At 40.3% G+C, this 144,179-nt stretch overlaps 6 protein-coding genes and 1 long non-coding RNA gene across 8 annotated transcripts; 3 read left to right on the forward strand and 4 right to left on the reverse strand.

Moving 5' to 3' along the window:
* Nucleotides 1-407: 407 nt before the first annotated feature.
* zdhhc22 (zDHHC palmitoyltransferase 22) lies at nucleotides 408-7,829 on the forward strand. The gene is made up of 3 exons (XM_089004843.1): nucleotides 408-519; nucleotides 2,135-2,692; nucleotides 3,874-7,829. The coding sequence occupies exons 2-3, from the start codon at nucleotides 2,137-2,139 to the stop codon at nucleotides 4,143-4,145; spliced, it is 828 nt and encodes a 275-aa protein (XP_088860969.1). The 5' UTR covers nucleotides 408-519; nucleotides 2,135-2,136; the 3' UTR covers nucleotides 4,146-7,829.
* cipca (CLOCK interacting pacemaker a) lies at nucleotides 5,762-12,914 on the reverse strand. Its single transcript, XM_089004842.1, has 4 exons — nucleotides 12,773-12,914; nucleotides 11,936-12,052; nucleotides 10,915-11,084; nucleotides 5,762-9,206 (listed from the first exon to the last, which is right to left on the reverse strand). The coding sequence occupies exons 2-4, from the start codon at nucleotides 12,039-12,041 to the stop codon at nucleotides 8,586-8,588; spliced, it is 897 nt and encodes a 298-aa protein (XP_088860968.1). The 5' UTR covers nucleotides 12,042-12,052; nucleotides 12,773-12,914; the 3' UTR covers nucleotides 5,762-8,585.
* Nucleotides 12,915-13,736: 822 nt separating this feature from the next.
* On the reverse strand, nucleotides 13,737-33,099 carry pgfb (placental growth factor b). The gene is made up of 7 exons (XM_089004390.1): nucleotides 32,458-33,099; nucleotides 20,656-20,692; nucleotides 16,641-16,846; nucleotides 16,473-16,552; nucleotides 14,877-14,906; nucleotides 14,735-14,797; nucleotides 13,737-14,654 (listed from the first exon to the last, which is right to left on the reverse strand). The coding sequence occupies exons 1-7, from the start codon at nucleotides 32,518-32,520 to the stop codon at nucleotides 14,633-14,635; spliced, it is 501 nt and encodes a 166-aa protein (XP_088860516.1). The 5' UTR covers nucleotides 32,521-33,099; the 3' UTR covers nucleotides 13,737-14,632.
* A 983-nt stretch (nucleotides 33,100-34,082) lies between these two features.
* Nucleotides 34,083-73,256, reverse strand: LOC148893434 (uncharacterized). Its single transcript, XR_016116060.1, has 4 exons — nucleotides 73,130-73,256; nucleotides 70,659-70,722; nucleotides 69,329-69,434; nucleotides 34,083-34,179 (listed from the first exon to the last, which is right to left on the reverse strand). It is a non-coding gene; the product is annotated as an uncharacterized LOC148893434 (long non-coding RNA).
* On the forward strand, nucleotides 60,066-79,932 carry slc35f4 (solute carrier family 35 member F4). 2 transcript variants are annotated; one of them, XM_089004975.1, is made up of 7 exons: nucleotides 60,066-60,416; nucleotides 73,062-73,362; nucleotides 74,566-74,785; nucleotides 74,860-74,985; nucleotides 76,121-76,313; nucleotides 76,773-76,862; nucleotides 78,305-79,932. In XM_089004975.1, exons 1-7 carry the CDS (start codon nucleotides 60,188-60,190, stop codon nucleotides 78,544-78,546), a joined length of 1,401 nt encoding a protein of 466 aa, XP_088861101.1. In that variant the 5' UTR covers nucleotides 60,066-60,187; the 3' UTR covers nucleotides 78,547-79,932. The 2 variants fall into 2 exon arrangements, with proteins under 2 accessions (XP_088861101.1, XP_088861102.1); XM_089004976.1 differs by lacking the exon at nucleotides 60,066-60,416 and adding an exon at nucleotides 69,281-69,440.
* Nucleotides 79,933-79,965: 33 nt separating this feature from the next.
* Nucleotides 79,966-85,788, reverse strand: ap5m1 (adaptor related protein complex 5 subunit mu 1). The gene is made up of 8 exons (XM_089004974.1): nucleotides 85,587-85,788; nucleotides 84,841-85,498; nucleotides 83,964-84,191; nucleotides 83,751-83,890; nucleotides 82,975-83,060; nucleotides 82,776-82,888; nucleotides 82,549-82,645; nucleotides 79,966-82,471 (listed from the first exon to the last, which is right to left on the reverse strand). The coding sequence occupies exons 1-8, from the start codon at nucleotides 85,652-85,654 to the stop codon at nucleotides 82,395-82,397; spliced, it is 1,467 nt and encodes a 488-aa protein (XP_088861100.1). The 5' UTR covers nucleotides 85,655-85,788; the 3' UTR covers nucleotides 79,966-82,394.
* A 208-nt stretch (nucleotides 85,789-85,996) lies between these two features.
* On the forward strand, nucleotides 85,997-100,865 carry exoc5 (exocyst complex component 5). Its single transcript, XM_089004995.1, has 18 exons — nucleotides 85,997-86,158; nucleotides 86,443-86,537; nucleotides 87,658-87,805; nucleotides 88,817-89,011; nucleotides 91,273-91,337; nucleotides 92,307-92,335; nucleotides 92,417-92,526; nucleotides 92,642-92,686; nucleotides 93,777-93,917; nucleotides 94,004-94,086; nucleotides 94,165-94,374; nucleotides 95,112-95,259; nucleotides 95,619-95,727; nucleotides 95,909-96,029; nucleotides 97,175-97,261; nucleotides 97,372-97,480; nucleotides 97,557-97,772; nucleotides 99,004-100,865. Exons 1-18 carry the CDS (start codon nucleotides 86,132-86,134, stop codon nucleotides 99,190-99,192), a joined length of 2,127 nt encoding a protein of 708 aa, XP_088861121.1. The 5' UTR covers nucleotides 85,997-86,131; the 3' UTR covers nucleotides 99,193-100,865.
* The last annotated feature ends 43,314 nt before the right edge of the window (nucleotides 100,866-144,179 follow it).

The following is a 144,179-nucleotide window of genomic DNA, read 5'->3' on the forward strand; positions in this document are numbered from 1 at the left end:
ACTTCAAGATGGCGCCGCGAGAGTGGCTTCCTTTACAACAGCTCCGTTTTTCCTACTTGTCCTTTTTCATTTTCTCTTTCGTAACTTTTCTGCAGTGAAATAGTGTAATTTCTTCAACGTGAGATAAACGTTATCTCATATCATGTCATTATCTCTTCAGAGATGCTGCAGTGCCATCTGCTGGAGATTATATAGCATTACACTTTCACCTCAATTACAGATGGGCACGCTTTAGTGTTTAATGGCCGCTTTTTTTTAAAAATTAGTCCAGCTATTCGTATACGAGGTTAAAAAAACAAAGTGAGTTTATTTTGATAGTAGAATAAACACCGTCATGTGGATTAAAAAATGTATGTAAAAGATGGTTGGGGAAAAAAACCAAAGCTTCCCACCAGCAGGAGGCGATGGAGCCAGGGGGGGAAGCATGCCACGATTAAATAAAAGGATCTGTGAAGCCCCCCCAGTTACACTTTCGGAAGCTCCGCGGTGCTGAAAAGCACATCTCATCCACAGCTGCAGGTAAAACGCGACCAATCTCATCACCAACAGCTTTCTTCTTTTTGTCCTCTACGCCAATATCTTAATGACGTCAACACGGTGTTTTAATAATTCATGTATCGGCCAAGTGGAACGTCGACGTTTAGGTTAACACCGAGTGTGGATTGACTGGCGTTGGGAGGGCACGGCGAGGGTCATGCCGGGGTTTGCGCGTCGAATCTCCGATACACACACATAGCCGTCATCTTCTGAGCATAGGTTGACTATTCGGTTGTAGGTTAGCAGAGCACCGTGCAAGGGAGGGGGGAGGAGGGTATTTTTGGTTCACGCGTGGCCCCAAAGGGTCCAGGAAACCCAGTTTGGTCAAATGAGTTTTCTCCTGAAAAAAAAAAAAAAAATGAGTCGCCGTTGCTCGCTTTCTTATTCGTTTGTAGCTGTTGTTAAAGTGCTATATAAATCAATATGTATTGTTTATGTTGGGAAATAACCATATATATTATTATCTATGAATCAAATTTTAACTCATTCACTGCCAGATGATGTGCAAAGATGTGTCCACTCCATTGTCAGGGTTTTTGTCATTGACAATCGCATTCCTGGAACCACAGAATATTGAGTTTTAGACCTACGTAAACATTTGATTAAGCGTTAAAAACCTTAGCCTATCTTCTTTCATGAGAAAAAAGATTAAATTCCTAGGTTATATGGGTCTGGAGTAACATAATGAGGTGTGCACCAATTGCTGCCCTCTAGTGGAATGGGACACAACATTGCCAGAGGTCTCACAAGTGCTTTATCGGCACCCCGCAAGAAAAAACAAAACTTGAACAAATTCAGGAATGGCGCTCCACGTCAATTTTTTTACATTTCTGAATAAATTCGTGGGGTGAAGAGACAGGCAGACGAGAGTGAGAGAGTTTCAACTTTGATAGTTGAAAGGCAGAGTGTAGACTGCAAGGTTAAAATATCCCATCAATCAGGCTCCACAAAAAATCCGCACAAGCCATCTCTACACTAAACAGAACACAACTGATGAGGAACTAGATGCAATGATCACAGAGAAAGCCCCTACAAGGGATCATTCCTCAAGATGGTGAAAGAAGGTGGTTATGTTCCTCATCAAGTGTTTAATGCTGAGGAAACCACACTCCATTCCATCAACGACCATCACAAAGTTAAATACAACAACTTTATTAAACAGTACACTTTATTTATTTAATTATAATACCATAGCACATTTATTATACATAAAATAAGGTATATTTTGTGTAGTTTTAAGTCTTAGAAAATTAGAAAATTACGTTTTACGGGGACCTGGGAACGGATTATTCTCATTTTAATGGTTTCCAATGGGAAATTAATTTTTGGGATACACACTTTTCGCCTTACACACTCCGGAAACCAATTAAGTTCGTAAGCCAAGGTATCACTGTATTTGGAAAACTTTTTTCATTCATTGAAGGTGTGCCTTATAGTGCGTTGCATCTTATATATGGGAAAGGTTTGAAAATACACCATTCATTGAGAGTGCGGCTTATACTCCGGTGCGCCTTATACACGGGAAAATACGGTAATAATTTTCAGTTCGGCCCTTTCCACTTGGCGAGATGACGTGTCGTTTATGTCTCCCACACAGGCATGTTCACCCGGATGCTCAAACTGCGGCTCCTCAACGCCGTTGCCCCCGCATACTTTTTGACGGCCACCGTGGTCACTTTCGTCCTGCACTTCGGCTTCTTCATGCCAACGATCTTCCCCAATTCCCAGACATCGTCAGGAGGGTCCACAACCGTACCCACGGTGGTTTTCCTTTTCCTCATGTTCAACGCCCTTGGGAACTATGCAATGACGATCCTTTATCCGGCGGCGAGTGCCAACGAGACGGCGGTCCCTGTGTGTTCGCCACATTGCTCGGATAAAGTGGATGCGCACTACCTCCTGAATGGACGCCACTTTTGCAAACTGTGCAAGAAAGTGATTCTCAAACGGGATCACCACTGTTTTTTCACCGGGAATTGTATCGGAAACAAAAACATGCGCTATTTCATCATGTTTTGCATTTATACCTCATGCACGTGTTTGTACTCGCTGGTTCTCGGTGTGGCTTTCCTCACAGTGGAATACTCCATTTCTTTTGAAAACCCACTGACTTTCTTGACTCTTCTGCCTCTCTCCACCGGTTACTTCTTCATGGGTGAGTTTTCCCATTTTTTTCCCCCCTAATCAACAAATCGACTCTATTCTGACGAATGATTTAGGGTGGAATTCAGTTCGAAATGTTTGGTCGGACACTGTGAACAAATGCTCAAACACAGGAAGACTGTCTTTTACTACCGGCAGGGGACGCAGCCATTCATGACCGACGCTCATTGTCGCCCTCTGCCAAGCTATTTACTGAGAGTACAGTGAGACCTCAACTTACAAACACCTTAACTTACAAACTTTCCGTCTTACAAACGTCACATTTATGAAAATTAAACCTTATAATAAGCACTATTTTCATAATAAACACCCACCACGGCTGGCGGAGTGATCATCGGCCGAAGCACATGACCGAACAGCACCAACAGTCCTTATGGAAGGTGACTCTCCTTCCATTAGCCATCAACGACCATCAAAAAGGTAAATAAAACTTTATTTTACAGCACAGTTTATTTCTTTAATTACAGTCCTCATGCAATTCCCTTTGACCTCCAACGCTATTCCATCAAGCCATAAATGACCATCACAAATGTAAATAAAGTGACTTTATGATACAATGCAGTGTTTTTCTTTCATTGCAATACAATAGCACATTTATTATACATGGAATAAGGTATATTGTGTGTAGTTCTAAGGCTTATTTAGTTGAAAAGTATATTTTATGGAAACCCGGGAACGTATTATTCCAATTTTAATGGTTTCCTATGGGAATTTTTTTTTTGAGATACACACTTTTCGCCTTACACACTCTGTCTGGGAAACAATTAAGTTCGTAAGTTGAGGTCTCACTGTATGTGCAAATTTAAGTGATACATTCGTAAAACATAGTATTATTGATTTGAATACCACGCCCCTGAACATCCCAAGGACCAACATTCATAAAACAACTGATCGTCATTTTATAGGTTGTCCTTTCCATGAACCAATAGATTTGTAACCTGGCTCATGACATCTTCTTGTGAAGGAGTTTACCAAGTCCTAAATTAGTGGCCAGAACTCCTACATGAAGATGACAGTTTAACAGGCTGTGTCTGTTCACCTCAGATTTTCTGTGCTTCAATTGTGTATTCTAGTCACATGTTCAACCAACTAAGCATATAACTGCATGAAACTTTTGAATATGATACCTTTTCTACTGTCTATTCTCTATCAAATTCTTACCCCTCAATCCAGGAACAATCTCCGGCCTGCAGCTGTTCTTGGTGCTGATGCTGTACGTATGGCTGGGCATCGGGCTGGTGTGTGCGGGCTTCTGTTGCCAGCAGGTTCTGCTGGTGGCCCGGGGCCAGACCTGGTGTCAGATGCAAAGGCGGCAGCTGGCAGAGAACCGAAGCCCTTGGAGAAGTAATCTCACGGATGTGTTTGGCTCCAACTGGGCACTGGGTCTCATTCTGCCTGTGCACACAGTCCAGATGTGCTCTGAGGAGGCACTCAGGCAAGACTGAGGATTTATTTAGCAGTAGTTTTCAATAATTGACAGGGTAACAGTTTTGAAGAAATGCTCTGTCGGGTAAGTTGTAGAAATACAAAGGACAGTGGAACCTCTATTTCTAAACATCTGCTTCTAAAATTGCACAAAAGCTGAGCTTGTAAGATTTTTAAACAATTCAACTGGTGTACCAGAATGGATTGTGCTTTTTAACATTTCAGACACACACACACAAGATATTATGTCATAATATTGAAAGCAATTGAACTATAAAAGTCATATTAAATTAAAATTACTCACCGTTTGAAGAGAAGGGGAAGACAACATCAGATTTGCAATTGGGCATGAGCAAAATCGGGACTTTGGTGAAAAAACATTCCTCCATTTGTTGTAATAACCATACGCGTTTTGAAAGGAGCGTATAAATAAAATGTATTACTATTATTATTACCTCGGCGGCTTTATGTTGGAGTGAGAAGCTTCAAATAGAAAATAAATAAGGCTTTGCTCCCATCTTGTGGCAACTCCACGTATAACGCAATTCTAATATTTTCCGGGGGGGTGAACACAATTCTTTAATGATAAATACGAAAGGTCTCTGCGAATAGCATAAACGTTTACTTAACACGGATAGTTGTGATGAATAAGATGTTTGTACATAAACTGAAAAAGGAACCATTTTAAACAAGTTTCTCTAGACTAGTTTCTCTTTTTCGTATGCTACTAATTAGCCGTAGCTTACAGGCGTGTGGCTATTTATTTAAACGGCTCTTTAGTAATATGATTCTGGATTCTTAATACATTTTCAATGTATCGTTTTGCTTTACCAAGGAACCAGTTGTCATTCTTAATATTAACCATTTCGGAGACATGTTATTACAGTCGACGATTTACGTTAAAAGGTTACGAGATTCTTTCTTCCTGTTCCAGTAGTTAGCCGATTAGCTAATCTAGCTCGCTTCGTTGACGTCCAAATTGGAACAGCGTTTGGTTCACTTTCAAACTCTGAGGTTCCATTGCATTTGCTTTGCTATGATTTAAGTAGCTTTTCTTATACTTTCCTGATAGGAAAGGAGCCATGAACATAAATGAGATTATGTTTTTTTTAGAATGCAATATTTAAATTCTTAAGGTTAATCATAAATATGTCTAACTTGACGTTTCTATATTCTGCTCTCAACTGCGACTTGAATGGATATTTATTTGTTTATGTATTTATTTATAGTTTGTAAAAGGCTAGCATGTCCCCGGTGATCATCAAGCATCAACACAACATTGTCCTCTCGAGGACGTGACAGTTTGATTGTCGAAGGGCTCTCTTGCACAGTTTAATTATCCAGGGTATTAATCACAATGTGCCATAACATGTCTGACGTGTTGCGTATGTACACAAGTGCCACCCAGATGACGCATTTATAGGACACTGCTGATATTTAATGATGAGGTAAAGGACTTTGACATTGATTTACGTAGTATAGCCGCTGTTTGGCGTATTCAGCATTATACAAAGGTATGACATTGTTTTAGATTTCATTCGATGCTTTTATTTCGTACTTTTGCCTGTTGTTGGTAAAACACACAGACTTCCACCACTCAGGTAAGACAAGTGCAAAATAATAGACGCAAAGGTTTTTTTTTTTCAGGGAAAGTTTAATGACCATTCGTCAAAAAGTGACTTTTGCGCAAGAGGCACACGTTGCAAAAAAGAAAGGTACAATTCAATTCTGTTGAAAGCGTCTACGTTGTAATACTGCTGACATAAGAGTGTTGCCAAAACAAAAGGACAGTACAGTATTACAACTTATTATTAAAACTCACCCACACAATTTATGGCTTACTGTCTTCACTGATTGTTTTACTCTTTTGAGGAGCCATGACATGGTGGATTCAAGCATTTGTAGCTTTATAACAAACACGCACTTATTCAAAAGGCACGGTTCAGCATTCTTATTTTTACAAATTCAAAAATAATAAATAAATCAAACAGGTAGCGGGATTCTGGGAACTAAAGTGCAAAGTCTGATATGTTATTAATTTCGGCTACAATAACGGTCATGGTCTCTACATTAAAAAAAAAAAAAAAACAAGTAAAAACAGCAGTCGGAACAAAGATGGCAGTAACAGGAAAAAAGCAAATACTATTCAAGGGTAACCAATTTCTCTTAACACTATTGAACATTTTTTAAACTCATTTATAGCTTATTTTGAATGGTAACTGTCCAATGCGCTTACTGCTTACTTCTTAAGAACACTTTCTTTTTTGACAAGAACAAAAAATAATTACTGTAGTAACAAATAAGTTAAAAAAGAAAAACAATATGTTTTAACAATTTGCACACTTTAAAAAAAAGGACAGATGGGTACTGTTTGTGTTACACTATTAAACCTTTAAAACACAATTTAACTCAAATTAAATATGACATGCTAACATTTGCAATGTGGAGCAAAACATTACATGTATGCAAGGGGTTGTAGCGGGGATCTGTGTGAGACCCCCAACGGGTGGTCCTGAATGTGCTTTTCTTTTACATTTAGGTGTTTTGAGCAGTCGTTGTGAATATATGAGGTGGATCAGAAAAGTTGCACGACTGGAGCCACAAAAGAGATACAGTGTATTGTATTTTCCGTATTATAAGGCACACCTAAAATCTGCATGCATCTTATGTGGAAAATATGTAAATGTGGAACTGTAGCGGCTTGGAATTGAAGCAGATTTACGTGGGTCAGGAGATGTGACACAGTCTCTTTTCGTAAATGGATGCTACAGCTTTGTGTTTGTTTTCAACATTTAGATTGGATGAGATGAACTTTTATTTTTCTCACAGTGGAGAAATTTCACATTTCACAGCAGCAAAAACAATACAGGAGCTGCTGTAAAGGCAGCCACTCTCACGGCGCCATCTTGAAGTAAAAAAAAAAACAACAAAATAACGTGACAACACAAAAGACACAGTCTTCCATTTTTTCAGCACTTTCTGCAAACTCTCTGTTGCATGAAACGCTTCCAGATGAAAGCGGATAGGATCAAAGCGTCCTTTTCACCAATGGATGAAGGTCATGGTGGAATGTGCACGTCTGCTACAAGCTAAATGTTGAAAGCAAACACGAAGCTGTAGCATCCATTGATCAAAACAGATTGTCTGACACCTCCTGTCCCATGTAAATCCTCTTCAATTCCAAGCCGTGACAGTTCCACATACGCATCAGCGCTGTTAGCTTGTAGCAGACATGCACATTTCACCATGACGTCCCTGATCCACTGGCAAAAAGGACGCTTTAATTTTCTCTTCATTCATCTTGAACTGCTTCATACAAAAAGAGGGTGCTGAAAGTGTTTAAGTGCAGATTAAGTTGTGGTCAGACCTCTGGCAATGTTTTTCCCTACCACTAGAAGGCAGCATTTGCCTTTTGTACAGAAAGTGTTTAAGATTAAATAAATGACTGTGTGAGTATTTTGTGTTATTTCTTATTCAGTTTTTTTGTTTTTACTTCAAGATGGCGCCGTGAGAGTGGCTCCCTTTACAGCAGTTTTTCTACTTCTTCCTTTCCTTTCCTGTTTTCTTTCATCACTTTGCTGCGGTGAAATGTAAATTTCTCCAGTGCAAGACTAATAAAGGCTAATCCAAAATCCAATCCAAAAATATGGCATTCATTGAAGGTGCGCTTAATAATAATAATAATAATAATAATAATAATAATACATTTCATTTGTCAGCGCCTTTCAAAACTCTCAAGGTCACTTTTAGCTACTTGAGTTACTTCCGGGTTGAGTGATTATTAGCTAAATCTTAGCTAGCTAGCTTTCTATCTATTTGAGTAACTTGCGGGTTGAGTGATTATTAGCTAACTCTTAGCTAGCTAGCTAGCTTTCTATCTATTTGAGTTACTTCCGGGTTGAGTGATTAGTAGCTAAATCTTAGCTAGCTAGCTTTCTATCTATTTGAGTTACTTCCGGGTTGAGTGATTATTAGCTAAATCTTAGCTAGCTAGCTAGCTTTCTATCTATTTGAGTTACTTTCGGATTGAGTGAACGCTGGCGCGTGTGGCTGCCGCTGCTCACCCACAGAAAAACCGATCCGGTGCGCTTTATAATCTGGAAAATACGGTAGTTCAAATCCAACTACGAACTACAAGCAGTCCTCTCTACTGTGATCTAAGGTACTTTCCATGTGTTTATGCACTACAGGAAGGATTCTCCAAGATCTTCACCACGGTCATCTCTGATTGGTGATCGCGTGGCAATAACTCACAATAGATATGACAGGTTTGAAATTCATCTGTAGTGACGCCAGTCCTGAAACTTTTTCAGAACCTTCCCTGACAGGATGTGTCAGCGTTTATGATATCAGCTCATATTTGAATATAGAAGCTGGTGAGATGCTGGTTCCTCACATTTTTTTTTTTTTTTTTTTTGCTCATGCTAGCAAAGCCACCAAAGAAGGCCCTCGATATCCCATTATTTGTTAAAATCTTGAAGACAGAGCTGGAGTTTCGTCCACAATTGAGGGTCTCCAGTTCCAAGAGCTTCCAGCAGGAGCGACGTATGTTCCTGGAGAAGTCGAAGTTGACTTTGGGTTCGCTTGTTGTCCTTGATCAGCTGTTTAGTGCGCATGGTGATGCCCAATAAGCCGCAGTGGTTGAGGATGTTGTAAGTATTACTAAAACGCTTCAATTTACTGCTCTCTGGATCCGGGTCAACGTCAGGACACAGCTGGCCGTTGTCAAGATCTGTTCCAGATTCAGACGTGAAGGGGGGGACTTCTTGCAAGGCAGCTTTGCTCTGAGGTTGGGGTTCCCAACCAGGTGCGGGGGTACCATGTTGATGTCTCCTATGTCGCAAGTCAGAAACCGAAGACAGATTTGCCCTCGATCTGGAGGATCCGGATCTCTTTGAGAGGGTATCTACTGGATTTGGGGCGATTCTGGGGTAGGACTTGTAGTTTTTTGCCTGAGGGATATTTTCGGGGGTTGTTTTGGGCGAGATCATAGGTTGAAGGAGAACCATCTGAGATTGAGGAGTGGTATCAAGAGATGAAGGGAAGCACCACTGTTGGTCGGATGGAGTCACTTGCGAAGGCTAAATAAAGACAATGAGAAACGTGGAAGAAACCATTCTTGTGACCAATGACAAAGCGACGCTGGGATGATTCCGAAGCTACGATGTTGCATTTGCTAAATACACGAAATGTCGTAATTCTTTTTTTGTAAATGCTGTTTTAAAAAGTTGACATTTTGTCTGCGCTGCACTAGTACCGCTTAGCATGTTCTTTTGCATCTGCCGTTCAGATGCGGTCAATCATTTTTGGCGGTGTCATCAATCACAGAGCTGCATTTACTCTAACATAACTAATTTAAGATGCCATCTTAAAAACTCACCCCCTTCTCCCCAAAATTATTAAAATATGTGTTAAATAAATAAACAAGACAACAGTGATACATTGTCCTGTTTATTTATTTAACAAAACATTTTTCGAACAGGGCGAAAACACATTTGTTTGAAAACCAAAACAGCATTTTCCATTAGAATCAATGTAAAAATATTTAATCCGTTCCAAGTCTAAAGCCATTTAAAGCCATTTTTAACTATTTTACAGCATAAACTAGATAAACACGTAACATGTCATTTGTAAAATACTTTAAACACAAACTGTAATATGTTTTATTTTCACCACTTTCACCACACAAAACATCTCTCTCTGTCTGCTACGGGGCATGTTGGTACCTATCGCAACTGTCACTACACGAGAATAACATCCGATTTACAGAGATCGCAGCCAAACACGTCTGCTTCTTCGTTAAAAAAAAACAAAACGTTATTCATCAATACTAATGCGTCACAATGAGGAAGAACGTGACGTATATGAGAAGCGGAGCGTAGCGGGCGCTTGTTTTGATTGATAACCGAATTTCGGTTGTACTCCGGGACAAAAAGCCTGAAATTTTTGGTTGAAAACAAAATAGGACAAAAATCTAGACATTCAAAAATCGTGGTTTGACTGTATTTGGATATTGTATCTGAACTCTGGACATCAATAGTCCAGATGATAACACACACTTACTCAAGGAGCTTCACAGTCATAGAAATTGCATTGAAATCAATTTTAAGGTGGAGAGCGTTTTTTTGGACAGCTCGCATGCGTGGGAAGCCGTGCATATCTGGCTCAGCAGAAAGCGTGTGCGCCGACACAGTAATAAAGATTGATAATACGAAATATAAAATGATTAAAATGACACTAAAAGTTATACGATTTATAAATGAACTGTCAACATTTTGGTATGTAGTAATATTCAATAGAAAATGTTGCTTAAAAACAACAGATTGACATCGTATACTATCCTGTCGTATAGGAGATGCAAGCGTGTCGTCATTTGTTATGATCACGTGATCCTCGCGTCAGCCATTTTGAATGCTTTTCGATTTACGACCGTTTGACTTACGACCGTTTTGTCGGAACGGAACCCGGTCGTAACTCGGATGTTACCTGTATTTGGATATTGTATCTGAACTCTGGACATCCCTAGTCCAGATGATAACACACACTTACTCAAGGAGCCTCACGGTCATAGAAATTGCATTAAAATCCATTTTAAGGTGGTAAACACAGACCGTTCCCCAATAACAGATGAACTTTTTGAGCATTTGATCATGACTTGCTTGACTGGCATGAGAAAATTAACCCTTGTGTAAAAAACAAACAAACTATTAAATCATTTAGGCACTACTTAAAGATACTAAATAGCGAGAAACAACAAGCTACAAGTACTCGTGTTCATGCTGCATTTACCTGATTGAGGACAAAGTTATTCATAATGAACATCGGGGAAAGTCCAGAATACGAGGCTCCCATCAAGGCTAGCTGCACCCCAGGTGGGTCTTGGCCGACTGCACACCTTTTCCTGCCTGCATCCTCCGAGTCGGTCACATCAACAGCACTGTGGTACTCAGAGCTGGCGTCTGCAGGGGATGGTACATGTTAGCTTATCACATTTGACCGATCGCTCTAGAGCATTATAGAAACAGTTAGCAGATGCAGATTAGCATCTCAAGAGTCCCTGTAATAGAAACCAAACAATCAACCTAATGAGGTTTTCAACCAGTCCGGAAGATTCGCTTTTGTGTGTCGAAAAAGCGAACTGACCTAAGACAAGACACAATGTGACTGAGATCTCTGTCTCTGATTGTGACTGACCTTATTCTATGTGGGCACTGGGATTGGTTGTTGGCAAGCAGTTCAGGGCGGACCCCACTAACTGCCCGATGGCAGCTGGGATGGCAAATTTTAATGTGCTATCCCTTTTCAATGTTCAGACCGAGACACCACAGTCAAATAAAACAGCGCCTTGAGAGCAACGTGACCAATTTGTGTTTCTAAAACTCTGATTAGTAGGTATTTCTAAATGTTATTTGGGGCGTAGTTGTATTTGGTTTAGTTCCTCTATCATGGTTTTACAGTATCTCAATTATAGTTGATACATTTCCCCACTGTGGGACGATTAAAGGCTTTCTGATTCTGATAATTGTAAAATGTATTACTATGAAATGTTTGGGTAAATATTTTTTCCACTGAATATGCCCCATAATTACATGATTAAATATTAAAAAAAACATTATTTTCTGAATCAAAATGTAGTAAAACTGGTAAAGTAATGTTAAAAAAAAGAGGAGCTTATTGTCATTTTATTGAAAATTGAGCTTTGTTTTTTTTTTAACAGAGAGATGCCAACACTTTTATCTGAAACAAAAGGTAATGGCTGATAAATACAACATAGGGGTAATCTGAACAAGAATACAAAAAAAATGCTCACCTGAGAAGCCCGAATCCCGTTCCAAATCTTGCTTGGATGCATCATGGCGTGTTCCTCTGTTGATGGATGATATCCTGTGCTGGACTGGTTGATTAAAACTGCTCATGTTTGGTTCCCCTTGAAGAGAAGATGCAAGTAGATGAGTCTTAAATGGTAAAAGGGAAATTCACCTATATTGCGCATTTTAGACCTCATTTCCCTCCTGATGACACAGTATAAGAGAGAACGCAGTGGGTGCAGGGTTATATTTCATGAGGGGCAGAGGGTTCAGAGGAACTCATTTGCATTACGTTTGAAGAAGCAGTCATTGTTAAGATAACTGAAACAATTTAGGTGAATGATTGGTTTAAATATGGACACGGTTTAATTTTTAGGATCAGATTACGCAATGATCCGTGACAAACGGATTATTGGGGCACTGCAATGATTATGAACCTGACTTCTGTTATGCCAATGACGTAACGAGCAGAGAATGCAAATTCAACATATCTCGGAACAGGGTTGATAAGTAAACACAATTTACAGTTGTAAATATACACGGGTGCGACACGATAAAAAAAAAAGATCGACATTAACAAATTGTGGGCGTGCCAACATTGGTGCGACGTTTGCTAACGTTAGCTAGCAAACGCTAACAGCCTTCGTCGTCGATTGCGTTCAAGAGTCTATTGGAAATAATGTAAACGATTCGCTTACTTAATAGTCGCGTGAGATTCTTTAAAAAATCAGTTTGCAACATCTGGAAGATAATATTATTATAGCGTAAGTGTGGCAACCAGCGCGTTGAAACAATGTCTATCGAACCTGTAATGTGATTTTTAAAACTGTCTGGTTTACCTGTAATATTCAGGATTCGAAACAGATAGATCGTCGTTAAATAGACATCTCTGGAAATTTGTTGATGTTTTTTTTAATTGAGGTCTTGTTAACCAGGTTTTTCCTCTTGTTACACCAGCATTGACGTCTCGCGCAGTTTCGTTTCTTCTTCACTGGTTTGCATTGGGGAAAACATGTTAATCGCTCTGCTGCCCCCTGTTGGAATATTACTGTTACTTGTTTTACTGAGAGAAAAAAAAAAAAACAACAAAAACAGGCACGCACAAAAACACGTTTAGGCATGTTGAAATAAAATCTAACAAAAAAGCTTGGAGTAACTATGAGTTCCTGTATGCTTTATTCTGGATTAGATCAAAGTAGACACGTTTGGACGCCAATGTAGCGCCCAGAAAATGCACAAGATGGCGCCCAAGATCCATTGGAAATGGGCTGATTTTTCTGCTGGTAATTTGTGCCAAATCGTATCAAATAGTCGTCTTGGTGCAACACAAGATTCACCATCGCATTATTTAGGTGTCTTTATTGTAATTTCGCCACCAACACGGATCAACACGAAGTTTTCAGATCAAACAAAGTACCCAAAATGCATTGTGTGTCACATTCTCGGTCAGCGGCGTTCCAGACGTGACGTCACGTCACAATCGTCATCAACTCGAAAACAAGACCTCCTGAATATTCAGCGCGAGTCTTAAAATGTAAAATATAGCTATATGCCGTGGAATATTTGTACAATGCGCTCAGTAGAAGTTATTTGAAGTGATTTTACAAACTATGAAGACAACTTGTCCAGAGGCGTCGGTTGACCTTTAACTGGTGAATCCTGCATTAACGTATAAACTGGTGAACGTATAAGCAAATCAGATTCCAAAAGCACACACTTGTGTGTAATTCTGGAAAGTCATTCTTATGTAATGCCGTCCCCCGCAAAAAAAAAAAATAAATATATACAAAATAAAAAAATGACTACAATTTCACAAATCATGTTTATTTAAGCAAAACGCTGCCGGTCCCAAGCCCGGAGAAATACAGAGGGTTGTGTCAGGAAGGGCATCCGACGTAAAAGCTTGGCCAAAACAAACATGCGGATCAAACCTCTGAAGGTGGAGGACACTGATTCGCTGTGGCGACCCCTTGAAGGGAAAAGCCGAAAGGAAAAGAAGAGGTGTGAGGACATCGGTTTGTTTCATCGCTAAACAATTATCATTTACGTCAGAATGAAAAATAAAATGTTCGATCTCTCGCCATGTGACGCAGAGCATGACCGCGAGTCATGTTTCGTTTTACAAACACTGGAGGGAGACATTTCACTTGAAACACGGTTATGAGTCAAGACAGATTTGGACAAAAACATCTTTTTGGTCCATTTTTATTCCGGCGTTTCTGTCAATAAATATAGATATTAAACACAAGTAACAAAATTTAAATACCCCCAAAAAAATGTAACAATGACCATTACCTGATACAGTGATAACAAGTGTAAATCAGTCTGTTTGTTCCTACATTGCACTTGGCTCCCAGATTGTGTGTCCTGTTTTTTTTTTTTTTTTTTTTTTCATCAGCAGTGTCACGGCAAGCTTTCCAGCAACCAAAAAGCACATTTTCTGTTGAACCTTGTCATCACAAACGCTTTGCTCATCATCATCATCATCATCATCATCATCATCATCATCATCATCATCATCATCATCATCATCATCATCATCATCATCAAGTGGGCATGTCTTTCACTACCCAGCTATTCGGAGTATCCTGCTGTACACTCGGTGTTGAAAGAGCGGGAAAGAGACGCTTGATGCTGTCAATGGGCTGGAAATAATTAGCGAGGTGCACTGCAGCAAGATTTTTGGCAGGATGCTGCGCTTATCTTCGAGGGATCTGGCACCTGAACGATAAGATATGACACAATATTTTTTTTTAGGTGCTCGGGTGATTAGAAGTGTTTTGATTGTTTTAGGCCTTCACCTGTCACAGTCTTTTGTTTTTTGCTTTTCCTTTCGTCTTCGTCCTTTACCTCTTTGTCTTTTCCTACAGGATGCAAAGACAATCTATTGTTAGAATCCTAACAATAGATTTTTCTTCAAAAATGTAATTTTTTTTGTATTACCTTTCAACCTTCCCAACAGGTTTTTTGACTCTGGGGAACAAAAGTATATAGCATGAAGGCAAAACATGAAAAACATCTATTTAACATTTATTATATAATTATTATCTTTAAAACACACACAGTAGCGACACTTTCATAATACAACAACTGAATCCCAAATTCAACAATTACAGTAAAGTCTCGTTATATCGATATCGGATATATCGATAGTCCCGGTTATATCGATACTATTTCTATGCACGCACTGAGAAAATTACATGCAAACAGGGTTGGATATATCGATAGTCCCGGTTATATCGATATTTTTTCGGACTCCCTTGAATATCGATATAACGAGACTTTACTGTATTATGTAATTATCTTTCCTAACTTTACCATGACATTTTCTTGGAACAATATTTTTTAGAACCATAGATTGCAGTGGACGGCCACGTCGGAATCAAACCTTGCACCACTGCACTGTGAGACAGGCGCGCAAACCATAAAAACAGTAATGACCGTATTTTCCGGTGTATAAGGTGCACCCAAAAGCCTTGATTTACTTCAAAAGATGACCCTGCACCTTCTACGCAGGTACACCTTATATCTGAAGTTATATTAAGCCGCAACAGCTTTCGTAACTACTGTCAGCAGCCACAGACTTCATTTCCCCTTTGTAGAAGAAGTAGTGCGTAACCCTCGACTGTAGCACCTTATAATGTGGTATTTGGAGAAACTAGATATTTATAGATTGTATTTGGAAAACCTCATTGCTGAAAATGTTTCTTCAGTCGTCTTCTGTACCTCTTTGAAGGTGTCGGACGTTTCACTCCTCATCTGAAGAGCTTCGTCAGCAAACAAAAATTATGTTGGTAACTATATATATCCCTAATGGACAGAGGTGGTAGGTGTAGACTACTCCCTGAAGCTAATCCGATTACTTATTTTGGCCTGTCTAATTACCTCTAATGGTCTGTGCCTGACACTGATTGCCCCATTAGCTCTGGTATCACCTCATCAGCATGATTAAGCCTCAGTGCTAACAACCTAAAACTTTTCATTCATTGAAGGTGCACTTTATAGTCCGGTGCGCCTTATATATGGAAAACGTTAGATAACACACCATTCATTGGGGGTGCGCCTTATACAGGTAACATCTGCGTTACGACCGGCTCAATTTATGACCACTCGTACTTACGACCTCAATCCTATTTTTAAAATTTTAATGCTACGCCTAGCACTGCAACGCGCTAGCAGGCCGGCAAGGCGTACGACAATTTTAGCCAACCAGCATTTCACTCTCGCACAGCAATCGACCGTGTGATGGCACCAGAGGGGAAAGTTTGCGAAACATTTAGCATACGAGTCCCTATTCAACATTTTGAATGGATTTCGACTTACGACCATTTTGACTTACAACCGTTTGGTCGGAACGGAACTCGGTCGTAAGTCGTTACATGCACTCCGGTGCACCTTTACACCAGAAAATACGTTATTCTACAGTATTAGCGGGCAAAGTGTTCTACGGTGATGTGAAATCACATTAAAAAATTAACTATCAGTACAAAGAACCGGGAAAGAGAAAGATATACATATGATCTTATTTTTTCTTCTTACCTACATTCACATGTCTGATGCTCCACAAAGGTCATTTCAACATATTCCTCTTCAAGCTCCGCTGGCCTTATTTTCAGCAGCTGAAGAAAAAAAAAAAAAAAAATCAAGGTTGGCAATGAAAATTAAAGATGATGTCCATATATTTTTGTTATCAAGATCAAGTTTTACCTGCATGGTGACATTCGTTGTGAGGGTAGGATGGCACTCAAGCTTCTCATCCCCACAGCAGCCTGCACACCTCACCAGAGGAACACAGGCGGGGCTGTAGATGTGCTCCACTTCTGTCGGGTACTCGTGTACCACCTCCACCAACTTCTCGATGGTTCGACATAAGCTTCGAGCCCACACGTCTTGGAATAATAAAACGGTGGGCTCTGCTCACACAATTCCAAAAAAAAAAAAAAAATATGCAAAGATTATAAAGATTGAAAGTCCCACTTTTGTTTATATGAAAGCATTTCCAGTGGAACTATCATGTCTATCAAATTACTGTATGTCTACATCACAGGTGTTTAAGTCAAGGCCCAGGGGCCAAATCTGGCCCGTTACATCATTTTACTTGGGTCGCAAAAGTAAGTCAAACTTTTGAAATTCCATGCTCATCTATCAATCTAGCTAACAATCAAGGTAGCTAGTAATCGAGCTCGCTAGTGATTGAGCTAGCTCACGATCAAACTAGCTAGCTTGCTAGCTATCTCTCGTTCTATTCTATTCTCTTCTATTCTATTCCCTACCATCAGAGGTGTCAAAGTCAAGGCCCACGGGCCAAATCTGGCCCGTCACATCATTTAATTCGACCCGCGAAAGGAAATCAAACTTGTGAAATTCCATGCTCATCTATCAAGCTAACTAGCGATCAAGCTAGCTACTGATCGAGCTAGCTAGCAATTGAGGTAGCTAGCAATCGAGGTAGCTAGTGAGCTAGCCAGCTAGCTCTTTTTCTATTCTATTCTATTCTATCTGACTAATCGTTTACATTATAGGAGTGAAAGACAAGGCCCACCACATCATTTTATTCGGCCCGAGAAACCAATGCTTGCTAAATCCGACCAAAATTTCCCATGTAAACCACAATAACAGTCAGTATTTTTTATATCACATTTTAAAACTAGTACTATATTTTTCAGTGTATCAGGCGCGATGGAGTATAATGCACACCGCCAGTGAATGGTGTATTTTAAAACATTGTCTAGATGTAAGACACACCGGACTATAAGGCGCACCTTCAATGAATGAAAAAAAGTTTTCCAAGTATAATACAGTAAAGTCTCGTTATATCGATATCGGATATATCGATAGTCCCGGTTATATCGATACTATTTCTATGCACGCACGGAGAAAATTACATGCAAACAGGGTCGGATATATCGATAGTCCCGGTTATAGCGATATTTTTTCGGACTCCCTTGAATATCGATATAACGAGACTTTACTGTATATGAATATACAAAAGTTTTCCAAATACAGGTAACATCTGACTTACGACCTAGTTCCGTTCCGACCAAACGGTCGTAAGTCAAAATGGTCGTACGTGGAAATCCATTCAAAATGTTGATTAGAGACTTGGAGGCTAAATGACTCGCAAATTCCCCCTCTTAAAATGTTAAAATTAGGGTCTGGAGGTCGTAAGTGATGGGTTAAAAGTGATCGTTCGTTCCTGGTTCATCGCTTTTCAGGGTGTTAGAAGTGGGATGGTGAAATCAGCAGGAAGCCAGGTGTTGAACAGAAGAAGTTATTTAAATCTTGTACACAGCAGGGACATTCTGAGATTGGCCGAGGAGGGACAGAGAGGAATGTAAGACGTTTATGTAAGACGTGGAGATAGGATGTGATGTAATAGGATGTGACATCACGTAAAGGCAGGCAGGATATGACGTATCAGGAAGTCCAAGATAAACAAAACGATTTTTAAAGATGTTCGTATAGCGAATTACCCCAACAGTAAGTATGGGCGGTCGTAAGTCGGGCTAGTCGGATGTTACCTGTATAAGGCACACCTGCGTATAAGGCGCAGTGTCATCTTTTGAAAAAAATGAAGGCTTTTGGGTACACCTTATACACCGGAAAATACTGTATCTTTTTAGCTTTACTACAATTACATATAATGACCTGACAAGTATCCAAACATTTACATTGTGTACAGTAAGCGGTCTCATGGGGTAAAAGTGTGTAAAAGTGTCCCAGTTGCAAAGTCACAGGGAGACGAACAGGGTCAACCACAGTTAACCAAACAAGGGAGGGAGCGAAAATAAACATGGGAAACATGGCGATGAACAGAGCCGTACTGCCCCGCAGGGTACCTCTGGGACTGCCTTGACCTCCGAGGTTACAGAACCGAGCCTGACACTGCAACAGCTGTTTATAAAAGCAGACGTGGAGGGGGTTGAGGGGGATGGCTGGCGTAGCATCCAGAGATGATGGGGGCATGAACTTTACACGATATTCTAAATCAGAGGTGTTCACTTTTTCAGCTATTATATTCATGGAGAAATATATTGAGGATTCTAGCAATTTAAAGGACAACTGACACCATTTTTTTGTTTCCTAACTGACATCAGAAAAACGTTTTATAGCATCTAAAATACCCAGAACACGCTAGCTGATATTTTTTGTCAAATGCAAAACACCAATAAAAATTACTTAAAGTGTCGCAAAACTGCCACAAAATGAGCTCGGAACTGGGCAGATTTAGAAAGTCCTGCCTCCTTGTTCGTGACACCATGCCAGGATACTCCTTCACAAACTGACTTGCTCCAGAATCGAAACAATGGCTTCAGAGAGTTCAGATTCGTAGAAGATACAGTGAGACCTCAACTTACAAACACCTCAACTTACAAACTTTGTGTCTTACAAACGTCAAATTTATGAAAATTAAACCTTATAATAAGCACTATTTTCATAATAAACACCCACCACGGCTGGCGGAGTGATCCTCGGTGAAAGCACACGACCGAACAGCACCAGAGGTTAAGTTATCAACAGTCCTTATGGAAGGTGACTCTCCTTCCATAAGCCATCAACGACCATCAAAAAAGTAAATAAAACTTTATTTTACAGCACAGTTTATTTCTTTAATTACAGTAGTCATGTAATGCGTCTCTCTTTCCAAACAGCAATTCCCTTTGACCTTCCACCTCCAACGCCATTCCATCAAGCCATAAATGACCATCACAAATGTAAATAAAGTGACTTTATGATACATTGCAGTGTATTTCTTTCATTACAATACAATAGCACATTTATTATACATAGAATAAGGTATGTTGTGTGTAGTTTTAAGGCTTATTTAGTTGAAAAGTATATTTTATGGAAACCCGGGAACGGATTATTCCCATTTTAATGGTTTCCTATGGGAATTACTTTTTTGAGATACACACTTTTCGCCTTACACACTCTGTCTGGGAACCAATTAAGTTTGTAAGTTGAGGTCTCACTGTACACTGCTTTTTTTCCTTAATCGTCCGAGGGCGACCTCTTCTGGCCGTTAGCAGGGAGAGCAGGGTAATAACAGTTATAAATGAACTGTACAATAAACTGTTTTGTGTACATTACAGGTGTAGTTATACACCAATAAAAATCGATAATATGAAATACAAAAGGATAAAAACGACACTAAAAGGTAAGTATAACATTTATAAATGAACTGTACAGTAAACAGTTTTGTATACAGTACAGGTACAGTTATACAGTAATAAAATAGATAATACAAAATATAAAATGATAAAAATGACACTAAAATTTATAAAATTTATAAATAAACTGTAAACAGTTTGGTATATAATAGTATTCAATAGAAAACGTTGCTTAAAAACAACAAAATGACACCGTATACTATCCTGTCGTTTAAACGTCACTTCGGACATTTTGAATGGATTTTGACTTACGACCGTTTGACTTAACGACCGTTTTGTTGGAACGGAACCCGGTCGTAACTTGGATGTTACCTGTAATTAAAACAATAAAATTTCCAGAAAATAAAAGAAACGAAATAGGGTATAAGAGGCTCATTTTTTTGTCCATTTGTAATGTCTGGGCCGCAAAAAAAAGGCACTGTTAGCACGTAAAAATGAAGTTATATTCGCTGTTTATTCTTACCGTATACCAACTATTTAATTGACTAACTTCTGATAACAAGGGAAACTATATCACTTTGTGGATATTTAAAACGACCTAAAATACTCACCGTATATTGTGCTGTTTCGGCTCATTGTAGGTAGACTCTGAAAAAGAGAACAAACAGCGGAATTGGTTTAGAATATATTTTTAAAAAAGTTTAAAACACATTTCAAGTACATTCATGTGATATTATTTCACACATTTCTCCCTCATGCCGAAAAAAATAACATAACTCCAGTGTATGATCAGGTTCCACATTGCTCCCAACTGCTTCCAAGTTTGTTTTTTTAACTTCATGGTCCACCCTATTTATGTTCCCAGCATTAGATGATAAACAATTTTGCTTTTGAAAACACAGATGCACCGACTGACACCATTTGGGGGAAGAGAACTCCCCTTCAGGATAAAAATCAACTCTCATGCGGGGTTTCTGGACTCGCTCACCTGCTTTTTTTTGTACTTTACTCTAAAGTCACACTAACACATTTACCACTGAATGAGTTATATAACAATAACCAGACAGACAACGAATGTCGGCGATGATACCCGCTTTTGACATATCCACAATGCATCCTCTTCCTGTAATGAAAATTAGTCCGAGGATAGCATCTGTCAGCATAACACATTTTCCTCAGACAATGCGATTAAAGTGGAATACGTCCTGCTGCCATAACAATGGCCTTCACAGGAAAGGACTTGACAGGAGGAGGTGGCTAGATTTGGTGTGGCAAAAATGTAGGGGGCGGTCAACCTTGGTGTAACGTTCTTTACATATAAAGTGATACCTTAGCTTACGAACGCTTTAGCTCCCAAACTTTTCGCATTACGAACATTAAATTTGCGAGCATATAATCTTGGCATACGGACTAGTTTTCGGCGGATGAACACCAAACCACACGGTCGAACAGCGCCACGGTGGCTGACGGACTAGTTTTCCACACTACCTTTGAGTGCAGACGTGGTTTGCTATCGAGTGGAGTACCTTTGCTATTATGGGACCGAAAACAATCCCACTACAGGCTAGTGTTAAGACGAAGAAGACACAAAAGAAAATTACGGTTGAGCAGAAGAAGGAGATCATCGAAAAACGTTTGTGTGACTTAGTGTCCCAGTATCAGTACGCTAAGTACCAGGACGCTAAGTCGACCTTTGCTACGTGTGGCTAAGGGTGTTTCTGTGTTGTCTAAGCAATGGTCTCAGGCAATAGAAGAGGTTGAAAAACTTTGGTTGGAGTTGGATTAACGAAAAGCAGCTAGCAGTGGACAGTGAGTGAGGGTATTATCGCCGAGAAAGCACGGCAACTTCACTCGGACATCATCAAGAGGCAACTACATCGACGACCATCACAAAGGTAAATAAAACGACTTTATTATACAGTACAGTTTATTTATTTAATTACAATCCAATAGCACATTTATTATACATAAAATAAGGTATTTTTGTGTAGTTATAAGGCTTATTTTGAAGAAAATTATGTTTTATGGGGACATGGGAATGGATTATTCTCATTTTTAATGGTTTCTTATGGGAAATAAATGTTTAGCAGACAAACCTTACACACACTTTCTGGGAACCAATTAAGTTCGTAAGGGGAGGTATCACTGTAACAGCAATTAATTTAAATACATTGTGTTTCACACTACCCAATGTATTTATTCAGGCCAGACGTGATTGATTTTATGATGGAAGATGAAAATTGACCACAGGCCGCATTTGGCCCACAGACCGGACTTCAGACATGGAACCCGACCCCAATAAAGTGAAGACAGTGTCTTGTACTTGTGATGAGGTCCAGTACAGGCAATTCCATTTCTCGACAACTCATCTGTGACGGAAATTATGTTACAATTTCTAGGCCTCCCAGTGTTGAAGGAGCAGCTAAAGTTCTGCTTGATCACTCGGCTTCAAACGAATAGTCGTCATTGGGTCTGACGAAGAGTTCTACAGTCACAGTTCAGCTTCAGTTAACGTCATCTGGCACTCTATAGTGCCAGGCTGAGAACATAAATCCCTTTTCCAGAGTTCATTAGCATACGATCCGCTCGCTTCTTTTATCTGATGGTTTTTATGAGATTTGGGTGAGACTGTTTCACATCACAAGGACTTTTTGGCTCCACTCCATAGCGGCTGTTTTGAAAGTGGGGAAAATTTTCCGACCTTGGTCATGGGTTGTGGCTTGAGAGGATGAGGAAGGTTCTTTGGCACCTATTGAAGTTGCCCACGAAGAGAAAGTTGCATAAGGCGCGTTACGTAGACATTTCGGTCGTTCTAACACAATTAATAAATAACTAGTTTTCAAATTGGAGGTAAAAAAAAAAAAACAGTTACTGTGATTTACATGGGACATTTTGAAATTGTGGTTCGGACTTTAGCAAGCATCATGGCACTTGATGCTTGATTTTCTTTTGTGGGCCAAATAAAATGATGTGGTGGGCCAGATTTGGCCCCCGGGCTTTGACTTTGATGCAAGGGATTAGCAAAATAGAATAGAATAGAATGAGAGCTAGCTAGCTCAATTGCTGGCTAGCTCGATTGCTAGCTTGCTAGCTGGATAGATGGGCATGGAATTTCCATTCAAAAAGTGAATGGAAAGTTTGATTTGCTTTTGTGGGCCGAATAAAATTATGTGGTGGACCAGATTTGGCCCCCGGGCCTTGACTTTGATACCTGTATTCTAACAGCATTTACTGTACCATATTTTCCGGCGTATAAGGCAAAACGGCAAAATTAAAAGAATATTTTCTGGTGTGATATGACCATGTGCCTTAAACGCAGGTGCGCCTTATACAGGTAACATCCTACTTACGACCGAATTCCGTTCGAACCAAACAGTCCTAAGTCAAAATGGTCGTAAGTCAAAATCCATTCAAGATGTTGAATAGCGACCTGGAGGCTAAATGACTCACAAACTCCCCCCCTCCGGTGCCATCACACGTTCGATTGCTGTGTGAGAGTGAGATGCTGGCTGGCCAAAATTGTCAGAATCAGAATCAGAAAACATTTATTTGTCCCACAATGGGGAAATTTGCAGTCCACAGCAGCAATTTGAAAGGGGGGTGGGGTGGGGGGTGACTGGATAGAAAACAAGGTATTCTAAGCATTGTAAAATAAACATGTCAACTGTAAACGTGCAAAACCGTTTCATAAAAAAACTGTACATAGTGCAAGTATCAAGAAAGGCATATTGATATACATATACTCGTACACGTTGCCGGCCTGCTAGCACGTTGCGGTGCCAGACGTAGTATTATTTTTTTTTAAATAGGGTCTGGAGGTCGTGATCGTAAGTATGGGTGATCGTAAGTCGAGCTGGTCGTAAGTGGAGCTGGTCGTAAGTCGGATGTTACCTGTACATGGGAAAAGTTTTAAAATACGGCATTCATTGGGGGTCCACCTTGTACTCCGGTGCGCCTTATACACTAGAAAACACAGTATTTGATGAGCATTGAGTGGGATAAGATAAAAAACAGGGTTGAGCACTTGCTAATTTCCTCGGTTCCTTGCATCACTCCACTAAGGAGTGTCCTAGGGAGGTTCCAACACTATTTTCGGGCCAACATTTTTAACTTTCTGACCTTTAAAAAAAAAGAACAATCTGTCTTTAAAAGCTGCTCCTTGAATATGAAAAAAAGTATCACTGCTTTCTTCATTATGCAAAACATCTGGGCATCTTTTACAAAACCAGACGACAGAGCTAAACAGTGATTCAAATTGACACCCCATTGTAGTTTTGCAAATCGCCAAGAACGCAATTTCCAAAATAAACCTGCATCAAATCAGTCGGTCACCAAATAAAATTTTGATGGCGTGTGTAACTGGCGGGTATATTGTCATTGGTTGCCATGACAACAAAAATATAATGTATTTGGTCCTGTTCTGTAAAAGTGTTTAACGTTTCTATGCGAACCTTTATACATGGAGTTTTCTTAAAATCGTCTTCAATACTTTATTTATAATTTTTTGTTATTATCACTTCCAGAGTAATCGCTAGAGACAGAACGAGAGTAATGCTAGAGAGAGAAAAAACGAGAGTAACAGCTAGAGAGAGAGAAAGACAGTCTAAAGCAGGGGTGTCAAAGTCATTTTTCGCCGCGGGCCACATTGTAGTTATGGTTTCCTCTCGAGGGCCGTTATGAATTTGGGGAACCCATTAGAATGTTTAAATCCCTTCAAATATTACATATAGAGCACACAGCAAATTAATGAATAACTTGTTTTCAAATCTGCAGTCAAGAATAATGACTTTTATTGTGGTTGACATCCAAAAATATGAAATTCTGGCTCAGATTTTAGCAATCATCATGGAGTTTGATTTGATATTCACAAATAGAATGCAATAAATAAAATACAACTAGAAATAGAAACAAGAGAGCGAGCTACATAGAAAATGCAAAAGGGGATGAAAAGACTTCACTCTTCATCCAAAAAGCTTAGTCAGCGAACTAAATTGTGCTGGTCTCAAAACGGTCAGCGCTTATCGGGTAATAAATTGAGTCTTCAACAATAAATCTGTCAGGAACTAATGATATTTTACGTTAAAGGGAAATAATTATAGATGTTCTCTTTCAGAACACTCCATCTTCCTTCCCTACATGCGGTCACAGACTTTGCATTTGTCAGCTCCAATGTAGCGGACGCATGCCTTTGCAGAGAACGTCCATCACAAATAACAAGAGCCGACATACCCATTAAGTTACGGTACGAATAGCCAAAGAGTGAAGGGCTTTGGTCTCAGATGAGAAACGTAGCAGCCATCTTGCAACATTAGGAGTGTCCTCTGTCCATCCGTGCAATGTCAATGCAACCGTGGCCAGATTCTTTCAGGCCAAGTATAGCGGTTCATTACTCTCCAATATCATATTGTTGAACTAAAACAATTTTCTTCTCTATTTTTTTACATTGCGACAGGAAGGAATTGAACAATGAGTCCAGATAAATCGAAATCATTATTAGGATAATGACAAGACGATGTCAAATTAGCACCTAATTATACAGTGGGATTGCTTAGCCAAAAATGATGATGATAATGATGCATCAGGGAACACTTTGACTCTTGATATATTGATCAATCTTGGGAAGATATAAAGAAAAAAAAAACATTTTTTGTTTGCTTTATTCAATAAAGCAAAAGCTACAAGCAAACTGCTACAAGCCAAGTGGACTCCTCTTTCTAATCGCCTTTCAAAACTCTCAAGTACACTTTACAGTCACGGTACAGTCTGAAGCACAAAACAAGCTTCTGATTGGAGGCCATGTCGAGTATGCAAATTTCCAAACGAACGTTCGTTTGGCAATTTCGCATACTCGGCACGGCAGCCAATCAGAAGCCTGTTTCGTGCCATTATACCGTGACTATAAAGTAGTGTACTTGAGAGTTTTGAAAGGCGCTTAGAAAGAGGAGTCCACGTGGCTTTTAGCAGACAACGCAACGCAAACATTGCATTGTGCACCATGACGACAAACGACAACTGGACCAAAATCTTCAGCAAGGGATATTTACCATAAATTAAGCAAGGGAGCATTTGTGGCGGGTACTTCCTTAATTTAAATAAATCATTTGCTGCTGTGAAATGTAAATTTCTCCTCTGCGAGACTAATAAAGGCAATTCCAATCAAAACTACTTCGCAACAATGTTTTGGGTTTTTTTGCGATTAGTTGTCTTATTGCATTAGTTGTCCTATTGCATTATTGCAGCAAGCAGGTGGAAGAAAATGATAAAAGTTCACTCAGCCAGATCCAGGAAGTGTATTTTGAGGTTTCTTTCTTTGAAGTTGCAATGGATGTCGGTTTTCGGCAGACCACATGTAACAATGCTTAGTTTTAAGGTTTAGAAAATTAGAAAGTAGAAAATTATGTTTTATGGTGACCTGGGAACGGATTATTCTCATTTTAATGGTTTCCAATGGGAAAATATTTTTTGGGATACACACTTTTCGCCTTACACACTCTGGGAACCAATTAAGTTCGTAAGCCAAGGTCCCACTGTACCAAGAAACGAACTGGGTTCGTTTCATGAGTATTCACTCATCAGACCACACAGGAGGCGAAGCACGAAACCAGAACAAGTGAACACAAACAGAGCAGCAGTTAGATGAGTGAGAAACAGAGCTCGGTAACCCCCCCTCCCTCAACATCCCCCCCCTCCTCCTTCACTCATCCATCCCTCACCCCTGCGTAAAGCAGATGCCACATGATCGACACCATGACCATAACATTAAATCGTAAAGGCTCTGACAGGGGCGGCGGGCGATGGAGTGTATATCCACTCACCACCAACTGGGGAAAAAGGACGACAGTATACACAAAGTGGGGGCACCCACAGTGACAGCAGCACTATGACATGTTTGACAGTGACCAGTGGGATCTCTAGGGTGGTCATGTTACGCTTTGTGCGTCGCAGCTAACTTGAGCAGAGAGCATGTGTCAAATGTGCCAAAATAATGCCTGGAGTGATTTAGGGCAAAGGAAGCTTTCAGATGCATATTTTGGTCAAGGATAGATTTACAAGTCATGAATCCACAGCAAATATATGTGAATCCACAAGTAAAATAAGTTAAGATCTCACTCGAAATGACATTCAGTCATTTTTACACTACTCTAAAAACGCAAATACTGCAAGACAGTTACGGTATTTATCATACCAATAAAGATATGGTAAAAAGCTCAAGATGTCACCATGTCACACCACTGATTTTATATGAGAACACTAAATATTGGATTGGAGGCGCTTATAAATGAAATGTATTATTATTATTGGATAATAATAACAATCATCATCATAATAATAATAATAATAATAATAGTAATGGACAGTTGTGCAATCTGAACGACTTCCCCCATGTACTCTATGATGTTTGAGTACAAGAAAAACACTTTATCACATGAAGCGGTTCTAGATGAAAGAGAGGATGAAAGCCTCCTTTTCACCAGTGGATCAGAGACATCAGGATGGAATGTGCACGTCTGCTACAAGCTAAGTTTTGAAAGCAAAGGCAAAGCTGTAGCATCCATTGACAAAAAGAGATTGTCTCACATATCCTGTCCCATGTAAATCCGCTTCATTTCCAAGCCGTGACAGTTGAACATACGCATCCCCGCTCCTTTCCAATGGGGAAATTTGCAAATTCACACAGAAAAATTGAAGGGGGTTTGGGTATAAAATAAAATGTTTAAGAAAAAGAACTGTACACAGTACAGAATGCAGTATAAAATATAAAATTTAGATCTAAGCATAGATACGACTGCATATATGCTGTATAAGGTGGCTGTGGTATTTACGATATGGATGGAGTGAGTCCAGATTTTCACGTGATCTGACTATGACTGTTTTGTTGACATTCCCATTAGCGCAGCTAATAGATGCAGAACTTAACTCCAGCCTCTACTTATAATGTGGTGTGGCTTATACATTATATGGAAAATCTTTTAAAATATGTCATCCATTGAAGATGCGCCTAATAATCCTGTGCTCCTTATATAGTGATACCTCGGTTTACGAACCCCTTGGCTTACGAACTCTTGGGTTTACGAACGTTAAATTTATGAAAATGTTACCTTGGCACACGAATTATTTTTCGGGAAACACACAGAGCTGCCACAATGAGTCATGTGTCGTTCGCGAACGAGCCCGTTCTCCTAAAAGAAAATGGCAGCCGGCTTGTTTTGGTCCTCTATTACCTGCCCCCAGTCGTCAGTTAAAGCCATGTGATTGGTCAAGAACGCAGCAGTGAGGGGGGGGGGGTGACAGACAGAGAGTGAGTGAAGCCATTCTCCAAAAAAGAAAATGGCTGCCAACATTTTTTTGTCCTCTATTCCCCACTACCAGTCTTCCGTTCAAGCCACGTGATTGGTCAAGAATGCAGCAGTGAGGGGAGATGGTTTGAACATTAAAGAGACAGGCAGACAACAGAGAGTGACAAAATGGATAGAAATCAGTGACATTTTGACACGTTTCAACTTTGATAGTTCAAAGGCGGAGTGTAGACAGCAAGGTTAAAATTCCCATCAATCAGGCTCCACAAACAACCTGCACTAACCATCAGTTGTTATAATATCATAGCACATTTATTATACATAAAATAAGGTATATTTTGTGTAATTTTAAGGCTTAGAAAATTAGAAAGTAGTAAATTATGTTTTATGGGGACCTGGGAACGGATTATTCTCATTTTAATGGTTTCCTATGGGAAATTAATTTTTGGGATACACACTTTTTGCCTTACACAGTCTGTCTGGGAACCAATTAAATTCGCTATGCCTTATAGTACGGAAAATACGGTACTTCAAATGGTTTGGATAAACGGGAATTTCTCAGGACAAGTTAATTAATTCATGTACAGAAGTTAAACTTAGACCAAAGATCAACACACTGTCCGATTGGAACACATACACACACGACAGGTCTCGAGATAACACCGAGCGGTGGTAATTGTGGTCTCGATTACAGTAAACGCTGCTCTCCCAGTGTAAACCACAGTAAATTACATCCAGATGGGAGATTAAAGACTGCTGAGTAGACGGCTGCCCCCAAGCGCCACCCGCTCCATCTTGTCTGCCGGAGGAAGTAGAAATCCATATTTCCTGATTGCGATTGTCCCAAGGGCCGGGACATTACAACTGGAGTGAAATAGCACACAATGACACTCGTTTCAGCTTGTAGGTCACTCTCCAAACATCTCGGCCAGGAAAACGAGACGGTCGCAGAGATGTAATGTTTATGCAGATATTTAGAAAGTTGCTGTTAAAGGACAACCGACGTCACTTTTTTGTTTCCTAACTGACATCAGAAAAACCTTTTATAGCATGTAAAATACCCAAAACACGCAGTATGATATTTTTAGTCAAATGCAAAACACCAATAAAAATGACTTAAAGTGTCCAAAATCTGCAAAAAAATTGAGCTGCCAATTGGGCATTTTCAGAAAGTCCCGCCCCCAGTTCGTGACGTCACGCCAAGACAACCAATCAAAAAGACAGCCAAATTTTCCATTTGTAATCGTTGTGCCAAAAACGGAAAATTATGGCCAAATTCAGAAAAAAATCCACCTTAGAGATGTAAAATTTGAGGAACTAAAAGATTTGTTTGAGATACTAAATACAAAAACGAGCAAAAAATGTCAAATTTTCCATTTCTTTACCGCCTTGTTTTCAATGTGATTATTTTGACGTAGTATGTTGATCACATCTACGTAACAATTTTGTCCCCTATCCCTGAATGGCGAGAAATGCAGGGGCTGTCGAGAGAGATTCCCACACCATTGGCCATCAGCCAATGGTGTGGGAATCTCTGGTAACAAAAAAAAAAAGAAAGCGGACAGACTCCACAAATGGCTTTTATGGCACATGTACTCATTCCCCATGCTTATCTCGACTTCAAATTCTTCTCTTTTGCTTTTACTTGGCCCCAAAACAGAATTACGGGTCATTCCATTGAAACAATGGAAAAAGTTACTGACTTTTTTTTGGTGTCTGTTTTGTGAAGGCTTTAAAATGACATAATGTTCATAATTTTTACCATATTGACACTGTTCAGATCCTTTATTCAGCTATCGTTGGTCTTGGTGGGATCGTATAGTTGTTATGACCCTACATATAGTACAATAATATCCTCTCAACAGTTGTATACTAATAATGAGTATTAAAAAAAGAAAGAAACTCTCTACTGACACTATCACACCATTCTTGTAAGAGACCACCAATTCCTCTGCTTGCCTTTGTTATCCAGCCACCCTAGACCCGACATTCTCTTTCAACAACAAAAAAAGGCCGCCATGAGAAGAAAGGAGCGTAAGCGTAAAGCGCCGATGCGTATGTGGTATCTGCCGCGGCTTGGAATTGAAGCGGATTTACAGTACGTGGGGTAGGCGATGTGAGACAGTGTCTTTTTGTCAATGGATGCTACGGCTTGGTGTTTGCTATTCAACGTTTAGCTTGTAGCGGACATGCACATTTCACCATGGCTTCCCTGATCCACTGGTGAAAAGGAGGCTTTGATCTTCTCTCATCTAGAACTGCTTCATATGACAAAGAGGGTGCAGAAAGTGCTTAAGATTGAATGACTGTGTCTTTGTATTTATAATAATAATAATAATAATAATAATAATAATAATAATACATTTAATTTACGATCGCCTTTTAAAGCTCCCAAGGACACTTTACAATTAAAAGAACAATAAACACCAGAACAATAAAACCATAAATAAAATGATATATAATAAAACATCTGATTAAACTAAACTGTGAATGCAATTTTACATTGATGAATGTTGTCATATTATTTTGTTACCTTATTCTTTAGACTTCCAAATGGCGCCGTGAGAATGGCTGCCTTTACAGCAGCTGCTGTATTTTGTTTTTCTACTTCTTCCTTTCCTTTGCTCTTACTTTCATGACTTTGCTGCTGTGAAATGTACATTTCTGCACTGCGAGACGAATAAAGACTAATCCAATCCAAAAAAACAGGCAGTCGTTTTCATTTCATGACTTATTAAAACAACAGAAGACATTGGAGTGGAAAAAAATATACAAGCACCCTCTCAGTTTGAGCCTTGCATCAAATTGAAGCATTTTATATTTGCTGTCAATCATCATAGTCGGCGGCCCTTTTTAATCTGTTACATTCTGAAGGCCCCTGCATTTTATCACTTGTCTTTTTGACTGCATGCATGCCATGAGCTGATTATCGGGATTAACGGTGAGGTGCTGATTCTACTCCCATCTTCTCCCAGGCTAGTAACAGCCTCACTATTTCTCAAGAGTTTGAATCCGTCGTTCAATGTGCTATAAATCTCTCCATTGATCCCCTTTTAAAGACCACTCGCTTTCAGTCCGGACCTGCTCTGACATATTTTGACAACCTCTCACGCTACCCCCCCCCCCTCACCCCGCCGAAAAAAAAGTGCCTACGGGAAAAGAATGAGTTAAAGCCAACTGTCATATCACATTTTAAAAAGCATGTAAAAGGAAACTGGTCCTCAATTGATTTTCCCTTTGCACACGTGTTAGTGATGTAGTTTCTACAAGCGAGGAAATCAGCAAGGGTGCAGCCGCAGGTGCAGCAAAAGAAAAACTTGGGTCAGGTTACAAATGCTTTTGAGTGCAAGAAAACCATAGAAAATGAAAACTTTGGACACACAGACTGTGGAAAAACTGGAGATGGATGAAACACAAATCCTCTGATCTCTTCCACAAAGGTAAATAAAATGACTTTATTATACAATAGTTTATTTCTTTAATTATAACACCTTAGCACATTTATGATACATAAAATAAGGTATATTCTGTGTAGTTTTAAGACTTAGAAAATTAAAAAGAAGTCAATTATGTTTATTGGGGACCTGGGAATGGATTATTCTCATTTTAATGGTTTGCTATGTGAAATTAATTTTTGGGATACACACTTTTCGCCTTACACACTCTGTCTGGGAACCAATTAAGTTCGTAAGCCAAGGTATCACTGTACTGTTATATGTAAAGAACATCCACCAAGCTGCCCCGCCTACATTTTTAACACACCAACTCTGGCCCATTTTATCATACACACCAAAATTATGCGTCTTAAAATGCTACATTTCCAAATAAAAATGCCTGATGAATAAATACATCGGACTTTACGGAATATTAAACCTTATAAAAAAAGGCCATTTGGATTCATAAACTGTTACAGAATTCAATCCGGTCATTTTTTTTTCCTGCTTACTAACACGCACAAGCTTTAATGAGCAAATCAAAGAGGGGGTTGGGGGGAAGAAGCCAACAGCTGTTTTTTCTTTACTTCTGTCATCATCCGAATATGTGAAAGCAATGACATTTTGCTTTCTAACCACTTGTCAAGAGTAACAAACGTTTTTTTGTTTTTTTTTTTTTTACCTGTGCAGGTGCAAACAGAAGATAAAAAGCCACCGCAACCTCGACCGCCAAACCCGGTTTCATATTCGTGTCCAAACGATGATGGATCCACGTCAAAAAAAGCAAAAGAGATGGGGGAGGAAAAGTCAATCCAAAGTAAACAAAGTTGTGCGATGCGGAAGGGAAGCTGAAGGAAAAAAATTGTGACTCATCCAAATGTAATTCGCCACTCAAGACGCTACGGGAAAATCGGGAAGACAAAAAAAAGAGGTGCTGTGTTTTTAAAGACTAGATCCGCAGGGTAATTCGTTTTGGATAAGTTCTCAACAATGATGGAGGAAAATGAATGAAAAAAAATCGCCTTCAAGTTGCAGTCTTTCTACAGAAAGACACGTGTGGCATTAATTGGCCCTCACTACCTTTTTCACCACTGACCATTTCTGTCCACTCCCCCTTTCCTTGACCACCTCCTGCTCCTCCTTCTCACCCCTCCTCCTTCTCTTCTGTCTTTTAAAGGACAACCGACATCACTTTTTTGCTTCCTAACTGACATCAGCAAAACTTTTTATAGCATCTAAAATACCCAAAACACTCAGTATGATATTTTTAGTCAAATGCAAAACACCAATAAAAATGACTTAAAGTGTCCACAATCTGCAAAAAAATGAACCCGGAAGTGGCCCGTTTCAGAAGGTCCCGCCCCCTTGTTCGTGGCGTCACCCCAAGACGTCTTGCCTTGCTGGAGAATCAAAACAATGGCTTCAGATTCGGAGAATATGCTTTCTTGTTACTCATCCAGTTATGAATATGATTCAAATAGTTCTGAAGAGGAAAGCATACATGTTTGCAATCGATTAAATAATTTATTCCGTGCCATTTTGAAGCAATAGGGGGGAAATGTAGCACTAAAAAAGAGGCAGAAAATGGCGACAAAGCTCCGTGTAAGGAATTAATCAGTCCGTTTCCACAGGCTGATTAATTCCTTACACGGAGCTGTATCGCATTCTTCTGCCTCTTTTTGGTGCAACACGAAGTTTTCAGACCAAACAAGTACAGCAAAATGCATTGACGTGATGGAAGGACTGCTACAATGTGTCCTTTTTTCGGTCAGGGGCGTTCCTTCAGTGACGTCACGTAAGGACTCGTCACCAACTCAAAAGCAAGACTTGCGTAATATTTAGCGTGAGTCTTAAAACATAAAATATAGCTATATGCGGTGGAATCTTTGTAAAATACGCTCAGTAGAACTCATTTGAAGCCATTTTACAAATTATGGACACAACTTGTCCAGAGACGTCGGTTGTCCTTTAAATCCCCCTACAAAGCCACTACACGATGAGCTATGGAAACATATCCGATGCTCAGGATTCTTTATTTCTGATTTCTAGACTACACAGCAGGTGATTTACGCTAGTCGGCTGAGTGCCTGTTTAAGAGCCACTCCTGGTGGGGGGTAAGGGGAAGGGGGGCAAGGTTGCAGGTAAACATTTAGAGAGCCTCACTAGTGACCCGTGGCTCCGGGATGCACAGTGATTTTTTTTTCAGGGAAAAAAAGGGGGGAGATTCCATTACTGTTGACACATCGAGTTAATCTTGTGTGTTTGCACAAACCTTGGAACGAAAAGGATTCCTTGTGGGCTTGGAGGCATTCCTTCAACGGGGGCCGAACAGCTCCGGCGTCTTGTGTTATTGTACAGATCACGCTCTCTAAATATCTCACGTACAAAGAGGCCGCCGCGGGAGCTGCGAGGAAAAACAATCGGAAAATGAGGAAAGGTGGTTTTTTTTTGTAATTACCGGATTTTACGGATGATAAGGCGCAGAGGATGATAATGGCAGACATTCCTAGCTGGCCAGCGACCTATTTTTTTCTGCGGGTGAGCAGCGGCGGCCACATGCGCCAGCGTTCACTCAGAAGTAACTCGGGTGGATACAGGGCTGGCTGGCTAGTTGATAGAGAGCTGGTGGATAACAAATAGCTGCCTCTTCTTTCGCGGCGGCCATCTTGAAGTCAAAATAAATAATATTACACAACATAAAATACACATACAGTTTTCAATCTTATATTGGGGGCTTTTAGGTGCATATTTTCAATAGTTTTTTAAATCCAACCAATGTATCCACTTTGAATTGTTCAGTTGAGAAATTGCGCAGAAAATAAACTCCTCCTCCGTCTGCTGCCTCTTCTCAGAGACTCCTACTTGGTGATCTATCTGTCTTTTTCAAAGGCGCACTCACTGATAGGATGGAGTAAGACCACTCACGCAGTTTGCACCATAAATATCGAGTGACATCAAACCAAACCGGCCCGACTGATGGCATATACAAGTCACTGCGCTGGCCGCTGATGACAAAAACTCATGACTACCCACTTCCAGTTTGTCGTAACGGTGCGCTCAGAAATAAAGAAGTGCTTTGGATGAAGTCTTGGGGTAGTTTGCAGGGTTCTTCAAACATGTGCTAATATATATTTCCATTAGTCAAGGAAGGGGAGTAAAAGAAGCTATTTTCATAAAAGAGCAAAATCCTTCACTAAATCGCCATGGTGGGGTGAGGTTCAATTTGGATCGTTCGTACAACAGACTGCTTAGGCAACATAGGCTTAGTTATGCTGATGAGGTGATACCAGTGCAAATGGGAGAATCAGGCTAGTCGTAGACCTCATGCTCATGCAGGACAATAAAAGTAATCAGTGGAGCCGCAGGGAGTAGTCCTCTGCTCCCACCAACCTGAGAGCAGGGACCAATCATATCAGAGTCCAGCACCATCTGGATTGTAGGGATAGATATAGGGCTGAAACTGCCAGCAAAAGACTTTAATTCGCTGATGAAGCATCTTGGATAAGAAGAGAAACGTCCGACACCTTCAAAGAAGTACAGATGACGGCTGAAGAAACCTTTTCATCGATGGACCACTCCTGTACGTCTGAGTGCTTACACAGACGTCAAGGTGCATTGGTTGATTAAAATGATTTCATGGAGTGATTCACAATTTCAACGTGACCGTGCACCTGGACACCCAAACAGGACATGACAATATTCCGGATTTTCGTGTTTCCTGTCATTGATAAACTGTGAAAAAAACCAAAGTGGTGTTTTAAAATGGTGATAAATAGGAAGTGATTCAAGCATAAATACAACACTGCTTACTGTTGCCAAAGGTGATTAGCACATGATCATTCATAATTAAAAAAAAACAAAAACAAAATAAAGCTTCCATGCTGCATCACATTATTTTTATCCCAGACAGTTTGTTTTTTTTCCGGGCTTGACAGGTGTTATCCTGTTTTCATGTCGTGCCTGTTCCACATGTGAGCATTGTTTCATTTTGTGGGAAAGCTTGCGGATAACGAAGGTATTTTGGTCAGGAGCTATTATGAGTCACTCAAGGAGGAGGAGGAATCTCCAGATATTGTGTGTATGGTGCAGCTTTGCGGCATGTCGTTGAAGGGATCTGTAACCTTCGGGTTGATGATGAGTCTTTTGTTTTCCCCATTGGAAAAGGTTGGTGTTTGGAATACAATTTACGGATGGCAATTACAGTACAGTGGTTAAAAGCTTACAGAGAGGACACCCACCCTGTGAAGTCAGAAATGGTTTTTTTCTCCTTTTGAGATTTCCACACAAGCCATCTGTACACTTGCTACAAAAAGCTATCAACCCAGCTAAACAGAACAGAATTGATGAGGAACTAGGTAAAATTATCGCAGAGAAAGCACCTACAAGGGATCATTCCTCAAGATGGTGAAAGAAGAAGGCTACGTTCCTCACCAAGTGTTTAATGCTGATGAAACCGGCCACTCCATTCCATTAAACCATCAACGACCATCACAAAGGTAAATAAACCGACTTTATTATACAGTACCGTTAATTTCTTTAATTATAATACCATAGCACATTTATGATACATAAAATAAGGTATATTTTTCCTAGTTTTAAGGCTTAGAAAATTAGAAAGTAGAAAATTATGTTTTATGGGGACCTGGGAACGGATTATTCTCATTTTAATGGTTTCCTATGGGAAATTAATTCTTGGGATACACACTTTTCGCCTTAAACACTCTGGGAACCAATTAAGTTCGTAAGACAAGGAATCACTGTATACACACACACACACACACACACACACACACACACACACACACACACACACACACACACACACACACACACACACACGCACGCACGCATGCACGCACACACACACACACACACACACACACACACACACACACACACACACACACACACACACACACACACACACACACACACACATATATATATATATATATATGTTTTTAATTTACTGCTTGTACTATACAGTGCACTAACAATTAACAAACATGCCCAAATGACATGACCGCTAGGCCGAAACCTTTTTCTCAGAATACCAGCCCAGTAAAATAACTGAGTCCTGTCAGCTAATATAACACCTGGACCACAGCAGGAGAAAGGCTATCAGAGGAAATTGTTGAGTGTTTGTTTGAGATAAAATTTCATCATGTCCACAAGCTTGCAGTCACTCATCTCAGTCTGTAAAAACAGCGCGCGGAGTGAGTTATCGCCATCTGTGTCAGTATCGGTGGTGAAAAGGGTGTGTTTTTTTCTTTTGTATGAGGAGAAAACGGTTGTATCGTGGACGCCCCGCAGTCGGCGAGCAGGTTGTAACTCACGCCTTTGGGCCAGCGTTCACTAAAGTTCCATTAAGAGGACCCACATGTGGAGCACATTGAGGAGTTGCTATAAGTGGTGGTTTGGCCACAGCTATTAAACAGACAAATGAGATCTTTTCTACTTGTAGAACCACTCTTTTAAAGGACAACCGCCGTCTCCCGACAAGTTGTGTCCATAATTTGTAAAATGGCTTCAAATGACTTCTACTGAGCGTATTTTACAAAGATTCCACCGCATATAGCTATATTTTACGCGCTGAATATTCAGGAAGTCTTTTTGAGTTGGTGACAAGTCCGTACATGACGTCACTGAAGGAACGCCCCTGACCGAAAAAAAGACACATTGTAGCAGTCCTTCCATCACGTCAATGTATTTTGCTGTAATTGTTTGGTCTGAAAACCTCGTGTTGCACCAAAAAGCTGCCAGAAGACGGCGACCAAGCTTCATGGAAGGAATTTATAAGCCCGCTATATAATTTTATTCGGCCCGCAAAAGCAAATTAAACTTGTGAAATTCCATGATGCTTGCTAAAGTCCGAACCAAAATTTCAAATGGTCATATGTAAACCACAATAACAGTCATTATGTTTTACATTAAATTTGAAAACTAGTACTGTATTTTTCGGTGTATAAGGCGCACCGCAGTATAAGGCGCAGCCCCAATGAATGGTGTATTTTCAACTTTTTCATTATATAAGGTGCAACTTATTAATGAATAAAAACAGTTTAGTTTAGTTTTCAATTATAATATAGAAATGTTTTACAAAAATATAAGACGCGCACACCGCATTAAAAGATGCGACAGTTCACTTAGCCCTCCGTATTTTCCAGTGTATAAGGCACACCGGGGTATAAGCGAACCCCCAATAAATGGTGTATTTTCAAATGTTTTCCATATATAGGGCGCACCTTCAATGAATGAAAAACGTTTCTAAAATGTAAGGCACACCACATTATAAGGCTCTACAGTAGAGGCTGGGATTATGCACTACTTCTTCTACTTTGGATGTAGTCGGTGGGTGTTATATATTATAATATTTGCAACAGTTTGCCTGTTGTGGCTCAATATTACTTCACATATTAGGCGCACCTGCATATAAGGGGCAGGGTCATCTTTGGAAGAAAATCAAGGCTTTTGGGTATACCTTATACACCGGAAAATATGGTACCAAAGTTTTGCTTGTCATAAAAACGACCAAAAATCCCAAAGTTGATCAAATGCAAAATATCAATTACTGTCTTTTCTGGACTATAACGCACAATGCGCAACTTCATTGAATGACATGTTTTTTTTTAGGTTTTCCAGCTTTAAAAAAAATTGAAGGATTTTAGCTGCACCTTATAGTGCTGAAAATATGGTAAAATTCTACTGAATAGAAAAATACAAAGTATCAAAAGAAAAACCAAGAGTAAAAGTCTGCCAAGAAAAAACAAACACATGCACAGCATACAATGCATACACAATGCATACAATTGCATACAATGACCCGACGCCGAATGGTCGTGCCGGGAGTCCTTTTGACTGCCACTGATTTGAACGACCAGCACCTGCGAGGCTTCAGGCAGGGCTGACAGCGCTGCCGGTTGGTCGGCAATCCAAACATGGCAGTCTGATCGGAACGACCAGCACCTGTGCAGGTGCAGGCGGGGCCGAAAGGGCCACCCGTTGGTCGCCAACCAGATCATGAAGACGACAAGTCATGAACATGACATGCTTAATAAATTCAAGGACAGTGCTACTCCCCAATGTATTCATTCTACATGCGGGCCAGACGTTATTGATTTTATAACGGAGCCTGCTGGCCGGATGAAAATTGACTACGAGCCGCATTTGGCCCCCGGGCCGGACTTTGGACATGTCTATTAAAGACTCCTGACAAATAGTTACATTGACCGCCACTGACTTTTTGTACGTCTCCGTGAATTAAACCAATCAGCAAGATACAATTTGAACATGGCATTTGGTCGCCGCGATTTATTTGTGCTGAGTGCTCAAATATGTTAATCCTTCCTCTGGGGGCCACTAAGGATATCAACCTTGGTAAACTGATCACAAGACACACATTTTTTTTCAGTCCAAATGACAAGGGTGGATTTCAATATGAATCTAACTGGATCTGACTGCTTGTTCTGACGTAACTGTTGACTGTTATTGGATTCTTCATAAAAGAGCAGGAGTAACTCATTCACTGCCAGACGTGAAAAAAAATGTGTCCACTCCAGTGCCAGGGTTTTTGTCATTGTCATTCGAATTCCAGGACCCATAGAATATTGAGTTTTAGGACTACATAGACATTCAATGCAGCATAAGAAACGTTAGATTCTCTTCGATGAAAAGCTTTCTTCAGCCATCTTCTGTACTTCTTTGAAAGAAGTACAGACCACTCCTGTACGACAGAGCTTACACAGATGTATTAGATTCTCTTCTTTCATTAGAAAAAAACAAATTAATTCCTAAATTATATGGGTCTGGAGTTATATGAGCTTGAAATGAGGGTACCTGTCCAAAATACAATGCAACACATACATATTGGTTTAAATACTGATTTAACAACAGCTGAAGCTAGAACAAAGCGTTTACATGGGGAAAAAAAATGAAATTCTGCCCTCTTGTGGAAGGGAGAAAACATTGCCAGAGGCCATGGCCAGCGCTTTGTCAGCACTCAAACAAGAAAAAACAAAACTCGAACAAATATTTTCAATTCCCGTATAAATTGGTGAATGGCGGTGAATGAGTTCAAAGCATATTTAGCATTGATAACAATCACACAAATACTGATTTTTCTTTTCAAGAAAACACTGCGGGGGAGATTTAATGTAAAGTCGGAGAGACAAAATAACTAATATCAGGAGAGGAGTACGAAGGAAATGTAAAGTAGGGCGTAGCGTATTGAGGTGAAGTTCATCAATGCGCGGGTGTTTACTCAAATGGCAGACATGCAAATTGCACACAAAGATTTATTTGTACGTGTTGAAATACATCCACTGAAATACCGGAGCTTGTCGAACAAGGGAAATGGGAGCAGAGCAAGGGGAACGGGGGCGTCGGGTCAGAGTTCTAAGGGAAGTTAATAACTTGGAATAATAAATAATCAAGTGGGAGTGATGGGAATTTGGCAGCCGTGCCATTTACCGGCATCATCGGTCAAAACTGTGCGATGATCATTTGCTTTATGCGGCTACTGTGCACTTGCTGGGACAGACGCCCTGTCTCATCATGCGTGACAATGTGTACGTTATGTGCCTTGCCATGGAGGGTCTGCTCTTGAAGTGTTTCTGCCTGAGTGGGGGTGTGTGGTGAAGGGGAAAGGCAACCGATCCCAGATGGTGTTATGCCCAGAGAGGAGAGACAATTGAGGACCACCAGAGTGGATAAAACAGTGAACCTGGTCATGCAGTATGAACATGTCGCATGTTGTGGGTGATATACTGACTTGAAAATTTTAAATTGCAAAATAAAACATGTAGTCGGCTGTTTGCACTGTAAAATAGACAAACTAACAAAACGCAATGCAACAAAACACAAAATAAAAATAAAAATAAAAATAAAAATAAAAATAAAAAGAAAAATAGAAAAAGAAATAAAAAAAAAGAAAAAGAAAAAGAAAAAGAAAAATAAAAAGAAAAAGAAAAAGAAAAAGAAAAAAAGAAAATAAAAATAAAAATAAAAATAAAAATAAAAATAAAAATAAAAATAAAAATAAAAATAAAAATAAAAATAAAAATAAAGCTTAAACTTAAACTTAAACAATACACTTACAATTAAAATTAAAATTAAAATTAAAATTAAAATTAAATAAACAAAACACAATAAAATAAAAAAATGGTGACAACAATTGTAAGAAAAAAAATGCTAAATAAGAAAAATAAAATATCTGTGTCTTATTGTCCTCCACAGGGTGAAATGACCTCAGGTCAAACAGTCTATTGTCTATAATGTAGTTTTCGGAAATCATCAATACTACACAAAAACACAAAAATATAACAGCATGATAGTGTGCCACGTGAATTGTCTGGACAAGTCAGAAACAATATTTATTGACAGTCACTTAATTTGACAAAAATAGAACAATAAATTACAAGGCTTCAATAAGCTGTTTCACCTCATCAAAACACTTGAAGTAGCAATACATTTTTCCCCAATAATTGAACAGCCAAACTTTGCCGGGCTCGACTCACATGCATCACTAGCATTGCCCACACATCAAGCATTTCAGGTGGCAAGGTGGTCCACACATCAAGCATTTCAGGTGGCAAGGTGGACATGAGCATCATATTTCGGAAAGCTTATGAAATTTAAAACACATTCGTACAAACATTCAGGACAGAGATGCTATCGTATCAAATAAGCACATATGACAACTAAAACAACCCCCCCCCCCCCCAAACAAGCTCTCATTACAAAAAATCCATACTTTTCCCTTCAATATGAAGAGATGCCCGGCAAAGCTCCATAACAGATCCAAAACACCCATTACGCAATAACCATCTGTGATGAAGCACATGGCATCTAATCATTTTGCTGGGTCTGTGATATCCCAAAAATATCAAACATGATTACAAGCATGATTGATTTCAGCCCGTACCAAAAAATAATTAGAGAAATGACTCTTTGGTGAGTGTGTTCGATCTCCACAGGTCAGGGAGGGAAAAAAATCCTGATTGAAAACGTGTGTTAGCATTGGTAAAATCAACAAAACCGGCAAAAAAGGGGTCACTTGGAGTAGATGTGAAGGGTTTGGGTGTAGGGAGGGGGTTGAGAAGGTATCGAGATAAGCTTTGAACTGGGATGGAAAAGACTAGTGTTGAATGAACACAGACCACTCACGGGCGCCCCACACCCCAAGCCGTGAAGCAGCATTAATCACGGGAAAATAAACAGAGCCGAGTCCCCACAGGCTTCAAGGTAAGAAGACTGTAGCAGTGAGGCCTATGTGAGATATGGACTATCCCATCTCGGGCATTTTGTTGTGGATTGGATGAACCTTTATTGGTCTCACAGTGGATAAATCTACATTTTAAAGCAGCAGAGTGATGAGAGTAAGAGGAAAGGAAGAAGTAGAAAAACAAAAGACAGGAGCTGCTGTCAAGGCAGCCACAAACTAAATAACAAATAATGTGACACAGCACAAAAGACACAGACAGTCATTCAATCTTCAGCTCTTTATGCACTCTCTTTGTTGTACGAAGCAGTTCTAGATTAAAGAGGAGTGGATCAAAGCGTCCTTTTCACCATCGGATCAAGGACATCACAGTGAAATGTGCACATTTGCTACAAGCTAAATGTTGAAAGCAAATACAAAGCTGTAGCATGCATTGACAAAAAGAGAATGTCTCAAATCTCCTGTCCCACGTAAATCTGCTTCAATTCCAAGCCGCGATTATTGTCTTCTAATTTTTAAAACTAGTTAGTCACCATTTTTTGTGCGCTGTGTATATAATATGGGGGGAATTAAACATTTATATGGTTTCCCAAAAATTCATAACGACCAACCCGAGGGAAACCATAACTGACAATAATTATTTCGACACCCCTGTATATCATGTAACCTCATATATGCTGCCTAATGTCCTCTAAAAGGGTAAATATGTATTTTATAATGTGTGTAACGGTGGCCTAAAGCAAACACGAAGGTGTAGCATCCATTGATGATAATAGATTGTCACATCTCCTGTCCCACGTAAATCCACTTCAATTCCAAGCCGCGACAGTTCCACATATGCATTGGTGCTCTGCGCTGACGCTCAATTCTTCTCATTTCGGGCTACTCAAACCATGCATCCATTCAGCCGCACCGATCTTTCCGCTGAACAAAGCGGGGCTGGGAAAATGCTACTTTTTTGGATCGTATTTGTTTTAATCAGTGAGATTCTAAAGCTCATTCAGCTGATTTTTCTTGTCCGGGTCAATGCGACACTGCGTGAAGGAGTCACACACTAAGCTTGTTGCTCTGGAAAACTGCCAAGTAGGTCCAAGAACTTCGCTCATGCATGGTGAGCCTCCGAGGAGTGAGCACGCTCCGTCCGGGGGACTCCGTCCTAATCTCTGAAATTGAGGGAATTTTCCCATCCAGATGAGAAGCAGATGTCTGTCTTTTTCGGTCAAGCTCTCGTGATGTCGCACTGCCTCTGTTTCTGGACCCTTGGTTCTCTGAGTATAACCTGGACCTCTATCCCCTCGGGGACAGGAACGGAACATGAGCACCATGGGAAGGGTGGCTGTCCCTCGGGAGATGACGAAGGAGATTATTTTTTTTTTTAGATCCACTGCCTTTAGGTACTGCACTAAGAGTGCATGGAGCCAGTCCAAAAGCTTGTAACTTTATCATGGAAATACACAAACAAGTCAATTTGAAAAAATAAAATAAAATAAAACGTCATGTTCCCGCACTGGCGAGCTGGTTTAGGTGGTCTGCAGCAGCTAACGCTGGACCGTCTTGTTCCCAGCATTGATCCAGGGTGGGACTTTTTACTCTTGGCAACGAAATTAAGTCAGGAAGGCTCAAACATAAGAAGTTCAGTCACTCCCTCTCTCATCATTCTTCAGTTGAAGTGCTTTGGGATTGCTTCATGCACCTGCCGCTCCCCTGAGCAACCATACCGGACTGCAAGAATCAAGACCAGAGCGCGGAAAATCAGAATCAGTATGTAGAACACAAAAGGAATGTGTCTCCGGTAAAACACGTTGCACTAGTATCATCAGAAGAAAAATTGAGAAAAAAAATCCGACCTGACCCTCCACACCCTGCCCAACCAACTTTTCCAGCGACAAATTTACACTCAAAGCAATAGAATCTCGGACAGCAAATGAGAAGGAAATGGACCAGCAGACAAGCAGGTTCAAGGACAGTTTCTGCCACCAGGCAGTCAGGAGACTCAACTCCCTCCCAGCCCTTCCCCCCTGCCCCTTCCCACTGCGACACTCACCGAACTCTGAGTACACAATGTATTACATTGATGAGAAGGTTTCTTCAGCCGTCAGCTGTACTTCTTTGAAGGTGTCGAACGTAAACACTAGCAACAGAGGAGACAAGACTGACTGGCTATCCCGAGACAGCGGAGATATAAGGCTTATACGGATGCCTGCAAAATGTCGAACTTGCCATACTATCATCAAAGATAAGCATGTTGGTATGCAATTGTTTGGCTAACTGGAATTGCAGGGTGGCCTAATGGCTTAGGAGATGATTCTGCAACTCAAGACTGGAGGTGAAACACCGAATCCCGAGTTACATTTGTTCCTGACACCCCAACAGTGGTAAGTAACCAGTGAGGGAGTAATAACGAATTACCCAAGGTTCAACATCGGGTTCCCTGTAGCTCTCTTGGGGACATTGTAACAAAAAATGCTGCAAACTATATGTTGCATCTCATTTAAATTGCTAATAGTTGTATCTAAAAATTGGACGACGTCGTGAAAACTAAGACATTTTAGGAGCATCAGAGCAGAGCTCCGATGCGTATGAGGAACCGTCGCGGCTTGGAATTGACGCGGATTTACGTGTGACAGGATATGAGACAATCTCTTTTTGTCAATGGATGCTACAGCTTCGTGTTTGCTTTCAACATTTAGCTTGTAGCAGACGTGCACATTCCACCATAACTTTCTGTTATCCACTGGTGGAAGAGACGCTTTGATCCTCGATTCTTTCATCTAGAATTGCTTCATATAACAAATAACGTGTAGAAAGTGCTTAAGATTGAATGACTGTGTCTTTGTGTTGTCCGATTATTCTGTTATTTTGTTTTTTTAACTTCAAGATAGCGCTGCGAGAGTGGCTGCCTTTACAGCAGGTCCTGTATTTAGTGTTTCTACTTCTTCCTTTCCTTTCCTTTTCCTTTCATCACTTCACTGCTGTGAAATGTAAATGTCTCCACTGCGAGACTAATAAAGGCTAATGCAATCCAATCTAATGCAATGTCATCAGAAAATCATCAGTGTTTCATGAATTGTGGATTTCTTTGGCCATTAACAAATTGTTGACCCCAATTTTGTGTAACGAAACAGCAAGGCAGTACCGCTGTATATGCTGCCTGACTGCTTTTATATGTGGCTTGACATAAAAAATAAAATTATAATACTACAACGGAAAATGCCTCTTTGTCTATTCTCACATGCTTTTTCCGACAAAGGAAACATCAATTAATTTCAAATTCAATATAATTCCAACTCTTGCTAGCGTACGAATATTTAGTTTTGCAACGATGCATTAGACGTCGTAAGTGTCATTAAGGAAATACACAGCTTCACTCAGTATAATGGGGAAACGGTGTGTGAATACCTACATCCTGAACACTTGAAGCCCTAATCTACTGCTTGTTATCACTGTGTGTGTGTGTGTGCTTGAATGCGTGTGTGTGTGTGTTTGTGTGTGTGTGTGTGTGTGTGTGTGTGCATGTGTGTGTGTGCCCTCAAATTGCCTCTGGGCTCTTTTTGATCCCAGGTCGAAATCTCTGAAAACACAGGGCCACAGAATGTAAATAGGGCCTTATTAAGACTGCAGCTCTGCTGTCGTAATATCACCCGGTGACCTTCAGCCGCGACTTGAGTCCTCAGTATGGGCGCAGCGCGCCAGTCATTAAATAGAATTATCATCAACGCTGTCCAATAGCTTTTGATAGGTTTGATTTTTAATTGACCTGCGCGGGTAGTCGCTTCACACTATGTTGAGATAAACCGTCAAAACAGTTTAAAAAGGTGACCTTATAATAAGTGATTTTAACATCGCTCCAATTGGAATTGAAACCAAAACTCGGTGGTTTCCCAAAGGCCTGTCTCACACGCACGCTGTTGAATTATAAAAAGCTTCTTGTTTTATGTTTTTTTTTTTCTCCCTCGCCGTTGATTTTGCCAACAATTCAATGTTCATTGCTTTTGGATAGGATTGGATTAGCTTTACTAGTTTCACAGAGGAGAAATTGACATTTCACAGCAGCAAGGTGATGAAAGTAATAGGAAAGGAAAGGAAGAAGTAGAACAACAAAATACAGGAGCTGCTGTAAAGGCAGCCACTCTCTTGGCGCCATCTTTAAGTCAAAATAACCAATTAATATGACAACACAAAGACACAGCCATTCGATCTTAAGCACTTTTCTGTCCCCTCTTTGTTGTATGAAGCAGTTCCAGATGAAAGAGGAGAGGATCAAAGTGTCCTTTTCACCAGTAGATCAGGGACGTCATGGTGAAATGTGCACGTCTGCTACAAGCTAAATGTTGAAAGCAAACACGAAGCTGTAGCATCCATTGACAAAAAGAGATTGTCTCACATCTGTCCCACGTAAATCTACTTCAATTCCAAGCTGCGACAGTTCCATATACGCATCGGCACGCTACATGCTTACATGCACAAAAACAAGCACAATTACCCCAGAGCTGTCCTGCGATAACAGTCAACTGGCACTGACATTCCTCCCAATCAAAAACGGTGCTGGCATCTTCCTGCTGCCAAAAAGGTGCATACTCAGCGTCCTTACCGCAGTGGTTTTTGTGCAAGTAAAACAAAGGAGTTTAAAGGACAACCGACACCATTTTTTATTTCCTAACTGACATCAGTAAAACGTTTTATAGCATCTAAAATACCCAAAACACGCAGGCTGATATTATTAGTCAAATGCAAAAAAACAATAAAAATGACTTAGTGTCCCAAAACTACTTCAATATGACCTCGGAAATGGCAAGTTTCAGAAGGTCCCCCCCCTCGTTCTTGACGTCACGCCAGGATACGCCAGACACAAAACTTTATGTTACAGTTATGAATATGATTCAAATAGTTCTGAAGAGGAAAGCATACATGTTTGAAATGGATTAAAGAAGTCCTTTCGTATCAATTCGAGCCATCTGGACTCCAAGATGGTGCCCAAGCTCCGTTGGAAATGGGCTGATTTGTCTGCTGAGAATTTGTGTCCACTTTTATGGTGTTACCGCAATTGGTAGTGTTGGTGCGACACACAACAATTTACCATTGCGTTATTTATGTCGTTTTCGTTCAAATTTCGCCATCAACACGATGTTTTCAGACCAAAATGCATTGTGTGTCGCTTTCTGGGTCAGGGGCGTTCCTGACGTGACGTCACGTCAGGCATCGTCATGAACTCGAAAACAAGACTTCCTGAATACTCAGCGCAAGTCTTAAAATGTAAAATATAGCTATATGCCGTGGAATCTTTGTAAAATGCACTCAGTAGTCATTTGAAAGGATTGTACAAATTATGGACACAACTTGTCCGGAGGTGTCGGTTGTCCTTTAATTCATCAATCATTTTGGCATATTTTTCAAAAATGAACAATGGCCACTCCTCAGTTCTAACGTTCCACTAAAGCACCTCTGGGGCTTTCATTCGCATTCGGCAACACCTGGCTGGAAAGACGCAGCGGCCAACAAGCACCTGCACCGACCGCCTGCATGCCGCAAGTGGGAAGATCACTCACACGGCAAGTGAATGCTTGTGATTTATGACAAAGCGTGACAGCGTGGTCATAACACACCGAAGTGACATGTGGGGCGACGTGCAGTTTAAACGCTAGAGCGGAGAGAGCTAATGGGCTATTATTTGGAATTCAATGCTAGGTCCTCAAACCAAAGCCCCCCCTCCCCAATCCTTTGCCACTTAGCAAGGGGAAACGAGGGGAAGGGCCCATCTCCCATCTGCTTCTTTTGATGGTGCTGTTACAAGGAATCCCCCTCCCCGCCGCCGCCTTTTCTCTTCCCTGTGGTTTCCCTCTGCCTTTCTCAAAGGACACATTCCCACACTGTAACCAGAAAGACTCCACTTTCCCTAAGCAGCTTTATGGCTCGGCTGGGGGTTGGGTTCGAGGGGGCAAGGCGCTGGCCACCCCGTGGGACTCCAACCCCGGCACCGCCCACCTCCCACCTGCCATCTTGCTCTCTGCTGTCTCTCACACAACAGATAAAAATCAGACAAATGGATTTCGTCAAGTGCGATGCTATGGGAGTAGACAATTATCGTAGTCCTAGAGCTCCTCTTGCCGCCTTCTGGGACGCATCTTATCAATGTGAAGAAGTCGCAGGAGGAAATGCCAACTTAACTAGGAGGGGATTGCACACCGCTGCTTATCTGACATCGGCAGCGGCGAGGGGGTTTGGTGGGGCTGGCATGTCTCGGAACTGTTAACCTTGTTGTGCGCTGGATGGCGCTCTCTGAGATCTTGACTCTGGATCTTGTTACAGGAAAAGGGCACGACACATGCTTGGCAAAAGCCCGCAAGCATGGGAAATGGACTTATGAAACCACACATCCGCAGATGTTGCGCAGCTGCGAGACATCGGGATGGACAGCATGAGAAATAAGCGCTTGTGACGTATTTGTTCACGCTAGTGGATTTTCAGTATGGTCGCTTCATGAGCCAATTCCAACTGCTGAGTGGATAAATTTACATTTCACAGCAGCAAAATGATGAAAGTAAGAGGAAAGGAAAGGAAGAAGTAGAATAACAAATTACAGGAGCTGCTGTAAAGGCAGACACTTGAGGCGCCATCTTGAAGTCAAAACAACAACAAAAAACTAAATAACGAATAAAGTCACAACACAAAAGACACAGAGTCATACAATCTGAAGCAGGAGAGCATCAATGTGTCCTTTTCACCAGTTCGTTAGGGAAGTCATGGTGAAATGTGCAGGTCTGCTAAAAGCGAAATATTGAAAGCAAACACCAAGCTGTACAGTCCATTGACAAAAAGAAATCATCTCACATCTCTGGTCCCACGTAAATCTGCTTCAATTCCAAGCCGCGACGTTAATCCGCTTCAATATAAGCACTTTCTGCACCCTCTTTGTTGTATGAAGCAGTTCTAGATGAAAGCGGAGAGGATCAAAGCGTCCTTTTCACCAGTGGATCACAGACGTCATAGTGAAATGTGCACGTCTGCTACCAGCTAAATGTTGAAAGCAAATATGAAGCTGTATAGCATCCATTGATGAAAAGAGATCGTCTCACATCTCCTGCCCCAAAATTTGCTTCAATTCCAAGCCGCGATTCTTGACTTCTGATTTTTAAAACTAGGTATTCACCATTTTTTGTGCACGGTGTATTAAATATGGGGAGGTAACTAAATGATTATATGATTTCCCAAAAATTCATAACGACCAATCCAAGGGAAACCATAACTGACAATAATTAGTCAATCCGCTTCAATTCCAAGCCGCGACAGTTCCACATATGCATCAGAGCGCTGATGCATATGTGCGCTGGGCATCATGAGAGGTGCATCTGCATGGAACATACATGCTATGTTATATTTTTCACTTAAAGCTGATGGTCTTGGGACGATGTGATGCGCAAGAGCCAAATATGCAATCGTGAGGAAAGCGGGGGGCGGGGGGATCCAAATTCACAGAACACTGTTTCTCATGAGCCACTTCGTACATTTAAAATTCATTTAAAAAAGTATCGCTTTTTTCAACAGCACTCTTCTTGATGTATTTCTCACCTCATTCGAGCTAGTTTTGTTCCAACAAACCTCGAAAACATCTAAACTGCGGGAATATTCTATCCAAAACATCTGTTCCATAGGAAATTGAATCACGGCGGTCATGCAACTTATTGTATTGGATTTGTTTTTGTTTGTAAGTAATCTCAGGCAAATACATGAATGGGCTATTTTTATTTGCGTTTGGTACCAAAGTCCTATGTATCATCTACAGCTACTTCCCTGGAGCCAAACGGACCATGTGACCTCAAGTAAAATGTATTCCTCATCCTGCATCTTCTTTAAAAAGGAGCAGCTGGGATGTCATGAAAGCGCCGCTCGATATTATCAGATCGCTTCAAAAGCTCTCTCTACAATTCTGAACATGTTTTCATTAAAGAGCAATCAGATAGATAGCAACACTTTGTGGCTCTGTGGTCATGAACTGAATATAAGAACAAGGAATCATGGTCTTTTTGAAAGACTGCTAAGAAGAAGAAAGAAAAATGTTTCTCTGAATCGTTCGGTGATGAAAGTTATTCCCGTGGGTGTACTTTATTGGGTGGGGCTTGTTTCGTAGTTGACCCCCACCTCCCACCCCCAAAAAAGTAATGAATGGGTATAAATACAGTATGTTGCAGTTCATGAACGTGTGCACCCAAAAGAAACAAATCAACAAAGAAATAAATACATGATCGAATAAACAAATAACCTAATAAACAAACAAATAAAGAAATAAAGAAATAAAATACATACATACATACATACATACATAAATAAGTAAATAAACTAACATAAAAACGAATGCACATAAACAAATAAATAAATAAACTAACAACTAAATAAATTGCTAAATAAATAGATAAATAAATACATACATGAACAAGTAAACAAACTAACCAAAAATTAAAATAAATAAATAAATGAATATATACATAAATAAATACATAAACAGTAAATAAACTAACATAAAAATGAATGCAAATAAACGAATAAATAAATAAACAAACTAACAAATAAATAAATAAACACATACATACATAAATAAAATAATACATACATAAACTAATAAATAATTAAATACAGAAATAATAAATAATACATAATAAATAAATATGTACATATATACACAAGTAAATAAACTAACTAAAAACTAAAACAAATAAACTAATAAAGTAATGAATAAACTAATAAATAAATAAATGTGTACATACATACACTAGTAAATAAAGTAACCAAAAACTAAAACAAATAAAATAATAAACAAATATAAAAAAAATTAAAAAAATAAAAAAATAAAAATAAAAAAAAAATAAATTTGCACCAGGTACAAGACCGGGTAAAGTAACTTGAATAGCACTTAAAATGCACACGTATCCAACGGTTACGGCTTTGGCAACCCCTGAAGGGAAAAGCTGAAAGGAAAAGAAGATCCATTGATATTTTGATCCAATCTTCAAGAGATTGAGATTCAAGAAAGCAAATATTTTTTTGTTTGGGTGTGTCATAAGTACAATCCGTGTCAATGACCTCGCTAGAAACTGCGGTACTTTCAGACCAAGGGCAATCTTCCCAGTATGTCACAAGCAATACAGAGAAAACCGGTTGATGCTCAGGAGAGTAGTCATATGATTCAGACTGATGGAATGAATTCACTGTCATGTTCAGGATACCTGGCAATCATTTCTCTTCATCTCATTTCCCAGAAAGACAAAAAATGTCCTTTTCAAAAGGAGTTATAAGAACTGCCTGGCCGCGCTCGGAAATGTTAGTTTGTTTGCTAATAGTGTTGTAAAATGTGCCGTATTTTCAAAAGTTCCAATCGGACTGATAAGCCCAAAAGAAGATCATCTTCACTTCTGCCCAAGTTCATTTTTCGCCATCAACTTATTACATTTTATGGAACGACTTATTCTGGCTACATGGAAAAGCCAAATATTGTTTATTTGAGGACTGTGATAGTTCAAAAACAAAAAAAGAAGACAATTTTGTTCTCTAAAGAGAAGCACTCAAAAGCTTCAAAAACACAGAAGCAAAGCCCATATCACACATTGCATTCAAACCTTTAGTTTGGAAGGCATGGGAATGGCATGATTCTTGTGTCCCTCTATTGGCAGATAATGGAACTGTTTGCAATGCAGTGCTGAAAAGGACAACCGACGTCACTTTTTTGTTTTTTAACTGACACCAGAAAAACGTTTTATAGCATCTAAAATGACTTAAAGTGTTCAAAATCTGCAAAAAATTGAGTTGCGAATTAGGCATTTTCAGAAAGTCCCGCCCCCCGTTCGTGACGTCACACCAAGACGTATTGCATTGCTGGAGAATAAAAACAATGGCTTCAGATTCGGAGAATATGCTTTCTTGTTACACATCCAGTTATGAATATGATTCAAATAGTTCTGAAGAAGAAAGCATACATGTTTGCAATCGATTAAATAATTTATTCCGTGCCCTTTTGAGGCAACATTGGGGGGAAATGTCTCACCCAAAAAGAGGCAGAAAATACCGTCCAAGCTCCTGTGAGGAATTAATCAGCCCGTTTCCACAGGATAAATTCCTTCCACGGAGCTTGGTCGCCATATATATATATGTGTGTATATATATATACACACACACACACACACATATAAAATATATATATATATATATATATATATACACATATATATATATATTTTTTTCCCAATCGTGGGACTATTAAAGAGTTTCTGATTCTGACATATAAAATGCAGTTTTGAATCTGAATGTACACCGTTTAAAAATCAGTGCAATGCCTTTCAAAAGTGATATACTGTATCACTAAAGCTCCGCGTCAGTCGGATTTTAATTTTCGAAGATGCTCGCTGATTGAACTTCCGGTGTAGTTGAGGGGCGGGTATTGATTTAACCCCCCCCCCCCCCCCACACACACACACACACACACACACACACAATTCACTTTGAATCATTGCACCCTTTAGAGCAAAATCCAATCTCAGTTAACCATTTAAGTGTCTACACTCCTCAGAAAGATTTAATACATTCCTGGGATTATATGATTTAAATGTTTTATTCACAAAAGATCAAGCGGGATTTGATCCTATGAGAGTAATTCTTGAATATCTACATTCAGAATCTATTAGCCTTTTTTTTGTTTTTTGAAAGACTCTTCAAGAGCGTTGCAATGAACGTTACTCTGAATCTCATCTGGTCAACTCAAGCTAAATGTCCCCCGTCCCTCCCTTGCAGTTGACCAGCATTTGATCCTCGGAGGCCTCACTCTGGCAAACGAATCCATCATTCCGCCTCCACTTCCCAACGATAGAGTGTGTGGAAAACCCTTGCCGAGGGAATTTTGTTTTATCCGGAGGCCATAAATGTCTTGCGATCCCTTGCAACCTTTCTTAGGTAAAATCAAGTGAACTCAACATCTCACATTTGTCTCCATTTGCCAAAAAGAAATATGGCAGGGTGGTTAAAGTGGTTAAATACATGGGATAGATGCCTTGGAGCACTCCCAACAAAAAAAAAAACAAGGCAATATCTTTGCATTTACTGTGTAAGAATAGTATAGGATTGTTTTCCTCATCGGTATTGTTTATACGTTGTTTTACTTTGCAGTGGTTAACTTGTTTTTACAATCCTATTTTCATTTCAGAGTGTAAAAAAATATAGCGTTTTTATTCATAATAGCTCGATTTTCTTTCTGAACTCATTCACTGGCAGATACAATGTGCAAAAATGTGTCCAGGGTTTTTGTCATTGTCACTTGAATTCCAGGACCCACATAATAATGAGTTTTAGGACAACATAAACATTCAATGCTGCGTTAGAAACCTTACACTCTCTTCTTTCATTAGAAAAAAAGAGGTAATTCCTAAAGTATATGAGTCTTGAGTTATAGGAGCTTGAAATGAAGGCGGCTGTCCAAAATACAATGTAATACATATGTCTGTGTAAGTGGTCCATCGATGAGAATGTTCCTTCAGCGGTCATCTGTACTTCTTTGAAGGTGTCAGACGTTTCACTTCTTATCCAAGAGGCTTCGTCAGCGAACTAAAATTCGCTGGTAGTTTATTGTTTAGTTGTTTTTTAGTTTAGTCCGCTGGATAAGAAGTGAAATGTCCGACACCTTCAAAGAAGTACAGATGACGGCTGAAGAAACCTTCTCATCAATGTAATACATACATATTGGTTTATACAGACACTCCCCTACTTACGAACATTTGAGTTACCAACAATGGTACATACGAACATTTTTGTAGTAACATGTAGTATTCTCCCCAGTTGTACATGTACATATCTCTTTTAGTGCATATATCTTATTAAATGTTTATTTTTTAGTACAATCCAATACAAGTTACTAAACTAATACAAGACTTAAACATACTTATATACGCGTTAAACATATATTCCCGACAAAATATACCACTGAAGCAACTTACGAACAAATTCACCTCACGAACAACCCTTCGGAATGTATCTCATTCGTAAGTTGGGGAGCGTCTGGATAGCACTTTAACAACAACTGAAGCTGGAACAAAGCACTAACTGGGAAAAAAAGGGAAATGCTCCCCCCCTTGTGGAAAGGGAAAAAAACATATTGGAGGCCATGGCCACCGCTTTATTGGCACCCAAGCATGAAAAAACCAAACCCGAACAAATTTAGGAATGGCGCTGTACATCATATTTTCAATTCCCGAATAAATTAGTGAATGGCAGTGAATGAGTTAATTTTGTCCATCCTTCAGCATGAAGGATGCTTGCGTTCGATCTTGTCTGTCCTTTCTTCCCTTGATGAGATGGAGAGACTGACTGCGCTGTGTATTCACAACCAGTCCAATTTGTCTATCGATTGTTGTTTAACTCTATAGGTAAAACTCAAAGGTGAATGCTTTCTACTGAATAGGCCATGTTTGACTTGGCTTTTTTTCTGGCTGCAGTACGTGACATGCCTCGTGTATTACCTGTAATGCACAAGCATAGCAACATGTTGCCCTTCACAGAAACACAAATACATGCCATCATGTTATAAAATGTTTATGTACAAAGGCATGCTCCCGGCAGTTACGGATGCTAATTGGCAGCGGAAGCGCGTGTCCATCCGTAATGTACAGTGCTTCATGCTCAAACAGCCATAAAACATGGCTAAAGTGTGACTTGGCATATTCCGGGGCTCTATTCATAACACCACCGTTTGGACATGGCATATTTTATTCATATGTAGGCTGGTAAAAGGGGAGCGAGCTGACTCAATCGGACCCTGCAAGTTTTGTTTTTGTAGAGAAAAAGGAGGCGGAGGAGGAGGGATTTCATAAACAGGTTGTTGTTTTTTTGCAGATGACAACAACAAAGAAAGGTCATATCCTGCTGGAATGCCTCAAAGGACGGAATTCTAATTTATATCACACACTCACGTAATTCTCTCCAGTGTGAGTATTTTTGGCAATGTCATACGTTTTACACCATAAATCTATTGGATATTCACCGTTGTCCTTCCTTCCACCTTTCCTTTGTTCATCAAAGCCATGCATTTTATAACATGATGGCACTAGAAATCCAAAGATCAAATATTTATCAACATGCTAAGGCAATAACGAAACGTATGCAGACACTCCCCAACTTACAAACAAGATATGTTCGAACGGTCGTTCGTAACCTGAATCGCATCTAAAATACCTAAAACACGTAGGCTGATATTTTTAGTCTAATGAAAAACACCAATAAAAATGACTTGAAGTCTCCCAAAACTACTTCAAAATCACCTCGGGATGGCGAGTTTCAGAAATGACGTCACGCCAAGACATCTTGCCTTGGTCGGGAATCAAAACAATGGCTTCAGATTCGGAGAAGATGCTTTCTTGTTTCTCATCCAGTTATGAATATGATTCAAATAGTTCAGAAGAAGAAAGCACAAATGTTTGCAATCAATTAAAGAAGTCCTCCCATATCAATTTGAGCCGTCAGGACTCCAATGTAGCTTCCTAGAAAATGCACAAGATGGTGCCCAAGCTCCGTTGGCAATGGGCTGATTTGTCTGCTGGGAATTTGTGTCAGCTAGTATCAAATAATAGTCTTGGTGCAACACACAACAATTCACCATTACGTAATTTATGTGTTTTCCTTCTAATTTCGCTATCAACACAGATCATCACGATGTTTTCAGACCAAACAAAGTACCCAAAATGCATTGTGTGTCGCTTTCTCGGTCAGGGGCGTTCCTGAAGTGACGTCACGTCAGGAATTGTCACCAACTCGAAAACAAGACCTCCTGAATATTCAGCGCGAGTAAAATACGCTCAGTAGTAGTTATTTGAAGAGATTTTACAAATTATGGACACAACTTGTTCGGAGGCGTCGGTTGTCCTTTAAGGCTTGTGTAAGTCACCAGTATTTGCTTGTATAAAAGAAAACATTTAATAAAATATATGCCCGATAAAGATATGTATATGTACAACTGGAAAGAACACTACATATGTTAGAGAGAGAGAGAGAGAGAGAGAGAGAGAGAGAGAGAGAGAGAGAGAGAGAGAGAGAGAGAGAGAGAGAGAGAGAGAGAGAGAGAGAGAGAGAGAGAGAGAGAGAGAGAGAGAGAGAGAGAGAGAGAGAGAGAGCTCTCACAGTGCCTCACGTCAGTTTTGGCGGCGGAAAGAAGCACTACTTGGGGAAAAAAGGCGCGCAATACAAAATCTAATTTACAGCATCTTTTGATTTCAAAACAGTCAAGATGGCGCCACGAGAGTGGCTGTCTTTCCAGCAGCTCCTGTATTTTGTTTTTGAACTTCTTTCTTTCCTTTCCTCTTCCTTTCATAACTTTCCTGCTGTGAAATGTAAATTTCTCCACTGCGAGACGACTGAAGCTAAATTCAATCCAATCCAATCCAAAACCATATATAATAGCACAGCATATACTGTATGTAAATATCAGCCGGTATCTAAAAATAGATGTCAGTCCTTGCACTCACCAAGCGCGCAAGCTGCAGGGAATAGGCACTACTGCACAGGAACAAAACACATCAATTGTCAAAAGAATAATAATAGAGTGAAGGGAAATGTTTTGCATCTAACAGGCGGAATCAGATTTTATTTCACTTTGATGGATCGGTGAGAAGGATGATCTGTATGCGAAAATGCCCTTAATGTTCATCTTGTTATCTGAGATTGAAGCCTTGCTCGCTGCACTCTTAATAGGTTGAGGACAATTAGAGGTGATGTGAAAGAGGACGTGAGGATGGATTTTTTTAAAATATATTTATTAATAGCTCTTAAGTTGTTGCTTCAAGGACTGAATAATTCCTTTGACTCTACAAGGAGATTTGGTCTCAGTACGTTTTAACTCTTTTGTGCATCCTGTAACTCACAGGGGTCAAAGTCAAGGTCCGCAGGTCAGATTTTGCCTGGCACATTAATTTATTCGGCCCGCGAAAGCAAATCAAATTCCATGATGCATACTAACATCTGTACCAAAATTTCAAATTTTATATATACAGTACAGTAAAGTCTCGTTATATCGATATTCAAGGGAGTCCGAAAAAATATCGATATAACCGGGACTATCGATATATCCGACCCTGTTTGCATGTAATTTTCTCCGTGCGTGCATAGAAATACAGTAAAGTCTCGTTATATCGATATTCAAGGGAGTCTGAAAAAATATCGATATAACCGGGATTATCGATATATCCGACCCTGTTTGCATGTAATTTTCTCCGTGCGTGCATAGAAATAGTATCGATATAACCGGGACTATCGATATATCCGATATTGATATAACGAGACTTTACTGTAGTATCGATATAACCGGGACTATCGATATATCCGATATCGATATAACGAGACTTTACTGTATATAAAATCCACAATAATAGTAATTATTCTTGGATTGGATTCACCGTTATTAGTCTCGCAGCGAGGAAATTTACATTTCACAGGAGCAAAGTTATGGGCGGAAGAGGAAAGAAAAGGAAGAACTAAAAAAACTAAATACAGGACCTGCTTTAAAGGCAGCCACTTTCGCTGCGCCATCTTGAAGTCAAAACAACAACAAAACTACAACAAATAATGTGACACAACACAAAAGACACAGACACTCATTCAATTTTAAGCACTTTCTGCACCCTCTTTGTTGTATGAAGCAGTTCAAGATGAAAGAGGAGAGGATCAATGCGTCCTTTTCACCAGTGGATTAGGGAAGTCATGGTGAAATGTCAACGTCTGCTTCAAGCTAAATATTGAAAGCAAACACGAAGCTGTAACATCCATTGACGAAAAGAGATTGTCTCACATCTCCTGTCGCACGTAAATCCGCTTCAATTCCAAGCCGCGACGTTAATCCGCTTCAATTTAAGCACTTTCTGCACCCTCTTTGTTGCATGAAGCAGTTCGAGCTGAAAGAGGAGAGGATCAATGTGTCCTCTTCACCAGTGGATTAGGGAAGTCATGGTGAAATGTGCACGTCTGCTACAAGCTAAATATTAAAAGCAAACACGAAGCTGTATCGTCCATTGACAAACAGAAATTATCTCACATCTCCTGTCCCACGTAAATCCGCTTCAATTCCAAGCCGCGACGGTAATACGCTTCAATTAGTTGTTCACCATTATTTGTGTGCTGTGTATTAACTATGGTGAGAGAATTAAACGATTATAGCGTTTCCCAAAAATGTATAATGACCAATCCAAGGGAAATCATAACTGACAATACGTAATTAGTTTGACACCCCTGTATATCATGTAACCTGATAACATAATATCCTGCCTGCTTTCCCTGAAAGACTTAAATAATATGTAATATATATAGTGCATAACCGTGGCTTATGCTTAAACTCCTGAAGTGGACAAAAGCTGCGCTGACTTTGTTTTTATGTGTTCGTATTTGAAAGAAAATAACAACTCAAGACTTGAAAGGGAAAAATTGAAACACAATATCGCATTCATGACAAGTAGTAGAGAATTTCCAAAGTACCACAATAAAAGGACGTTACAGAGGAAAACACTTGGAGAGCAAAAGCTTTTTAAGTGTCCAGTAATACATTTTCAAAAGAAGAGGGAAAACTTTCTGAGCAATTGTTGTGGCCATAAATCTGACTGAAAATGTGAGATAAATGCTTTGAAGCCCAAACAAATTGAAACAAAAGAACATAAGGTGGAGATTGGTTCAGTAAGCAAGAAAGGGGGAGGAAGCACTGCTTGGCATCCGTGCCACCATAAACCTCAGCATCTGTCTGTGCAACAATCCAGAAAGAGGACACACTGTGAATCGATTTCACACAAAGAGCGCACTACTTGGAAAACCACCCTCCAACACTGCATCTTGTGTTATTGGATTTGGAGCCCAATTTTATGAGCAGTATCTATTACGTACAATACAGGCAAGGAGGATCCAGTTGAATGAAGCGCCAGCTCCCAAAATCCATGGCCAAGGGAATATTTTACTGTTTTTTTAACCTTACATTGTTACCGATGCTTGAAAATAATGACAAAAACCACAAATGGAAAAATGTGACATTTCAATGCTATATCATCTAAAAAATGCAAATGTGAAAAAATAACAACTCGGATGAGCAAAATAAAGGCCATATTTGTTTGTTCTATTTTGTGAACAACTCCTTTGTATTTAATCATAATGAAGTAATAGAAACATTGTGAAAAGGAGGCCAAAAAGAGTGAAGTTAACAGACCCAATGGTGAGCACGTCTGCCTCCCTTCTAGAGGGTTTGATTCTGTGTAGTCTTGTGTGGATGGATGGATAGATAGATAGATAGATAGATAGATAGATAGATAGATAGATAGATAGATAGATAGATAGATAGATAGATAGATAGATAGATAGATAGATAGATAGATAGATAGATAGATAGATAGATAGATAGATAGATAGATAGATAGATAGATAGATAGATAGATAGATAGATAGATAGATAGATAGATAGATAGATAGATAGATAGATAGATAGATAGATATACATAATCGGATTCAGAAAGCCTTTAATAGTTCCACAATGGAGAAATTTGCAATCTACAGGAGCAAAATTGAAAGGGGTGGGGATGTGGGGGTCAAAAAGCAAAGTATTGTATGTACAAAAAGAAAATGTCAGAAGATTGAAATGTACAACCGAAAAAAAAAAAAATCATAAAAACAACTGTACAATGTAAAGTATAAAAATACAGAATAAAAGCTTATATGATATATGTAAGGGGATTGTCTCGACATAAGGTGGTTGTGCTATTTACAATGTTCGAGTCCAGGTTATTTTTTTCTCACATGTATTTCTTGAGATTTTTTTTTCTTGGCCGCTATGACACATTTCTCTGTTCAAAATTGGGTTTACAGCTATGGTGCAGACAGCAACTGTTTTTTTATCTTTAAGGAATCGTGATGCATTTCAAATGATAGGGAAATAAATAAGCAAAGTGTCGCATTCATAGAATCAATCACAGCCATTTTTCAGCCATTCTCATTTCAGTCCATTTAACTGTGCTGACACGCCCCCTGGCGGCGCCTATCTGCTACGCTCTTGTTGGGACACATTCGCTGCGCGGGCAGGAAGGAGCTTGGCAGAGCGTCACCGGAGGAATGTCAATGTGCTAATTGTTAATGCATCTTGGACTCAGTGACACTCTCGGATGCTTCATATGACTCTTCGTCCTTGCCCATCCGACTAACCATGACGACTGCTGTGGAAAGCGGAAATCAGTCTTGCATCGGGCTCGAGCCCATTGACGGCAAAAATAGCCTCCTGCCGGGCAAAGCGACGCCGAGCGGGGGCACGGGTCGCGGCCCCTTCACGAACGGCGGCCCTAAAGTGACCGACAACGGGGTGCACGACATCGAGGACCGTATCTTGAGGATCACCGGCTACTATGGCTACAACCCGGGCTACTCTAGTCACAGAAGTAAGTGCCACTCACACAAAACTAAGTGCGCTAACAGATGCAACAATATATTGGGTAATAAAAAAAAGAATGGATAGATGGTTATACTGTACTTTATATCATGCTTTACCTTAGTATACAGTATATTCGCCCCTATTCCATACTTTAGCATACTGCCCATACTATAATATTATAAACTGCCTATACTTTACTACACTATACTATAAACAGCCTCATCATAATTATTTTACTCAACTTTCTGAAATACCAAATTATATGCCCCGATAAATAATGGGGTATTAGATGGATGGGTGGATGGGTGGAAAGATGGAGAGATGGATGGCTAGATAGATGGATGGATACATGGATGATAGATAGACAGATAGACGGCTATTGTGGTTGGATAGATAGATAGATAGATAGATAGATAGATAGATAGATAGATAGATAGATAGATAGATAGATAGATAGATAGATAGATAGATAGATAGATAGATAGATAGATAGATAGATAGATAGATAGATAGATAGATAGATAGATAGATAGATAGATAGATAGGAAAGCAAACTTTTAATGTGCTGCTCATGATATGCCATATTATGATTTGCATTCGTAACAAAATACAACTTCCAATATATTACCAAAATGAATGGAAATTAATATATTCATTAAGGAGCTAACAGACAATTTCAATACCATGACTGTTTACAGGACTTTATAAGAGAAAGAAAGGGAAGCATATTGCTATTTTTTACACTGTAATAATAATATAGGTAATAATACATTTAATTTCCAAGCACCTTTCAGAACACCAGATGACACTTTACAATTAAAAGTACAATACACAGACACTGTACTATACCATATTGTAGTATACTATACGATACACTACTTCCTCCACTACACTATGGTACCGGCTATAAGCAGCTCAGATCAATCACCAATGTCACCACTGATAGCTGCTTCGGCTAGCATGTTTTATTTATCATGATTTCGTGTCGAAATAGGGGTCGAGGCTCTCTGATGATGCATAAGAATGCTTCACATCTCTGATTTGTCCACACTTTTGATTGAGGGCATACAGACGGCAAATTGGTAACTTTTAATACGTTTTGTGTTTGGGGTGATAGTGAAAAGTGTTGATTTTATTTTATTATTTTAGATTTTAGCAGGCAGATACTGTACATCACAAAGTATGCAGATGACAATCCCGAGAAGGTGTGGCGAATACTTTGCACCACTGGTTGTCCATTGCCTTTATTACGGATGAGGAGGTGTGTTTCAGGAGATAAAATGCTTCACCCTCATTGAACCGAAGGATTGAGACTTTGCACGCAAGCTCCCAAACAATCTCACTTTGGCTGTTACATAAAACCTTGACACATGATTTAAACATCGACAAGTCTCGCGCTCCCAACTTTGGGAAGTTAGACATTTTGGAGGTGTGTTTGTCAGAAGGGAATTTAAAGATGTAAATGTCATTAAGAAAATGTTAACGCGAATGGACCTTTCAGTTGCTTTTCATCACCACAATAGATTTTCAAATTGCGGGCAAGATAAAGGAAATGAGCCCCGTGCTCATTAACGGTGTCCTGTCTGTTGCAGTCATCTAATCATGGATGCAATCACACGCTCTCATTTGGAGAGAAATCTCGCTGTCCAGGTCAATCCCATGAGAGAGGAGCTTTCTTATTAATGAGCAGTAACCCAAACTATAGATTGGAAACAGACACAATTCTCAAACAAATCCAATTAGGAGGATGTTTTTTTGTGCGTAAACAATGCAGGAATATAGTCAGTCAATGTGATTGTTAGGTGTGTTATTTGTCTTTCGTGGTGCAGTGTGCATGTTTCACGAATCTGCCTTTAGTGGGCTAAACATTTTTGTACTTATCCTGTGACTGTAAAGTGTCCTTGAGAGTTTTGAAAGGCACTTTTAAATTGAACGTATTATTAGTGTTATTATTATTATTATTATTATTAAGAAAAATTGGGAAACATTAGTGTCACAGGTGAGCATATGTTTCAAAAGTTCGGAAATACATCCTGTCCAGCATTGCTGTTTAATTACCATGTTTTCCGACCTATAAAGCGCACCGGATTATAAAGTGTACCTTCAACAAATGACATATTTTAAAAAAAGATTATCCATAGCCATATCCAGCTGTGGGGGCAATAGTGCTTTTTTGAGCCTGTAATGGGCAGCATTTTCACAGCCCCACTTTGTTCAGCTGAAAGGTTGAAAAAATTGTGAATAACTAGTGTTAAAAATCAGAAGTCAAGAATCGCGGCTTTACGTCACGGATTGGAATTGAAGCGGATTTACGTGAGAGATGAGATGTGAGACAGTCTCTTTTCGTCAGTGGATGCAACAACTTTGTGTTTGCTTTCAACATTTAGCTTGTAGCAGACGTGCACATTCCACCATGACATCCCTGTTTCACTGGTGAAAAGGACACTTTGATCTTCCCCTCTTTTGCTGCTTCATACAACAAAGAGGGTGCTGAAAGTGCTTCAAATTGAATGACTGTCTGTGTCTTTTGTGTTGTGTCACATTATTGGTTATTTGTGTTTTTTTTTTGCTTTGACTTCAAGATGGCGCCGCGAGAGTGGTTGCCTTTACAGAAGGTGCAGTAGGAATTTTGTCTTTCCTTTCGTCTTACTTTCATCACTTTGCTGCAGTGAAATGTAAATCTCTCTATATACGAGATGAATTAAGGCTGATCCAATATATAAAACACACTAGATTATAAAGTGTCTGGACTATGGTCTTCTTTTGAAAAGTTTTGTAATCCAGTGCGCCTTATACAGTAAAGTCTCGTTATATCGATATCGGATATATCGATAGTCCCGGTTATATCGATACTATTTCTATGCACGCACGGAGAAAATTACATGCAGGGTCGGATATATGGATAGTCCCGGTTATATCAATATTTTTTCGGACTCCCTTGAATATCGATATAACGAGACTTTACTGTATATGGAAATAATGTTAATATGTCTTCATTGAAGGTGCGCCATATAATGCGGTGCATCTTCTTTCTGAAAAAGTATAAAAATATGTCATTCATTTAGGGTCCGCTATATAATCCAATACGGTAATTGACAAGGACATTGTTTTCTACCTTTTCCGCCAGTCTTTGTTATTGAAATCATTAAGCGCAACCAACACAAGAACTCCTGCTGTGCTTCATCAATATTCTAAAACACAACGCAGTAGGACACCAGCGGTTACGTTCTCAAAACGTACTGTAATATCATCAAGTGCGGAATTACACGTTAAATAGATAAGAACCGAAAAGCCACCACTAAATGCAATCGACGCAATCACCATTTGTTATTTTATCTCACATTTAGAGTCACTTTAAAGGACAACCAACACCATTTTTTTGTTTCCTAACTGACATCAGAAAAACTTTTTATAGCATCGAAAATACCCAAAAGGCTGATATTTTTAGTCAAATGCAAAACACCAATAAAAATGACTTAAAGTTTCCCAAAACTACTTCAAAATGACATCTGAAAGTTTCAGTTTCAGAAGGTCCCGCCCCCTTGTTCGTGACGTCACGCCAAGACGTCTTGCTTTGCTCGAGAGTCAAAACAATGGCTTCAGATTCGGAGAATATGCTTTCTTGTTACTTATCCAGTTATGAATATGATTCAAATAGTTCTGAAGAGGAAAGCATAAAACTTTGAAATCGATTAAAGAAGTCCTTCCGTGTCATTTTGAGGCGTCTGGACTGCAACGTAGCGTCCCAGAAAATGCACAACATGGTGCCCAAGCTCCATTGGAAATGGGCTGATTTGTCTGCTGGGAATTTGTGTCAGCTAGTATTCAATAGTAGTCTTGGTGCAACACACAAGGATTCACCATCGCGTTATGTCTTTTCCTTCTAATTTCGCCATCAACACGGATCAACACAAAGTTTTCAGACCAAGCAAATTACCGCAAAATGCATTGTGTGTCCTTTCTCGGTCAGGGGCGTTCCTTCCGTGACGTGACATCAGGAATCGTCACCAACTCAAAAACATGACTTCCTGAATATTCAGCGCGAGTCTTAAAACGTAAAATATAGCTATATGTGGTGGAATCTTTGTAAAATACGCTCAGCGGAAGTCATTTGAAGTGATTTTACAAATTATGGACACAACTTGTTCGGAGGCGTCGGTTGTCCTTTAAAGGCAGACTATACTGTATTATATATGAAGCGTAGCGGAGTCAAGCGGCATTATTCACATATTTGCATTGCATCGTGAAACCCAGGAAGGTGTATGATGGGATGTCGATCATGCTGTAATTTCAGGCCTAAGGAGCAGGTGTGCATCATAATAACAACCCATACCCAGCCAACAACAACGAACCACACGTCTGCAAGCCGAGAGCTTTATTTGATTTGGGAAACATTTCCACATTTTCCAATAAGATATGCCATCTGTGTATTCCCCGCCTATTCATCAAGTTGTCGTTTTAGTCAACAGAAGGTATTCCTCAGGGCGTAGTATTTGTACTGTTATTAAACATACTGTCACAGTTATAGTGAGGAGCAGTCGGCGGGAATTAATCAACTACTGTACAGGCACAAAAATTGATTTTCTGAAAAGTGACTTTTTGGAGTGCAAATGAGTATTGCTTACCAACGTGTCAATGAGGATCAGTTCCTACAGACAAAGCGTCATATAAATGGAACGCTGGGGCTTATCCTGTCTCGTTTATGCTGTAATGATATATTAGGTAAGCTTCTGTTGGCACTTTGTTATTATCGCCACTTGCCATCTGCGTGGATCTCAAATTTTTGTCTCTGAGAGGGGCTTGTGTACTACATTTAGTGACAAAGTCTTGGCTGTTACCCATCATATTGTAATGATGTTTTCGGGCAAAGTTATTACGGCTTTTAATAAGAAAGAAGATAATATCCCAAACTCTGTGCTTATTCCCACTGTCATTGTTTGACTCCTGCTGTTCCACATGACAGTAGAATGAAGTAAATGCCTCTTTGGCATCTCTTGGGAAGCCATTCTAGTGATTTGCTTTATTTCAGGTTTTGACAGGGCGAAATTAAAAAAGGGAGCCAACACAGTAGCGAAGGTACACACCCTGCTGGCTGAATAGGCCAAATGCAGAAGGAATAACAGGTACTGCTCAGCAAGGCGATTGTCCCGTTGGATTGGATTGGATTGGATTTGCCTTTATTAGTCTCGCAGTGGAGAAATCAAATCAAAATATCAATCAAAAATTTTCAAAATTTAATAGCTGGTTTCACAGTAAGGCCATCGTAATATACTTGTAACAAAATGGGAATGGGAATCTACTTGCATTATATTTGAAAGTGCAGTTGAGGGGGATCAAAAAAGAAGGGGGGAATACGCTCCAATTAATCAATCTTTTTTTTGTGAACCAAATATAACCAACCATAAACAAAAAACAAATATATAGACAATGTTATTTACATTATGAACATTTTTCTTACCTTATTTTTTTTTTTTTTCAAAAACTGACCATGTTTTTTATAATCCAGTGCGCTTTATATACGGAATTAAAAAAAATGTCATTCATCGAAGGTGCGCTTTATAAGCTGGTGGGCCTTTGGATTGGATTAGCCTTTATTCGTCTCGCAGTGGGAAAAAAAACTGCAGTTCACAGCGGCAAAGTGATGAAAGGAAGAGTAAAGGAAAGGAAGAAGTAGAAAAACAAAATACACGACCTGCTGGAAAGGCAGCCACTCTTTTGATGCCATCGTGAAGTCAGAACAACGAGAAAAAACTAAATAACAAATAATATGACAACGCAAAAGACAGACAGTCATTCAATCTTCAGCACGCTCTGCACCCTGATTGTTGTATGAAGCAGTCTAGATGAAATAAGAGAGGATCAAAGCATCCTTTTCACCAGTGGATCACGGACGTCATGGTGAAATGTGCACCTCTGCTAGAAGCTAAATGTTGAAAGCAAACACGAAGCTGTAGTATCCACTAACAAAAATAAATTGTCTCACATCTTCTATCCCACATAAATCCGCTTCAATTCCAAGCCGCGACAGTTCCACATACGCATCAGCTCTCTGCGCTCACGCTCCTTTCTTATCGCGGACTCCTCAAGCCATGCACCCATCCAGCCGCAGACTGTCCAACAGTGAATACACAATCGCCTCCGAGCTGTCCAGGGATGACAGTCAAATGGCATTGACATTACTCCAGTGCTGGCGTATTCGTGCTGCCGAAAAGGCGCAACCGCTCAGCAGTCCCCTCCTTGAAGAATGTCGTGGCCAAAAATGCTGAAAAAATCCGTATTCATTCCACATGACATACAACTACTAAAAGTGACAAAAGAAAACACAAAAACAACAACAAAAAGCAAGACTCGTGAGAGCACTTGCTGACGGCTGCCTACTCGGGCGCCATCTTGGACTTCTTATATGTATAAAACGTTTTAAAATACACAGTATGTCATTCACGATTAGTTGCAACCCTACTGAGATAAGCTGTGTAGAAAACACGGATCGATGGCATTGAAATGCATTGTCTGCTATTTTCCTACTCACCGCTAGGGGTCGTCATATTCCATAGTTCACCAATACCACTCGGAAGGCAAATTAAGTGCTCAAAACTATTTTAGGAAAGAACAATTCTACCAAGTCTTCATCTACTTTCTTGGTTCTCATTGTGATATTTAGAGACAGAGGGGGTCCAAAAAAACCCTCACATGAGAGCGAAGTGTTTGGAAATCTAAATGACAAAAGGACTTAATTTTAAAAAAGGGATTTGGTGCGTCAGTAGAAGGGGATGCAGCTGTTGCTATGGGGTTTGAGAGGGTAGATGCTTTATTATTTGATGCTTTGATCTATTTACTATGCACGTCCAATGGAGTTTTGGCGGTAGAATGGATGGAGAGTTATTGATTGATGCGAGGTTGCCAAACAAAAAAATACAGTAAAAGTACGCTATAAAGCAATTTATGTGGTTTATTTTTTTAGCTATATCATGCTTCAAAAAAATAAAGACATTTTACTGCTGGTATTTTTCAAACCGAGCCTTAGCTTAAATTTGGAGTTGGAGGTGGTAGTGCCTGCGCTGGAGAACCTCACTCTTAATCAGATAGTGATTAGCATCCTGGGCTTTGCTGACTGGATGCTTTTTTTTTTTTTGCTGTCCCTCTCTGTCTAGCTTTTGTCTCCACTCATCAGCAGGTCTATTTTTAAAGTGACCCTCCTCTCTCGGGATCCATCCTTCTATCTTCCTCTTACACCGCGCAAACACGATAGCTTCATCCCTACTTGGGTGGCACATTTATGCATTCAAAGGGCTGCAAGGTTCACTAAGCTTAACATTGTTCTTTTATGGTTAGCGATCATATGACATAAAATAATTGTAATCAATAACAATATTACACTTGAGTAATGAATGTATCGAAGAGGAGCCCACGATGAGAAGAAAGGAGCATCAGCGTGGAGCGGCAATGCGTTTGTGGAACTGTCGCGGCTTGGCATTGAAGCGGATTTACGCGGGATAGAAGATGTGAGACAATCTCTTTTCGTCAAAGGATGCTACAGCTTTGTGTTCGTGTTTGACATTTAGCTTGTAGCAAACGTGCACATTTCACCATGATGTCCCTAATCCACTGGTGAAAAGGATGCCTAGATCCTCTCCTCTTTCACCTAGAACTGCTTCATACAACAAAGAGGTTGCAGAAAGTGCTTCAGATCGAATGACTGTGTGTCTTTTGTGTTGTGTTACATTGTTATTTAGTTTTTGTTGTTGTTTTGACTTCAAGATGGCGCCGCAAGAGTGGCTGCCTTTACAGCAGTTCCTGTTTTTGTTTTTCTACTTCTTCCTTTCCTCTTCCCTTCATCACTTTGATGCTGTGAAATGTCATTTTTTTTCCACTGCAAGACTAATAAAGGCTAATCCAATACAAATGCGCACCGGCATATGAGGCGGTTTACCTTCAGTGAATGACACATTTTCAAACTTTGTTGTCATATATGTGTGACATGGAAATTATTGGAGGGATGGACCGCACCCACGTGGGTCGATCTGAGATACTTATGGAAACGGGGATTGGGAGTTTGTCTGACAAAATCCTGACCGCTGTATACGAGCATAACGGAAGCATGTCGGCCAGTTTCGACAGGAAATAAAATATAGTAAAATTTATCACAAATAAATTTCAGCTGCTCAGAAAAAAAGTAAACATGAGTGATTGAGGTCTATAGCTATTGAGTGCCATTTTTCATATCATTTCCAATGCAATATATATATAAAAAAAATGAAATGGTGGCCAAAAACAAGCACATTATCATGATCAATGCCCTTTCTACAGCTCAGTGAGATGATGATACTGTGTACAAACAAGCACACAAAACGTGAAAGCCAAACCATGACAGGATGTGTAGCAGAAGACAATGAAGAGGGAGAAGCCTGCTCGGGTAGAAAGAAGGTTGTGAGCATTGGAGGAGCATAATTAGCCTGGGCTGCTTGGTTACCATTCAAAACAAAGCTGCTGATTTGCAGAGCAAAATAGGAGGGAGGGCTAAAGTGAGTTGATCACAGACAAACGAGATGGGGGTGGCGAGAATGGAGTGAGATGAGGCGAGTGATTGCACCATGTCACACACACTTAAAGCTCCGTCTCCCTAGGAGACCGTGGCAGCGCTGGATCACGGTATGACATTGCAACAGTAGTTCCACCAGTCAGCTGTGTCACTACTATCCAGACAGATAGTAAAGAGGAAGTGTGCATAGAGGGAGCGGAGCCGGACTTGAGCTCCGAGGGGGAAAAGTTGACAAGATTTGGGAAGCGGGCGGGTAGGGTGGGTAGAGGGAATAGGTGAAGAGTGAAAAGAAGGGGCAAAATAAGAAGAAGCGAAGGAGTAAGGATGCCCGGAGCAAGGTGGAAGAGCTGCTGAGCGTGTCCACACATTTATAGACTTACCAGGGAAGGACAGTGTGTTGTGGCCGAAAGTGGAGGATGAAGAAGCACTCAGCCCGAGTGGCTCCTCTCAGCTCCCACAGCACTCAGGTGCTGACATGCCCCATATCTGAAGGTAAAGCCGAGTGAATTCTACATGTATGTAAAAAGGTTGTTTCTTTACATGTACCGTATTTTCCGGTGTATAAGGCGCAGCCAAAAGCTTTGATTTTCTTCAGAAGTTGACCCTGCGCCTTATGTGCAGGTGCGACTTATATGTGAAGTAATATTGAGCCACAACAGGTCAGGCAACTACTGTCAGCAGCCACCAACTCCATTTCCCCCTGTAGAAGAAGTAGTGCGTAACCCCAGCCTCTAATGTATCACCTTATAATGTGGTGTGCCTTATACAGTAAAGTCTCGTTATATCGATATTCAAGGGAGTCCGAAAAAATATCGATATAACCGGGACTATCGATATATCCGACCCTGTTTGCATGTAATTTTCTCCGTGCGTGCATAGAAATGGTATCGATATAACCGGGACTATCGATATATCCGATATCGATATAACGAGACTTTACTGTATTTGGAAAACGGTTTACATATTTAGATATTATATTTGTAAAACTGTTTTCATTCATTGAAGGTGTACCTTATAGTCCGGTGCGCTTTATACATGGAAAAAGTTTGAAAATACACCGTTTAGCGGGGGTGCACCTTATACTCTGGTGCGGCTTATATACCGGAAAATACGGTAGGCTCAGTGAACTGTAGCATCTTATAATGTGGTGTACGTGTCTTATATTTTGGGAAAACTTGGATATATTTGCATAATATATTTGGAAGACTGTTTTCAGTCATTGAAGGTGCACCTTATAGTCCACTGCACCTTATATATGGAAAAACGTTTGCAAAGACACCATTTATTGGGGGTGCGCTTTATACTCTGGTGCGGCTTATATACTGTAAAATACGGTAGGCTGAGTGAACTGTACCGTCTTATGATGTTGTGTACGTGTCTCATATTTTTGGAAAACTTTTATGTTTGTATAATATATTTGGAAAACTGATTTAAATCATTGAAGGTGTGCCTTATAGTCCGGTGCAACTAATATATGGAAAAGGTTTGAAAATACACCATTTATTGGGGGTGCGCCTTATAGTCCGGTGCGGCTAATACACCGGAAAATACGGTAGGCGCAGTGGACTGTAAGTTATATGAAGAAAATGATTGGTGACGTGACTTGAAGCACATACTGAACGGTCATTGTCACATGACGAATGGACAGTGTATATCATGTAAGGTCAGGTTGATGAGTTGAAGTTGTACATATGAAGAAGCAATACGCACCTTTGTAACTTCGCAGCAGAGATGTGCTGCATTCAGATCGATAGCAAGTGTGCATAGACGAGGGCTAGATGTTTAAAAAAAACAACAAAAGAAACATCAGCAAATTTTGTCAACTTGTCCTTTTCCCCATTGAGCATTTCTGCTCACAACTCAAAAACAAACAAGCAAACTCCCCCCTAAGAGCCATGAACATCTACTAAATCCATGTTCTAATCTGTAGGGCTCACCTTTGTTTTAGAGATTGAAATCAGATACCCTAATCCCCCTTTCCGTAAGCATCATCAGCATCCCACTTCTCCTTAAGACGATTTATTAAGGTTACACGGTGCGGCTGACGTGACCAAGCGGGAGTCTATCTCCATCAATGTCACGATAAAACACACACTAGATTGAAATATTAGATTCAAAATCAGAATCAGAATAATCTCTATTGGCCAAGTATGTAGAACACAAGGAATTTGTCACCGGTAGGACACGCTGCACTAGTATCACCATAAACAAGGACATGACAAATAAGTATGGAAGGGCCTTAATGTAAGTGAACCATTGTGCACTAGTACCTCTCAGCAACAACTGTGCGACAATGTACAAAGTATCGAGCAGAGCCAAAGTGATCATTGGTCGAATAAAATACGGTAACAGTTGTACAGTTGGTACAGAAAGTCGTTGGAACCATTTTAAAGTCTTCAGAATTTCAATCAATTTGATGCAAATTTTCTCTGGCCCACGAGCAATCGGGGTCCACTGTATTATTTTCAGTTGTGATCTCACTATTCACCAATAGATGGCAGACATGTCTAAGTTGTGTGATGCAGGCTATGTAACAGTACGTGAGGATGTGGAGAAAGTGAGAGGAAAATATATATTTTTTTGTAAAAGCGACCAAAAGTTTTATCCTATTTCCCGGCGACAATGGTGTGTATGTATAATGTATAAAAAGTACAATGGTAATATGTCATTTCCAGTCACAGACTTAAATTTAATGGTCCTAAATGTGGTTTGGTGACTCTGGTGGGTAATTAAATACAGTATTCCAATGTGCATTTGTTCATGACAAATGTTCCACACTATAATTATTAGATAATATGATTGTAAAACAATCAAAAAAAAAAAATTTACTAACAATCCATTATTATTCATCTCGTGAGTGGTTGTGCCGTTCTCCTACTGCGTGACTTTTTATCTATTAAAAAGGGGGAAAAAGGCCATTGGTGCAAAAATGAGCACTGAGATTGCTGTGCTGTGCTAGAAGGGAGATACTTGCAGGCACGTGCCACAAGCTGAGCTAGCAGAAAGCATAGGCAGCACAAGCCATCTTTGATTTCCTACCCTGGTGTAATTTGATCACTGCATGCTGTCAATTCAAAGAAAGTCCCTAAACTTGTTTGGTAAGTCAACCTTGTAAGTGTACTTGTCTACCATTTTATTTTATTCCACCCACATCTGATTAGTGTGTAATTCATCAATTTTGAAACTAAATCACATACCCGCAGGCATTCATACAAGCCACAATTTAAGATTAACTCATTCACTGCCAGACGTGCAAAAATGTGTCCACTCCAGGGGCCAGGGTTTTTGTCATTTTTACTCAAATTCCAGGACCCACAGAATATTGAGTTTTAGGTCTACTTAAACATTCAATGCAGCATTAAGAAACCGTAGAGTCTCTTCTTTCATCAGAGTTAATTCCTAAGTTATATGTGTCTGGAGTTATCTGAGCTTGAAATGGGGACGGCTGTACAAAAGGCAAATTCTGGGAGGAAAAAAACTTTGTCAGAGGTCTGACCTGTGCTTTATCGGCAACCCCCGCTAGAAAAACAAATATCTGAACAAATTTCCGGAATGGCGCTCCACGTCATATTTTCAATTCCTGAATAAATTCGGGAATGGCAGTGAACGAGTTAAGAATTTCTTTGGAATAATGCTAATAATACATTTCATTTATAAGCGCCTTTCAAAACTCTCAAGGTCACTTTACAGTCACAGGATAAGTTTTTCTGTTGGTGAGCAGCGGCAGCCACACACGCCAGTGTACACTCAACCTGGAGGTTACTCAAATAGAATAGTAAGACCAATGGATAGAAAGCTAGCTAGCAAGCCAATATATAGCTAATAGCTAGCCAGCTAGCCAGCCAACCAGATCGCTATTGTGGTCTTACGGATGAAAATTACCCAACAAAGTAGCCAAAGATTGTATGAGATTGTGTTGCAGATATTTCTCGATAATGTGTATCCACATCACGTGATAATTGAAAGAGATCAAGTATGAAAACTGTATTTTTAATCTATTTATGGATACATGTAGTGTAGCACGAGTCCCTGTGATTCGTGATTTCAACTTTCTAGTAGGAATGGGATGTTGCTTGTGTGACATAAAAAAATAACTATTTGTTTTTCCACAAGGAGAGGATGGTTTGGAAACTCAGGCCGAAACTCCCGGTAGTGAGGCAAGTGTGGAGAGCCAGTCATACCAGACATGCGCCAGCACAGCGCTGAAGGTGCTTGGTGGCTTGCTGATGGTGCTGTGCATCTCCTCCTCCTGGGTGGGTACCACTCAGGTGGTCAAGCTGACATTCCAGTCATTCTCCTGTCCTTTCTTCATATCCTGGTTCAGCAGCAATTGGAATATCCTCTTCTTTCCAATTTATTATTCTGGACATGTGGTGATCACAAGGGAGAAGCAGACACCCATTCAAAAATTTAGGTAAGGTGTTTTTTTTTCATCCATACATTGTTGATGTTATCATGGTTGTAACTGATTTTAGGTGAAAGACAAACTGCATTCTGGATTGGTCGCCATTCAATCACAGAAGCATCTATAGACAGACAACCTTCACATTCACACAATTATAGAGTCGGAAATGAATTGATGCCCAAATAATACTTTTAACTCATTCACTACCAGACGTGCAAAAATGTGTCCACTCAGTGCCAGGGTTATTGTCATTTTCACTCAAATTGCAGGACCCATAGAATATTGAGTTTTAGGACAACATAAACATTCTCATCAGAAAAAAGTTAATTGCTCAGTTATATGGGTCTAATAATCATCATCATCATACATTTAATGTATAAGTGTCTTTCAAAACTCTCAAGGTCACTTTAGTCATTCAACACGAAAGTAACTCAAATAGATAGAAAGCTAGCTCGCTAGCTAATTGATAGCTAATAGCTATCTAACTAAATAGCTAGCCAGCTAGATAGCAATTAGAGATGGCTTATATGAGCTTGATATAGGCGGCTGTCCAAAATCCAATGCAGTACATACATAGTGGTTGATATAGCGCTTTAACAACAGCTGAAGACGTAGCAAAGTGCTAATATGGACAAAAGGCAAATGCTGCCCTCTGGTGGAAGGGAGAAAACATTTCCAGAAATCTGTGATGCGCTTTTCAGCACCCAAACAAGCAAAAACAAAAGCCAAACAAATTCGGGAATGGCGCTCTACGTCATATTTTTAATTCCCGATTAAATTCGGGAATGGCAGCGAATGAGTTATGAAATAAATAATTTGGGGGAGGGAAATTCTGTACACAATTGGTTGGGTCGGATATATTTTCATTCAGTAGCACATTAATATTGGAACTGTGGTTTACTATATGTCATTCTCGAAAATAGTCCACCATTGACCTCGTGTCAAATGGATAAGGCTCCAGCCCCTTTAGTGACCTTGAAAAAAAGAAATCGATCAATGGAAGAAAATACACTCCATCAGGGGTCAGCAAAATAGGCCCCAAAGGACCACATAAGTAGCCGACTGGCCTGTTCTAAAAATAGTTCACATGTATAGGACATTGTGATTTTATTTTTAATAATGTTGAAATGATCATTTGAAAATGTGAACATGAGCAGTTTTCATGTGTGTGTAGTTTGACAAGGCCATAAGTGATAGTATGTCTTTTGACAGAGAGTGCAGTAAACTGTTTGGCGAAGAAGGGATGACGCTGAAGCTTTTTGTGAAGCGAACAGCACCTTTCTCCATTTTGTGGACACTGACCAACTACTTGTACCTTTTGGCCTTGAAGAAGCTGACCGCCACTGATGTCTCCGCTCTTTACTGTTGCCACAAAGCCTTTGTTTTTCTTTTATCCTGGATTGTCCTTAAGGACCGCTTCATGGGTGTCCGGGTATGTATTTGAATAATTGTGAAAGAGAAAGAGATGAAGATAACAGCAAGACTATTAATGGATATATTGTTTAGATTGTTGCCGCCATCATGGCCATCACAGGAATCGTCATGATGGCTTACGCGGACGGTTTCCATGGTGATTCCTTTGTGGGCGTGGCACTGGCTGTGGGCTCAGCCTCAACTTCAGCTCTTTATAAGGTGAGACAACAAACCACACGAGTTCTGTATTTTCCGCACTGTAAGTCGCTCTGGATGATAAAGCGCATCTTCAATGAATTATATTAAAAAAGGATTTCATCATAATGTTTCTTATTTGATGCCAAACACCACAATAGAAATTGCAGAAGAGTATTTTGTGTATTTTTATGAGCTCAAAAATATTCCAGGATTTTTTCAGTTTATCACAATACAATAATAAATATATATTTTTAGAGGTTCATCTTCGTTCTTTAAAACCTTTGTGTTCCTTAAGGATTTTCATGGAATATTTTAGGTTAAAATTTTCAGAAATGAACGATTTTTAAACGTTTTTCTTTTAGACAAAATAAAAAAACAAGCAAAAAATGCCAAATTTGTCAATTCTATTTAATAAACAGTTTTTTAGACAATATGAAAACAAGCAAAGACCGCAGAATTTTCCAATTCTAATCATTGTGCCAATTTTAAGAGATATATATACCACCTTTTATTGTGCCAAAAAATTATGGCAAAAACAAAAACAGAAAATTATGGCATAATCGAGAAAAAAATCCGCCTGACAAAATAATTTTAAAGGATTACAGAAATGAAACACCATTTTATAATTCCCATCATGCACCGCGCACTACTTCTACGGGGGGAAATAGAATGGGTGACGCGTTATGGTTCAATATTACTTATAATAATAATAATCATAATAATAATTATAATAATGATAAGACATATAATTTCTAAGCGTCTTTCAGAACTCTCAAGGACACTTTACAGTCATGGGATAAGATTTTTTTTTTGTGCGGGTGAGCAGCGGAAGCCATTCGCGCCAGCGTTCACTCTACCCGGCAGTAACATAGCAGCAAAGTTCTGAAAGGAAGAAGAAAGGAAATAAAGAAGTAGAAAAACAAAATACAGGAGCTGCTGGAAAGGCAGCCACTCTCGCGGTGCCATCTTGAAGTTAAAAAAAAACCCTAAATAAATAATACGACAACACAAAGACGCAGAGACGGCGGAAAGGCACAGGGTCATCTTTTGAATATATATTTTTTTTGTGCGCCTTATAGTGCCGAAAATACGGTATATTAAGTAATAGGACCAAGCAGCTGATGCTAAGCAACTGGTTTGTCTTTTCATCATCCAGATGCTATTCAAGATGTTCCTGGGCAGTGCCAACCTTGGCGAAGTTGCTCATTTCCTATCCACCATGGGTTTCTTCAACCTCATTTTTATCTCCTGCGTGCCCCTCATCCTCTATCTGACCAAAGTAGAGCAATGGGGCTCCCTCTCCACATTGCCCTGGGGATATTTGTGTGGCCTGGCAGGACTGTGGTTAAGTGAGAATGCAAACATGCTAACATTTGTAGCATTTGCCCGGTACAATTACGTCATTCCTTTTGTCTCCAATCTTGATCAGATTTGGCCCCAGGGTCTTGACTTTGACACCTATAATGTAAGGGATTAGCTAGAATAGAATAGAATAGAATAGAATAGAATAGAATAGAATAGAATGAGAGCTAGCTCGCTAGCTAGCTCGATCGCTAGCTCCCCTGATCGCTAGCTCGCTCGATAGATGAGCATGGAATTTCACAATTTTGATTTGCTTTCGCGGGCCGAATAAAATGATGTGGTGGGCCAGGTTTGGCACCTGGGGCCTTGACTTTGACACCTATGCGCTATGTAAAGTAACTAGGAATGACATTACCCACAATTACACAACCTTTTTGGACATATTATTGAAACTGCTGTGTTTTTTTTTTTTTTTTTTCTCGTATCCTGGATTGTATCTTTTACAGTGTTCAACATTCTGGTTCACGTCGGTGTTGTCCTGACGTACCCCATTCTCATCTCCATAGGAACTCTCCTCAGTGTACCAGGAAATGCAGGTGAACTTTCTTGATGTGGTTCAAATATTGCCCTCGGTTTAATTTAACCTATTTTCCGGTGTATGAGGCACGCCGGAGCATAAGGCGCACCCCCAATGAATGGTGTATTTTCAAACTGTTTCCATATATAAGGCACACCGGACTATCAGGTGTAACTTCAATGATTGAAAAAAGTTTTACAAATATATATAAAGAAATAAAAGTTTGCCAAATATAAGGCTCACTAGATTATAAAGCGCTACAATAGAGGCTGGGGTTACGCATAACTTCTACAGGGGGAATTGTAGTCTGTGGCTGCTCACAGTGGTTGCAAGACCTGTTGTAGCTAAATATTACTTCCTATATGAGGCACACCTTTGTATAAGGCGCAGGGTCATCTTGTCAAGAAAATTAAGGCTTTAGGGTGCGCTTTATAGACCGGAAAATATGGTGCACTATTCCAGATTATTGTATCCAGAAACATGTAATGCCTACGGACCAGTTCTTAGCTTTAAAGGACAACCGATGACACTTTTTTGTTTCCTAACTGACATCCGAAAAACGTTTTATAGCATCTAAAATACCCAAAACACGCAGTATGATATTTTTATTCAAATGCAAAACACCAATAAAAATGACTTAGTGTCCAAAATTTGCAAAAAATTGAGCTGCGAATTGGGCCTTTTCAGAAAGTCCCGCCCCCAGTTCGTGACATCACGCCAAGACGTCATACATTGCTGGAGAATCAAAACAATGGCTTCAGATTCAGAGAATATGCTTTCTTGTTACACATCCAGTTATGAATATGATTCAAATAGTTCTGAAGAGGAAAGCATACATGTTTGCAATCGATTAAAGAATTTATTCCGTGCCATTTTGAGGCAACATTGGGGGGAAATGTCTCACCCGAAAAGAGGCACGAAAATGGCCACCGAGCTCCTGTGAGGAATTAATCAGCCCATTTCCACAGGCTGATAAATTCATCATATGGAGCTTGGACGCCCTCTTCTGGTGCAACACGAGTTTTTCAGACCAAACAAGCATTGACACGATGGAAGGACTGCTACAATGTGTCCTTTTTTTTCAGTCAGGGGCGTTCCTTCAGTGACGTCGCGTACGGACTCGTCACCAAAAACAAGACTTCCGGAATATTCAGCACCAGTCTTAAAACATAAAATATAGCTATATGCTGTGGAATCTTTGTAAAATACGCTCAGTCGAAGTCATTTGAAGCCATTTTACAAATTATGGACACAACTTGTCCGGAGACATCAGTTGTCCTTTAACTGTGGTACCATGTTAAGGTCAGTGCGATTTGACAAATTAATCGCGTTTATCAATGATGATCTGAATTTTCTTCTCTCATACAAGTAGAGACTGTTTAGTTTTTTGTTTTTTTTATAAATCTTAAATATTTTTGTTATATTTGTCTGCCCCTCCCCTCTTTTGGTTCCTTACTGTAGCAGTAGATGTCCTTAAACACCTGGTGATCTTCAGCATGGTGCGCCTAGCGGCAACGTGCATCATCTGTTTGGGTTTTTTGTTGTTGCTGCTTCCAGAAGAATGGGACTCGGTCAGTTTGCGCTTCTTGGCTACCATCGCAGATAAGAAGTCAGAGGATCACGGCGAAGAGCTTACGGAATCCAGCCTGCAGATGAGAAGCCGTAGTCGAGCCAACGGCGCCGTCTCCCTTCCCTTAGCGTAGCATAGTCAGACTCCTTTGTGAGCTTCTTTCCTCCACTGCCCACTCAAGGAGGGGAGACTGGAACAACATGACCCAAACGATCTGCAAGCCATGGCAGAGTATCACGATTGTGTTAGACAATGATTCATCAGATCTATCTGGCACACTGCAAGATGGACATTTATGAGTTTTACGAATGAAAATGGTGGGAGATGTTATTTATTTTTTTCGATAAACCTGCCACACACAGTCCCTCACCTGTTGAGTCCACCAAAGCCCTGCTCGACTGTGCAAAATGTATTCTGTGAATATAAATTATGGCAGGGACAGTTTTGCTATGGGGTGATATGATTATTTAGAGAGGGAATAATTCATTTCAAATCTTACGGACGTGCATTATATATAAGAGACTAACGGTTATCAATCCTAGTATTAGTATTTCCTTTTGTTTGTTATTGATATGAATTTAAGAAAAAGCTCACTCCATTTACTGGCGTAACTGAAACACAGCTACTTCTTTATTCAAATGACTTAAAACTGATTGTTATCGTTTCCCAGTTCAGATGACCAGGATCCACTGAAACTGTTGAGAAGATTAAAAAAATCTGCTGTTGAAAAGATTACAAAAACAAACAGATGCAGACCAAAAAAAATTGCTGAATTTTGAAACTTTGCATTGCAATTCATCATCACCTTCCACAAATTCACCACATGTGGTAATATGTCCATGCTATAAAGAAATAGAAACTAATAAAAACCTGAGGGTGATTGTTAAGATGTAGAGCATATGATTTGCATGTCTCACACATACAACGCACATGAATGAGTAGACATTACACCGCTGCTATGGTTTCTGGATCACAGTGAGTGAGTGGTAAGAGACCTCTGACGAGAGGACATTAAAACACTTGAAATTAAAAAAAAGAATAATAAAGGAATCTCAATCTAATGTTGCCCAGTGGTATTTCCAGAAAGAAAGGTATCACCAAGAGAAGTTACTATTTTTATGCACCCACCACAACCCCCAAAAGGTCTGCCAAAAACATCAAGCTCTCTCAAGCATTTGCCGTGAAATATACAAAATGGACCCGTGGGGAGAGTTTCTATAGAAACATCTTCGCAGTAAGAATGTGTAGAACAAAAGCATGATACACACGTATTTGATGTTTATTTCTATCTTTTTGTTGCTATGATATACTCAAGTGCTCTTTTCAAACAACATGCCAATCAAGCAAAGTGAGCATTCATTTTATTCTGTTAGCATTGATAATTCAGTTTTTTTCTCCTTTTTGGTCCTGAATAAGGCACACAACAGAATGAATCAGGTGACAAAGAATAGGATATGGTGATATCTACAAAACAAAGAATTCGTTTTGAAATAAAGTCAACATGTCCTAAGGAAGTTGAGACGGCATCTGGGCCTACCTGTCCTGTCAGATCCAATTGACATTGAATTAAAATGGAAAGTTAGCTGCTCTACAGACCACGAATAAGATACAAAGTGAAGACTAAACTGGATAACTTTAGATAAAGTAGTTAGTGTGTTCGCGTTAATGTGAATTTTATTTATTTTTGTGACGACGACACCCTGAACCGGTTGCCAGCCAATCGCGGGGCAGTCTCAAATAGTAACAACTCATTTGAATTTAGCTATACATATTTTGCATTGATAATATTGTATTTAACTCACCATATCACAATGATTTTATATTTGTAGTATTTAATTTAAGACAAATTAAACAGGAACAATTTGTTACGGCTTTACAGTACAGTATCGTATTTGCTCATGAGATAAACACGGTTGAACTTACAATCGACCACTATGTGGTGGTATTGTGCTGAAAAACGTCGGCATACGCTCACGTCGAATAATTACAATTAAATAGCAATCCAAAAGTGATCATTTCGTCTCGTTTTATTCATTGCCCGTGTCAATAATTGTCAAAAAAAAGTCAAATCAAACAAACAAAACAGTGCAAGCACAATATGTATAGTCTAAATTTCGGTAATAATGGCCAAAGTCAGTGGAGCAGGCGACAAGTCAATCCACCATCAAAGCAAACTCAAAGATTGCAGAATTTACGAGTCAATCTGGCCTCATATTGAGTAAAAAAAAACACATTTTCCAACTGGCTGGCCACACACACTGGACCTTAAAGCCAAATCACGATAGAGAAGGGGCGAAGAGGTCTCATCACCTTCCGCTCAGTGTGTACACTTAAAAAAGGTGAACGTTGCCATGTGAGTTTCCAATTGACAGAGGATTGGTCATGGTCGGCCTTGTGAGTCCAAATCCACGTGAGAATGCAGCATTTGGAACAGCGTGGGGCATAAAAGGCCAACGGCAGACAATGGGGGTACTCACCAGAGGATTCGGGATCTTGTAGAGCACAACAGTCTTTGATTTAACCATTTATTTATGAATTATGTATTACTTTTAATGCAAGTACGTACCCCGGTATGTGCCAGGATCGACCCGACCTCCATTAATGATTATCTTTTTTCATTTTTTATGGAGTTCTTATTAGGTGAGACTGTGAACAAATTCAGACAACGACCCGTGTTACTTCATTACGAACAAATGAAACAACCCGAGTGCACCTGCATAACAGCAACACACAGCCCAACCTCAAGCCCCTTGTGACTCTTTTGCCAATTAGCCAGGTCCCGACAGCTGAATGTGGCCGACTGCCTCCATGTCTCGGCGGGCCAAAGGGGTCAGCGCTCAATCATAGGCGAATTGGAGAGGTTGTTTTTTTTTTCCCTACTCACTAGTTGACAGGGCGGGGATGGGGTCAAAAGGGGTGGAGGGTGGTGTAAGGACCCCTGCCAGTTCTAAAGAGTAGCCTTTTGTCGCCAAGGCAGTGTCGTAGGCAGTCAAGCCTTTCACTGCCTGGCCAGCCCCCCTTTTCAGGCGTAGAACAGCTGATGACAAGGCCCCAGCTGCTAATTATCCGGCTGATGGAGAGTCACTGAAGTGGGCCTGTCAGAGCAAGGGGTGGCCTTTGTGTTTGCAATGTCCTCAATATCAGGGAGGAGGGAGTAAAGTACTTGAAATGTCTATCCAGTGAAAACTTTTGTGTGCCTAGTTTAATCATCAAATGATTGGTTGATTAATAATAATAGTTATTATTATACATTTCATTTATAAGCACCTTTCAAAACTCTCAAGGTCACTTTACCGACACAGGATAAGTTTTTCACTTAACCGGGAAGTAACTCAAGTAGATAGAAAGCTAGCTAATAGATAGCTAATAGCTTATAGCAAGCTATCAAGCTGGCTATCTATTAGCTATCTAACTAGCTAGATGCCGTGATGAAATATGCACGGATGCTACAAGCTAAATGTCAAAAGTAAACACGAAGTAAACACATCAGACGCTACATGACGAAATTTTAGCTAGTAGCTAGCTAGATAGATAGCTAATATATAGCCAGCTAGATAACTAATAGATAGCTAGATAGCTAATAGATAGCTAGATAGCCAGATAGCTAACTAGGTAGCTAGCTAGATAGCCAGATAAATAGGCAGCTGGATAGCTAGATAAATAAAAAGAAGTGAAGAGAGGAAAAAAGAAATAGGAATAAAGTTACTGGTGTGCTAAAAAAGATTTCCCATTCATACTGTCCAATCAAAATCAAGAACAGCGTGATTATGTAGCATGTGTCTACAATAACAATAGAGACTGAGTATCCTGTCACATGATTGTCACACATAAATGACGTTTAGCTACGTAGTGCTTATAAATGAAATGTATTATTATTATTATTATTATTAAACTGAGCACCCATTGTCATAACAATTAACATGGCATAGCAAGGAAAGACAGACAACATTAATACTGTGGCTCCTTTGATATGACTCCATCCTAAAGCAACAGCTGGCATATAGGAGCGGTACTCGTGGAATTCCATATGAAATAGTCCTTAGATTGAAGTTCCCGAGCTATACAGGAAAGAAAAGGGAGTCCTTATTCAACAACTGTATGCTAAAAACAAACAATACATGTTGCATAAACTTACAAGTTGTTATTTTAGGTTTAGCAGACGAATACACCTGGACTGAGTGTTGGTCCACATTGCATCCAGAGAGTGTTGTGTCAGGCACTTTGAAGTACAACTAAAATAAGAATAATACAACCAATCATCAATTTGCTGTCTTCGGTATATGTATATTTAATTTGTTGTAAATATAACATCCAAAACAAGCATAAAATGAAAATTGGAAGCAGAAGTGTGTATGAACCTACTTTGACATAAGCTGTGAGGTCTGTACAAATAGGATCAACAGGTCCCGCTGATGACCCTGAAAAGGCGATCCTCCCTTCCATTGTGACGTCACGAGATCGAGGAAACTTTTGTCCTGAATATTTATGAGTGAGGAAAAAAAATCATTAGCTTCTTTACATTTTTATTGTATTGTATTAAAAAAAACTCGCCAACACCCACCAAGAACCCATGCCACCAAGTTCTTCTCCTTTGAAACATCCACATGTCCAGAGCTCACTTTGATATCCACAGAACCCATCTGAGGTCTGCATAAAATAAATAAATCAAAATGGAAAAACAACGATTTAATAGACATAGAATTGATAAAGTCAAATTCTGAATTTCCCTACTATGTGAGTTACTGGTGCACTTAAAGTATAATGCTAACAAAGAAGACCAATTGAGGAGCCGGCGATGAGAAGAAAGGAGCGTCAGCATATATGGAACTGTGAGTCGCGGCTTGGAAGTGAAGCGGATTTACGTGGGACAGGAGATGTGAGACAATCTCTTTTCGTCAATGGATGCTACAGCTTTGTGTTTACTTGTAGCATACGTGCATATTTCACCATGGCGTCCCTGATCCACTGGTGAAAACGACGCTTTGATCCTTTCCTCTTTTATCTAGAACTGCTTCATACAACAAAGAGGATTCAGAAAGTGTTCATGATAATAACAATAACAATTTTCATTTCTAAGCGCCTTTCAAAACTCTCTCGGACACTTTACAGTCACGGGATTTTTTTGTGCGGGTGAGCAGTGGCAGCCATTCGTGTCAACGGTCACTCTACCCGGAAGTAACACACCAGCAAAGTTATGAAAGGAAGAGGAAAGGAAAGAAAGAAGTAGAAAAACAAAATACAGGAGCTGCTGGAAAGGCAGCCACTCTTGCGGCGCCATCTTTAAAACGGTGTAGGTGGGAACACAGATTACAAAACATGAAAGCGTGTCTTATTTACCTGTTAAAAAAAGGCAGGCGTGCTTCACAGTATTCAAAACCATTCTTGACGCTCTCATGAAGTTTCAAAGTCACCGACACAAGCAGATGATTTTCCTCTTCCTTTAATTGATATGACCCGAGGATGGGGGGGACAGGGACCTATCAGAAATTTGAAAAATCACTTATCAGCAAGCATGCTGCAAAGTATCTTTCCATTAGGTGTATATTTAACCTGTGATGTGTAGCCGCAGAGTCGGAAAGGCTCAAGAGGAGGAGAAAAGGGAAATTTATACGGTCCGGAGAAGGATGAACCGTCGTTGTTGTCGACGCTACATGCAGTCAAGATACTGGAATCTAATGAGGTGACGCAATGATGCACCAAGATGTCCTGCAGCGGTGAGCCATTGGGTGGCAAAGTGAGGGTCACTGTCACGTCTGGAAGAACGCCCTCCACTTCACACTGTTGAAAATACACCAAAGTAAAATACAGTGAGACCTCAATTTACAAACAACTTATCTTACAAACGTTTCGTCTTACAAACGTCAAATATCTGAAAATTAAACCTTATAATAAGCACTATTTTCATAATACACACACACCACGGCTGGCGGAGTGATCTTCGGCGGAAGCACACGACCGAACAGCACCAGAGGTTAAGTTACCAACAGTCCTTATGGAAGGTGACTCTCCTTCCATAAGCCAGCAACGACCATCAAAAAGGTAAATAAAACTTTATTTTACAGCACAGTTTACTTCTTTAATTACAGTCCTCATGTAATGTGCCTCTCTTTCCAAACAGCAATTCCCTTTGACCTTCGACCTCCAACGCCATTCCATCAAGCATAAATAACCATCACAAATGTAAATAAAGTGACTTTATGATACAATGCAGTGTATTTCTTTCATTACAATACAATAGCACATTTATTATACATAGAATATGGTATGTTGTGTGTAGTTTTAAGGCTTATTTAGTTGAAAAGTATATTTTATGGAAACCCGGGAACGGATTATTCCCATTTTAATGGTTTCCTATGGTATTTTTTTTTTAGATACACACTTTTCGCCTTACACACTCTGTCTGAGAATCAATTCGCTTTCGACTTACTTTACACATCACTGTGCCGTACACGTCCCACGTATCCTGCTTAGTAGGGTCACCATATTGCATGCAACGCACAGTTTCCGTCAGTGCTATATTCACAACAGCACGTCCACGGTGAAAGCCAGTCTTCCAGACCGGCTGTTTCTGGTTCCCAGCAGGAATGGTTCCAGAATACATGGCAAGTGACCCCAATGAGGGAACATCTAGAGGCGTGCCAAAAGGGCAGACCCGTAGAAGCACAGAGGGGAGCGTTTCCAGGCGGGAGGCCATCAGGTCATTATCAAGCTTACCCCCTGGACCCAGGAGAAAACTCTGTAATCCAAGCAGAAAGGTGATGCCTTGTGAGACACAAAGCAGGTTGGCTAGAGGCGGACGAGGCTCCTGGGGCACATCTAGTAAACCCAGGCAAGCTACAATGAGTGGTCCATCAGAGATGACCACAACTGGCCAGACCGTTTCCTGGTCAGGACCGACGCGAAGCTCGAAAGCTGGCGTCTTTGGACAGCGACGGCAATCATCTCGGAGAAGGACGAAGGGCTTGTGTGGATCTGAGAGGCCGAGCTCGGTGAGCAAGAGTCTGAGCACGGTGCTGTCTTCAGGAACTGCGACATGCAAGGATCCTCCGAATTTCTTTGCACGGTGTTCCACTGTAGCAAACCTCCTTTAAATGAACAAGCACGGTGTTACAGACACACGAGGCGCGTACCTACCTGCAACGAATAAAATAACTTACAATGCAACATACGAACCTTGAAAAGCGAACTGAAGCATGTTCGCCTTTATCATGAGTAATAATCCACAAAGCACGGAAACTCATTTATCCAGCTAATGCTGGTCACAAGGAACAGCAACAAATACAACGTAAAAGTGACAAAATTCACATTTTACTCATTCACCAACAACTCGCGACATTTCCAAGCATACAAACAACACAAGGCACTGTACTTCCTGTTTTTGCATCACGTGACAGCCAGAACCAATCACCTGACGAATGCGCATGCGCAGTTGCAAGTCTCCACCCTTCTCTCTCTCTCTCTCTCTCTCTCTCTCTCTCTCTCTCTCTCTCTCTCTCTCTCTCTCTCTCTCTCTCTCTCTCTCTCTCTCTCTCTCTCTCTCTCTCTCTCTCTCTCTCTCTCTCTCTCTCTCACTCAAGCAGGAAGTGAGACCTGCTAGCTGTCAACAAAGGGCAAAATTGGAGGAAATTAGCAAATCCATGTCGAGGTCGGCGTCATTGCTGACCCGCCGCCCCTCCGTACATATTGCATTACTTCACATCGCCAGCTGATCCTTAAAGATGACGACTACTGCTCAGCTTTTTGAGGTAAAATGATTGCTGCTATCCGTAGTTTTGTTAGCCATCCACCAGCTAAGGTGGCTAACCATTCTGAACGCACACGCTTTTTCCTCATCTGCTGTGCGTAATTTAATGGATCTGATTTATAGTTTAACACGAAGTTGCTGATGGGCTTTGCTCATCTCGCAAGGTATATCGTAACAATGTCATTCAAAGTAGTTCAACCGCGTCCGTAACCTCATAGGTTATTATTAGTAGTTGCGAGACAATTGACGCAATTGTTTTTTTTTTTTTTTTTTTTTGCGCTTTAGGAGCCTTTTGATGCTGATGAGTACATAGAAAGATTGGCCTGGAGGACTCCGGGGGGAGGCTCCAAAGGAGGGGCCGAAGCATTCGACCCAAAACGGTACTGAAAAGCATTTGCTTGAAAACAATGTTATACTTGCAGGCAAACTTTCAATTGTTTTATTTTCCCGATTAGTCACTGCAGCAATGTTTGCACACTAATGTATATTTAACCGTGATTGCAAACTCCTTTTGTTCAATTTAATGATTGCATGTTTTGTTTTTGAATGCCAAATATATTTAACAACAGCTGGGGTATACTAGTCGGATATTGTTATATACAGTATTGGTAAAACTGATACTATTTTATCCTCAAAACAATATTCATGAACATGCAACTTCATTTCTGAAGTCATATTCAGGCAGATGGTCACACTAGTGAACTTTTATGATAGTTTTTAAACAATACTTTCTCATGAACTTTATTCTTGAATTGGGCGTTTTTTATTTTGAGAAATAAAAACATGTTGCATGGAAAACCAAATCTATTATTGAATCTGACAAATTGTAAAGATTTAAGTATTATTAAAATAAAGTGAAATATGTATGAACTGAACTGTTATTTTTTATTTTTATTTGTCCTGGTTCTGCTTTTTTCAGTCAATTAAAGTTTGTTATAATGTTGTTCATGCTTGCCATGCAACTTTTTAATTAACAAAAAATGCCCACAACACTGAAACTGAATGTGTTGTTTATCCTTCTTTCCTTATCTACTTCTTGCACAAAACTGTTGCAACAACCTCCTCGGAAGCTCTTAGTAAAGCGTCATAGACGACGTATGTTTTGAGGGCACCACATTTGAGTCACCAAACCAGGGAATGAGTGTCTGCTGGGAAAGGCTGGGAGATGTCTATAAACTGCAGCCGTTGCTTTGGGAATTAATCAGAAGATTATACACTCATCATTTCGGGATGTTTCCTGCTCTGTGAAATATGCTGCTGACTTAGAACATTTGCTATGTGGCTCTGATGGCGTTGCAAAATGCAGCTGACGAAGCTGCTCGAACGTCTTAAGGCAGGGCACCCAAGAATTAAGCATGTGACGCTTTTCTCTGCCTAATAACCACTGTATGGTTGTGAGGTCAGTGGGACAAGTTTGAAACTTGATTACTTTTCTAGGCAAACTGTTGATCATCCCATACAAATTCCGCCATTTAACAACATATTTCCATCCCGTGGCAGGTTGTTGGAGGAGTTTGAAAACCACATTGAAGAGCTCAAACAACTGGATGAAAAGATACAGCGGAGAGTGGAGAAACTGGAGCATCAGTGTCACCGTGAAGCGAAAGAATTTGCCCATAAAGTGCAGGACTTGCAGAGGAGCAACCAGGTCCGTTGTTTGAGTTCACTTGGACCCCTTCTTTATTTACAATATGTCAGAAATGTTCGCTCGGACATTGTGAACTAAGACTCGAACACAAGAATATTGTCTTTTACTGCCAGTAGGGGACACAGTTTTATGTAGCCACTTCGTGTGTGCTTTTTTGACCAACGCCCAACCTCTCTAGCCCTCTGCCAAGCTTTTTATTGAGAGTAAATGCAAAATTTAAAGGACAACCGACGTCTCCGTACAAGTTGTGTCCATAATTTGTAAAATGGCTTCAAATGACTTCTACTGAGCGTATTTTAAGAAGATTCCACAGCATATAGCTATATTTTACGTTTTAAGACTCGCTCTGAATATTCAGGAAGTCTTGTTTTTGAGTTGGTGACGAGTCCGTACGTGACGTCACGAAAGGACCACCCCCTGACCGTAAAAAAAGACGGATCAGAATCAGAATCATCTTTATTGCCAAGTATGTAGAACACACAAGGAATTTGTTTCCGGTAGAACACACTGCACTAGTATCGTCGTCAAAAAAAACCTGCTAAGTGGCACTATACAGTTCCATTTTGGCTACTGTTGAAAGAGTTCAAAGAGTTAATGGCTTAGGGGAAGAAGCTGTTTAAATGTCTGCTGGATTTGGTGCGCATGGATCGGTAGCGCTTGCCTGAGGGGAGTAGCTGGAAAAGGTGGTGGGCAGGGTGCGGAGGGTCCAGCAGGATTTTCCGCGCCCTAGTTTGGATTTTTGCAGTGTGCAAGTCCTCGAGAGTGGGTAGATAGCTAATCGCTAGCCAGCCAGATACCTAGCCAGCCAGCTAGATCGCTAATAGATAGCTAGCTAGATAGCCGGCCAGGGAGCTAGATAGCAAATAGATAGATAGCTGAAGCTTCACATGGACAACATCTTCCCTATCGAGAAAAATAAAGCAGTCACAAAGATAGTAAAAAGCACCAGAGAGTGTCGGAATGATCTATGAATCATCTCATCATATACTTTTCACTCCACTGTCTTCTCAGGTGGCCTTCCAGCATTTTCAGGAGCTCGATGAGCACATCAGTTATGTGGCAACCAAAGTGTGTCATCTGGGCGACCAGCTAGAAGGTGTAAACACTCCACGGCAGCGCGCCGTCGAAGCTCAACGTCTGATGACTTACTTTAATGAGTTCTTGGATGGGGATCTGCGGAGCAATGTCTTCAGTAACCCAGATCAGGTGAGTACGATGTTCACTCCCTGTGTGTGTGTTTGTGTTTGTCAAACCACTCACAAAGAATATTATTTAGCTGGAGGTCAGACGAAAGAAAATTAAGAAGTAAACCTCCCATAATAACTTGTCAAGTTGATCCCCCGGATTTCATCCCACAGCTAATTAGAATTAATCAAATGTCACTTGCTGTTTGATAGTTGGCAGATTGACTCGCATGGATGTCAACATGCTCATGTCAACCCGAATTGTGTTGACAGGGAGTATTGTAATGATACAGTAATCCCTCGTTTATCGCGGTTAATGCGGACCGAGACCACCCGCGATAGATGAAAAACGGCGATGTAGCGAACATTACATGGATTGGTAAATTTAGAGGACAACCGACAACCAAGTTGTGTCCATAATTTGTAAAATCACTTCAAATGACATCTACTGAGCGAATTTTACAAAGAGTCCACCGCATATAGCTATATTTTACGTTTTAAGACTCGCGCTGAATATTCAGGAAGTCTTTTTTTCGAGTTGATGACGATGCCTGACGTGACGTCACGTCTGGAATGCCCCTGACCGAGAAAGCGACACACAATGTATTTTGGGTACTTTGTTTGGTCTGAAAACTTCGTGTTGATGGCGGAATTAGAAGGAAAACACATAAATAGCGCGATGGTGAATTGTTGTGTATTGCACCAAGACTACTATTTGACACTAGTTGACACACATTCCCGGCAGACAAATCAGCCCATTTCCAACAGAGCTTGGGCGCCAACGTGTACGACAATTTTGGCCACCCAGCCAGCATCTCACTCTCGCACAGCAATTGACCATGTGATGGCACCAGAGTTTGCGAGTCATTTTGCCTCCGAGTCTCTAGTCAACATTTTGAATGGATTTCGACTTACAACCATTTCGACTTACGACCGTTTGGTCGGAACGGAACTCGGTCGTAAGTTGGATGTTACCTGTATCTAGAAAAGGTTGTCGAAATACTGTATCTTTCCAGATTCCTTTTCCCGAGCGAAAAGTTGCAAGTGAATAGCTGGAGGGGAATGGCTTTGCTAATCCTCCTGAAAGGGAGGGAAGGGCCGCCGGCGTGGAGACAAGTGCTGCTAAACCCTGACTGCAGGGAGACGGTTACATTACTTACATGGGATTTAGCTAATCTTAGCTGGGGGGACAGATACTTAGAAAACCTTTGCTGAGCAGAAAGGCTGGATCCTCCTCACGGGAGAAGAGTAATGATGTTAGCTGAGGCAGGCATCTGCGGGAACAGAGGAGTTGCAGACGGCGTGCCTTTCGCCGGTCCAGGGCTTTTTTTTTTTTACAGTCAGCGTGTATGTCAGTAGGCGGGTGGGATGGAGGGGGATTCCCCCCCCCCCGCAGACAGATATCCCTGGCCGGACAGATTATTGAAAGCGATTTGGAATCCTTCAGGATTACAGGCCATTGAGAAAAGCCATGGCAATAAAGAGCTGTAAGTGCTGCTAAGGCAGGACCGCTGGTGCCGATGATGCCCAGGTGATAGTCGAAGAGGCCGTCTGTTGTCAACCGGCTGTTCAACACGGAGAGGCGGAGGAAGTCTGCTCTTAACTCATTCACTGCTAGACGATGTGCAAAAATGTGTCGGCTCCAGTGCCAGGGTTATTGTCATTTTCACTGAAATTGCAGGACCGACAGAATATTGAGTTTTAGGATGACATAAACATTCAATGCAGCGTAAGAAACATGATACTTTATTGTTTCATCAGGAAAAAGAGAGTTCATTCCTAAATTGTATGGGTCTGCAGTTATCTGAGCTTGAAATGGGGGCAGCTTTTTGAAAGGAAAATGCTGCCCCCTTGTGGGAGGAAAAACATTGCTAAAGGTTTGACAGAAGCTTTAAACGGCAGCTAACTAGCTAGCTGTCCCTCTCTCGAGCGTGAAATTTAGCCAGCTAACTAGCTAACTTTCTCACTCGAGCGTGAAATTTAGCCAGCTAACTAGCTAACTTTCTCACTCGAGCGTTAAATTTATCCAGCTAACTAGCTCTCTCTCTCTCTCTTGATGGCTTTCTCTCTCTCGCTCTCTCTCTCTCGAGCTTGATATTTAGCTAGCTAACTAGCTAGCTGTCTCTTCTCTTTCTCTCTCTCTCTACCTCTTTATTGAGTGTGATATTTAGCTAGCTTACTAGCTAGCCATCTCGCTCTACCCCTCTCTCTGTGTCTCTCTCTTTCTGTCTCGCTCTCTCGCTCTCTCATTTCTCCCACACTGACTTTCTCTCCCTTCTTCAGATTAAAGAGGCTGCTGATATCATTCAGAAGCTGCATCTTATTGCCCAGGAGCTGCCGTTCGACAGGTGAGTCAGGCATCCTGAAGGCAGCTTTAGACAAGGGGGCACTGGCAAACAAGGAGAAGGTGCTGTATTAAGCATGTAAACTGTTCATCAAAGTCTTTAGCCGAGTTTTACATATGTAAGCGTTTTAAATGTTAATATTTTTTTAAACAAAGCTCTAACTCACAAGGTACATTAAAATGTTGCCATTTCTGTATCTTGGATCTCCAGCGAGGTCATTTTCGAAAAGATCAAAATTCTGCCTGTGCACAGATAATGATGCTCACTTTTAATTGAAACAGTAAGAGATCTAATCATTTTTAATATTTACCAATATGTTTTTTTTGGTTGTGTATTTTTAATGTGACTGTGGTGTGTGGTGTTACATAAGTGGGCTGCAGGTGTTTTACACATTTTTTTAATTGGCGTACTGAGCTACAAATATGGTTCCAAATATTTTCAAGTTTTTCATTGCTCCTCTTTAATACCTAAGTACTTCCCTCCATCTCTCCCATTAAAAATGAATATTAGTTTCATTATAAAAACAACAGATTGTGCAAATCTGAGATTCAGGTTCCACAAATGAAATGTTGGATTAGATTGGATGTAGCTTTATTCGTCTTGCAGTGGAGAAATGTAAATTTCACAGCAGCAGAATTGTGAAAGGAATCGTAAAGAAAAGAAAGAAGTAGAAAAACAAAATACAAGAGCTACTGGAAAGGCAGCCACTCTCGCTGTGCCATCTTGAAGTAAAAAAAAAAAAAAACGAAATAACGAAACAAATAATATGACAATACAAAGACACAGTGTTTGGGAAGTCATATTCCAATCTATGATACTAAAATATGTTTCAAAAAACGTATTTCAATGGTCTCTTCATTTTTTTAAAGGGTCCTTTTGTATTGGCTCTTATAACAGATGCACCCAATGAACGTTATGGTGATTGTGGCATATGACACTAATATCGCTCTTTTATTTTTGTGGTCTAAACAGATTTGCAGATGTCAAAGCCAAAATTGCAAGTATGTTGATTCCATGATTCAGCATTCATCAGAATATTCACAAAAAATGTTATATTGTGACGAATCGTTGGATTTTTCCAGGCAAGTACCATGATCTGGAGCGACAGTTAATCCAGGAGTTCACCGCCGCCCAGCGCAGGGGAGAGATTGGACGAATGCGGGAAGTGGCTGCCGTTCTCTTACATTTCAAGGTGACCGCAAGCAAGAAAAAATCTCGTAAACATCAACTGTAGATTAATTGCCTGGCTATGATGAGATTTTTTTTAACATTTCCTTAAAATTGCAACCTTTTGTCACTTTCTTAAGGGATATGCGCACTGTGTCGACGTCTACATCAAACAGTGTCAGGAAGTAAGTGACACTTCTTTTGTTTACAAATGGATTCCTATTTCTCATCTTGGATAAAGACAGTGATACCTCAGCTTATGAACTTAATTGGTTACCAGAAAAAGTGTGTAAGGTGAAACGTTTGTCTGCCAAACATTTCTCATAAGAAACCATTAAAAATGTGAATAATCAGTTCCCAAGTCCCCATAAAACATAATTTTCTACTAAATAAGCCTTAAAAGTACACAAAATATACCTTATTTTATGTATAATAAATGTGCTATTGGATTGTAATTAAAGAAATAAACTGTTCTGTATAATAAAGTCGTTTTATTTCCCTTTGTGATGGTCGTTGATGTCGTTGCCTCTTGATGATATCCGAGTGAAGTTGCCGTGCTTTCTCAGCGATAATACCCTCGCTCACTGTCCCCTGCTAGCTGCTTTTCGTTAATCCAAATCAACAGAAGTTTTTCAACTTCTTCTATTGCCTGAGACTGTTGCTGAGACAACACAGAAACACCCTTAGCCACACGTAGCAATGGTCGACTTAACATACAGGTACTTAATTGGTTCCTAGAAAGAGTGTGTAAGGTGAAAAGTTTGTCTGCCAAAATTTACTTCCCATAAGAAAGCATTAAAAATGCGAATAATCCGTTCCCAGGTCCCCATAAAACATAATTTTCTACTAAATAAGCCTTAAAACTACACAAAATATACCTTATTTTATGTATAATAAATGTGCTATTGGATTGTAATTAATAATGTATAATAAAGTCGTTTTATTTCCCTTTGTGATGGTCGTTGATGTCGTTGCCTCTCGATGATATCCGAGTGAAGTTGCCGTGCTTTCTCAGCTATAATACCCTCGCTCACTGTCCCCTGCTAGCTGCTTTTCATTAATCCAAATCAGCAGAAGTTTTTCAACTTCTTCTATTGCCTGAGACTGTTGCTGAGACAACACAGAAACACCCTTAGCCGCACGTCGCAATGGTCGATTTGGCATACATGTACTGGGACGCTAAATTTAGTGTTCGTAAGGTAAAACGTTTGTGAGCTAAAGTGTTTGTAACCGAGGTATCACAGTACTTGGATTAAATTCTTCCCTTGGTCATAGGGTGCGTACATGAGGAATGATGTGTTTGAAGACACAGCAGTCCTCTGCCAAAGGGTCAACAAACAGGTGGGCGAGGTTTTCAGTAGTCCGGAGACCGTCATGGCCAAACTGATCCAGAACATCTTTGAAAACAAATTGCAGGTACTTTTCTTGCTGACTTGTGAAAGGCCCAAGGCCCTCAAGTTGCCTTTCCTTTGTTGTTTATTCTGATTACATTGTGTCTGCAGGCCCACGTCAGGGAAAAACTAGATGGCACGCGGCACTCGGATGTGGAACAGTACCTCAAGAACCTCTATGATCTTTACACAAGGTAAGTCATTCCTCTTTTCAATTCTTTTCCCGATACAAAAATTTCCATTCTCATATTTTGTGTGTCCAAACACTCCAGAACCACATTGTTGGCCACCAAGCTCGGCGAGTTCAACCTCGGTTCTGACAAGCACACTTTCCTGTCCAAGCTCATAAAGAGCATCTTCTCCTCCTACCTGGAAAGCTACATTGACATGGAGAAGGACTACCTTCGCACGCGCGGCGCTATGATTCTCCAGCGCTACTATGACTCCAAAAACCACCAGAAACGACCAATTGGTACCGGCAGGTCAGTTTACGTCAGTGTAGGTTCTCAGTCGTACAGGAGTGGTCCATGGATGAAAAGGTTTCTTCAGCCGTCGTCTGTACTTCTTTGGATGTGTCGGAGTTTTCGCTCGTCATCAGAAGAGCTTCATCAGCGAACTAAAGTTGCGCTGGTAACTCTAGCCGTATATACAAGTAACATCCGACTTACGACCGGCTCGACTTATGACCACCCATACTTACAACCACGACCTATTTTTTAATTTTTAATTATACGCAATGCGCTAGCAGGCCGGAATTTTTACGGCGATTTTGGCCAGCCAGCCAGCATCTCACTCTCGCACAGCAATCCACCGTGTGATGGCACGAGAGGGCGGAGTTTGCGAGTGATTTAGCCTCCGAGTCTCTATTCAACATTTTGAATGTATTTCGACTTATGACCATTTTGACTTAGGACCGTTTGATCGGAATGGAACTTGGTCGTAAGTTGGATGTTACCTGTATATGCCTTACAGTAGGGACCTATCAGAGCAGAGGTCTGTCCATTAGAGATATACGTATATATGCATATATATAGGGCCATAGTTACCAGCTCAACTTTAGTTCGCTGACGAAGCTCTTCGGATGAGGAGCGAAACGTCCGACACCTTCAAAGAAGTACAGATGATGGCGGAAGAAACCTTTTTCAAGTCAGTTTACCTTATTAAATCCTCGATTCACTTACACAACCACCTACTGATATGAAATTGTGTTCCCGTGCAGTATCCAAGAACTGAAGGAGAGGATCAGACAACGTACTAATCTACCACTGGGCCCGATTATTGACACCCACGGAGAAACCTTTCTCTCTCCGGAATTGGTGGTCAACCTGCTGCAAGAAACACGACATGCCTTTGAGAGATGCAACCGGGTGAGGCTACAAGTCTTATTCAGAATCCGAATCATCTTTATTGTGCAAAGTATCAAGCAGACTGTGGTTCAAGCGAGTACAGAGCTGGAGCTACAATGATTATAACGGGATGCTGTTCCGTAGGGTTGTGCAAAATTGCAAAGAGGCACTATACAGTTATATTTTGTTTACTGTTTAGATAGTTCATGAAGAAGCTGTTTAAATGTCTAATAGATTTGGTGCGCATGGATCGGTAGTGTCTGCCTGAAGGGAGTCGCTGGAAAAGGTGGTGGGCAGGGTGTGGAGGGTCATTTATTGACATTTTTGTTGCTCTAAGTGCAAAACTCACACTCTTACTTTTTTGTTCATGGTGGCGTAAGCTTTCAGATCCTGCCGACCTACCCAAGAATGCCTTTGTAATCTTCCTGCTGCTGGTCGAGCATCTGTGCGTGGAGCATATTGATTATGCCTTGGAGATCGGCCTTTCGGGTACAGTCACCTTTTACTATGGCGTTTTAGAACCTGGTATTACCGATAACATTTTTTTTAAGCTCAGCCTCCACCAAAATGCATTTCAAAATGTGCTCTTAATAAATTGAGTTCAATTTGAACTTGAAGGACCCTGAATTGCATCATCTGATTCAATTCTCGCTATCTTGTTTCCGTACAGCGATTCCTTCCTCAGATGCCAAGAATGCCAACTTGTACTTCCTGGATGTGGTCCAACAGGCGAACTCTATATTCCACTTGTTTGACAAGCAGTTCAACGACCAGCTTATGCCTCTAATAAGGTTTGTTGGGCGTGAAACGGTTTACAGTATAGAGCACTGGTGTCAAAGTCAAGGCCCGGGAACGAAATCTGCCCCGCCACATAATTTTTTTGGGCCCACGATAGCAAAATCAAAGTTGTGACATTCCGTGATGCTGTCTAAAGTCCAAACCGAAATTTCAAATTGGCCCATAGAAACCACCATAACAGTTATTATTGGTTTGATTTTCTTCAAAGGATGACCCTGCGCCTGATACGCCTTATAATGAAGTAATATTGAGCCACAACAGGTTTCGCAACTACTCTCATTTCCCCCTGTAAAAGAAGTAGTGCACAACAGCAGCCTCTACTGTAGCGCCTTATAATGTAGTGTGCATTGTATTTGGACAACTTTTGTATATTTATGTATTATATTGGAAAACGTTTTTCATTTATTGAAGGTGCGCCATATAGTCCAGTGCGTCTTATATATGGGAAAAGTTTGTAAATACACCATTCATTGGGGGTGCTCCTTATGTATCGGTGCACCTTATACTACCAAAAAATACGACATTTACTTATTTGTTGTTTGTTTTATATATTTATGTTTATGTGAAAAACACCACATCACCGGACTGCCTTATAGTGCCGTGCGCCTTATACGTGGAAAAGGTTTTAAAATACATCATTCATTGGGGAGCGCCTTATACCCTGGTGCACCTTATACACCGGAAAATACGTTATTTATTTATTTATTTATTTATTTGTTCGATGTTTCATTTATTTATTTTTTATATGAAAAACACCAGATCGCTAGACTGCCTTGTAGTGCGGTACGCCTTATACATGGAAAAAAAATTGAAAATACACCATTCATTGGGGGTGAGCCTTATACTCCGGTGCACCTTACACACCGGAAAATATGTTATTTATCTATTTATTTAGTTAGTTAGTTTTTGGTTGGTTGTTTGTTTGTGTCATATATTTCTTTCTTATGTGAAAAGCACCAGAACTGCCTTATAGTCTGGGTATGTTTTATGTCTGGAAAAAGTTTGAAAATACACCATTCAATGGGTGTGCGCTTTATAAACAGGTGCGCCTTATACACCAGAAAATACGGTACCTTCGGGTTGATAGGTGACCTATAAATTGTTTGCCTTGCGCTTTAATTCAAATCAATGTTTGCAGTTCATCTCCAAAGTTAGCCGAATGTTTGCACAAGAAGAAAGAAGTGATTGAACAAATGGAAGTAAAACTGGACACAGGAATCGACAGGTGAGTGTGGTCTGACAAGTACTTTGGGTTTGCATGCCGATTAAAAAAAAAAAAAAAAAAAAAAAAAAACGATCGTTCGCCAATGGCTGCGGTTGTAATATATGCGGCAGAACGTTAAACTGCATGGTGGGACAAATGAAGCACATCTTGGCAACCGAACAGAAGAAGACTGATTTCAAGCCAGAGGATGAGAACAACGTCATGATCCAGTACACAACGGTAAATTGCGCACGAGCTGCCAAATTTCTTGCATTTTTGTTTTTCACCGACTTTCCACCCACTTTGTATCGGGCAGGCCTGCGCCAAGGTTTGTGCCTACGTCAGCCGGCAGGTGGAACACGTGCGCAAGTCGATGGATGGCAAAAATGTGGACACGGTGTTGACGGAGTTGGGTGTTCGTTTTCATCGCCTCATTCATGAGCACCTGCAGCAATACAACTACAGCTCCATGGGTGGCATGCTGGCCATCTGCGATGTCGCCGAATACCGACGATGCGCCAAAGATTTCAGGGTGAGAATGGGCCTGCAAAATATGGCCTTTTGTACCAACGCTCAGCCTGTGTGTTGTCTTGAAATATCATTTGCACATCAGATGACGTCACTCTTTGCGTTTCTCTATTGGCATCATTGTGACTCCTCCAAAATAAACTCAGATTTTTCTTCTTGAGTCTATTTTTTTCTGTGGGCGATTAATCGGCTTTTAATCGCAATTTTCGTTGCCCATGATTAAATTAACTTGACCATTGGTGATATTGACGTTTTTTTTTTTTGTTTTTTATGGATCCGTTCACACTCCAAAAACAGATGTGACTTCTAATTGGATTTGATTGGATTAGCCTTTATTCGTCTCTCAATGAAGAAATTTACATTTCACAGGAGCAAAGTGATGAAAGTAAGAAGAAAGGAAATGAAAAAGTAGAAAAACAAAATACAGGAGCTCCTGTAAAGGCGCCATCTTGAAGTACAAAAAAAAAATAACAAATAATGTGGCACAACACAAAAGACACACACAGCCATTCAATTTTAAGCACTTTCTGCACCCTCTTTGTAGCATGAAGCAGTTCTAGATGAAAGAGGAGAGGACCAAAGCGTCATTTGCACCAATGGATCAGAGACATCATGGTGCAATGTGCACGTTTGCTAGAAGCTAAATGTTGAAAGCAAATGTACATTTCACTGCAGCACAGTGATAAAAGAAGAAAGGAAAGGAAGAAGTAGAAAAACAAAGTACTGAACAGGAGCTGCTGTAAAGTCAGCCAATCTCAGGGCGCCATCTTGAAGTCAAAACAACAACAAAAAAATAACAAATAAACAATATCAAATAAGACACAGGCAGTCGTTTAATCTTAGCACTTTCAGCGCCCTCTTTGTTGTATGAATCAGTTCTAGATGAAAGGAGAGGATCAAAGCCTCCTTTTCACCAGTGGATGACAGACATCATGGTGCAATGTGCACGTCTGCTGCAAGCCAAATGTTGAACGCAATCCATTGACGAAAAAAGATTGTCTCACATCTCCTGTGCCACGTAAATCCACTTCAATTCCAAGCTGCGACAATTCCACATCATACTGGCAGTAAACTAGTAGGGTGGAAGGAGGTAAAAATAGTAGATCAGATTTTAACTGGACTGTTCAGACTGCATATGGAGTCACTCTGATCATCTCCAGTTCTTATATTTTAATTTATGGATCTATATTTTGTTGTTGTAATTGGAATATCGTATCTTTGTGTTCATCGTGCAGGTCCCTCTGGTGCTTCAGCTCTTCGACACTCTGCACGCCCTTTGTAACCTCCTGGTTGTTGCCCCTGACAACCTGAAACAGGTGTGCTCAGGCGAGCAACTCACCAATCTGGACCGTAACCTCCTGCACGCTTTCGTCCAGCTCCGAGTGGACTACCGTTCAGCCCGACTGGGTCGCCACTTTAGCTAATGATTGGGCCAACATTTGACAAACGAACCTCCGTCCAGTACCGCAGTCCACCGCCATGCTTCCATGAGTTTTATGCGCTTTGGATAGAGACACCTCGGCCTTTCAATCCACCTTGACAGACTCTCCAGATTGTTCCTTGAATGTGGGATCATGTGCATTTTACCTCTTGCATACGATTTGTTTTTAAATACTAATCTATTACAACGAGTGACACCTCCAGTTTCTCCATAAATGGACGTCGATTTATCAGCCTATGTACAAAGACATCTTATTTTTAATTAGGCCAACTATCGAAATACAGGGTGACCCAAAAAAAACAGGCCCCAACTCTAATTAGGCCCCGTTTCTGTGTTTTGTAGTGTTTTGTCCGAATCAAATGAAATTTTGGTCATAATTAGTTTATAATATTTAAAACATCACATCAAAACACTAGGGTCTTTGGCCTATTTTTCTCCGTTCTACAGCAGATGTTCTACATGGCCTCTATTTAGCTCTGTGCAATTCTTGAAGCGCATCACGAAGTTGTCCATGACGTTACAGACCGAATTGGTGATGGCTCCCATTTCCACCCCTAATGGCTTTCTTGAGTTCCGTGATGGTTCTGGGTTTCCCTGCATAGACTCTGTCCTTAAGATTGCACCAAAATCTCTCCCGAGATTGACTGAAAGAGAACTTCAGAGGCCAAGTGATCAGTCTCAAGACTAATGTTGAGTGTTTCTTTGGGGCTATCTTAAGGACAGAGTATACGCAAGGAAACCCAGAACCATCACGGAACTCAAGAAAACTATTAGGGAGGAGATGAGAGCCATTACCAATTCAGACTCTGTCCTTAAGATAGTACCAAAACTTGTCCCAAGATTGACTGAAAGAGAACTTCAGAGGCCAAGTGATCAGTCTCAAGACTGATATTGAGTGGGTACCCCATAACCTGGACCTAATACCCTCCATATTTTTTTCTTTTGGGCTCTCTTAAGGACAGAGTCTACGCAAGGAAACCCCCAGATTATTGATTGAGATGAGAGCCATTCTCAATTCAGTCTGTAAGAACGTCATGCCTTAAGAAATACACGGAGCTAAATGGAGGCCATCTAGACCATATGATGTAGAACGAAGTAAAAAAGGCCAAAGACCCTAGTGTTTTGATGTAATGTTTTGACTATATAAACTAGTTAGGACCAAAGTTTCCTTTCGTTAGGACAAAACACTACAAAAAGGGGCCTACTTAAAGTTCGGGCCCGTTTTTTTCGGGTCACCTTCTATTCTGGATTCTCTCGTGCACCCAGAATAAACTCTCAAACTGCTGTGACGGGCGACAAATAATACACTGAGTCAGCCTAAGAAGCATGCGATAGAGCTCCATCTGGATAAGAGAGACACATGACCACCTCGCCGACCATTGACCCCTAAACACAAAAGCAAATGTCAAGAGGCCACTGCCAGTGAAGTGAAATCCAAACTCCAAACTGGGGTCTGAGAATCTCTTCAGAGGTTTTGGGTGGTCCTTTGTTAGCTCAGATGACTGCCGCGATGGGTCACTGAGTATGTGTCACTGTAATTGCATAGATCAACACTTGCTCAAAGACGTTCCTGGTGAGAAATGTCCTTGGTTCTGGGTCAGGGGACATTGAAATATCGACCTTTTTGTGATTAAAGAAACACACCAAGGGAGAATCTTTTCACATTGGGGTTTAATAGTTGTCTTTTGGCGCTATGAGAGGAGGTCCAGTGCCAGGGTTTTTGTCATTGTCATTTGAATTCCAGGACCCACAAAATATTGATTTTTAGGACTACATAAACAATCAATACAGTGTTAGAAATTTTCAACCACAGGTGTCTAAGTCGAGGCCCGGGGGCCAAATCTGGCCCCCCACATCATTTTATTCGGCCCGAGAAAGCAAATGAAACTTCCGTGATGGTTGTTAAAATCCAAACCCAAATTTCAATTCAAATTTCATTATTCTTGACTTCAGATTTAAAAACTAATTATTCATTAATTTTCTATTCATTGTGGGAGTAATACGTGGACGATATGAAACATTCTAATGCTTTGCCCAAATTTATCACAGCCCTCGAGAGGAAACCGTAACCACAATGTTGCCCGCGGCAAAAAATGACTTTGACACCCCTGCCTTGGGCTCTCTTCTTTCAACAGAAAAAAATAGTTAATTCCCAACTAGGGCCATTTTCACTTTCTTCACCTTGATTTATTAACTCATTCACTGCCAGATGTGCAAAAAACTGTGTCTACTCTAGTGCCAGGGTTTTTATCATTCTCACTTAAATTCCAGGATCCCCAAAATATTGAGTTTTGGATTGGATTAGATATACCTTTATTCGTCTCGCAAGTAAAGACTTCATAATTGGAACTGGAAGAGATTTGCTCATGCGTGACGTTCACACGTATCAATTTGAAATTCTGCGTTCAAGCTTGTTTATGTATCTAGCTAGCGAGCTACATAGATAACTAGCTGGCCAGCGACCTAGCCAATCACCTAGCTGGCTATCTATTTCGCTATCTGGCTATCTATTTAGCTATCTACCTAGCTATCGATTAGCTATATATATATATTAGCTATCTAGCGATGTGGTATCTATTAGCTCTCTATTAACTAGCTAGCTAGCTTAGTATCGTGTGGCTGCTGCTGCTCACCCACAGAAAAACTTATCCTGTGACTGTAAAGTGTCCTTGAAAGTTTTGAAAGGCGCTTATAAATGAAATGTATTATTATTATTATTATTATTATTATAAATTCGGGAATGGCAGTGAATGAGTTAAACAAAAAAAAACATTTTATCTTCGTTCCCATCCTGGAGGAGACGACAACACTCCCAAGATGGCACAGTGCTTTTTATTTTTATTTTTTTATCTGAATGTCACTTTCAAAGTGAGATGAACCCCCCCCCCCATTCCCTCTGCTTCTCTTTCCATTTCTATAGAAGTCATCACGTATTCATGGGAATTCTTCCCGCCAGAGTAAAGTTCTTTCTTCGACTTGGGGAAGAGAGCCGCGCCAAAGGGGATTAGATATCTTTGGCTTGATGAATTGTGTGCAGTCGTCATGGACGTGGGGGTTGAGATAGAGACGCCTGAGAGCTTCCTTCCAGCTTCGGCTGGTCGGCGTTGTGTAAGAAGGTACACACGGAACCCAGCGTGTTCAAACAACATAATTAATTAGGCTAATATTAATATTATAAAATACCACATCAATTCAATTCTCTCTTCCCTAATCACAACAGGATAGCTTGTCAAAATTATTTTGTTAGGCCCCCGATGCAAACAACGGCTTCTCTTCCAAACATTTGAAACTATTTGTTTTCGGGGACGATTAGTGCGTGTGATGCAGGACGGGGATGCCAGGTTGATGATGATAACCGGCGTGGAGAAACCAAGCAAGGCAGAGGCGGCGGCCGGGGCTGCCAAGCATGGGCGGGGGACGGGGGGGGATTTTTTTTGCGGGGAGGTGGGTGTTTGAGCAGGTGGAGGGGATTAGTCATAATGTCAACACTGGAGAGCTGGATAAGACCCGTCCTCTCTTAACTTCAAATAATAAAATAAAAAATAGCAAGAAGAAGGCCGGAAAGAACGTCCCCGCAGCAGGTATGTAGCTGTCTATTTATCCATTTGCTATCTATTTGCTATCTGTCTAGCTAGCTAGCTATTAGCTGGCTATTTATCCATTTGTTATCTATTTGCTATCTGTCTAGTTAGCTAGCTATGTAAGCTGACTATCCATTTGTTATGTATTTGCTATCTGTCTAGTTAGCTAGCTATGTACGCTGGCTATTTATCTATTTGCTATCTGTCTAGCTAGCTGGCCATTTATACATAGAGGACAAAAAAAAAGTCGGCTGCCATTTTCTTTTTTGGAGAACGGCCACACTCTCTCTCTTTCTGAAACCCCCCTTCCTCACTGCATTGTTCTTGACCAATCATGTGGCTTTAACCGAAGACTGGGGGCGGGGAAGAGAGGACAAAAACAAGTGGGCTGCCATTTTCTTGTTAGGAGAACGGGCTCGTTCGCGAACGACACATCACTCATGGTGGCGCTCCGTGTGTATCCCGAACAATAGTTCGTATGCCAAAGTAAAATCTTCATAAATTTAACGTTCGTAAACCGAAAAGTTCATAAGACAAGGGGTTCGTAAACCGAGGTATTACTTTACGTCGGAATCAATCCATACTGAAAAAAAATGGGGTGTGATTCACTACAAGTCCACTAGAGGGTAGCATTAGCCATCATTTTTCTTCATACAGACTACGGAAGGAAGAGGTTGAACAGTCATGATTTCAACACTCCCCATTTCCAATTCTGCGCTTCTCGCCCTCATTTGCTTTTATCTCTCACGCATCTCCCACCCTTTTCCCACCTCTCCGGCCACCCACTTTGTACCCCCCCCCCCCCCCCCCCCCCCCATCCAGCCTCTCGTCCTCTACCATCCTATAGTAAATCCTGGCTTTCAGCACATCGCCGCAACAACTAGGCCGGCCCTCCCTCAGCCTCCTGGAGCACTGACAATAAAGCATTACAGCAGTCAATCCATGTCAACAACAGCTTTGCTTAATTCCTGCTAAACACGTTTCAACTAAATCTTCACCTAATGATGCATAATGACTGCTCTTTAGCGTGCCTGCGGCCTCTGTATCCATTGACGCGATACATTTTTGCTATTTTGCATCATATCAAGATGGCATCGTTAACTCATTCACTGCCAGATGATTTGCAAAAAATGTGTCCAATCCAGTGCCGGGGTTTTTGTCATTGTCACTCGAATTCCAGAACCTACACAATATTGAGTTTGAGGACTAAATAAGTATTCAATATAGCATAATAATAATAATGATAATAATAATAATTATAATAATAATACATTTCATTTATAAGCGCCTTTCTAAACTCTCAAGGTCACTTTAGAGTCACAGGCGAAGTTTTTTCTTGTGGGTGAGCAGTGGCAGCCACACGCGCCAGCGTTCACTCAACCCGGAAGTAACTTAAATAGATAGCAAGCTATCTAGCGAATAGATAGCTATTAGCCAGCGAATAGATAATAATAATACATTTCATTTAAAAGCGCCTTTCAAAACTCTCAAAGTCACTTTACAGTCACAGGATAAATTTTCTGCGGATGAGCAGTGGTAGCTATTAGCCAGCGAAGAGATAGCTATTAGCTAGCGAATAGGTAGCTAATAATATTAGTAACCTTAGACTGTCTTCTTTCACCAAAAAAAAGTTAATTCCTAAATTATATGGGTCTGGAGTTATATGAGCTTGAAATGAGGGCGACTGAACAAAAGACTGCAATATATACATATTGGTTTATATAGAACTTTAACAACAGCTGAAACTAACAAAGCGCTAACATGGGCTAGCTAGCTATCTATTAGCTAGCTGGCTGGTTAGCTGGCCATCTATTAGCTATCTATTAGCTGGCTAGCTATCGATTAGCTCGCTAGCTAGTTAGCTGGCTATCTACTAGCTATCTATTAGCTATCTAGCTGTCTGGCTATCTATTAGCTATCTGGTAGCTAGCTAGCTGGCTAGTTTTCTATCTATTTGAGTTACTTCCGGGTTGAGTGAACGCTGGCGCATGTGGCTGCCGCTGCTCACCCACAGAAAAATTGATCCTGTGACTGTAAAGTGACCTTTAGAGTTTTGAAAGGTGCTCACAAATGAAATGTATTATTATTATTATTATTATTATTATTAGTAATAGTAGTATAAAAAAGGAAATGTTGTCCCCTTGTGGAAGGCAAATGATATTAACAGAGGTCTGGCCAGCGCTTTATCGGCACCCATGCAAGAACAAACAAAACCCAAAGGAATATGGGAATGGCACTTTATGTCATATTTTCAATTCCCGAATAAATTCAAGAATGGCAGTGAATGAGTTCAAATTAGTCATGTGATTTGCACATCAAGCAATTTTTATTTTGAAAGGATCTCCGGGATTGACTGATGTCAGGATGAGGAAGTTGGGGTGGGGGGGCAGACTCTCTGATGCCATGCAAATGATTCCCGGCCATTGACCTCCTGCCCAAAAGATATCATCGCCAAAATGTCACAGGTGCCGCCCCCACCTTCATTCGCAGACAACCAGGAGGTGTGGTGAGCAGGATGCGGATGATGCCAACTCTCCTCCATTGCTCACTTTTCCAAATGGGGGCTTGAACAAAGCTCTCCGTTTGTATATTGTGGCGATGACGAGTGCGCCCCTAACACCCCCATCCTCCGCCAAACCCCGCCCATGCATTTCCTCAATCAAATCACGATTAATTCTCTGCCTTAGTCGAGTGTTTTCCAGCGCGGTTTGTTGGCCCGCTGCCTGTGCGTCGCTCTTTCTTGGCTAGCTTTGTGTTGCTGACTGCTCCACAGGAACAGACTGGCACTCTAGCTGAGGGCTCCAGGGTTCGCACACACTAGCCACTAAACATGCCTGCGTGTGTTTGTGTGTGTGTGTGAGTGTGTTCGCGTGTTCGTGTGACTAGTCTTGTGAGGACCACTAACATTTTATACCATACATAGTGAGGACATTTTTGACAAGTGAGGATCTTTTGGCCGGTCCTCACAAGTTTTCCATTCTAAATGCTTCTACAGTGTCTTTATATGCATCTGTTAAAGTTTCAGAAAGGTCCTCACAAATTCACCCAAAGTGATTTTTTTTGTGTGTATTTTCATTTCACTTTGATACACGCACTTTTTACTCACTGTGTGTTTATGTGTGTGCGTGCGTGGTTAATGAGAGGAAAAAGTTCATACCACAAAAAGTAAAACAATATTTTAAGCAAATTCACTACAGGGGTGAGGGCTTTGAATGTACCCATTCAGAAACTTCACTCCTGCTGTTATTTCAGTTTTTAGTTCTTTGTTTTTAAAGAAGTTGAAGTGGGTAACGGGGTCGACATTTAGTGTTCAAATGTAACATTAGTTCTTCTCTCAACTTATCACCAACGGTGGTCCTCACTCCTTATCTGGAGTTATCCGGACCTCACAAAACTATTGAAACAGGTGTGTGTGTGTGTGTGTGTGTGTGTGTGTGTGTGTGTGTGTGTGTGTGTGTGTGTGTGTGTGTGTGTGTGTGTGTGTGTGTGCGTGCGTGCGTGTGTGTGTGTGTGTGTGTGTGTGTGTGTGTGTGTGTGTGTGTGTGTGTGTGTGTGTGTGTGTGCGTGTGTGCGTGTGTGTGTGTGTGTGTGTGTGCGTGTGTGTGTGTGTGTGTTTTGTTTCATCTCAAACCTTTTTTCCACTATTTTTTGGTACATTTTGATCTTCATAATTTTTTTGGCTATTATTAGAAAATTTGCCATTGTTCAACTTTTGTGATCATGATTTTGGTATTACCCGTATGAGCTGTTTATAGAAATAGGTTGATCATTATAGATAGAGTTATTAGACCTTTGAATGCGCTTAACTCATTCATTGCCAGATATGCAAAAAAATGTGTCCACTCCAGTGCCAGGGTTTTTGTCATTGTCACTCGAATTCCAGGACTCACAGAATATTGAGTGTTTAGGACTACTTAAACATTCAATGCAGCTTAAGACTCTCTTCTTTCATCAGAAAAAAAGAATTAATTCCTAAATAATATGGGTCTAGCGTTATATGAGCTTGAAATGAGGGTGGCTGTCCAAAATACAATGAAATACATACATATTATTGATTTATATAGCTCTTTAACAACAGCTGAAGCTGGAACAAAGCGCAAACATGGAAAAAAGGGCAATGCTGCCCCCTTGTGTAAGGAGAAACATATTGCTAGAGGCCATGGACAGCGCTTTATCAGCACCTAAACAAGAAAAACTGTCTGTCTGTCTGTCTGTGTCTGTCTGTCTGTCTGTCTGTCTGTCTATCTCTGTCTCTCTCCCTCGTCTGTCTCTCTCTCTCTATCTCAATCTCTGTCGAGGGTGATATTTAGCCAGCTAACGAGCTAGCTGTCTCTCTCTTTCTCTCTCTCTCTCTCTCTCTCTCTGTGTCGAGGGTAATATTTAGCCAGCTAACTAGCTAGCTCTCTCTCTCTCTCTCTCTCTCTCTCTCTCTCTCTCTCTCTCTCTCTCTCTCTCTCTCTCTCTCTCTCTCTCTCTGTCGAGGGTGATATTTAGCCAGCTAACTAGCTAGCTCTCTCTCTGTCTGTCTCACTCTCTCTCTCTGTCGAGGGTGATATTTAGCCAGCTAACTAGCTAGCTGTCTCTTTCTCTCTCTCTCTCTCTCTCTCTCTCTCTCTCTCTCTCTCTCTCTCTCTCTCTCTCTCTCTCTCTCTCTGTCGAGGGTCTCTCTCTAGCCAGCTACCTAGCTAGCTCTCTCTCTCTCTCTCTCTCTCTCTCTCTCTCTGTCGAGGGTGATATTTAGCCAGCTACCTAGCTAGCTCTCTCTCTCTGTCTGTCTCGCTCTCTCTCTCTCTCTGTCGAGGGTGATATTTAGCCAGCTAACTAGCTAGCTGTCTCTTTCTCTCTCTCTCTCTTTCTCTCTCTCTCTCTCTCTCTCTCTCTCTCTCTCTCTCTCTCTCTCTCTCTCTCTCTCTCTCTCTCTCTCTCTCTCTCTCTTGCTCTCTCTCTCACACGTGACACAGAAGCGGAAGTGATCGAGGAAACATTATAAATAAAGTACTGAAGACGATTTTAAGAAAAACATGCAGATGAAGGTTCAAATAGAAACGTTAAACATTTTTACAAAACAACAAGACCAAATGAATTATATTTTTTGTTGTCATGGCAACCAACGAAAATATTGGCACGAGTTACAATATATTTTTTTTCCAAAATGTTGTTATGGGTTCCATGATACTTTTGGTGTTGTTTAAAAAAATATCGTGACTGGTACCCCCCCCCCCCCCCCACCCCCATGTTGTAATGTCGCTGTTAAGTTCAGAAAATGAATTGATTATGACGGTTGGTCTGACTAAGCATATTCAATTACAGGGACAAGCAACATCTGTCACATTTGTAAGGCCGGTGGCCTTCTAACCACTGATGTTGAACCAAGGCCTCACATATCATGCCCATGCCTAAAAAAAAAGGTCTGTCAAGATGAAACACCAAAGCATGTGCATTTGTCTAATCACGCGTTCACCCTCAGGCTACGTCGAATGTAAATGAACACGCTTGAGTGTGCCAAACGCTATTTCTGTTCATTGGTGGTGTTTGATGATGAAATAGCGCAGCAAAAAAAAAAAAAAAAAAAAAAAAGCAGACAGAAGGGGGCACTGCTGCTCCAGCGTTCCACTCAACCCGTGTGAGGCCTCCTCTTCCTCACAACTCTTCACAATGGGGATGTGCCTGAGGGTGGAAATGTTGCTTTTTTTAGGTCTGCAGTGAGCCCATATCCCTTAATCCCCCAGCCATGATTGACAATCATGATTTAGGGTATATGGTGTCCCGTTCTAATCCATGAGCGATGATTTCATTTCCATTTGCATACCTTGCGTACGTGGCCTCGTTTTGGAAGGGAGGGGAGAGAAAAAACGTCTGCTTTTGTAAGTGATACAGAAAGGGAGAGGCATAAAGCTGGGAGAAATAGTGAGAGCAAGATAGAGACTAAAGAGGGGAAAGAGAACGGATGAGGAATGTTTGTTTTTTTTTCTCCCCCATATTTCCTTTTTTTTTTTTTTTTTGCAAGGAGCAGCATAATAGCAGTCTCCACTTCCTCAACCTACCTTCAAAAGCATCTCCGCGACACTTTTCCTCCCTCTCAAATAATGCATTTGAAGCATAAACACGTATATTCACAGATGAAGGGGAACACACAGAGATGCTCCCTCACACGATGCAAAACGAAATTGCTATTTCTCATTCTATAACCAAGTCGGGCTTAATTATAATCATGGGAGTTTGGGAGTTACCGTATAATCTCTGGAAGGTATTAAGAATCATCCAGTGCACGCCACAAGAAATTAAAAAAAAGAAACAAATACAAACACTTCCAATTATTTCTCAGTCAAAAGACCCATGGGACTGAGAATCAAATAATGCTCAACATTTGGGATGTCCATAAAGAAATTCATCCGTGTTTTTTTTTATCTCCTGAGAAAAGGAAGAAAAAGACAATGGCGCTGTATAGAAGGTCAAAAGAGTATTCAATGATAATGATTTTGTCCTCAGATCAAATATAATAGTGACAGCAAGTGATATTGTGAAAAGAATACAACGTATTATAATGGCTGTTGTCAGAATAGGATATTATTAGTATAATAAGATATCAATATACAGCATTTTCAAATGCTATATATTGATATCTTCATTTCTAAAAGGCATTTATAAATTAAATGTATTATTATTATTATTATTATTATTATTACGTATTATTATTATTAGCTAGCTAGCTTTTTGATTGAGTGAGTGAACGCTGGCGCGTGTGGCTGCCGCTGCTCACCTAAAGAAAAACATATCCTGTGACTGTAAAGTGACCTTGAGAGTTTTGAAAGGTGCTTATAAATGTCCGTCCATTCATACATCCATCCATCATCCACCTATCAAACCATTCACCCATCTATGTGTCCATCCATCCATCCATCCATCCATCCATCCATCCAATCCCACTATCATTTTACCAAATCAACCCATCCATCCATCCATCCACTTCATCCATCCATCCATCCATCTATCCATCATCCACCTATCAAACCATACGGCCATCTATGTGTCCGTCCATCTATCTATGCATCCATCCATCAATCCATCCATCCGCAGATCCATCCATCATTCATCTGTCCATCCATCTGTCCATCCATCCATCCATCCATCCATCCATCCATCCATCCATCCATCCCTCTATACATCCAATTCCACAATCACCCTACCAAATCCATCCATTCATTCATCCATCCACCCACCCATCTGTCCATCTGTCCATCCATCCAGCTACCTATGCATCAATCCATCATCCACCTATCAAACCATCCATCAATCCATCTGTCCATCTGTCCATCCATCCACCTACCTATCCATCCATCCATCCATCATCCACCTATCAAACCATCCATCCATCCATCTGTCCATCCATCTACCTCCCTGTCCATCCATCCATCCATCCATCTGTCCTTCCATCTACCTACTTATACATCCATCCATTCTTCCTGTGTTTGAGTGTATGAGGTGACATAAGTTGATGAGACCCTTAGGGTTGCACTAAACTCACATGATCAACCCCATCTTGCGCCTCCTCCTCCTCTTCACCGTCATCACATCTCTAATGTGTAATGTTTACAAACCCCGGACTAATTGATTGCTTCTCTGTATCTTTTTTTACCTCTTTAATTTTACTATTAGTGCGGCAGAGGCGCATAGCAGCTCCTCTGTCTGCCATATTGAGAAATTATACTCTTGTACTTGATACAGCTAACAGGATTTTCTTAAATTACTTTATAAAAGACCATCTTTTAACTTTCTCGATGCGTTCATTAGCAGGTCTGCCTGAAGGCCCACTCACATCAATTTCCTGGGTTAAAGTTACAAACTTAGGCAGCTCAGCTCCACGCTCCCGGTGGTTTGTGGATGACGATGGGGGGTATTCGGGGGCGGAATGGGAACAAATTATTAATTTGGGCGAGTATTAGAAAAATAAAAAGATTGAATTAAGAATATTGGTCTTCTGTTATCCAGCATGGATGCCTCAGGGACTTACTGTGGTGGAGGACATTATGTAAATTCTCTCTCACTCTCTCTCTCTCTCTCTCTCTCTCTCTCTCTCTCTCTCTCTCTCTCTCTCTCTCTCTCTCTCTCTCTCTCTCTCTCTCTCTCTCTCTCTCTCTCTCTGTACACGTGTGTAGTTTTATATATATATAATATATATATATATATATATATATATATATATATATATATATATATATATATATATATATATATATATATTATATATATATATATAACCGGGACTATACATATAGCCAAAATGGAACTGTATAGTGCCACTTAGCAGTTTTTTTGACGACGATACTAGTGCAGCGTGTTCTACTGGAAACAAATACCTTGTGTGTTCTACATACTTGGCAATAAAGATGATTCTGATTCTGATATAACAGTGTATATATATATATATATATACAGTAAATTCTCGTTATATCGATATTCAAGGGAGTCCGAAAAAATATCGATATAACCGGGACTATCGATATATCCGACCCTGTTTGCATATAATTTTCTCCGTGCGTGCATAGAAATAGTATCGATATAACCGGGACTATCGATATATCCGATATCGATATAACGAGACTTTACTGTATATATATATATATATATATATATATATATATATATATATATATATATATATATATATATATATATATATATATATATATATATACACACAGTATATATATACAGTGTGTGTATATATATATATATACACATATATACACATATACATATATATATATATATATATATATATATATATATATATATATGTATATATATATATATATATATATATATATATATATATATATATATATATATGTATATATATATATATATATATATATATATATATATATATATATATATATATATATATATATATATATATATATATATATATATATATATATATATATATATATATATATATATATATATATATATATATATATGCGGGGGTTGCGATTCCTGTTTGTTCATCCCATAAGTTCTCATAGAGGTTTGGTACAATTGGTCAATGTCGCTTCCAAATATTCTCTATTCATCCTGCATTTTAATTCACCACAGCGAAACCAGCATAGGATGTTGAATATTAATATTCAAGGTTAAATGCACTAATCCAACATGAAACCCATGGTCAATAAGGATGCGTATTTTGGCAGGCTGCGGAAGGCTGATATTGCTTCAATTAGGGTCTTTATGAAAGCTAGACAAGTTCGATGAAAAAGACTCAGAGGGCTGCATGATGACAGGGACATCGCCGGGAGGGCGGGTTGGGGAAAAGAAGGAGGACGGAGGAGGGCAGCAGCAAAAAGCATGGTTTCAGTGACAAGGCCGCTAATCTTTCAGCGGGAGTGGGAGGCGTTGGAGACATCCCGTGCTGACACTACAGGCACAACAGACAGGTTTGATGTGAACAAATATTAGCTTTTTGCTAGACGTGGGTGTATTGTCTTTGACACTCACTCTCATTGCATATTCACACACAGATGTCGCTGCTGCACGAGCAGGAAGAGATGGAGGAACTGATGAAAAAAGGAAGAGATTGCAGAGTCGCTCTCTGAGGAGCAAGTAATTGGCCCCTTGACGGCAGAGGCGACAGTGAAAGAGCAACGCGCACACACGGGGAGATAGATTCGCACGCCCGACCCCTCTTTCATCTGCTGTGCCTCTCTTCCCAGATCTGATAAAGGTAAACGTGTAGCAAATTTGTCATTTGATGAGCGAGGATTTCCACAAACACAGCTGACATGATGAGCCTGTGATCTGCCCGTATGAGAGTCAGCAGGGGCCCAGCCAGACAGAGATCTCAATCCTCCCCCCTTTTCCCTCATGCCCACCATTCCCTCTTCATTCCTTCCTCACATACTGTCACACTCATCCTTAGCTGTGTTCACATGCAACTGAAATCTCAGTCACCCGGATTTCTGCCACGGACTCCCTCACAGAGACGTCCTTTCCTTTTGCGATGCTGTTTTTTATTCATTTATTCAAAACAGACACTTTTTCCTCATCTCTTTCACTCTTTTGCTTATCTCGGGACACCATGGAGTGGAACCTCTCTTCATTCATTTAAAGGACAACCGACACCTCTGGACAACTTGTGTCCATAATTTGTAAAATCACTTCAAATGACTTCTACTGAGCGTATTGTACAAAGATTCCACCACATATAGCTATATTTTACGTTTTAAGACTCGCGCTGAATATTCAGGAAGTCTTGTTTTCGAGTTGATGACGATGCCCTAAGTGACGTCACGGAGGGAACACCCCTGACCGAGAAAGCGACACATAATGCATTTTGGGTACTTTGTTTGGTCTCAAAACATCGTGTTGATGGCAAAATTATAAGGAAAACTAGATAAATAATGCGATGGTGAATTGTGTGTCGCACCATGACTACCAATTGCGGTGGACACAAATTCCCAGCAGACAAATCAGCCCATTTCCAATGGAGCTTGTGCGTCATCTTGTGCATTTTCTGGGACGCTACATTGCAGTCCAGATGTCTGGAATTGATACGGAAAAACGTCTTCAATCGATTGCAAACATTTATGCTTTCCTCTTCAGAACTTTTTGAATCATATTCATAACTAAACGAGTAACAAGAAAGCATCTTCTCTGAATCTGAAGCCATTGTTCTGATTCTGGAGCAAGGCAAGACGCCCTGGCGTGACGTCACGAACTGGGCGCGGGACCTTCTGTATATCCCCAGTTACGAACTCATTTCGTGGCAATTTTGGGACACTAAGTCATTTTTTGGTGTTTTGCATTTGACTAAAAATATCAGCCTGCGTTTTTGAGGTATTATAGATGCTATAAAACCTTTTTCTGACGCCAGTTAGGAAACCAAAAAATTGTGTCGGTTGTCCTTTAAACAGCTTTTCCATTAACTCTCTAAACAGTAACGCAAATACAGTAAAGTCTCGTTATATCGATATCGGATATATCGATAGTCCCGGTTATATCGATACTATTTCTATGCACGCACGGAGAAAATTACATGCAAACAGGGTCGGATATATCGATAGTCCCGGTTATATCGATATTTTTTCGGACTCCCTTGAATATCGATATAACGAGACTTTACTGTATAACTGTATAGTGCCAATTTGCCATTTTTTTATGATGATACTAGTGCAGCTTGTTCTACTGAAGACAAATTCCCTGTGTGTTCTACATATTTGGCAATAAAGACGATTCTGATTCTGAAAATGTACTCCCAACCCCTGAGAGAAGGGAGAGTGTTGAAGAAGGAGGTGATAGGGGAGAAGCAGCAAAGATCTGAACTTTATTAATGGAGTATTTCTCCTTGCAAGTCACTCAGCTTTGAAAGCCAAGTCCCCCCAACCCCCCAACCCTCGGGTAAGGACTCTGAAGCTCCGGAATCAGACATGCACAATCAGTTCCACTCCTTAAATCTCTGTTAGAATCGTATCTATTGGAGCAGCCTTTCCTTCATTTATTTCTCCATCAGTTAGTGGCTTGCGATCGGGCCAAGTCAACTACTGAAGGTTCCCTTCTCATTCTGCCTCTGCCTATGCCCTAACCGCATCCATAAAGGCAGGGCCCTCTGACTAATTTGCCCATCATGCTTGCTGTCGGGTCCTTTACGGTTGAAAATGTTTTGACGCGTCTCTCCCGGTTCGCTCTTCTCCACTGGCACTGTCTCCGCTATGATTAAGAATATTCTGATAATAACCAAATGCCAAAAGTGCTTGGCTGCGTAGCTGATGGATGCGCATTGCTCTGTATCAGTGGAAAGGGGGGGAAAATGTTTAGAGTGTGCACAGCACTTCCACTCAAAGGAAATGTAATCCAAAGTGTAGAGGGAGAGGGTTCAAGAGGACACATGCTTTATACTCAACATGAAAGAGCCGCACATTCACACAATGTTCATTTATTCCTTAAAGGACAACCGACCCCATTTTTTTGTTTCCTAACTGACATCAGAAAAACGTTTTACAGTATCAAAAATACCCAAAACACACAGGCTGATATTTTTAGTCAAATGCAAAACACCAATAAAAATGACTTAAAGTGTCCTAAAACGACTTCAAAATGACCCCGGAAGTGGCGAGTTTCAGAAGGTCCCGCCCCTTGTTCGTGACGTCATGCCAGGACGTCTTGCCTTGCTCGAGAATCAAAACAACGGCTTCAGATTCGGAGAAAATGCTTCCTTGTTACTCATCCAGTTATGAATATGATTCAAATAGTTCTGAAGAGGAAAGCATAAATGTTTGCAATCGATTAAAGGAGTCCTTCCATGTCATTTTGAGGCGTCTGGACTGAAATGTAGCGTCCCAGAAAATGCACAAGATGGCGCACAAGCTCCGTTGGAAATGGGCTGATTTGTCTGCTGGGAATTTGTGTCAACTAGTATCAAATGGTAGTGTTGGTGCAACACACAACGATTCACCATTATTTATTCACCGTTATTTATGTTTTCCTTCTAATTTCGGCATCAACACGGATCAACATGAAGGTTTCAAACCAAACAAAGTACCCAAAATGCATTGTGTGTCGCTTTCTCGGTCAGGGGCGTTCCTGACGTGACGTCACGTCAGAAATTGTCACCAACTCGAAAATAAGACTTCCTGAATATTCCGCGCAAGTCTTAAAACGTAAAATATAGCTATATGCGATGGAATCTTTGTACAATTTGAAGTGATTTTACAAATTATGGACACAACTTGTCCAGAGGTGTCAGTTGTCCTTTAAATATGACAACTGAAAAGAAGCACATCTTTGTTTATGATGCAGAAGTTGGCATTAATCAAGTGGAATACCGAACCTGTGAACGGCAATTGACTGCTGATCAATCCAGGTAGAATATGTCTTTTTGCCACAGTCTGCAAGGACATTTTACACGCTAGGCCACAGGTGTCAAAGTCAAGGCACGGGGGCCAAATATGGCCCGTCCCGTCATTTTATTCGGCCCGCGAAAGCAAATCTAACTTGTGAAATTCAATGATGCTTGTTAAAGCCCGAAACATATTTTCAAATGGTCCCATGGAAAACACAAAACAGTCATTATTTTTTACTTCAAATTTGAAAACTAGTTATTCATTATTTTGTTGTGTGCTATGTAAATATGTGGAGGTGATGAAACATTTATATGTTTTCCCCAAATTCATAACGGCCCTCCAAGGGAAACCGTAACTACGATGTGGCCCGCGACAAATATGAATTTGACACCACTGCGCTAGGCGGTCCAAAAAAATAATCTTTTTAACCCTCGCACAATCCCACAGTAGGAATGCGCCGCGCCACGCCACAACGCAAACCTGAAGCGCCCCTCCAAGCCCGGACCTCCACCCAGCAACTGGACTCACCAAGTGATTAGTTAGGGATTAAAATATTTGCTGTGCAAATATCTGACTTAGTTGTCTGACCCGACATCACATGGGCTTAACCGTCTTTCACTTTCTTTGACACACCGCAAAAGATTTCCGCAGACCACACCCAATGCAGGCCATGAATCATTCATAAGCTTTTCACTGACAAATAATTATCAAGTGGGCAAAGTTCACGGAGATGTTTATTGTCTTGGACACGGTTCTTCAAAGAATGACATTGACTGTGCCTGTTGGTGCTGAAATGCTGAGGGTGCAAGTCAACGCTTCACGGATCATGTGAGCGTTTAAACTGGGGTAATGAGTGCTGAGGATTAAAGGACATACACATGAATCTGTAGCAACTCACATTGCCTTGGTGGGAGACAAGTATTCTTGGGTTCTGGTTGTCCTCACAAGGGCTGCTGGGCCTGCTGAAGCCTATCCCAGCTATTTTCGAGCAGTAGGCAGGGTAGTGAAGTGGGTGCAAGGCAATTGCAGGACACACACAGTGGAAAAACCATCCGCGGTCACACTCGCACACAGGGACAATTGAAAGCCTTCCATTCCATTCATCTTTATGGGATGTGCGAGTTAATCAGAGTGCCCATGCAGGAATGGGGAACACGTAAACTTTCACCTACCAACCTACCTAACTAACTAACTAACTAACTAACTAACTAACTAACTAACTAACTAACTAACTAACTAACTAACTAACTAACTAACGAAATAATTAACTAACGAAATAATTAATTAAGTAATTGATTCACTAACTAACAGATTGGCTAGCTAGTCTGTGAGCTAGCTAACTAACGAATTAGCTAGCTAACTAACTAACAGATTGGCTAGTTAGCTAGCTTGTGAGCTAGCCAACTAACTAATTAGCTAGCTAGTTAGTTAGCTACCTAACAAATGAACTAATTAATTAACGAAGTAACCAGCTAACCAATGATATAAACAACCCAATAAACAACTAACTAAGTAACTGGCTAGATACAAGCCTAACCAACTAATGAAGCAACTACATAACTAGATAACTAACTAGCCAAATCACAAACCGAATGATTACTTAACTAACCAGTGAATTGACTAAACAACTAACTAACTAGCTAACTAACCAACCAGCTGACTGACTAGCTAGCTAGCGAGCTAGCTAGCTAACTAACGAACTGACTCACTCACTCACTCACTCACTGTTTACATGACAATAAAGTGGCATCCATGAGATAAGGTAAATGACACAATTGTATTTATTTTTATTTATTTTTATTTACTTTAATTTTATTTTATTGTTATACTTCCATTTGGAATGCCTTTTTTTACAACCTGGTAGATGTTTAATGCGTGAAATGTTTGTGTAATTTTTCTTCATATACTGTTATTATTATTTTACTTTTAATGTTTTTATTGACAGGAAATTGCAATACATCTTCTGATTACCATCAAAATATTTATCTAATTTTTTTTAAACATTCCAAAAATAATGCTGAATTCTGGGGGCGTTGGAAAATCTATCAAGTAAATAATTATTATCCTTTTCGCCATCACAACAGGGGACTTCACATCACTCACAGTCAGCCTTGTGAAAAGTTACCTTCCAGCAGAACAATACAATGTGCACTACTACCTCTCCTCTTATTATTCTTGACTCCCCACCACGACCACAGTCAGGGGTTCATATTGCTTTGGGTCATTTGGCACTGAATGTTCTTGTTTCTCCATAACTTGGAGTCTCGTGGTGGTTCAATTACATTTTGTAGAATTAATTAAGGGTGAAATCTTGCTTTTATGAGAACAAAAGTGAGGCTGGCTGGCAGGAGGCAGTGGTCAGGAATGGTTGTTGGGGCACAGGGGAGGCGGTGTGGCAGAATCAAGGAGATTTCCTTTAGAACGAGTCTCCGAGTGGAGCCACAGCCTCAATTCAACCACATTCAGCACCGGTGTCAAAGTCAAGGCCCGGGGGCCAAATCTGGCACGCCACATCATTTTATTCGGCCTGCGAAAGCAATTCTATCTTGTGAAATTCCATAATGCTTCTTAAAGTCCGAGCCAAAGTTTAAAATTGTCCCATGTAAACCACATTAACTCATTCACTGCCAGACGTGCAAAAATGTGTCCACTCTCGTGCCAGGGTTTTTTGTCATTGTCACGTGAATTCCAGTAGCCACAGAATATTACATTTTAGGACTACATAAACATTAAATGCAGCATAAGAAACCTTAGACTGTCTTGTGTCATCAGAAGAAAAGAGTTAATTCCTAAGTTATATGGGTCTGGAGTTATATGAGGTTGAAATGAGGGTGGCTGTAAAAATACAATACAATACGTACATATTGATCTACAGTAAAGTCTCGTTATATCGATATCGGATATATCGATAGTCCTGGTTATATCGATACTATTTCTATGCACGCCTGGAGAAAATTACATGCAAACAGGGTCGGATATATCGATAGTCCCGGTTATATCGATATTTTTTCAGACTCCCTTGAATATCGATATAACGACACTTTACTGTATATAGAAATGATATAAAGAAATGCCAGTGTCATGTTTTTCAAGGCGACGTTATTTTTCCACTGCTGAAAAAAGTTCCCAGTTTTCTGTGCCTTTTTTGGTAAAAAAAGAAAATTAATAATAATCAACAGCGTTTCAATCAGAAGATTTTCGACACATTAGGCTCAACGCTAAAAGGTAAGGTAAACACAAGTGGGAGTGGGGGTGTGTGTTCGACATTGACAATAGCACCATCTCATTGTTTGTGACGCTGAATGTAAATGTCTCAGATCTCATTGGCATCTTCCCCTGGCAGCTTTGCACGCGTCCCGTTTTTGTATTTTCATTGTGGATTGTTTTTTACTGGCTTCGCCGCGCTATATCAGTGCCGCTCTTTCCCTCAAAACACCTACTCATTTGAGGGCTGATTCATTTCAGGCTATTTCATATTCCGGAAGGGATTATAGTCATCTAATTTGGTGATATTTCTGTTACGCACACTTTGGATGGAGTCTTCAAGTATTCTACACTCCCCCCCACCATTTGCCACCAGTACAAAAAGACAAAAACAATGACATGAACACGCCATGATGATACCAAGTATTCTCTTGTGCCTTCGAAACAACCGAGCCATCTATCTTGTGCTGTAAAGAAGAAAAGAAAGGTTGTAAACAATGACGTGAGGACAGAAAATGTGAGTATCGCAGAGAAAAAAAAAAATCAAATCTTGATAAATTCTTAATACTTTCAAAACTCTGAAGGTCACTTTACAGTCACAGGATAAAGTTTGATAGGTTTAGAGATAAACACCTTGAGAGTTTTGAAAGGCACTTAGAAATGAAATGTATTATTATTATTATTATTATTATTATTATTATTATTATTATTGTTATTATTGTTGTTGTTGGATTTGCCTTTATTAGTCTCACAGTGGAGAAATTTGCATTTCGCAGCAGCAAAGTGATGAAAGGAATTATTATTATTATTATTATTATTATTATTATTATTATTATTATTATTATTATTATTATTATTATTATTATTTGTGTAAGCTCTCAGTCGTACAGGAATGGTCTTACTTACTTACTTACTAAAGTCTTACTGGTAGTTTCGGCCCTATATATAGTGCCGAAACTACCAGTAAGACTTTAGTTTGCTGACGAAGCTTCTTGGATGGGAAGCGAAACGTCCGACACCTTCAAAGAAGTACAGATAACGGCTGAAGAAACCTTTTCATCGATATTATTATTATTATTATTATTATTATTATTATTATTATTATTATTATTATTATTATTATTATTATTATTATTATTATTTGTGTAAGCTCTCAGTCGTACAGGAATGGTCTTACTTACTTACTTACTAAAGTCTTACTGGTAGTTTCGGCCCTATATATAGTGCCGAAACTACCAGTAAGACTTTAGTTTGCTGACGAAGCTTCTTGGATGGGAAGCGAAACGTCCGACACCTTCAAAGAAGTATAGATGACGGCTGAAGAAACCTTTTCATCGATATTATTATTATTATTATTATTATTATTATTATTATTATTATTATTATTATTATTGGTATAAAGAATGCACAAACAAAATATCACAAGTTCTAGTATACAAAACCAACGCTCCATATCCATAAAAAGGGAGTCATGAAAACACGTTGTAAACTCAATGACAAAACCAGAGCGACTACAAAAGCTATCGAGAGGTTTAGAATACACCACTTGAAGCATACGCCAGGTTTGATTGGTAAACACAGAACAGGTGCGACAACTGGAGGGAAACGCCCCTCGTCGCTCCAGCTGGGGCTGAAAAACAAAACAAGACATAAACCATGAAGACACCACAGTCACACAACATTGTGGATAAAAAGTAATCAACAAATTAGTTGAAATTGAGAAATCCATCTCGAATTAAGTCGAATTAACAAGGCTTTTAAAACAATAACATGGTGGACTAAAGAGAATGACAAGCAGGATTCGTTATATTCATGTGACAGTTTGGTGAATGTCAAGTCTTTATGTTTCCAAAGATAACAGAGGAGGAAGTACTTGGAGGCCACAGAACGTGCTTAACAGCAAACGCCAAGCAAAATAAAAAACGACTAAGGTAGGATTTGAATCTTCTTCATTAAAATTTAATGAGTGAATTGTTTTCTCCGCAAAGACAAAGAAAATAGTGTATGTTGCTTTTAAAAATGAACCCTCGCAAACAAAACTTGAATGCAAAAGCGTCGCAGAAAGGTTATTTCGGCTATTTATTTATTTATTTATTTATTTATTCATTTTTATTTATGTATTTATTTATTTATGGTTTTATGTTTTTATGTATGTATTTAATGATATAGTCATTTATTTATTTAGTCATTTATTTATTTAATCATTTATTAAAATATGTAGTTATTTATTTGTTTAGTCATGTATACTTATTTATTTATTTAGTTAGTTAGTTAGTCATTTGTGTAGTTAGTTATTTGTGTATTTAGTTATTTAGTTATTTGTGTATTTAGTTATGTGGTTATTTATTTATGTATTTATTTATTTAGTTATTTATTTATGTTTCTATTTCTTTCTTTATTTAGTTATTTATACTTATTTTTATTTATTATTTGTGTATTTATTTATGTAGTTGTTTTAGTTATTTATTTTTATTTATTTATTCATTTATGTATCCATTTATGTATTTATTTGTCTATTCATCTACTGTATCTCTTTATTCATTGTTGTATTTGTTTATTTTTTTTTTTTAGTTATTTAGTGGTTTATTTATTTACACTTATTTGTTTGTTTACATATTTATTTAGTTATTTATTTAGTTATTTATTTAGTTATTTATACACATTTATTTATTAATTTTGTGATTTTTTATCTATTTTTGTTTGTTTATTTATTTATTTTTATTTATTAATTTTATTGCAGTATTTATTCAGTTAGATGATTATTTAGTTGTTCATTTCTCTAGTTATTTATACTTATTTAGTGATTTAGGTATTTATTTTGTTGTTCATTTATTTATTTACAGTATTTATTAATTTAATTGGTTATTTAGTTGTTCATTTCTTTAGTTATTTATACTTATTTATTTAGTTATTTAGTTATTTATTTTGCTTCATTTTGCTTCTTTATCTCTCATTCTGCTGCCTTTGTCAAAGATGTCTCAGCTCATGTTGACCGAAAGCAAATGAAAGCAAAGAATGGTTGAAGTCGTGTCCATAATGCGAGCAGAGGAGGAGAGGCCTGCCTCAATGTGCTGAAATCGCTCCAAAAGAAATGAGATCCAGGCACTTATTTGTCAGGGTGTCTGCCTGCCTGCCTGCTCGGCACTCTGTGAATATGCATGAGGATTTGAGAGGTATAAATAGCGGAGGTGTCCATATTGCCACTGCCTCCTCCATCAGCACAGAGAGGGGCTTTAATGGGCTTATTATGAAGCGTATTACATCACCAACGGCCAATTACAAAACTCCACAAGGAGCCAGGAAAAGGAGCTCTTTTCTCTGTCACGCGCTACGGACTTGTCGGGAGCATTTTCTATTGACCAGTTTGTTGACTTCATTTTAAGTACCGATAGAATTCGCAATCAGCTTGTTTAAAGGGCATTCACCCGAAACAGTTAGTCGAGTTATGAAACAAACTCTGAGAAGGTTGGTCCTGTTACGTTTGATCAAAGGAAAAATGCCATGGTAAAATATACCGGGGACGTGCGTTTAGCAGTGCCAACATGGCCTCTCACCAGCATGCAAAGAGTTACAAAGAACCAAAACTCCTGTTCACAATAAATTATTTTTGTTTTTCCTGATAATAATCTATTTTATTTCTAAGTGCTGAAGGACACTGATATGCTTGTTTTTTTAGACTCCATTTTGTGAGAGTGTGCAGCTCATAAAACATTTTTGAATAAATTAAATTAAATTAAATTAAATTAAATTAAATTGGATTGGACCGGATCAAACCAGATCAGAGCAGATCAGATTAGACCAGATTAAACCAGACCAGATTAAACCAGACCAGATTAGACCAAACCAGATCAGACCAGATCAGATCAGATCAGATCAGACCAAATCAGGCCAAATCAGACCAAATCAAACCAAATTAGATTTATTTAGATTAGCCTCTATTAGTCTAACCCGGAGAAATTTACATTTCACAGCAGAAAAGTGATGGAAGGAACAGGTAAGGAAAAGAAGTAGAAAAACAAAATACTGGAGCTTCTGTCAAGGAAGCCACTGTCGCGGCGCCATTTTGAAGTCAAAAGAACAAAAAAAAAATAAACATAATAATAAATACAGGGTGACCCAAAAAGTTGCGTACCGATGAAAATGTCAATTGTGGTTTTGATTAAAAAACTATTTCAAATTACAACCACACACTATTTAGTTTATGGAAGACCATACACCAAGAGTTTCAGCTATTACTGTCAGTTTTTAGGCAATTTATGGCTTTCCCAAGATGTGTCCCAAATGTCCACCATTTCGTTGCAAGCAAACCTGTACTCGTCTGACAAAATTGTCAATCACTTTTACACACTCCTTTTTCGGTAGGGTGACCCAAAAAGATGCGTCCGACTGAGTCCCTCACCGCAGCAATGTTTTCTCCTGTAAGAGTAGTGTGTAAAAGTGATTGACAACTTTGTCAGACGAGTACAGGTTTGCATGCAACAAAATGGTGGACACTTGGAACACATCTTAGGAATGTCACGGTTTGCGAGGTGGTGATGGCGGGTTCGGATCCCAAAAAGCAGGCAGGAGGGAGCAGGAGGTTGTTTGACAAATTGTATTAAAATAAAGTCAGCAGGAACAAAATGTAAAACATCAAAATGATCTGAATGGAAAAAATACAAAGTAGCAAAAGAAAACCAAGTGTAAAAGTCCGCCAAGGTTAAACAAACACGTACACGATGCATGCTGCAACCAAGCAGCAAACAAACAATGAATCGGCACCGGATGATCGTGCCCGGTGTCCTTTTAAGTGTCATTGATTATAACGACCAGCACCTGCAGGGCTGACGTCGCTACCCGCTGGTCGCCAATCTGATCGGGACGACCAGCACCTGTGCAGGTGCAGGCGGGGCCGACAGCGCCCCCCGTTGGTCGCAAACCAGATCATGACAAGGAAAGCCATAAATTGACTAAAAATTGACAAAAATAGCTGAAACTCTGATGAAGTGTCTTCCATAAACTGAATAATGTGTGGTTGTAATTTGAAATAAATAGCTTTTTAATCAAAGCCACCATTTAAATTTTCATGGGTACGCATCTTTTTGGGTCACCCTATAATATGACAACACAAAGACACAGTCATTCAATCACAAGCACTTTCTGCACCGTCTTTGTCGTATGAAGCAGTTCTAGATATAAGACAAGAGCATCAATTTCACCAGTGGATCAGGGACGCCATGGTGAAATGCGCACGTCTGCTACAGGCTAAATGTTGAAAGCAAAAACGAAGCTGTGATGAAAACAGATTGCCTTACATCTCCTGTCCCACGTAAATCCGCTTCAATTCCAAGGTGCGACAGTTCAACATACGCATCGGCCCTCTGCGATGACGCTCCTTTCTTCTCATCGCCGGCTCCGTAAACCATGCATCCGACCAGAAATTGTTGTTGTCAGCACTGTTATAACAGAATTTTCACGTTGCGCCCTAGTATAAAATATGATCGTCTCCAGTTCCTTGCAACCGCGGACGGATTAAGTGGCGGAGCAAACGGAGAGTCAGATAGCATTTGGAATGTTGTCGGCAAATCTGATCAGTCATGTTTGTGAATGCAATCCTTGCATACGGCGTGAAAATTAGTTTAGCGCCGTGTACCTTGGCCCACTTCTCCCCATCGTTCTTGATGCACTCCGTCAGACTCGTGCTCCATTTTCGATTGACCCATTTTGATCGCGATATCAGATTGAAGCAAAAGTCGAAGTGAAAATGCTGCGTTGGAAAATCACGGCGTGTTACACTCAGCACGGAAGGTCATAGATAGAAACTTTATGGACCTTACAGATTGAAATAATGAATGTGACCGTAGGGGATAAACACGTATGATACATACACAGCTAGCGTAGAAAATAAAGAAGTGAGATAAGTGTGCAAGAGGGTAGAAAAGGGGGAACGGGGGTCTGATCTCATGATAAATAAGCATGATAGAAAATGACGCCTGGAATTCAAGTTGCATGAATGCAGGACACATCACACCAAGTGCAACACCAGCTGAGTGCCCACCGCTGAGTGGATGCCAGTGTACATGCAGATGAAGAGCGTTAGGGAGAAACAATTGGGCAATGGGGCAGCACGTGAGGGGGTGGGGGTGGGGTAACGAGAGGGACAAGGTACCACCATCCCTGCCGTTCTTTATCACCGCCATTGATCATGGCATGTGCGCATTGATCCAAGTCCACCATCTGCTACACTTAGATAAGCGTGCGAGGGCCTGGGCATTGTGCTGTCACTCACCGAGAGAGACCGAGAGAGGGTGGCAGGGGGGGGGGAGGTTAGGGCCGATAGCGGAGAGAAAGAGAGAGAAAACGAGCAAGATTGAGGAGGAATGGGAGTGGTGCAGTTGAGGAAGGAGGAGGGGGGGGTGTTGTTGGCTGCGGGGAATTATGGGGGCAGGATTAGCCTCCTCACTTGCAGGAAACAGAATTTTAAACGGCTGTCTCCTGCCTCCCTCATACAGACACACAGAACCCCCCCCCAAAAAAAAAAAATGTTTTGTCTCCCCACCCACCACCCTGACTCTTCATACATTCTCCATCAGAATCAACTTCATCAGCTCTACTCTGTCTGTTTGAGTATGCGTCTGTGTGAACCTTGACGACCTCTTGCGGGTGTATAAATGCCAATGTTTCTACTGTCGATTTTTTGTTGGGTTCCATGAGAACCATCGATGAGAAAGTTTCTTCAGCCGTCATCTGTACTTTTTGAAGGTGTTGGACGTTTCGCCTCCTATCCAAGAGGTTTCGTCAGCGAACTAAAGTCGGACTGGTCGTATCGGCCCTATTTATATATCCTTAATGTCCAGACATTAGGGATATAGGAGGCGAAACGTCCGACACCTTCAAAAAGTACAGATGACGGTTGAAGAAACCTTCTCATCGATGGACCACTCCTGTACGACTGAGAGTTTACACAGACGTTCCATGAGAACATTGCCAAATCAGAATTTTTCGGATTTGAATCAAAGCATACGGTCACATGCAGGTTTTTTAATCCCAACAAACAAAGGAAATTGGCCAACTAGGGGGAGCGTCAAATAATAGCTAGCTTAGCAATAGCCAAGCTGAGTCAGCATGTATGAATTTATCCCATCTGGGAAGTGTGTCGACATCTCTTTTGTAACTTTGGTCTTCGTCTCTCACACTGTAACAGCAACAAAATAAGGGAATTGGCAACTAAGGGGAGAGTCAAACACTATAGCTTGTTCAGCAATAGCCAAGATGAGTTAGCATGGATGAATATAGCCCATTGGGAAGTGAGTCGACGTCTCTTTTGTAACTTTGGTCTTAGTCTATCACACCCGCAACAACAAACGAAGGACGTCTTGCCTTGCTCTAGAATCAAAATAATGGCTTCAGATTCGGAGAAGATGCTTTCTTGTTACTTATCCACTTATGAATATGATTCAAATAGTTCTGAAGAGGAAAGCATAAATGTTTGCAATCGATTAAAGAAGTCCTTCCGGATCAATTCGAGCCGTCAGGACTCCAATGTAGCGTCCCAGAAAATGCACAAGATGGCGCACAAGCTCCGTTGGAAATGGGCTGATTTGTCTGCTGGGAATTTGTGTCAACTAGTATCAAATGGTAGTCTTGGTGCAACACACAATGATTCACCATTGCGTTATACATGTGTTTTCCTTCTACTTTCACCATCAACACGGATCAACATGAAGGTTTCAAACCAAACAAAGTACCCAAAATGCATTGTGTGTCGCTTTCTCGGTCAGGGGCGTTCCTTCAGTGACGTCACGTACGGACTTGTCACCAAGTCAAAAACAAGACTTCCTGAATATTCAGTGTGAGGCTTAAAACGTAAACTATAGCTATATGTGGTGGAATCTTTGTAAAATATGCTCAGTCGAAGTCCCTTTCAAGTGATTTTACAAATTATGGACACAACTTGTTGTCCTTTAAGGGTAGTGTCGTTGAGGGTGGGGGCATTGAACCCCAATCTGAGTTGAAGTGATTTTACAAATTATGGACACAATTTGTCCGAAGGCGTCGGTTGTCCTTTAAACGACATTATGGAAATAACAAGCCCAACGCTGCCCTAAGCGCCGCAGCCGAATAACAATTGCCATTGTTTGACTAATCTCACTGGTATTGGTAAGAAATCAAATGGCATATTGGTCTCCAACGTGTGCATTGGGTGTAGTGGCACCTGCCCTCTTCCCCCTGACAGCAGTCTCTCTAGAAAAAGCAGAGCAAAGAGTATTTGGGGAACGTTTCAGTTGCTTGGGAGACCTATAAAAGAGCGACGGCAATAGCGCCACGGCGGAGGGACCGTGTGTTCCCGAGACGAAGGAGCCCACCGAGGCCCCGCCCTAATGCCAAAGCTCAGCCTATCTTGTGTGCGAATGTCTTTAAATCCATTCTGCTCTCTTGTTGCCACTTTTTTCTCCTTTGCTCTATTTTGCTCTTTAGAATTTGCACATTGGGGTCCAGCACGCAAGACCACTGCTTTGTAGGAGAGTGGGGGTGTTTTTTTTTTTTTTTTTTTTTGATGTGAAGGCGAAAGTGGGATGGAGGGATTAGTGTGGTCGGCTGGATCATTTTACAGCTACCGAACCCCCCCAGAAGGGCGGACAATGGGGATTAAAACTTCTCTTATTCTTCAGCCCCAAATGACAGGATGACAAAGACGGTATTCCTCTGGGTCTTTTAACACCAGGCTGCGCAGCTGAAGTCGTGGTGGCCGGGGTGGGGTGTCTTGAGCTGTCCAATGTCTTATGCAGAAAATTAATCCTATGGAATTTTATCCTCATTGCAAATGGAGATTTGTACCTTTTGCCTTGCGAGATTGGTCAAGACCGCATCGAGCATCAATAGAGGAAAGGAACATCCGGTAGAGGGAATAGTTGGGATGTGAGAAATCCACTTGGTGCATCCATAGAGCTGCACTATACTAAATACAAGGCGTCGCCCCCTCTTTTGAATGTACATGACACAGTAATTATACTTTATTTAGTCCTGCACAGCTTCTTTGCAAAAGCCTATGCCATGGTTACATCTATTTCACTACAATTCTCAGCACCAGCGCTTAGTTAAGTATCAATACATCGTCTATGAAGTGCGGTGTGAGTCCCTCGTGTTTACTTTTTAGCAAGTGGACGTGGACCACGATAACAAAGATGCATTCTATCTATCTATCTATCTATCTATCTATCTATCTATCTATCTATCTATCTATCTATCTATCTATCTATCTATCTATCTATCTATCTATCTATCTATCTATCTATCTATCTATCTATCTATCTATCTATCTGTCCATCCATCTATCTGTCCATCCATCTATCTGTCTATCCATCTATCTGTCCATCCGTCTCTGTCTATCTATCTATCTGTCTATCTATCTATCTGTCCATCCGTCTATCCGTCTATCCGTCTATCTCTATCCGTCTCTATATCTCTATCTCTATCTCTATCTCTATCTCTATCTCTATCTCTATCTCTATCTCTATCTCTATCTCTCTCTAGCTAGCTATTTATATAGCTAGCTATCTATCTATCTAGCCATCTAACCATGTGGCTAACTATGTAGCCAGCTAGCTATGTTGCTAACTATGGGGCTCGCTAGCTACGTAGCTATATAGCTATGTTGCCAACTATGTATCTAGCTAGATAGCTATTCAGCCAGATATATATAATTACTGCTGGTTGGTGTAATATTTTTTTGTAGTTGGTTTAAAAAGGGGAGACATCAAAAACATTTCTTTTTAATTGTTAATGGACATTTAAAATTTTAATCCACATTTCAATAAGGATTGGAACGTGTTTTTTAAAATGTAATTGATTTCAATTTTTTCGCAGGCCACACTAAATTATGTCACGAGCCGTATCTGCCTCCCGGGCCTTGAGTTTCACACCCGTGCCTTCTCAGTTCAATTAAGTTATGTTGTTGTTGTTGTTCCACCAAAGGGTACCCTTTCACTGATTAATTTAAAAATCCACTGCTGTGTTTGTTAGTTGACGGCAACACAACAAATGACAAACATCCCCCTCCTCCATGGGAAAATGGATTCTCTAATAATAATTATATATTTTTAAAAACTGTCTTATTTAAGGGTGGGCAAGGGTGGGGAAATTTTAAATACATATTATCTTTCCCTCTTTTACGCCAGCTTCTCTCACCGCCTTCCTTCCCCCTCGCACCGCCCAGACCCCCTTTTCTCCCCCTCTCTTGTCTCTTGCTCTCTCACTCCTTTTGCAGTAAATAAAAGATTAAAATGAGTGTTCTAAAAACACCGACTGGTCACCAGAAGATAATTGTTTCAGCTTTGTTTACTGTGCGTAAAAATTTCTTCTTTTTTTTTAGCCCTTTTTTTCTTTTTCATTGTGGCCATAATTAAAATGCCTTTATTTTCAAAGTAGTCCTAAAAGAGGGAGCTAAATTGCCTTTTCTGTGTTTATGTTGTCATTGGTCCATAGTTTGAAGGGTAGAGGAGGGGGAGAGAGTAGCAATGTCCTTGGGAAGGATGGAAGATTTTTTTTGTGAGTGCATATTTTGAGTGCATATTTTTCTGTCTTATTTGGCCCTCTAAAATAATGTACATCGAAAATTAAATTTCCATCTGACTCCTGTGTCGAGGCATATGCTGGCTGGACTGATGTGATGACTTTAAATTCATTCTTATATACAGTGATACCTCAGCTTGCAAGCGCTTTAGCTCACAAACTTTTTGCCTTATGAACATCGGATTGGATTGGATTTGCCTTTATTAGTCTCAAAGTGGAGACATTTACATTTCACAACAGCAAAGTGGTGAAACGTTACATTTGCGAGAATATAATATTTCCATATGAACTAGTTTTCGGCGGACGAACCAAACCACACAGCGCCACGATGGCTGGTGGACTAGTTTTCCACACCCCATTTGAGTGCAGACGTGGTTTGCTATCGGGTGGAGTACTTTTGCTCTTATGGGACCGAAAAAGACACCACCACAGGCTAGTGTTAAGCCGAAGAGGACACAAAAGAAAATTACGGTCGAGCAGAAGAAGGAGTTCATCGAAAAGCACAAATGAGGTGTTCGTTTGTGTGACTTAGCGTCCCTGTACCAGTATGCTAAGTTGACAATTGCTACGTGTGGTTAAGGGTGTTTTTGTGTTGTCCAAGCAATGGTCTCAGACATTAGAAGAAGTTGAAAAACTTCTGTTGATTTGGATGAACGAAAATCAACTAGCAGGGGACATTATGAGTGAGTGTATTAGTGCCGAGAAGGCACAGCAACTTCACTCGGATGTCATCAAGGGGCAACTACATCAACAACCATCACAAAGGTAAATAAAACGACTTCATTATACAGTACAGTTTATTTCTTTAACTACAATTCAATAGCATGTTTATTATACATCAAATAATGTATATTTTGTGTAGTTTTAAGGCTTATTTAGTAGAAAAGTATGTTTTATGGGGACCTGGGAACGGATTATTGTCACTTTTAATGATTTATTATAGGAAATAAATGTTTGGCAGACAAACTTTTTGCCTTACACAGACTTTCTGGGAACCAATTAAGTTCGTAAGCTGAGGTATCACTGTATTTGACAGAAGTGTTGATAGACCACCCCACTCAAAAAAAAAGGAAGCCAAAGGTGAATGAAAACGACAAGAGACACTCTAACACCTTATAATGAACAATGCAGCAAAACAACAACACACACCTCCAACCCTGACCTGAAACCTGCTTATCCAGCACAGGCAAGCCAAAATGAATTTCCGGAAGCTTGACTTTCTTGCACATTTATGAAGTCACAACATTGCCTCCATTCATTTGTCGAATGGAGAAAGTGTGTGCATCCTCCCTCATGAGCCAATATCAGATCTGAGAATACATCAGATGATTAGGAAACTCATTAGAAAAAAGGTGACAATGAGGTTTCGCAACAATTTTATTTGCACATCTCCCCTCACTTGGTTAACCAGAACGTGAACCGCCTCGGAATGATGCAGAGACTCCCAATGGAGGACAACATAGGAATTCCCTGTAGGGTCCAGATCATCATCAAATTTGAAGCTGGCGTATATTAGAGTGGCAGAGATCAAGAAGGTTCAAGCCAACACGCACTTCACACACATGCACAAAGCGACAGAGAAGCTCTGCCGTGATCACAGTCCCCTCACCCACGGTTCTATCCCTCTTCTGCTTAGCCAGGCGCCCATAATTGAATCTCAGGTTAGGATTAATTCTAGGAGCTGCACTTGACTCGGTCAAAACCACTATTACAGCGAGGCAATGCATTTTTATTTTTTACACAGCACTTCACATTGATTAGGCAATGTGTTGTGATGAGACGTCTATTGGATTCCAGGCCATTCATTTGCATGAAATGAGTGGTTGGCTCCATCCAAGGCCCGGCAGTGCCTCCTACCCTGTATCTAGAGGTAGCCATGAACCAAAATGCTTTTTGTTATGTCTCTAATGTGTAAGAAGGTCAGTTATCTGTTTCAAGTGTGCCTATAAAGTTTAATTTTTGCTCCAAATAGATCTACTGTATGTGTAAATGTTGCTGATACATTTGTTTATGACTGTTATCCCATAGTTGACCAGCAGAATGGACATGCTTTATCGCTGTACTGTTTAGCAAGGAAAAGATAAAAAGGACAAAGATCAAAAACCTCCATTTCGGACCCAAAGCGGGCAAAGTGTTCTACTGTGCTTCCATTCGAAACAGAGGACTCCGGTTCTTTGTACTGATGGCGCTATGTCAATAATTGAGCTATCGATGCATCGATCAATTGTTTCAAATATAGAAATGCAAGAGAAGTCACATTTTCTCATAAGGATAAGCGGATTAGAAAATTGATGGATGGATGGCTAATCTCGGCGGCTTCTAGGGAATTGGTCTCAATCAAATCAATGTGTACTCTATCTTGAGTCTGGTTTTGATTGACTGATTTGGCTACCGTACGTGTAAATTTCACTGACATGAACGGAAGCAGCCTGGCATTTTCAAGATGAGAGGAAAGACGAGAGAATTTGTGGTCCAGAGAAGGCCTCTGCGGAAGGATGGACGAGTGAGTGAGTCAGGAGGGATACTGAAAAAGGCCCTCTTTCAGTTTTGAATGAGCGCAAAGGAACGTTTTTTTTTTTGCCTCCTCCCGTCGTGCTGTCAAACTCGATCAGCGGTGAAGAGCGGTGACGCTGCTTGCCTCCCAAACTCCCCCTCTGCACAATGGAGTCTGCGTGGACCCACCATGCATTTCACATTCAATTTAGCCCTCCCCAGGACATGGCTGTCAGGGTCAGCATCAGTGGTATTAGACAGGGTTGGGGGGCGGGGGGGGGGGGGGTGTGGCCAAAGTCTTGGACTGTGGCAGGTTCCAAAGGGAGGAGGGCTTATCATGACAATGCTGATGGATTTTGGGCTTGCCGCACCTGAAAAAGGCGCTGATGTTGGTTCGCGTTGGAGGGAGGTCGGCTGGGATGGGTGATGCACGGGAAATTGACAGCAGATTTGGGGTGAAAATAGGGGTGATGGAGGGTGGCCTCTACACAACAAAAAAAAAAAAACTCCAGAAGAAAGGTCTGGCTAGAGGCTTTATTCTCCAAAGCCTATGCTGCTTTCCATGGGGTCCTCAATAGGAACTGGAAGACTGTTACTCTGCCGAAGCCCATTAGCCAGCATTAGGAAGCGTCCACATAGCCGCACAAGGAGATTTGAGACAAACCCTAAACAGCCCATAATAACCACGAGGTACAAGCCTTGAGCCTTAAGACCTCGGCTTGGCCCAAAAAAGGCCTTGAATAGACGCGCCCCAAATCATGTTGTTGAACAAATCAGGTATTAGGGAGAGAGCAGTTTGTCCGAATTTACTTTCCCTAAAGACTTTAGTTAAGCTAGTTACTGCGGAGCTTTACTCGGGCGTCGTGCGATTGTGCCTGCGTGAGGGGGCCATCATTCTTTCGCATATCCTATGCTATGACCCACCTCCCCCCCGCAACATAAACTCTACCATCTCAGCCCCCTCTTTGAGGTAGCAGTGCACCAAAGCGCCAAAGCCCAAATTCAGCCACTCCAAACAATAGGCTGCTATTGGCAATTAAATGGCATTTGCTTATCCCGAGTACAAGTTAATGGTATTACCCTTCTTGTGAATGGTGAAAAAGGGGATTTGCCTCTTCACCAATAAAGCACAACTCACTGTCTCGGCAGCATTACATAGCTTACCTTGGGCTTATGATTCACGGCCTTTCCGATTACCATTTGAATGTTTCCTTCTTGGACAAGCGATGGCAGATGCAGCGCTGCTGGGCCCCAAGCTGCTCATGGATCGGAATCAGGAGCCATTCTGTCAGCCCCCACCCCAGCTCAGTCTTGTTGTCTGGATGCATTTCTCTCACGGTCCGTTATTGCGAACCTATTCTCAAAGAATACTAGTAATTGAAGTACTTACAGAGTCTTGCGATCAGCAAAAGCAGGTCAATTTTGTCCCATTCCAAACTGAAACATAATTTCAGTCTCTTCATGTTGTTGTTTATGTTTGATGACGTAGTTTTGTCAATCACAATGCACCATTGGCGTCTTATGCTAATGCAGGCATGAAGTCAGAATTATAGTTCCAGTAAATGTTTTTCTCAAAACACGAGAAAATATACCAGTAACCAGAAAGAACGCACTTTCTGACTTTGACTCCTGTAACTGGCTTGACATTTTTACGAATGTCGACGGTTCATCACAGACTGAGGCCCTCAGACTAGGAAGCAGTTCAAAAATTGAAGTAATTCATTTCATTTCAATTATAACAGGAGTATTGCTGGACCCATTTTACCATAGATTCCAGTTTAATCTGTTTCACACGCAGGTCATTCGAGAAAAAAACATTACATAATTTTTGCTATTTTTGAATTGTATTACATTGCACGATTTATTTTAAGTTGTCCGAAAACAAAAAAATCATGAAGCCCAGTTAATCATACGATTAATTTTTAACTCATTCACTGCCAGAACGATGTGCAAAAATGTGTCCACTCCAGTGCTAGGGTTTTTGTCATTTTGACTCCTATTGCAGGACCCACTGAATATTGAGTTTTAGGACGACATAAACATTCAATGCAGTGTAAGAAAATTTAGACTCTCTTCATTCATCAGAAAAAAAATGTTAATTCCTAAATTATGAGTCTGGAGTCATCTGAGCTTGAAATGGGGGACCGTACAAAAGGCAAATGCTGCCCCCTCCTGGGAGGGAAAAACATTGCCAGAGCTCTGACCAGCGCTTTATCGGGAACACATGGCGCTCCACATTACATTTTAAATACCCAAATAAATTTGGGAATGGCAGTGAATGAGTTGAGTATATTTTTATCCCTAAAAAAATTATAATAACAGCATTTTTTTAGACTTTGTGGATATATGTGAAATTTACCAAAGAAAAAAAAATCTATCAATCAATAGGGTTCCTTTCTTTACTTTTCGTGCACTTCTTGTTTGATCCGAAGATCCGATGTGCCTGCAGGCACCTTTTCTAAGGAACAGACGCTTTGCAAGGAATATGAAAAGGCAGATTTAAAGGTGATGGCTTGTCAGAGAGGATAGGATATAGGTTATCGCACTGATGTGACGTATTGTAGACATGGAGTGGTTTCTGTAGCTAGAAAGGTCACAACAACAAAAAAAATGAATAAAGCCCTGGCAGGGAAAGAAGCTACAGACAAATGTAGCAAGAGTATTCATGGATGCCAGAAAAAAAGGCAAATTTATTGTATTCTGGCACTGAATAACGTTTCCCAAATGAAAGGAGCAATCACAATGACTCAACGTGGACAATACGTCGGAAGGTTCAGTTGAGATCATTTGAGGGTTTGTTTATAGATTTGCGTTTCCCACAAGCACCAGAGGGGGCTCCCTTAACTTGACACAAGCGGAAGAACAGAGGCGAGCGTGTCAATAGCGAGGATTATACCAGCGGCTGTTTGGCCTGCAACCATTTTGCCCGTCACAAGACACAAGAGGGCTCCAGTTTGATTCAGCTGCGCATTCATTGTTGAGTGTTTCTGGCACTAACAAGCTGCAGTAGACGGGCTTAAAATTGGCCATCGGCCTCTTACATGCTCAAATGTAAGTAGCGCTTTGTCAAAGCAAAACAAAAAACAAAACAAAAAACGGCAATCTGTATGAATCATGATCAGTCTGTTACATATTGATACCTCAGTTTACGAACTTAATTGATTCCCAGAAAGTGTGTGTAAGGCAAAAAGTGTGTCTTCCAAACATTAATTTCCCATAGGAAACCATTAAAAATGACAATAATCCGGTTCCACGTCCCTATAAAACATAATTTTCTATGAAACAAGCCTTGAAACTACACCAAATATACCTTATTTTATGTATAATAAACGTGCTATTGTATTGTAATTAAAGAAATAAACTGTACTGTATAATAAAGTGGTTTTATTTACCTTTCCGATGGTCATTGATGTAGTTGCCTCTTGATGATATCCGAGTGAAGTTGACGTGCTTTCTCGGCGATAACACCCTCGCTCACAGTGTCCCCTGCTAGCTGCTTTTCGTTAATCCAAATCAATAAAAGTTGTCCAACTTCTTCTATTGCTTGAGACCGTTGCTTAGACAACACAGAAACATCCTTAGCAATGGTCAACTTAGCATACTGGTACTGGGACGCTAAGTCACACAAACTCAATGATCTCCTTCTTCTGCTCGACCGTAATTTTCTTTTGTGTCCTCTTCGGCTTAACACCAGCCTGTGGTGGGGTCTTTTTCTGTCCCAAAAAAGCAAAAGTATCCACTCGATAGCAAACCACATACAGTATGCCACGTATGCACTCAGAGAATGGGTGTGTGGAAAAGCAGTCCGGCAGCCACGGTGGCGCCGTTCGGCCGTGTGGTTTGGTGTTCTTCCCGAAAAGTAGTTTGTATGCCAAAAGTATATTCTCGCAAATGTAATGTTTGTTTGGCGAAACGTTCGTTAGCTAAAGCATTCGTAAGCTGAGCTATCACTGTGTTACTATATATAACTGCTCCTGTATACTGGCTACTCCTTCATGCTTCATTAACTTCCATAAATGTGATGAAAATGTATGTAATCAAGCTCTTCCACCCCCTGAACCCTCCTTTCCCATAAAGTGCCCTTGCCCTAATGGCCAATAAGTGCATTCAGGCTAAGAGAAACATGGAGTCTCTCTGGCATTGTTCGCCTCCTTTGGGACCTGTCTGCTTTTGCGGCGCACTTTAAGCCATTTGAGCCACAGCTATGATCTTAATTAGCTACACCTAAAGCCCAGCGCTTCCTCAGACAAGTCTAATTAAGCCCAGCGCCTTCCCACACCCGCAGCCCCTCTACTGGCTGAAAGGGAACCCTCAATCTCATGTCCGAGGATTACAACCTGGGATACATCACAGGCAATCATCTTTCCCCGGAAAGCCTTAGCGGCGCTGCCCCTACGTCCCCGCTCCATGAAAGGCGCAGTGCTATTTCGTACTAATTTGCTGTGTGTGTATTTAAAAGCCTCTTCAGCCACGTTGAAGAGGAGAATCCCTCTACGAAAAGCCTCAATAAGGCCAGGGGAGCAAGGCTAACCGTGTAGCCACGAGCGCTTCTTCTTCCTTGATGGCAATGTTATGTGTCGACGGGGAGGAGCTCATATGCGAAAGCAACTTGGTGTGAATGCAGCTGAAAAGCACGCTGTCTTAATTGGATCGTTCCCTTAACCCTTTGATCCGTATTGTAAACTTTCATTGTTGTCCATCAGCCTTACAGCAGCCACTGCTTGGTCTCATCTTAGCATCCTAAACTCCTTAGTGTTAGTATCAGCTCAAGCTCTTAGCGCTGGATAAGCCCTCGCTAATGTCATAATGGTGATGATTTGGCTGAGCCCTCCGGCGTTATGTCAATTCTGCCTAGGGAAGTCAGAGCCACAATTAGCAGAAATTAGCTAAATGCTATTGAGCGGCACTTGGTGTTTGAGAATGGGGCGGTGACCTGCGCAGCCCTACGCTGCGTTGACAATCAATTACGGCTTGTTGGCCAATTTAGTGAGCCGTGTTGCGGGCAATGTAGTTTCGTGGAGACATGCTTTACTTCTGTTAAACAGGATTCAATCATGTTTAATATTCACAAGCCCCACAAAAATGGATGTGCCTTCACATCACAGCGCCACTATTACTGTAACTTTCTTCATACAGCGATACCTCAGTTTTCGACCATAATCCGTTTCAGAAACCTGTTCGAAAACCGATTTGTTCAAAAACCGAAACAGCGCTCTCCATTAAAATCAATGTAAAAAATCTTAATCCGTTCAACAACAACAATATTAATGCGTCGGTCACAATGAGGAAGACGTGACATATAAGGAAGTGACGTTTAAGGAAGCGGAGGGTAGTCGAGTGATGCATTCAGATGCACTCAATTTGGTTGAGAACCAAATTTCGGTTGTATACCGGGGCATAAAAAATGTGACATGTTTGGTTGAAAACCGAATGGGATGAGAACCGAGACGTTTGAAAACCGAGGTTTGACTATATATATATATATATATATATATATATATATATAATCTCCACTGCGAGACTATCCAACTATATATCAACTACATGTGCCCGTTCATGTACAGCGCACAGGCGCCCTCACTGTTGATTCTGAAGGCGTCGGTCAGATTTCATACAGCCTGGCGACACAAGCTAGCTGAATTCTGATTGGATTAAAAACTCTGACCTAAAACTACAACACTGAAAGGAGCATAACCAAATGGATATATAATATATATCCATTCTCTATAATCTATTTTATCTAATCATAATCTATAATATAACATCAAGACAACAGTATGTAGAATAATATATATATATATATATATATATATATATATATATATATATATATATATATATATATATATATATATATATATATATATGATGTCTATATGTTAGGCCAGCAGAGAAGGCCTTGCTGGCTCTGACGGCCCACCAGTGTGTGAGTATATATATATATATATATATATATATATATATATAATTATATTTTTTTATGGCCCATCATCTATTTTGGGCTATATTTCAAGAACCATCATATTTATTATATGACACATCCAAGTGTGCCTGCAAGGAGCTACTGTGTTAAGTTACAGAAGAAGAGTCTGACAAGAGTCAAGTGTACCTAAGCACAGAATGAAATGGCACATCTGAACGCTCACAAAAACACATCATCATCCTTTTGAAGTGTTTTTTTTTTTTTGAAAGCACAATAACGGCACTTTCTCGCTCTGTCTGTTTCAAATTGGATAAATGGAAGAGTGGCTATTAGAACCCGAACATTTTCTATATTAAAGCATTATAGCTTCTATCTCAGGGAACACTGAAATTGGCTTCGCTTGCAGTCGAATCACTCAAAATGACTCATATTGCCTCTCACTTTGAAGTTCCTCAGCAGACTTGTGGGTCAGACCTCCTGAGGAGAGAGAGTGAATTTTTCTGGGTGCAACACAGAGTGAAAGTCGAAAACTCTTGTGTCCAACGATAGAAAGGAGGCCAAAAGAGAAGCAGACGATGGAGGTGAGAACGGAGGGAGAGATAGAGGAGGCGAGTCTCCAAGGGTCTCCTGCGAGGAGGCCAGCCCAAGGTGGTTCTCAGTGAAAAAGCTTATTTGTGGATGAAAGTGCGGCCGCCCCGGGGTCCACTCGCACCGAGAGACGAGGCCAGTGATTAAGGGGGCGCGAGGGCAGGACGGCCCTTTAATTTGGGGCTACCGAGAAAAGAAGGGGGTGCTTTCGCTCGCTCACTGGTGTATCTGTAGCCAGACAATGGCGATTACCTTCCTCTTTATCTGGCGGAGAGGAGGCTTTGAGAGCGCAATCTGAGGAGCGGAGGAAATGGCACGACACGGGATTAGTGGCACAACAGGATGGTAAATTAAATGTTGGAGATGAAAGAATGAGCCTCTGACATGCATCAATAGAGAGCACTGGCTGCATTTTAATAACAGCAGCTGAGGAGAAATACCTGTAGAGATTAACGATGTGTGTTAGTGTGTGTGTTTCGTTAGAAGGGGAGTGAGGGGGGGTTGGAGAAGTGCGTATATAATTGTATAAATGACTATGGACGCCGTTTAGCATGGATGTGACAACCACATCACCAGGAAGTAAACGAGAAGGGAGTGTCCATAATCAGGAATGGAGTCAACAGGTCTTACAAAAACTGCTCGATAACTTTGACGGTTGGACAATATATGGAAGAGTCCTGCTGGTCTTGTAACTTTTTGTTCAGCTATTTCTTCAATACAGTGAGACCTCAACTTACGAACTTAATTGGTTCCCAGACAGAGTGTGTAAGGCGAAAAGTGTGTATCTCAAAAAAAAAATTCCCATAGGAAACCATTAAAATGGGAATAATCCGTTCCTGTGTTTCCATAAAATATACTTTTCAACTAAATAACCCTTAAAACTACACACAACATACCTTATTCTATGTATAATAAATGTGCTATTGTATTGTAATGAAAGAAATACACTGCATTGTATCATAAAGTCACTTTATTTACATTTGTGATGGTCATTTATGGCTTGATGGAATGGCGCTGGAGGTCGAAGGTCAAAGGGAATTGCTGTTTGGAAAGAGAGGCACATTACATGAGGATTGTAATTAAAGAAATAAACTGTGCTGTAAAATAAAGTTTTATTTACCTTTTTGATGGTCGTTGATGGCTTATGGAAGGAGAGTCACCTTCCATAAGGACTGTTGGTAACTTAACCTCTGGTGCTGTTCGGTCGTGTGCTTCCGCCGAAGATCACTCCGCCAGCCGTGGTGGGTGTGTATTATGAAAATAGTGCTTATTATAAGGTTTAATTTTCATAAATTTGACGTATGTAAGACAAAAAGTTTGTAAATTGAGGTCTCACTGTACTAATATTTTGAAATGACCGCCAAATTTTACATTTAAAAAGAAAGAGAAGCAAAACCCAAAGATTGAGTGACAAGTAACAATGCGTGAGAGTGAATGTCCAGCAAATGATTCTATCAAAGAGCAGCCTTGCAGCCTTATCATGGTTTATTACCACGCCGAAGCAATATGATGAAGAGGAGGTCCCCTTAATCTGGTCCACAATAGAAGGCAACAACAAAGGCGTACTTACAAGCACTATCTGCTACAAATATCAAATCAGCTCTGCCTGCACCTAATCCTGCCAGACAGCATTGTTGGCGCCGCATGAACCTGCAATCGCAAGTGCACGGCCATGTTAGCAAGTGGGGGCGGGGGGGTACTAGGGTGGTGTCATATTTTGTGTTTATGTTGACTTTGTTTTGATCAGATTGAGTTTTGTTTCTTATTTTCTCTGAGTCCATTTTTTCATGTCTTGGGTTTTCATTTTTACTCATTCAGGTGTGCCTCATATGTCTCATCCTTTTGCTAGTACAGTCAAAACTCCATTTTCGAATGTCTCGGTTTTCGACCCACTTGATTGTCAACCAAAAACATGTTTTTTTTATGCCACAGTTTACAACCAAAAATGAGTTCTTGACCAAACTGAGCGCACCTGAATGCACCACTCGACTGCCCTTCGCTTCCTTCTATGTCACTTCCTTGCGTCATGTCTCATTGTGACCGACGTGTAGTGTTCCATTATGAGAGGTGTGTTTGCATTATTCGATCACAAACAAAACAAAACAGACATTGATTCCATTGATTATAATAGAAAATGTCTTGTTTTCAACCAAATCGGTTTTCGAACAGCTTTCTGAAACATAATATGGTATAAAACCCAGGTTCGACTATATTTAGGTCTGTGGCTTATTTCGGTCTTTATCCGTTTTTTGTTGCTCCTTTTTGTCACGTGAAGAAAGATGGTAGGTTTATCATTTAGATGCTGCCCAACTTACGAACGAGATACGTTCCAAATGGTCGTTCATAAGCTGAATTTGTTCATAAGTTGCTTCAGTGCTACATTTTGCATGGAATGTAAGTTTAGGGCTTATATAAGTATGTTTCAGGTTCATATAAATATGTTTTAGGCTTGTATAAGTAACCTGTGTTGGTTTGTACTGAAAAATAAATATTTAATTATATATATGCTCGATAAAGATATGTACAACTGGAGAAAATACTACATATGTTACTACAAAAATGTTAGTATGTATGTACCATTGTTTGTAAGGCAAATGTTCGTAAGTAGGGGACCGTCTCTCCCTGTTACAATGAAAAACACATGATGACTTCATGCGAACGATGGCGCCGTCTAACTCATTCAAAAGCACAAGTGTCACTTGTCGCCACTTTCTCTCTGTGAACTTTGAACTTGTCAGCACGCTTGCCCGGAGGACGCATCCTCGGTGGTAGCGGCGGCCGGGTGGGAGTGTCATTGTTTCAGGCACCACTTGGCAGGGAGAGAAAAGGACACTGGCAACTTCATTACCCCACAATAACAGGGTAATTATTGTGTTTGTTAGCAACAAATCACAACACAACAGATTGCATGTCCTGTTTAGAGCATCTTAATTACTTTGCTACACACACACACACACACACACACACACACACACACACACACACACACACACACACACACGCCTCTCTCCTGTTGATGTTACTTAGCATATAAAAGGCAACCACTAATTGTCTGGACTATAAATATTCGGCATGCAATTAGCGTCCTGGCCCGCCTCAGCGGTGTGTTATCACCTCCTAGTTTTGGAACGCGGTTGCCATCCTGCTCACTCAATTTTCCATATCGAATGGGAGTTTGATAGCAGCGTTTAATCTCGATTTGTAACAACAAATGGACATCAGGCACCTCCCCACCGACTCCATTTAATTTTGAGGATGGAACAACATTAAAGCTTGCTCAATACAGCTGATATAAATAGACAGATTATACCTGGATATGAGCTTCAAATCCAGCTATCTAGCTGGCTATCTAGCTACCTAGCTGGCTACCTAGCTAGCTATCTATTTGCTATTTATTAGCTATCTATTAGCTATCTATTAGCTGTCTGGCTTGCAGGCTAGGGATGTAGCTAGCTATCTATTAGAAATCTATTGGCTATCTATTAGCTAGCTAGCTAGCTTTCTATCCATTTGAGTTACTTCCGGGTTGAGTGAACGCTGCCGCATGAGGCTGCCGCTACTAACCCACAGAGAAACTTATCCTCTTACTGTATGGTGACCTTGAGTTTTGTAAGGCGCTTATAAATGAAATTTATTATTATTATATATTATTATTATAAGTCATGTCAGCTATTTAATCGTTTTTTTATTGATTATTTTTTATGTTTGTAATTATTTATTTATTATTTTGTAAAATATTTGTGTAAGCGCTCAGTCGTACAGGAGTGGTCCATCGATGAAAAAGGTTTCTTCATCCGTATTCTGTACTTCTTTGACGGATGTTTCGCTTGTCATCCAAGGAGCTTCGTCAGCGAACAACAATTTGCTGGTAGCTCTGGCCCTATATATATATCCCTAGTGTCCCCAGGTGGCGTGTCAGACCTCTGCTTTGATAGGTCCCTGTTCTAAGGTTGGGGGGGATAAAAGGACTACTCCCTGAGGCTACATGAGTGTGAGTGTAAAGCGCTATATAAATCAATATGTATTGTATTGTATTTTATTGTATTGTATTGTCTCCTAGCTTCCAAAAAATCCTAGGCTGTGTGTGTGAGCGTGGATGGTTGTTTGTCTCTATTTACTCAGTGATTGCCTAGTACCGTAACCGTTTGAGGGTGTCACCTACAGCAATTAAAAAATAGATAGATGGATAGATTTAAAGTTCTACCAGCAAATCACATAGGCCTGGGGTTCCAAAAATGCAATTGTCATGTCAACAATAGCCCGATTTTTATCAGTTGTTGGTCAGATACAGTTTTGTGTAAAGGGCCCTGAAAGGACAACCGGCGCCTCCGGCAAGTTGTGTCCATAATTTGTAAAATCACTTGAAAGGACTTCGACTGAGCATATTTTCCAAAGATTCCACCGCATATAGTATATATTTTACATTTTAAAACTCGCGCTGAATATTCAGGAAGTCTTGTTTTCGAGTTGGTGACGATTACAGACGTGACATCACGTCTGGAACGCCCCTGACCGAGAACGCGACACACACAATGCATTTTGGGTACTTTGTTTGGTCTGAAAATTTGATCCGTAAACTTGAAACTTGTGTTAATCCATATTGATGGCGACATTAGAAGGACAACACATAACGCGATGGTAAATCGTTGTGTGTTTCACCAAGACTACTATTTGATACTAGTTGACACAAATTCCCAGCGGAAAAATCAGCCCATTTTCAACGGAGCTTGGGCGCCATCTTGTGCATAATCTGGGACGCTACATTGGATTCCAGACACCTCAAAATGATCTGGAAGGACTTCTTTAATCGATTGCAAACATTTATGCTTTCCTCTTCAGAACTATTTGAATCATATTCATAACTGGATGAGTAACAAGATAGCATCTTCTCCGGATCTGAAGCCATCGTTTTGATTCTACAGCAAGGGATGACGTCCTGGGGTGACGTCACAAACAAGGGGGCGGGACCTTCTGATACTCACCATTTCCGGTGTTGTTTTGAAGTAGTTTTGGGACACTAACTCATTCTTATTGGTGTTTTGCATTTGACTAAAAATATCAACCTGCGCGTTTTGGGTATTTTAGATGCTATAAAACGTTTTTCTGATGTCAGTTAGGAAACAAAAAAAATGGTGTCAGTTGTCCTTTCAAGATTACATTCCTCACAGGTCTTGTGGAAAGGCACGAGAGCCTTAAAAAGACTTAAGGAAGGACAGAAGACGGTCCAAAGACGAAGGTTCACCGACATTTCCCCCCTCTGAACTGGAATGAAAGAACACGGGGAAGGGGGAGAACGGCAGAAGAAAGGTGGATCCATAAGCGAGCCTTCACGCTGGATTGCATCCCAGTTTGAGCTGCTAAAGTGCAAACGAGAACTCCTTTCATCTCTCTTCGGGGTCACTGTCCACGAAGGCGAGGGTCTTGTCATCCTGCTCTCACTTCCAAGCGCTTCACCTTGAGCACACCGAGGCAAGTTGAAAAAAACACAGCGGGAGCAGCGCACAACAGAGAGTTAAGGCATCAAACAACCCCCCAAAGAAAGGATTTTGTTCACCTCGGGTCGTTAAGGGAGTTCATTTTAGGGCGAGTTGAGTTGTCCATGCAGAATTACGGGAAAATTGAAATAAAATCCAAATAATAGACGACCGTTTATGTCACAGAAGCGATGGCTGTAAGAACCCATTGAAAAGACTTGACTTCAAACCGAGAGAGAAATATAATGATTATAGCAGGTCGGCATTTTAAAGGACAACCGACACCATTTTTTGTTTCCTAACTGACATCAGAAAAA

The sequence above is a fragment of the Hippocampus bargibanti genome, linkage group LG09 (genome assembly GCF_051943395.1).
Source record: "Hippocampus bargibanti isolate YZ-2025 linkage group LG09, ASM5194339v1, whole genome shotgun sequence".
Taxonomy (NCBI): domain Eukaryota; kingdom Metazoa; phylum Chordata; class Actinopteri; order Syngnathiformes; family Syngnathidae; genus Hippocampus; species Hippocampus bargibanti.

Coding starts and splice junctions, on each gene's coding strand:
- zdhhc22 (XM_089004843.1), top strand. CDS start 2,137: ATGTTCACCCGGATGCTCAAACTGCGGCTCCTCAACGCCGTTGCCCCC. Junction 2,693..3,873: donor CACCGGTTACTTCTTCATGG/GTGAGTTTTCCC, acceptor CCCTCAATCCAG/GAACAATCTCCGGCCTGCAG.
- cipca (XM_089004842.1), bottom strand. CDS start 12,041: ATGAGCAGTTTTAATCAACCAGTCCAGCACAGGATATCATCCATCAAC. Junction 11,085..11,935: donor ACGGGATTCGGGCTTCTCAG/GTGAGCATTTTT, acceptor CATCCCCTGCAG/ACGCCAGCTCTGAGTACCAC. Junction 9,207..10,914: donor ATAACTTTGTCCTCAATCAG/GTAAATGCAGCA, acceptor GTCTTTATTTAG/CCTTCGCAAGTGACTCCATC.
- pgfb (XM_089004390.1), bottom strand. CDS start 32,520: ATGAAACCGGGTTTGGCGGTCGAGGTTGCGGTGGCTTTTTATCTTCTG. Junction 16,553..16,640: donor CAACGAATGTCACCATGCAG/GTAAAACTTGAT, acceptor TTTTTTCTTCAG/CTGCTGAAAATAAGGCCAGC. Junction 14,655..14,734: donor AAAACAAAAGACTGTGACAG/GTGAAGGCCTAA, acceptor CTTATCGTTCAG/GTGCCAGATCCCTCGAAGAT.
- slc35f4 (XM_089004975.1), top strand. CDS start 60,188: ATGACGACTGCTGTGGAAAGCGGAAATCAGTCTTGCATCGGGCTCGAG. Junction 60,417..73,061: donor GGGCTACTCTAGTCACAGAA/GTAAGTGCCACT, acceptor TTTTTCCACAAG/GAGAGGATGGTTTGGAAACT. Junction 74,986..76,120: donor CAACTTCAGCTCTTTATAAG/GTGAGACAACAA, acceptor TTCATCATCCAG/ATGCTATTCAAGATGTTCCT.
- ap5m1 (XM_089004974.1), bottom strand. CDS start 85,654: ATGAGTTTCCGTGCTTTGTGGATTATTACTCATGATAAAGGCGAACAT. Junction 84,192..84,840: donor ACGGCACAGTGATGTGTAAA/GTAAGTCGAAAG, acceptor TATTTTCAACAG/TGTGAAGTGGAGGGCGTTCT. Junction 83,061..83,750: donor CGCCTGCCTTTTTTTAACAG/GTAAATAAGACA, acceptor TATTTTATGCAG/ACCTCAGATGGGTTCTGTGG.
- exoc5 (XM_089004995.1), top strand. CDS start 86,132: ATGACGACTACTGCTCAGCTTTTTGAG. Junction 93,918..94,003: donor TCTTTGAAAACAAATTGCAG/GTACTTTTCTTG, acceptor TTGTGTCTGCAG/GCCCACGTCAGGGAAAAACT. Junction 94,375..95,111: donor CGACCAATTGGTACCGGCAG/GTCAGTTTACGT, acceptor GTTCCCGTGCAG/TATCCAAGAACTGAAGGAGA.